Genomic DNA, 144,179 nt, shown 5'->3' with positions numbered 1-144,179 from the left:
CCCTCTTTAATTCTGAGAAATGATTCCTATCACCATCTTCTCATATTGAAGAGTGATGACATAGGACATAAAGCAACTTGTGAACCTGCCATGGAGCAGAAAGCAAGCATTACTCAACAGACTCCAGGAATTAGATGATTTTGATACTTGGCATTCTGCCTTGGAGATAGGACATATTCTATCAATCAATATTGACCAGCGTGTCTTTGACATCACCATCATCTCCCTAAAATCACTGTTTTTAGGACTGTTCCTGACTGCTATTAGTATTTCTTTAGACTCACAAAATCTGAAAGTAGACTGCTTGGGACACAGTGTTTACATGCTCAGCTCTCTTGGGACATTGCCTGATCAAGGTTCTGGGAACACAAAATATTTATATAATCCCTGGGATGATGCTACTGAAGAGACCAGCCAAGAGACCAATCCCAGCAAGGGGCTTGTGATTCCTTAGCTTTCTGTTTGCTTTCCTATCAGCAGGGATAACAAATGAAACCAGTGGCCATTCCTCAGGGGAGGAAAGGATACCAAAATAAAGACCCAGTGCTCAACACGGCCGTGTATTCAAATGAGGGAAGAGTATATCGCTAAAACAACTCTAGAAGAGCCATGCTTCGAAGAAGTCAGGTCAGGACCCTCACATTATTTGTCTCCTTTAATACAGCTTAAATGTTAGGGGTTTTTTAATGTCTGAGTTTTGGGTGAAGCAGTCACATGGATTTTCAGGTTTCACAGTTTAGCAAGCTATAGAATCAAGGCTCTAAGCTAGGGCAGGCCGGGTATGCACAGGCCTTCCTTTTTCCCTCTCATGATGTTGCCTCTTTCCTACTTGGCAAGGGTGCCTTGGAAGGATCACATCCAAAAAAATGATCACATAGGCAGTGGGATGGAAAAGTAGCAGAGTCAAGAGTTCACATGGGGAAAACTAGAAATGAAATGGATGCTTTAGGCTTCGGTGCCAATACTGTAATACCTTGCTGATTAAGGCCTAGGAAACACACACACACACACACACACACACACACACACACACACACACACACACCACACCATAAAATCACAGAGTTCTTCAAATCAAAGGCAGCCTTCTGTTCCCTTCTGCATTCTGATTCCCAACAGTTTGCAATGTGTCCCAGCAGCAGAACTCAACAGTTTGAAACTGCAAAACCAAAGTTAACGTCTGATCCAGAGAGGATGCTCCAAATGAGAAAATCTTAGCCTTTTTCCTAGAAAGCACACACAGAGGAAGGGGGAGAGGAAAAGGGGGAGGAAGGGGAGAGAGGGAGAGAGAGAAAGAGAGATCTTTCTTCTCAAGCCATTTGGATTAAATTTTCAGGCCACGAATCAGGAAATACAAGATATCAGACAGGAGAAAAGGGTTTGTACCTTTAAAAACTCACAGTCCCACCCTCTACCTTGCAATGAACTGCATTTTTGGGCTTATTGTGGCTTTAGAGTCTGTAAAATCATCCCTTCGTATCTATTACATGGATTTGTTAATATCCATCTTTATTATTTTGTTTTTGTTTTCCTCGTGTGTGTGTGTGTGTGTGTGTGTGTGTGTGTGTGTGTGCGCATGCGCGTGTGTAAATGTGAGTTCACATGTGTATAGGCACATGTGTGTGCGTGTGTGTTATACATGTGTATATGTGGGTTCGTATGTGCAAGGAACATGTGTATGTGTGTTATACATGTGTATATGTGGGTTCACATGTGTATAGGCACATGTGTGCATGGGTGGTGTTGTACATGTATGTGCACATATGTGGAGACTCAATACTTATATCACATTCTTCTTCAGTCACTTTCCTTGTTATTCATTGAGGCAAGGTTTCTCAGCGAGCCTAGAGCTCACCAACATGCAAGTCTGGCTAGCCAGGTTGCTCTGAGGATCCTCTGTTTCTACCTTCTAATAGTTCTGGAATTTCAGTGGGGTAACACACATAACCAGTATTTACATGGGTTCTGGGGATCTAAGTTCTGTTCCTCACACTTACACAGTAAGCAAGCACTCCCATGTCTCCCATTTTAGATTCCATGCCATCTAAGATGCTGAGCTCATAACTTCAATATACAACATGCTGGTCATGAACACAGTAGGACTTCAATAGTTACTTGCTGAGCTAATGCATGGAGTTATTGCTTGTGTTGTGTACTATTTAAGTCAGAGGGGGCATGCTGCTTCTCACTGGACCTACAATCTGTATGTCAGCTGTTAGGAACAATTGTGCTCAAAGTTGATCTTTTAAGGCAGGTGTTACATGATCCCAAGTCTGGAGGTGCCATAATGTTTGGGTGAGTTTGATTCCTAACCTTGTCACTTAAAAGGCAAGTGGCTTGACTTTCTTACCCCTCAGCTTTTCACTCATAAAATGAGAGTTCTAGGAACCTCGGGACAGTATTGCACTAAATAAGTATGGAAGATAGATTATTCTTCTCAACACAACAGTCATATGACTCTTAAGATGTCCTGGAGACTGCATCATGTGTCTTTGACTCCCTCTTCATTGACTCAGCACTTGACCTGGAGCAAACCTCAGATTCCTTGCATCAGCCTGCCGGGCTCTCCAGGACCTGGCTCCAGGCTCTCTTCTGCCCCACCCCACGCCAGTAGTCTGAGCACCTTCCTACACAGGGCCATTCCACAGGCCACTCCTCTTTTCCAAGATCCTCTTCTGGTCACAACAACAGTCTGCCCCCAGATGTCACCATCTCAGTGGCCTACTACCAGCATTAATTTTTAAATTACCACCTAAACCCCACACCCACAACCCAAACCCACTGGACTCTGATCTACTCCTTCTCCATAGCTCTCTCCCCTAGGCACCAAGTCTCCAAAGGCTCCTTTTATAGACGTCCTAGCTGAAGACTCTGCTGTCATTCACACTTCCCAGGAAGCTTCAAAGAGGGATGGCTTTCAAATGCCCTGAGACAGTGTTGGGCACAAAGTAATCACCGTGCATTTGTTGAATGAGCAAAAGCCATAACGAAGACAGCAGGGTTCTGGCTCATAGGGAGTCTCATTAATGACCTCTATGGCCATCACCCCACCACTGTCCTTTTCCTTCTTGGTGTCTCTGAGGCCCTGACAAGGGTAAGGCACATAGTGCATACAATGCAGGGCAGTTAATGTTAGGTACTCCTGAAGAATTCTTTCTTCTGCAGTTGCTGTCTAAGTTTGTTCTCTATTGTTGTGATATACACTGTGACCAAAAGCAACTTGAGGGAAAAGGGCTGTGCTTGGCTCATATCTCCATCAGAATGAGTCACTGAGAGAAGTCAGGGCAGGAACTCAAGTAGAAGCAGAGGCAGGATGGGGGTTGGTTGGGGAGCTGTTCCTTGGTTTGCTTTCTCTGCCTGCTCAACTTGTTTTCTTAAACAGCCCAGGACGACCTTCCTAGGAGTGACACTGCCCACAGCGGGCTGGGCCCTCCCACATCAGTCCTTAGTGAAGAAAACATCCCACTGACACACCCACAAAGTAATCTGATGGAGGGAGGCCAATGACTTCATTGAGGTTCTCTTTTCCCAGATACTTTTGATTGTATCAAGTCAACACAAACTAACCAACACAATGGCCTTTAGTGAACTTTTGAAAAGTAGAAGACCCTTGCAGGGCAGTGGTGGCACTTTAATTTCAGCACTTGGGAGGCAGAGGCAGGAGGATCTCTGTGAGTTTGAGATCATCCTGGTCTACAAGAGCTAGTTCTAGGACAGCCTCCAAAGCCACAGAGAAACCCTGTCTCGAAACCTCCCCCCCCCAAAAAAAAAGAAAAAAAAAAAGAGTTACTTCCAGAACAGGCTCCAAAGTTACACAGAGAAACCCTGTCTCAAAAAAAAAAAAAAAAAAAAAAAAAGTAGATCCTTCCTTTATAGCTGTAAAGCAAAACCAGCTATCCACTCCACAGGTAAATACCATGTAGGGAAACCACAGAACACTTGGAACCACTGATTCATTATTAATATGATGATGTTAGTTAGCAAAGTCCCAAAAGGGACTTTCTGTGACCTTGTGCACTCTTGACCACATTCTAATCTTACTTTCTAAATATCTTTTCTAAAAATTGGTGGGAAAAAAGGAGGAAAAAATACTTTTGCTTTCATGATACTTGAGTTGGCATTCATAGCCCAAGGAAATACCCAGGAGGAAAAATAATTATTTCCAATTAAAAGGAAAATTTCTCTAGAAAAATTGGAGAATGTTATAAGCCAAAAGTTTGCCATCAATTGAAGAGTAGACATTCTGTGCTGGCGGCTAGAAACATTTGGCTGAAGTTGTTTTCAAGCCAGCAGAAATGTTCCTTTTTTGTCCCTATCTTTCTTTGAAGTTAAGCATGCAATGGTCCACGAATTCTTCCTGTTGGTCATTATTAGCACATGGCCAGCAGTGCTCATCTGCCCTGCCTCCTGGAGATACCAAGGATGTGACCGAGGTCTGGGTAGGGACACTCACCAACATGAGTTCTCTGTAGAAGGCAAATCCAAGTCCCACCTTAGTGTGGAAAAGAGCCCCTATGTCTATCTTTCCTGAAAACCCCTGAATCAGCATATGGCCCCCTCATCTTTACACTTCTGTGTAGCGTGTTTCTTATCATTTGTTTCTCCAGACAGAGTGATCTTTGAATGCTCGGGGAATAACTCCAGCAATGGAGGCTGGAATTATTTTTATAGTCAGCTCACAGCTCTGTCCAGTTTTTCTGCACAATCCTTTTGCAGGCAAGCATGCTCATCAGTTGCCATTAGGAAGTCAAGCAGCTCTCTGAAACACGGCACTTCTTCAGTTGGAAAGCCCTGGTGCCAAGGCTTTCACTGTGCCAACAATCACATATTCTGCATAAAACATGAATTATTCAAATTTCTATCCACCAACTTCTTTCTCAACGTAGAGATACCAAGGGTTGGCATAGCCATGGTGACAGCCAGGAACCTGTCAGCAGTAGTGGTTTCCTGAGGGCAAAGCTAGAGTGGGGTTTTACCTGGGTTTAATTAGGTTCCATGGAAGTTCTAAAGGTAAGTAGGTATAAACATTGGTCTCAAATGAGAGGCAGGGCTGAAGTTAGGGTCCCAGGGCCAAGGAAAAGGGCTGTGACCCAGACTGACAATATACTCTCAGCAGCCAGGCAGTTCAGATGAGCAAATGTGTGGCTCCACAGGGTGGTGAAGGCACACCCCCAGCGGGGGCAGTTTATATGGCCAAGAAGGAATTATTTTTTAAACAGAAGAAATACAATGAATACCATACACAAAAAATCAACAGAAAAATGACAAAGACTTAAACTCATGACCCAAAACTGTAGAACTTTGAGGAGAGTAGGGAAAACCTTCAGAATACTGGACTTGGAAATGAATATGACATCAAAAACACAGACATTTAAAGCAAAGGTAGACAAATGGGATATCATCAAACTAGAAGAAATTTGAACAGCAAAGGGGAAGTCAATGTAGTGAAAGGAATCTATAGAAAATACTTGAAAGTCATACACCCAATAAGGAGTTAATAGCCAAAAAACACAGAGGGAACTTGAGTCTGGGTAGAGGGTTCTATCAGAGGAGCTGGGTCTGATTGCCAGCATCCACATGATGGCTCAAAATAGATTGTAACTCTAACCTCAAGAGAGTGAAACCTTCTTCTGGCCTCTCTTGGAACTAGGCATGCACATGGTACATGGACATCCATGAAGGGGAAACATTCATGTACATAAAGAACTCATGCAACTCAGTGCACATATACCAATCAGAAGTGGACAACAGCTGTGAGTAGGCTTTTCTCTGAAGACATTCAAGTGGCAAATGTATATATAGAAAGATGCTGGGCATCATTAATCCTCAAGGAACAGCAAATCAGAATCATAATCGAGTATCACTTCATCTTCACCTGAATAGCGAGCAGGAGAGGAAGCAGACGGTAGTCACCATTGGCAAGGGCCTGGAGAAATGGGAGTCCTTGTGTACTGGAGAGGATTTCATTTCTAAAAAACAGTGTGGAGGGCCGGGCATTGGTGGTGCATGCCTTTAATCCCAACACTTGGGAGGCAGAGGCAGGCGGATCTCTGTGAGTTCGAGGCCAGCCTGGTCTTCAGAGCAAGTGCCAGGATAGGCTCCAGAGCTACACAGAGAAATCCTGTCTCCAAAACAAAACAAAACAACAACAACAACAACAACAAAAAACAGTGTGGAGGTTCTTGATAAAATTAAAAACAGAGCAATATGTTTTCAGCGGCAATATCTAACAATGCCACTGGGGTATTGATTCAAAAAATTGGAAATCAGACCCTCAGGGAGGCTACTGGTCTGCTGTATTCCCTGCCATAGTATTCAAAGTAAAAACGTGGAGGAAACTGAACAGACTTTATCTCATTTTTGTTTTGCTTTCAAAAGGCAGTCACGGCTCCATGGCAAACTTTAAGTTAAGTTTTAGTTTTACAGCAAAACTTAAAGTGAAGAAAAACTTCCATACACCTCTTTGTCCCCACAAATGCACAGCTGTCCCTACTGTCAACACCTCTACAAGAATGGCACCTTTGTTACAACTGGTGAGCCTGGATCAACACATCATTATCCCGCAAGGTCCATGCTGGCTCTCGATGCTGTATATTCTGTAGGTTTTTAAAAAAAAAAAAAAAACAAAAAAAAACGAGGAATGACCTGTTTGACAGTGTGCTATCCCGGGAAGTATCTTAATTGTTACATCAAACTGTTAAACTGTTAAAATTCTGTTCTCTGTCTCTTCCTTTCCGTTTGTCCCCACCATCCTCTTTCTACATAGTTTAAAAATTGCTAGACTATAGTCAGAATTGTGCACTCTGCAGTCTTTTATGATTGATTTCTTTTACTCAGGAATCTGCATTTAAGTTTCACTCATGTCTTTTCCCTGGCTCACTAGCTAACCGGTGTTTAGTGTTGAATTATGTTCTCTTGTTTGGAAGTGTCAGCATTTACACACCCATCAGACATTTTACTTGCTTCTAAGTTTTAGCAATTATTAAGAAAACTATGACAAGCATCTAAGATCATGTTTTTGGGTGGACATACATTTTTAACTCATTGGGGTGCGCCAAATGAATACAATTATTAGATCACACAGTGAGATTATGCTTAACTTGTGAAAACTTGCCAAACTGTCCCCCAAAGTGTCTGTGCCATTTTCCATAGCCACCAGCAATGAATAAATGTATGCATGGCTCCATGAGAACATGTTGTTCAAGACAGTTGTGAATGCAGCCCAAGGCAAACTCCTACTCTTACTGAAAAACTGATAATTTTTGTGGGTGACTTTGTTTGTGACTCAATTGTGAAGCACTTGAGCATGAACTTTGTGGATGACAGTGTCATTTTTTCATGTCCAAAGTCTGGACACATCTGCTTGCCAGCCTTTGATGATGTCAGTGTTTTAGATGTGCATATTCTGTTAGGACTCGTTGTTTTGACTTGCAATTACCTAGTTACATAAAATGCTGAACACTGTTTCAACACTTGTTTGCCATCTGAATATTCTCTTTGGTGAAAGATCTGTTCAGATCCTTTGCCCATTTTTAAAATTAAGGATTTTGATTTTTTTATTAAGAGTTATCTATATATTTTATAATAGTCCTTCTCCAGAAATGTCTTTTGCTAATATTTTCCCATGTCTGTCTTCTCATTCTTTTTTAAAGATCTTTTATTTTTATTCCATGTGTATGTCTCCCTGTGTGTACGTGTGTATGTGCACCTATGCATGCAGTGCCTGCAGAGTCCAGAAGAGGGCACTAGATTCCCTGAGACTGGAGTTACAAATGGTAGGGAGCTACTTTGTGGGTGCTAGGGACCAAATTAGGGTCATCTGAAAGGGAAGCAAGTGTTCTTAACTGCTGAGCCATCTCTCCAGAGCCTATTTTCTCGTGAACATTCTTTTTTATATAAGTAGTAGCACTTTATTCACTTTTTAGATTCTAACCTTTTCACTTAATATTTTGTTGGAGATTTTTGCATCTGGTTGTGTAACGAGGTGCTCACTCTTCTTTCAGTTATATACCACTTAATTTTAGGTCTGTAGATTCATTTAGCTACTTGCTTTTGGAGAGCACTGTATTGTATCTGGCCTTTGCTAAGACAGGCTGCTATAGTGCATAACACATATTGTAGCCTCTGGCCTAATTGTAGTCATGTCTGGAGGAGACAACTGGCCTTTGATTATAGTGTTTGTTTGCTGTGTGTTGGAAAGAGCTCTTACTGATGCTATGCACAATATTGCACGGACTACAAGTGGTTCAGAGTCAAGCTAGACTCTCTGTTGCCATAGAAGTCTCTGCTCAGTGAATATCCAAGGATGCCAAGAAGAACATTTTAGGCTTTGCACTGGCCTTCCAATTTCTTATCACTTGGGGGATTTCTCACAGGTGTCTTGGCTAAGTCCAGCTGTCATCAGCCTCTCCAACACTTCTTAGGGAAGGGAAGACTGTCCTGTCTTTACCCAATGTCATTGTTTCTCTGTTGCTCATTATTGTGGCTTTCTAGCTTGTGGAACTTATGACAACCTTCACTCCTGTTTTCTCATATTTTTGTTGGCCATCTGGGGGAGTGTGTTCTGTGTTATCCTTATTCTTATGACTCCCTGGCATTCTGTCCCATGATTTTGTGGTAATAACTGATAAGGAATTGCAGCAGGGATGAATGAAATTTAGGTTTGTTGGCAATTGTCTCTGTCTTTCAGATTCATTGAATCTTTTAGAAAACATGTTAAAATTTAAAAATATTGCTTGTATTTTTAAGATTAAGAAGGGAATCAGGCTGAAGAGGTGACCCATGGGGTATAATGTTGGCTTGATAGTTGTAAGGAATTGGGTTTGGATCCCTAGCACTCATGCAAATGTCTGTGGGCATGGCAGCCCATCCATAATCCCCGTGCTCAGGGGGTAGAGTTAGGAGATCTTTAGGGCAAGTTATGAGTCTAGCAATGGACTCTACCTACAGATATAATGTGGAGAGCAATTGAGAAAGATAACTGCCAGTTGTGGTGGCACACACTGGTAGAATTTGCTGAAGGAGGAGGAGGCAGGAGGATCACAGGAAGAAAATCAATATCAGCCTCTCATCATCTCGTATGCATAGATACCCACACGCCTATGCAATCTCACACATATCAACATACATACATATATACATGCATGCACATCACACACGTATGCAAAAATAAATAGGAATTTTTAAAGATCATATAATATTTAAGAGGAACACCTGGGCTGGAGAAGTGTCACAGTGGTTAAGAACACATGCCATTCATCCAAAGGACCTGGATTTAATTCCTGGCACCTATATGGAGGCTCAGAACAATCTGTAACTCCGGTTGTAGGGGATTCAATGCCCTATTCTAGCAGCAGGCATACATGCACAAACATACATGAGGGGTGTAAGGGACCACAAAGTAAACAGCACATGGAATCAAGCTATAGTATCCTCTTACAACTGCTTATATGAGCCAACAAGGGGACTTAGGTACTGGCCAGTCCCGGTTCTAAAGTGTTTGATATGCCAGCTCCTTCTCTACATGACAGCCCATTTCTAAATGTTAAAATAACACCTTGCATTTAATGGGTATCACTGCTAGATCTTGGTGACTTCCAAAAGGGAGAAGAAGTAGATAACACACATAATGGCATCTGGTGGTAGGAAAGAGCAGAAGGAAAAAGATAAAAGGAATTTTGTCTTCATCATGTTACTTCTGGGAGAGGAAGGGCGGCCATATATTCAGTTCTTATAACAATCCTAACATCTGAATGCAAAATTGTAACTGTTCATGACTAGCCATCCCTGGAGAGCCATGCGTAATGCACAAAGGAATTCCAAGAACAAAGGGACAACATTCATTGTCTAAGGCGTACATGTTTCTGGATATTGAGAAAAACAGATCATAAACCATGCTGCCGGGTCTCCTGTGTATATTTTCTGCATAAACAGAATTTCATAGAATTGAGGCCATTGGCATTTTCCTTCCCCTGATTCTATTTTCATATAAATAAAACTGACACATGAGCCACTCCAGAAGAGGTCAATGATTCGGCTTAATTGCTTCTCCAGAGGCACAAGGAGAGGCTCTGAGAAGTAGAAGTGTTTTTCTATACTCAAGCAAGCATGTGTATGTTGACACATTGCCTCTTCTTCCCACAGAGGCCGTAAGTGCTCTGCCTCCTAAGCAGCATTTGTATTTCAAAGATAAAAAGCGACTTATGGGCACTCCAGGATCAGGAAACTGCACATAAGAGATTTGATAGCGATAAACAGTGTGTCTCATTTCAGGAGAGCATTCAGAATGCATGAGGTTTCCTGCATACACAGCCTTCCTCTGAGCAATTTCAATGGAATTTTTTATTATGCATTTTGTATGCTGTGTTATCAACCAGTCAATAGCCATTGAGTGTCTGCTATGTGCTAGGAATGGACAGAGGCAGGCTATAGATGTGACAGAGAGGGCAGATTCCAGAGGCAGCCATATGTGTGCATTCTCCTTACTGTGAGAACATGGACCATTCACAAACTTAGATGTCATTTAGTGGTTTTACCTATATATTGAATGCATTGCGTGGATTCAATGGAACCAGGAAGAGAAAGCATTTACTGCCTCACCTGGCTGTGTACATAGTTCACAAACTAAATAGCATTAGCAGCTATTATTATTGTTCTCACAGAGATGGCATAGTACGTGTCCTCAGCAATCCAGAATCCAGTGACAAAAAAGACCTGAGTTAGTGTTAGGATAACTTCAAGTGCAAGGCCATGAATTATCCTTGTCACATATTATTTGGATGAGGTGTGGCATAACCCCTGTGAAAGTCTTATGGGATAGCAGACTCATGTAACTGTACACATGTAGATTTAGGAATCATTTCAATGACGTCTCTGGCAAGTTGGCGTCCTTTATATCCTTTATACTAACAATACTGTTTTTCTACTTAATTCCAATTAATTATCATGCAATCGTAGCCTACTAGGCCACTACACTAGGTAAAGAGAGATGTATTGAATATTATAAGAATAAATGAAATGGTGATGATCTTTTGCTGTAGTTATCTAGATAAGCTCACTGAAAGTTGGAAATATCATTAAATCAAATGCATTTAGGGGCCTGGGTATATGGCTCAGTAGGTAAGAGCACTTGCTGCACAAGCATAAGGACCCGAGTTCAAATCCACAACACCTATGTAAGAGGCTGAGTAGGGAGTATCTACACCCCATTGCTGTAGAGGGACAAAGATAGAAAGATCACTGGAGCTTGCTGACTGCCAGCCTAGCCCCAGGTTCAGGGAAGAGACCTAGTCTCAAAGAAATAATGTGGGGAGTGATAAAGCAAGACACCCAATTCCTCCTAAAGCCATAGTACACACACATGTGCACATACATCACACACATATGCAACACACAAATAAAATCTAAAAAAGTCAATGCATTTAAATTTCACACCCAACTTGCAGAGCATCATAGTTCAACAACGCAGTGCAGTGGAGAGTATCTTTAGTTTTCCCTCGTGATCACACGGCTGACCAGGAGCTGCTGCTGTCTTCCATGGCCAGCACAGTGAGGGACTGTAGAAAAAAAGACTGGACTTCAAAATTCAAAGTACAGTTTCTACAGTACAAGTGCTGTTTTCACACTAATAGAAAACCCCTAAGCCGTAAGTACTCAGAGACTGTCTACAGTAATACGAGGGTGGAGTCTGCTAACAGAGTGAGAACAGGATGCTCTCCTAGTTGTAGTCCTCTGGGAAGTGAATGCCAGGATAAAGCAGGGAGTGTGGGGATGCTCTGGGCAAATGGCTGTCAAAGGTAATGGGGAGAGGACCAGGAGTTGGGACAGAAAAACTTACAACTGCAGTGCTGGCTTCATGGCTCTGGAAGGGGCCAAGGATGGGGACAGTCTCCCCAGCAAGTCTCCACCGAACTCCAGAAGCTTCCCAGGAAGTAAAGGCTCAAGATAGATACTGAAGTGGATTCCAAACAACCTCACCTAGACATCTTGGTCCACTGTTCGCTCCCCTTCTAGAAACTTCTGCTTGTTCTAGATTCATTCTTCTGCTGTTATAAAAGCATATGAGGGGAGGGGAAGGGAGGGTTTATTTCATCTTACAGATTACAGCCTGTGGATGAGGGAAGTCAGCATGGGCTCAAGCAGGAACTTGGGCAGAAGCCATGGAGGACCACCACATGCTGGCTTGCTTAAGTTCATGCCTAGATGGCTTTTTATAAGTCTGGACTCACTTGTCTAGGGGAAAGGTGCCACCTGCCATGGTTGTGTTCTCCTACATCAACTAACAATCAAAACAGCCTTTCACAGACAACCCTGCAAGCTCTACTCTCATATACGTCTAGGCTGTGTCAAGATGTCAGTTAATGCTAACTAGGACACTGTGTGAAGGAACAGCTGACTTCCACAGAATCACATAGTGGAGCAAGTTCTGTGGTATTGAAAGAGTGGTTACTGGAACTAGACATTCAATTGAAGGGTTGAAAATTAAGGTCAAGAAACTTGTCAGAATATAAGACAATTAGGTTGTCTATTAGATAGACAATATAAAATATATGAAAATTTAAAATGAGATGTTAAAAGAACAACCCAAGAAAGCTATTATTCTATTAATGGGAGTGTTAGAAAAGGGGACAAGAGATAAGCAGAGGTATTATAAAAAGAAAGACAACTTTCTAGAACTGAAAACAAGGTAGACAGTTCAGCATGACAAATGAAAAAGAAATTCTATGCTTGGGCTTATGCTTATAAAATTACATAATGCTTTCAGAAGGATAAAACAGTTCACATACAAACGCATGGGAGTCACACTGCCCCCAGACTTCTGAGGAGTAAGAGAGATGCTAAAACACAAGAGATAAAGTGCTTTTAAAAGACTGGAGCTCTGGGCAGTGGTGGCACAGCCTTTAATTCCAGCACTCAGGAGGCAGAGGCAGGTTCTCGGTGAGTTCAAGGCCAGCCTGGTCTACTGAATTAGTTCCAGGACAGCCAGAACAGTTAACACAGAGAAATCCTATCTCAAAGAACAAACAAACACCATAACAAAACAAACAAACAGACAAGCAAAAACCAAACCCAAACAAAAGGATTCTGGAGTAAATGATTTTCAGCCTAGAATTGAGTACTGGCCAGTGGTGGGAGAAGATTACAGCCTGAACATGCAAGGGTATGTAATTTGCAAGTTACTTAGTTCTGGAAGATATATTCTATCACCATTGGGATAGGGGCACAAAAAAGACCTGAGTGTCACCACACAGTGAATTCAACCAGGCAAGATAGTGATGGGAGCTTTCAGGAAGACATCTGATGAAGATTTAGAGAGTTCTGATCCAGACCAGCTCAAAGGGCCAAGAGGGGACCAACATGTGGGTTGGGTAGTTACTGAGAGGCCACTGACAGTCTGAAACAACCCACTTCTCTCAAAGAAGGAGGTACAGGAGAATACCAGGAAGAAACAAAACCTGGATAATAAAGCATGGCGCAGTATGAAGCAGCTCGGTGTGTGGTGTTGGTCTAGACAAATAACACAGTGGGGAAAAAAACAAAATGTATCTGGTTTTCAGGCTAAAAATAATCTTTGGAGTGGACCAAGGACCTTCATCTGCTTTAACCGAGAATGAAAAGTCACTTTAATATACTTCCTGGACACGAAGTAGATAGATGATAGTTTTTACTATTTTAATGACAGTGAAGTGCGAATGCTGCTGACGTTTCTGAACAAAATGAAAACATAATAATATGTAGCTGATAGGAGATAGTAGGAGAGACGGGGAGAAATGTAGAGGAAGTGTCAGGTGCTTTCCAAGTTAGAAAAGCAGCAGGAGGTTGGTGGCAACAATTTGTGTAATGCTCCTTATAGGTATTTCTTTATATTTTAATTTTACATATATGGGTATTTACATATATGGCTACCTGTATGTATGGGTATCATACATGTATATGATACCAATAGGAGCCAGAAAAAGGTGTCAGATATTCTGGTACTGGAGTTAAAGACAGCTGTGAGCTGCCATGTGGGTCCTGGAAATCAAACCTGGGACCCCTGGCATATCATCCAGTGCTCTTAACCATTGAGACATCTCACCGGCCTCCACAGAATCAACTGGAGCATTAATGCAACAAGGGAAGCTAATGAAAGAGTAAGAAATAGTAGGTATGTTAAGCATTTGAAGAAATGGAGAAAGAAGTTAATGTCAGAAAAATTTCATTTCTCAAGAGTTCAATGGGTCGAAACTGAACATAAATATCAGCATCTCCATTTGTATGAACTACACTTGTGGGTGTGGCTAGCCAAAGAGCCAAATATGGAAACAATGAAAAGCAATGAGAATATACCAAGAGCTGGCTGCAAAAACGACAACTTGGTGAGTTCTCTTGCATTGTGGGATTTTTAACAGCCATAAGGACTGTTTTAATAAAAATAAAATTAAAACCCTTAAATATTATTTTAAGAGAACAGGGGTTCCAGTTCACCGCAAGAGTGAACATTAGACTTGGTTGTGTTCTGTTCTTTTCATGGATGAAAATGCATGAATTCTCTCTCCAATTCCATCTTTCTATTTGGCATCCTCTCCTCCACGCCTTCCCTTTTCTCCCCCCCCTTTCCCCTCCCCCTCCTTTCACACGAGCAATGCCAGAATAGACCAAAAATTTTCCACACTTCTTAAAGGGACACAAATACAATGTTCGCCATTTTAATTGCCTGTCATAGTTAAATAATTTCATGTGTGAAATAAAAATGTGCAGACATTAGCATATTTTGAGCATTAAATCTTTGGCGATTCAACAATTTAGAGGCATGCTCTACCCTGCAGATCTGGATGCTGCCCAAGTCTCAGTCTGTTCCTTCCTCAGACCCTCTCTTCAGCATTTCCTAAAGGGCCCACAAGAAAAATATAGGCTTAAAAAAAAACCCTAAGCAAATTACTTTGTAAAATAATTTTTAAAGTGTGCAAGGACAGGCTCTCTGACATTCAGAAAGAGCCTTCTTTATCTCCCAGGTCTTTCTAGGGAGTACTGATTAGATTCAAGGAAATCCAAGGCCTGAGCTCCCCTCTGGGGCCACTGACCCTAGACAACAGCTAGCAGAGACACAGCCTTTCCCGAGGCTTCCCTTTCACATGTCTGAAAACAGGAAGAGAATCCTTGACTGCACCATGCTGCAAGCCTTAACTCTTCAGGGGACACTGTAATTTCCCTTTATTCTGATATGCAGGGATGAGGAATGTGTTTTGTGTCTGTCTGCCCCTCTTCCTCCCTCCCTCTCTTTCTTTCATCTGTCTATCATCTATGTATGTATCTATGTATGTATGTATGTATGTATGTATGTATCTACCTACCTATCTCTTTCTCTTTCCTTCCTTCTTCCCTCCCTCCCTTCTTTTTCTATGCTCTCCCACTCCCTGTTCTCTCTCTCTCTCTCTCTCTCTCTCTCCTCTCTCTCTCTCTCTCTCTCTCTCTCTCTCTCTCTGTGTGTGTGTGTGTGTGTGTGTGTGTGTGTGTGTGTGTGTGTGTGTGTAAACCAGAGGAGCACCTCAGCTGTTGTTCCTCGGAAGCCATCCATCCTGATTTTTGAAACAGATTTTCCGCATTGTTTTGGCTAATCTGGCTGAGCAGCAAACCTCAGGGATCCACCTGTTCATGGCTCCTCAATGCTTGCATTATAAGAACACACTGTTGTTTCTGATTATTTGATGTGGGAACTGGGAATAAAATCCAGGACCTCATGCTTTTTGTGACAAGCTCGTTACTTATCTCTACAGATCTCTAAAATGTCAAGGTTCTGAATCTTAAAAAAAAAAAAATCTTGTAAAATGTTAGACCTTAAACTTAGGAACTGGAGCATACTCAGCAATTGCTATAGCATTAAGCTGTATTCTCAGCTCCAAAAAAAAAAAAAAAAAAAAAACTCAAGTTTTAAAATAATTAGACAAGAAACAAAATGGCAAATTAGAAACACAGCATGCTGTTTTCATAGCACTTCTACATTCATGTGTAATGTATGAAAATTTTTTAAATGGAATTTTATTCGTAAATTTAATTCATCCCCATCTTAATGTGCTATTAATGTCCAAGAGACAGGTGCAGAAACAGGCATTTTAGCAAGAGATTAACGATTCAGGGGCTGTGAAAAAGTATGTAACTGGATGAATTTTATGTGAGCGAACCAGACTAGTCAGCTCTTAGAAGAAACAAAAGCAGACAAACTATGTCATTAAATTCGGAAGCTCAACTTATCCTTTCACAGACAGTGACAAAATCCAGACAGACAGCAACAAAATGACAAAAGCTAAAGACATGAGGACAAGATAAATAAAGGCTGAGGTGTTATTTTATGCCTAGTTTTGTAAGTAAATTTAACTAGAAATAATTTGCATACAACAAGGCATATATATATATATATTGGGGTGAGTTCTGATAAGTGCCTGCACCAAAACAAGCACCTTCCAATGGTGCCCAGCATATATGATTTTTAATCCCCTAATAATAATCCCATCTCTTTGCATCATCCTCACCTTTCCTCACACCACTCATTATCGTTGACTCTTTACCAGCTTCTGAGTGGGTCATGCCAGCATGCTTTTTTTTTTTTTTTAATATTTACTCTGCTTAGAGTAGACTATGTTCTTGGATCAATCAATAAATGCAAACCTGGAGAAATTTGGACTGTAAATTTTATAACTATTTTCTCTTTATTTCGTTCTTTTCATTTGGAGATTTTAATGAAGTTGATGTTTAGTTTTTAATAATTTCTCTCAACTTGTTTTCAAGTTTATTGATAATCTACTCTATCACCTTCACCAAACTTCCAAGCCTTTCCAGCCCATGACATTTTCAATTGTTTTACATTTTGGTTATAATTTATATCCGGTTCTTTCCTCCTCCTCCTCCCCCTCCTCCTCCTCCCCTTCCTCCTCCTCCTCCTCCTCTTCCTCCTCTTCTCCCTCCTTTTCATTTCTTTGTTGATATTTCCTATGCGCTCACTCAATAAGCCCGTGTTTTGGGGCTAAGGGCACATGCTGACATGTTTTTATTGTCAACCTAGAATCACCTGGGAAGAGGACAATGCAGATGAAAGCTTGCCTGGATTGGCTTGTGTCCATGTCCATCAAATTGTCTTGGCTGATGATTGATGTGGGAGGGCCCAGTGCACCGTGGGCAGCACCATCTCCAGGCCGGTGGGCCTGGGCTATGTAAGAAAGGGGGTTGAGCATAAGCTGGTCAACAAGCCAGCAGCATTCCTACCTGGTTTCTGCTCCAGTTCCTGCTCCCCACCCCGTGCCCCTGACTCTTGTGAATGACGGACTGAGACGTGGAAGGCAAATAATGCATCCCCCCACCAAGCAGAAACGTAACTAGGATGGAACACGAACTACTTTAGCAGAAGATCCAAGTTCAGTTCTGAACACCAGTAGCAGGCAGCTCACACGTAACTGCCTGTGACTACAACTCTGGGGACCCAATGAATTCTTTTGATACACACACAAAATTAAGAATAAAATAAAATATTTCAAATCAAAAGAACTCATATATTATTTTTTGTTAGTATGTATGAATGGTTTTGTTAGTGTATGAATGGTCAGTTTTCATACAAATACATCATTGTACTTGATTCAAATATATTCCCTTTATCATTCCCCTAACACTGGTATCCTTCCAGAACCCAAATATTACCCTTCTACCCCTATGTCTTATGATATATATATATATATATATATATATATATATATATATATATATGTATTTATATCTAGAATCCTCATGTCAAAGAAACACATGGTACTTTGTCTTTCTCCCCTCAATTATACTCTCTTATTCTCCATTTCACTTTTTAAACCCTTTTCTCCACTCTTAATTCCCCTCTACTTACATAATATTTAAATTCACCATATGCATATGGGTGAATATATTAGTGAGTGACATTTTTCTACAGATCTGACTTATTTTCATGAATACGATGCACTCTAGTTCCACCCATTTTCTTGTGAATGGTATACCTTCATTCTTCTTCCTGGCTGAATGAAACTGTTATGTATACATACCACACTGCATTTACCCATTCCTGTGTTGATGGGCATCCCTATTAGTTTCATGTCTTGGCAACTGTGAATGATGCAACAATAAAGAGAGCTGTGCCAATAGCTCTGTGGCACCCTGACTTAGATTCCATGATGTATACAGGCAAAGTGGTATGGGTGGATGTGGCAGTTTCTTTTTTTTTTTAAAGCTTTTTTTGGGGGAATCCCTTCACCAGCTTACATCCTCACCAGCAGGGCCTAAGAATTCTCTTTTTCTACACTATAACCAGCACTTGTTGTTAGTTGTGTTAATGATAGCTGTTCTGACTTAGGGAAAATGGAATTTCAGTGTTGTGTGTTTACCTGATGGCTAAGAATGTTGACCATTTTTATATCTATAGTGACCATTTGTATTTCCTATTTTAAAAACTGTCTTTTCATTTGTCTATTTGTTGATTGCATGATTTGTTTTTTGTTGCTTATTTTTTTTTTGAGTTCCTTGTAGATTCCAGTGGTATAGTCACAAATACTTCTGCTTTTGAAGGCTGTTTCTTCACTTATCCAATTGTTTCCTTTGCTGTGCAAAATATTGTAGCTTTATGTTACCTTGATTGCCAGTTCTTGCTATTATCTCTTGAGTTATTGGAGTCCTTTCCTATGTCTATATTTTGAAGTATATTCTTTTGTTTTCCTATACCAGGATCAGGGCTTACTTTAAGATCTTTAATTCATTTTAAATTGAGATAGAGATTTGGTTTCATTGTCTGATATGTGGATATTCGGTTTCCCTGAATGATTTGTTAAAGAGCCTGTATCTACTCCGGCATGTTGAACACATTTGTCAAAAACTGATGACTGCAATGTGTGGGTTTATTTTCTGATCCACTATTCAATGTCATTGTTTGTGTGAATGCCATTCTGTTTTTGTCACTATGGCTTTGTAGTCTAATTTGAGACCCGGTATTATTGTGATACCTCCATCAATGTTCCTTCAGCTTAGGAGTGCTTTGACTATGTGGGGTCTTTTGTAGCATGAATAATAAAAACCCAGAGAGAGACAGAGAAAGAGAAGCTATTTTAAAAGATTTTTTCTTTATTGTTTTGTTAGCAAGTTCATTATTAATATATACATATGGGGTTTTACATGCCAATTTGCATCTTGCTACTTTGTTGAGTATGTTTATCAGATTTCAGAGTTTTCTGGTAGAATCTGTAGACTTTCAAATATAGGATTGTGTCATCTGCAAATAGGGATAATTTGATTCCCTCCTTTCCTATTTGTATCCTTCCTTTCAATAGGTTTCATGTTTTCCTGTACTTATTGTCATAATTCTGGGAACTGAACCCAGGTGTGTTGTAATAGCAGTATGTACTTGTAACTGCTGAGCTATCTCTCCAACCCCTATTTGCATCTATGTTAACTATAAAGATTGATTTATAGTTTCTTTTGTTGTCTTTGTTGCCTTCTTATCTAATTTTGGTATCAGGTTAATAGTAGCTCCATAGAAAAAAATGGATAGAGTAACTTCCCTTACTTTTTTATGCATTTGTTTTGCTTTGAGATAGGGTCTCATGTAGCCTCATCATTCCTTAAACTCGCCATGTAGCTAAGGGTTACCTTGATCTGATTCACACTTGCCTCTGCATCCCAAGTGATGGGAATATAGGAAACATATGTAACACCATGAACAGACTTTATGGAATAATTTGAGGAGCATTGGTTTTTGATTTGCTTTAAATGTCTAGTAGAATACAGCAGTGTATCTGACTAGTCACGGGGATTTGTTTCTTGGGGCTCTTATTGCTTTCATATGTGTGTGTTGTTTGTATTCACTCCACTTAGTTTTGGTAGATGATATGTCTGAATTTGTTCATCTCTTCCAGTTTTTTTTAGATATAGGTTTAAATTTTTTTTCATATAGGCTTCTGGATTTTTATCTCTATCTGTTGTAATTACTTCTTTTTATCTGTAATTTTATTAATATGGATCTTTTCTCTCATCTTTTTGTTAGTTAAGAGTTTGTCTCATCTTTTCAAAGAATTAACTCTTGCTGCATTGATCTTTTATATTGTTCTACATTGTATTAATTTATTTCTTTTCTTCCTTAATCTTATTGTTTCCTTCTCCTGAATTTGGATTTGGCTTGTTATTGCTTTCCTAAGAATTTTGAGGTTGCATCATTAGGTTATTTATTTGTAGTCTCAGAATTTTTAAAAATGTAAGCACATATGGCTATAAACTTGCAGCAGAAGTGCCTTTGCTCTATCCAAAGGATTCTGACAAGCCATGCTTCCCTTTTTATTTTATTCTATGAACATTTCAATATACTCCATGCTTTCTTCAGTGACTCATTGGTCATACTTGAGTTTATTATTCATTCTCTACTATTTGCCTAATTTCTGTGGCTTTTCTTGCTATTGAGTTCTAGTTTTACTCCACTATGATTTGATGAGGTGCAAGAAATAATTTTTACCCTTCTACATTTGTTAAGGCTTGTTTTATGATCTAAAATGTGCTCTACCTTAAAAAAACTCTATGGGTTGCCAAAAAGAATGTGTATTAGATAGTTGTTGGATAAAATATTTTGTCGCTATTTGCTAGGTCCAGTTAATCTATGATGCAGTGTCTTAGTCAGAGTTGTATTGCTATGAAGAGACACCATCTCTTGGCTTTTATTTTGTCTAATAATTCCCAGTTAATATGCCAGTAAGCAATCTTCAGTTAACTCAAGACCAGAATTCACATTCATTCATATGATACTGAAATAACTATGGATTACATACCCTGCGATTTCTAGTTTCTTTAAGGAACTGTCAGGTAGGAGATTACTAATGATCAGCCTTATTCATACAATGGGGTGTAGAGCAGAAAAATACCAACAAAATGGGGCAAAGCTGAGAGACTGAGCATACACACTCTTGACAGTCTAACTATAGAGAAAATAAAATAATATGGACAAAGAACTACTCTGTGATCACAAAAGATAGGGAAGAAGGAAGGCAAAGGCCCATCCTTCTTTAGGAAGCAGGCTAGATCCCAAGAGTTTTGACAGGGTAGAAAGATCAGGCAGGGGAAGAAGAGAAAGTGCACATGAGTATTTTAACACATACATACAAGCACACATGTGCACACATACACACAATATATACATATATATATATATATATATATATATATATATATATATATATATGCGTACAAGTACATATACACATATACATGGGCACACATGTACATACATGTATGCATGTGTAGACATACATTCTCATGAATGCTTACATATATACATATATTCACACATATGAATCTACACATACATATATATACACACATACATTCACACATATATACGTATACACATACATATATCACACATACATTTATACACACATATATATGATGTACACATATACACAGAATGTATACATATACAAATACATATGCACACACAAAAATATACATATATAAACACAAATACATATATGTACATATCCTCAAGACAGGAGGATTTTTTTTTTTACTGACTCCAACCAACCTGGCAGAGACTTTTCCTTTCTTATTTCTCCTTTTTCTCCATTAGAGAATGGTTAAGCAGCTTCATGGCTTCACTCAACACATTCTCTTCCCAGAAGAGTTGTTCACATCTGAGGCTCTTGGCAGGTCAACCCTTAGGGCTGCTTTGCTCGAATCTGCTCCTGCTGGGAATAAGCTATAGTTTGCTTTTCCTATCCTTCATTGTAATTGTCGAAGAAGTCAGTCCCACAGTTTTTTCAAACCGGTCCTTGCAGAAAACTTAATGCTCATCACCCAAGGACAAAAGCAACTTGAGAAGAAAGAAAAGAATCCCATGGTCCCGTCCTCATTCTTAGACAAAAGAATCTGAATTTCCTAGGTTAGGAAAAGGAAGCAGCTGATTCCACAGCTGATGACAGAGCCCTTTTCAAGGGCAGTTGCCAGAGAACCCAGACATGGGGAGCAGCTGTTCTTCCTCCCCTGGGAAGTTCACCTACCACCGACAGCAGGTGGGGAATGGATCAAGCCATGCCTGCGTTTCTCAGCAAGTAGAAGATGCTTGGATCAGGAAGTCAGAGCTGATCCCTCTTGTACATAGATTCCTTTTCCTTTTTACAAAGCTCTGCACAGACTAGCTGGGGAGTGGTGTCTCTACAGACTAGGACCGCACACCTCACAGAAGCACTGGGGCTGAACTTTAAATAAGGCACGCCATAGCAGGCTACACCATTTACAAAACTGTTCTTTCCCGCGGCTGCTCAAGAGATACTTGGTTTCCAATATGTGAAATCGCCTTGCTCACCATTTTCTTACATTTAAGAGTGAACTGGCCCTCTGGAGCACATTTATTGCTAGAGGTGCTAGGTGTGCGCTCTGTGTTCAGTGAAGAAGCCGGAGGAGGGCATCCCAAAGAAGATAGAGAAGCTGGCCAGCCTCCTTTAAGCCAATCTGGTCTAGTCATGAGGCACTTCACAGATGAGAGCCTGCCTGTGTTCAATAACATTTAGTTCCAATGTGTCCCTCAGTACTGGAGTTGACATATTAATCCTTAGAATCATGAGTTAATCACATTAGGAGATGGAACCTTAAAGAGGTTGCTGTATGGTCATGAAGGCTTTGAGCTCATGAATGAATTGATAATGGATTAACAGGTTAATGGTTGTAGTAGGAATATAAAGGTGAGCTCTTTCTAGCAAGCATATTCAATTTTAACTGTGATGACCTTGCGATGTTAGGATACAGATGTTGAGTAGATGCCAGTACCCTGCTCATGAACTTTCCAGAACCTAATTAACAACTGACCACTTCCTCCTTCCCTCTTCTCTCCCTTCTCTTCCCTTCCCCTTCACCTCAGTTTCCCCTTCCTCCCCTTTCTGCCCTTCCTCTTCCTCCTTCTTGGTGACAGAGATTGAACCCAGGATCTTACTCATTCTAAGCAAACACCCTACCAGTGAGCCATAACCCCAGCCTCTAAAATGGCATCCTTTATAAATTACCTGGTCTTAGGAGACCGAAAATTAGCTAAGACAAGGATTCACCCAAGTCACTTCGTTGAAACTTCTTGTCCTATTTGTAAGTATTTCAGGTACTCAGGGAACTTGGCTTTTCTGACCATTGAGATTTCCCACAATTATCATTCCACTTGTCTGCCTGCATATCTATCTATCTATCTATCTATCTATCTATCTATCTATCTATCTATCTATCATCTATGTGTATCTATCTCTGTATAGAAAATAGAATGTAGAATCAAAGAAAGGAGAGAGGGAGAGGTAGGAGGGAGAGAACTAGAAAAGAGGGAAAAATTTGGCTTTTACTTTCCACCATTCTGTGCCACTTAAGTACCCCACAATCATGAATATGATTGCTCTAGAGTATTCATTATATGGGAACAGGGAAGGCATCTTTTCCTCAGCACTTCTATTTGACTAAGAAGTAGCTGCTTTTTATGCCACCCCATCCTGGAGTTAGGAATTTATGGACTTCTGTGCTTTGAAAAATTTCTTCTGTACAAAAAGTTCTTTGGAAAATTTTCCTGTTTACTGAAATGCCTTTTCCTCTACAACTGTTCCTGTCACTCACGGGGAAATTGTGCACAGTGAAAGAAATTCCTTTCTTGGAGCCTGTATGTAACAGCACTGGGGTTTTATCCTTGGTTGGTTGGTCATTCTTCTATGCATGTAGCATGGGAGTCACTGGCATATACACTTTGACTCCCCCATTTCCCCTACATTTTGAACTTACATATCTGCATTGCTGGAAAATGTGGTATGATGTGTATTGTCCCTTGAGAAGGTATACAAGCTTTATGTAACCTACATGCACTTCCAGACTTGCATGCTGCCTTGGACGTGATGAGCATCACTGAACCTATTTGTAAAGTCTTGGTGAAATGATAGGGAAACCACAGTTCCTTCATGGTTACATCATTTGTGTCCAGGGATGACATCATGAGAATGAGTGAAATCTTTCCTAGAATTTGGTAGTTGGGAAATGAGCCATGTCATCCTTCATTCATTAAAACATGATGAAATAACTTTCATTGTATATTACTGCATGCATTCCATACCATTTAATTTCTAATACTTAAATATAATATGTATATATCCCATTATATATATTTAATAGATAAGACTTGTTTTAAGCCATGAAGCTTAATTTTTTCTCATAAATTCTACTTGAATTAATCTGTTATTATTCCACTGGATACTTTAAAATATAAAATGGCTGACTGCACAATAGGTACCATCCATCTTTTAGTAGGAGTTATTTAGCCAAATAACATTCAGGTTCTACTTTGTCTAACCCTGTAGGTTCACAGTCCTCTACCTGATTTGTGAGTGTGATGGTGACTTTTGCTGGCCATATCATCTTGACTTCTTCATCTTATGGCTTGGATATGTTTGGCCAATGGAAGAGCTGGAAGGAGACTTAAGGATTTATGAAGTGAGATGAGGGCATTTATCCCTCTGGCTTCATCTCTTCTGGGCCATAGTTTGGTACTGTTGTATACTTTGCTGTGAGGTCACATATCTTCAATTTTGAGGATTGTTTCTCCGCTCCTTGGTGTTGTTGTTGCTTTTAGGGTAATTTAAAAACTATTTTGTCTATGTGCTTTACCTTGCTTTGTCTTTGTAATTGTCTCCTGATGACATCTTCTCCACTCATTCCTTTGGAATATACCACTTGTTTTCAGACAAAACTCAGATAAAGTGCTTGAGAGTTGGCTCAGCCATTAAGAAAATGTACTGCTCTTATAGATGACCCATGTTTTAGTCCAAGCACCCATGTCAGGTGTCAGGTAGCTCCTGACAGCATCTAACTCTAGATCCTAGAGGTTTGATGCCCTCTTCTGGCCTCTATGGACACCTACACTCATGTGCACATGTCTGCATGTGTACATACAATTACAAATAAAATCAAATCTTTTTTAAAGGCCCAGGTGAATAAATTAATGACTACTAAAAATGTCTACTTAAACAACAGGCCTGTAAACTGGAATATGGGATTATATTTTATATTTAGCAGAATAATGGCCTTCTGAAAATGTTCATCTCTAATCCTGGAATATAGATGCTACGTTTCATGGAAAGGGGGATTATATCTGTACATGGAATTAAGAGTGATATCAACTGACTTAAAGATAGATTATTCTGGTGCTTGGAAAGGTCCCATAGAATCAAAGTGTCCTTAAAAGTGAAGGGGTGCCTAGAAGAGATAACATCAGTGATATATTGTGAGAAAGATTGATAGCCATCCTACCTTTGAAAGAAGAAAGGCACCATGAGTCAGGGACAGAAGGCAGTGTCTGGAATTAGAAAAACCAAGGAAACTTATTGCCCCCTGGGGTCTCTAAGAAGGGTGAAACCTTAATTTTCTCTAGCAAGGACTTTTGTTTTTACATATGGTATAATAAATGGGAGTTGTTTTAAACCAATGAGTTTATAGTAATTGATTTCAGCATCAACAGGAGACTGATACAAATTGCTACCATATTTAATGAATGCATTGAATTTTTGATATAGGAAAATATTATGCAGATAATCTAGGATGTGATACTCAAATTATTAACAGTAACAGAAATTGGAATGTAAGTGGAAAGAAAGATAAAGATCAATTATCTACAGTCCTTAGTTGCTATGGTGACAATGGTAATTATCAATATTGTGGTATAACCTGACTGCTTTTATCAATAATAAATGATATGCATAGCTAAACAAATTAAAAGTTTGGAAGTCCAGCCAAGACTCAATTAGGAAATTAGAAAATCTGTGTGAAGGCTCCCAAAAGTTGCTGACTATCATGAATGTGTTAGATAGAAGTGAGGACCAATCTGGGGTCTGAGAATGATGACATTGATGTCTGTTCTGCTATGGATTTCCAGGGCTTGCTGGCCAGCCAGTGAGGCTGAAATGGAGAGTTATGGGTTCAGTAGGCGATCACGTCTCAAAAACTAAGATGGAGACACTGGAACAGAGAGCAGACCCTTGAGACATGAAATGGGGACATTTGGGCACACGCAGGCAAGGCCTTAGCCTTTGAACTTCAGCAGTGTCTCAAAAAATAATAATAATGCAACTAAGGACCCCAATCCACCAGAGGGACTGAAGAGAAGGGCTTTGGTGAAGGCAGTCATGCCTAACAATTTATCTTGTATGATCAGTTTCAGGTATAGGATTATATAGCTACATGTCATTAATTTCTTCTATCTTGTTCCTTTGTCACCTTATATAAAAGGTTGGGTTGGAGATAGCTCAGTGGCATGGTACATGCTTAAAATATACAAGACTGTGGGTTTGAACCCTAGCACCACCACTGAAAGTAAAACGTTTTAAAAGTCATTGGTAGTGTCTAACGTTTTAGGTTCAGGTGGAAGTATGGTTGAATCACGCCATCTTCAATGCAGTGGTAGCGGTAGGATGTCATAGGCCTTCAATGTTGGAGACATATTTTTCACTCTGACAGAGAGATGCTGAAATGAAGTGTCTCTAGGGTGAGGGTGTACCACTCTTCACTCTTCTCTGTGGCTTGCATCAACCAAACCTTCTTGCCTTTAACATGTGCTTGCTATGTGCAGCATGACTTGGTTATGGGAAATTGACTGGGAAAAGGGAGTGAAGAAAGGACAGATGTGTACAGTAAAGCTGAGAAAGGGCCATGCTTATTCTGATGCATTGGGACAAACTGTGAAACAGCCTTGTTTGTTATGTCTATTAAGTATAGCACAGGGAGGAGGAGTTACGGGTCTCTGTAGGAAATCTCTATAGATGAACAGTCTCTGGCTGCAAACATCCCTGAGGAGGAAGCTGTGGCCAATACTGTCTGTGTACTCTGTCAATATTTGCATGTGGACCTGAAGAATGCTTTTCTATTTCTCACGGGCCTGAGGTATTGGTTCTTGTCAATCATACACATTCACTTGAGGATTCATCTCTTCCTCACACATTCACTCAGGGCTTCTGCGGCTCCCCATGTCTGCTTGGGCTACACCAACAGATGACCCTGGCAGGAGAGTTGAGAGTGAACGGTGTGTGTGTGTTGGGAGGGGCAGACATATTTGTGCCTAGTTTCTCCTTGTTGGACTACATCTGGCTGTGTCTACCAAAGCTCCTGGTGTGTGTGTGTGTGTGTGTGTGTGTGTGTGTGTGTGTGTGTACATGCTCATGTGTGTTCATGTGTATGTGCATCTAGCTATGTGCTTATGTGTGGGAGGCAAGACGTAGATGTTGATGTCTCTATCAATTGCTGTCTTCCTTATTTTAATTTTAAAGATTTATTTTATTAGCACTCCTGTGTGTATATGTTGGGAGGGATACATGAATGGGTGCCTATAGAAGCCAGAAGGGGGCGATGCTGGGAACTGTCCTCTACAGGATCCACAAACAAAGGCTTCTAACTATCAAGCCTTCTCTCCAGCCCTTCCCTCTTACTTGTTGAAACTTGGTCTCTTACTACACTCAGAGCTTGCTGACTCAGCTAAACTGGCTGGCCAGGAAGCCGTGGAGATTACCCTGTCTCTGCCTCCTCAGAGCTGAGATTGCAGGAACACACTTCCTCACTCAGCTTTTCTACATGGGGGCTAGGGCTGAGTCTCAGGTCCTCATCCCTGCGCAGCAAGCTCTTTACCAAAGGCACTTGTTTTAGAGCCATAGCTAGCGATCCCATCCCTTTTTGTTCCACTCTCATTTGCAGCTTGCTGGGGTTTCTAGCCTTCATTAACCCCAGGGTAAAAGAAAACCTTTAAGCCACTTCACTTCTCTAGGAAGTTCCTTTATTGAATTCTTCTTGAACATTCCCCTTTTCTTGCTAAAACACTAATTTGATGCTGTCATCATTATCATTACCATCATTACCATCATTGTCATAGTCATCATCTCTATCATCATTTTCATCATAGAAACTGACATTTATTGAACATTTCATCATACGGCAATTTCTTACATAAATGAACTTATTTTATCTCCACTGCAAATAGTGATTACTGTTACATCATTTAGCACACCAGAAAAATTTAGAAATGTGAAATTGGCTCATGGCTTACCCATCCAGGTAGCAAGTGCCTGAAGCAGAGTGTAAACCCCATCTGTGAGCTAGAGTATGCTTGGAAGGAGCTGGAGTCTTGGAAGCGGAGAGCTTGGGTATCAATACCAAAGGGTTCCATGAGTGAAGCCACTTGGTCCCACTGATGTTGGGATTCTCCTGTGGGAACTCCATCACCCTGTCAGGATACTTTCTAAGCAACAGAAAGAATATCCTCAATTAAATGACAGAAACACAGAAAGGTCTAAAGGCAGCAGCAACTAAGCTACAGGTTCTTCTAGCCTTCCATGTTTTCAGTGCCAACAGTTTTCCATCTTAGGCTTATTGCTCAAGATTAAAGTTACCAGAGAGAGTGTGCTCTGGCTTCCCCACTGTCACGTGTCCAAGCTGTTTACCAGTAGTACTTGATCCTGAGTCCACACTAACTGATATAGCATTGGGATTCCTAGAAAATTCAGTATGAATCTACCTGGAAAGGGGAAGAATTTATAAAGATAAAGCATGAGGCAGACAGACAGACACGAACACACACACACACACACACACACACACACACACACACACACACACACACGCACACACACTTCCAGGCTTGTTGCAAAAAGCAAAGGACAGAATCTAGGCAAAGTGCTTAGAGTTCAAGGCATTTTCTTCCTGCTGGAGAATTAGAAGAACAGGAACCTGTCTGCCCTGGGAAGAACCCAGGTGGAGGAACTGACTGGGTCTGTTGTCCATCTCTGACAATCTCTCCCAGAGATGGTTGTTATCCAGCTCTTGTTCTGTGAGTAAGAGCTGCCAGCCCCACCCTACTATGCTAGTTATATAATGGTCTCTCCAACTGTCTGCAGGGTGAGCCTGTGAACTACCTCCCATTTGTCTGTCTCTTAAGTGTTTAACATCCCATTTCAGACCCCATCTTGGATTTGATAATTTTCAAAAATATAGATAAATTGAAATAATTATAGTAAACATCCATAAACACACCACCTAAATTCTTCCATTAGTATTTTAGTTTATTTGCTTAATTGGTTATCTACCTGCCATCCATTCATCTGTCCATCCATCCATCCACTCATCAAAACCTCCATTTGACAATACTGTGTCTTGATGGAGTTACAAAGTTTTCTGTTTTGTAGTTTTTGTCTTGTACAATACGAATCCCAAATGTTTGTATCAACATTGGCAGACAAGTGCCTGGCAGGGACATCTGCAACTCCTTGAGGCTAGACAATGTTCTCTTGGTTAATATTTGGACTAGAAAAATTTTTAAAGCTTTTTTTTTCATAAGAAGCTGTACTCTGTCCTTTCTGGTGGCTTTTTTGACTCCTATTATTTCTACTATGTCTCTAAAATGGATTTTTTAAAAATTGCCTTGAAATGACAGGGAAGAGTTCTTAGAAAAATAAAATACCAGCTGAATGACCCCAAACCAGATTATCTGGATGGAGCATTTCCGGGATGATGGTGGTGGTGGTGATGGTGGTGGTGGCGTTGTTCATGGTGCTGCTGAGTTCTGAACAATCTTGAAAATTTGTTTCATAATTATCAAAAATTGTCATCTAATTACCAAATCTTGGAGCAGTATAAGATCCTAAGAAGGAAATTTCCAATCATGAGAGTCAGGTACACATCTCATCTTGCAAGGATAGTTCACTTACTGAGATATTTTGCAATTGACATTGTGTACGTGACTGGGTTTCATTATGAGGTCCACGATTTTGATTCAAGCCCCCAAACTCAAGATGTTAGCATCTGGCTTCCAACTGATTTCTTTGTTGGAATAAAGTTTTGAGCTGGCTAAATTTTAGTACAAACAAATACATAAATAAACAAACAAATGAAACCAAGACCGATCAACCAAATAAACAAGCAAACAAAAGACAGAGAAAGAACCCCATCACAGACATTCCTGAAGGACACATACGGGTCAGTTTCCTCACAAGCCCTAAAACATGAAGTACTTTCTCTTGGTGCCATTTGTAGGTACTCTGGTATGAACTTTATTACCTATGTTTCATCTCGATGGGTGAGAATGGAAGCGTGGAAGTGGGAATGTCACAGGGGAGGGGGCGTGATCAGGTGGTGGGAGTGCCACAGGGGAGGGGGCGTGGTCAGGTGGTGGGAGTGCCACAGGGGAGGGGGCGTGGTCAGGTGGTGGGAGTGCCATGGTGGAGTAGATGATCAGTTGTCTAGGGAAGACTTGTTGGGAGGACTTGATTAAGGAGATGAGAATAACCCAGCCAGAGCGGGTGAAAGGGTCTGCACGGCAGAGCACTCAAACTGAAACAGAATCTCAGGACATGACATAAAAAGGGGAAGATGGAGAGAAGGCGGAGATGGAGGGAGATTGGAAGATCCTCCACATAAACAAGAAGAGCTGTCTGGGAGCTCAGTTGGAAATTCAGAGCATGCAGAAAGACTGGCCTTGGGTCACAGGGTATGATCAAAAGGGATCCGGACTGACAGCAATTGGTCTGTTAGACTCTACCACTAATTTAAAAAAGGACTCTCTCTCCTTCGCCTTTCTCAACACTATCCCAAATTATTCTCCAGACATTCATCATCACCTAATGCCTTATGCTGCAAATGTCAGTAGAAAATGAGCTTCACATAGCTTCGGACAGGGCTCTGGCTTGTTAAAACCGGTTAGTACAGCCTGCTATCTAGCCACTACCGAAGATTCAGCGATGGCTCCGTGACCTGGACTGGAATGCTCAGAAAAGAAAACATCTCTCCTGCATGATGTATTCTATGGGGTGAGACCTAGAATTGCTAGAATCATGGTGAGTCTGTGAGGAGAGCAAGCCTAAGGCTGAAGCAGGAATTTCAAATCATTAAAAACTCGATGGATCCCCTGGGCCAGCCTCTGTTCAAGCTCCAAAGATTCCTGAACATAACAAATTTGTCTTTATCATTAATTATTTTGAGACTACGATTCATGTGGCTTGGGCTTGTCTTAAACTTGTCACACAGCTGAGGAGAGCCTTCAACTCCCAATACTCCTGCCTCTACCTTCCAAGTTCAAATGCAGTCGTGTGTGTGTGTGTGTGTCTGTGTGTCTGTGTGTGTGTGTGTGTGTGTGTGTGTGTCTGTGTGTGTGTCTGTGTGTGTGTGTGTGTGTGTGTGTGTGTGTGTGTGTGTGTGACTCTTTATGAACCAAGCTCATTGATGTTTAAGTCTACTGTTTTCTTTTGGAAACAGCCCTGCACGCTGTTGATCAGGAGTGTGCACAACCTTGAAATGTGTGTGGTGCTGGAAGATAGAGACAGTGGATACAGAGCACAGTAGCAGGAGTGGCTCATTCTGAGGAGAGGAGATGAACAGGACAATCCAAGAAAGGCAGCAGCTTGCTTAAGGCCTTCAGCATTGAGGTGAGATTCTTAAGAGCTAGGAGGCCTGATGTAAGCAGCAGGGAGGCCATAGATGAACCACAAAGTATATCCCTGGGGGCTCTGGGACTTGACCTGGAAGAAAATGATAAGGTCTACCACAGCAGTGATTTATCAATGGCCTGTTGCTGTAAGTGTGGAGTAATAGAGAGGTAAATAAGAGACTCTCTGACCTCCTGGGCTTACACTGTCCTACAGATTACTCAACCAGAAAGATGCCAAGTCCAATATTGATACTCAGGGATTAAAGAGTCATGGTCCTGTTGTTGTAGAAGCATAGAGAATGTCTATAGGATTGGAAGTTGGGGAGGAAGGGAGGAATTGGTGGGTTTAGGTTGGGTTTTATAGAAAGTATTGCTAAATGGCTGTGTAGGTAAGTGTGTAAAAAAAAAGTCATGGGTCGAAGGATAAACAGCAGTGGCCTCCTGCTGATTCTGGGATATTCATAGATCCCCTACATGCTCACAAATTTCCTCATCTTTATGCTCTAAGCATGAAAGCAAAATGGTTTGCGTGAGTAAAAAGAAGACAAAGAAGAGCACTTTGGAATTTCTGAAACAGAACAGGCGTGTTGTCATACTAGTTCTCTATTTTATGCCTGCGTGTGACTTGTTCTCTCAATGCAGACCATATTTTGTCAGAAAGGAAAATTCAGGCTGTCATCAGGACTAAACTCAGCAGGGGTCTTCAGGAACCTACAGTCAGCAGCGACACCATCTTCTGAGATCTGAGTTCCCTTCAGGCACAAGGCAAAATCTTTTCAAGGACATTTCCTGGATGTCGTCTCAGAAAAAGAATGCAAGTCAGAAAGGAATCAATTAAAGAATTAGTCATAAGTGCTAGGACAAAGCTGTCCACATGCCAGTCTTTGTCTTCGTCTGCCATATTCCCATCATGCACTCCAGCATCCCCCTGTGAACAAAAGGAAGAGGATGACAATTAGAAAGGATGGCCTCTTGTTTGAGTCACAGATCCCAGAGCTCTTTCCTGGAGCTGCAGCAAGGCTTACGAGCAACACCTCTTGAGGAAAGCAATGTGTGACGTCATCTGGAGGGTGGGGCCCCATGCAAGTCAACATACACTCAGTTGCCTTTTATGGTAACATTCTTCCTCTGACTTTCAAGGTCTGAAAACCATGTCACACTCTTAGTCTTTTTGTTTTTCCCCTCACCGAAAGGTGGTACCTCTCCAGGGAGAATGGTACCTCTCGTGACCCCAGGCACAGTGTGGACAGTTCCTTTTGTCCTGACCTGATTGTGTGTCTCTCATTTCTACTCCATTAGCATTTGTTCAACTGTCCCCTCACTCACCGCCACTGCTGTTTCTGGTAATAGACGATTATCACTGCCCAGTGGGGACAGTCTCGCGGCTTCCTGGCTTCCTAACTGGCCTCCTTTGGGATCCTCCACAATGATCAGAAGTTAGTTTTCAAAAACACTACTTTAGCAGGGCATTGGTGGCACATGCCTTTAATCCCAGCACTCGGGGGGTGGGGGTGGGGGAGCAGAGGCAGAAGGATCTCTCTGCGTTCGAGGCCAGTTCTGGTCTCCAGAGCAAGTGCCAGGATAGGCTCCAAAGCCTGTAGAAACCCTGTCTCAAAAAAACCAAAAAACCAAAACCAAAACCAAAAACACTACTTTGTTTGGACTACAGATCTACTTTTCTCAGCTTCTGGCACAGGGCTCAACAGTTTAACTGCTATTATCTAGCCTTTGCTAAGCCGCGGAGTCATTTCTTTCCCTGCCTTCTGTCCAGCCTTGTCAAATTATTTCTCAACACACACTCTACTCCTTCCCACTTCCATGTTTCATTTCAGACAGCTCCTCCTTCATGGAATGTACTCCTTAGTGAGCATGTCTACCTGGTCAACACATTTCATCTTTGGAGGCTCCTCTCAGGAGTCACCTGTGAGCTCTTTCGTGTCTGCTGCCAGTAGGATCTATTTTTAACTCTTTTCTCATCTCAAGCCCATGCAGTTTTGTGGTGTCATCTGTTTCTTTTATGCTTTCTGGAACTCATTGTTTTGCATTTATACTGGCCTCGCTAACCTTCAAAAGAGCCTCTGGAGAGGGGCTGCAAGACTGGCGGAGGAAGAGAGGATTTGTGCCATGATGTGCCTGGAGGGGGCTCAGATCTCAGAAGATGAGGTCACTGCTGTTGTAATAGGATCCAAACAATTAGCTTCTAACCTGTCCCTGTTCCCACCAGCATCCTTGTAGCAGCCCTTCTCTACCTTCTCTCACCAGCAGCTTAATCCAACCTGTAGTTTCTCCAGTCTGACAGAAATGGCCTCTTTCTGTCTCTCAGAGAAACACTAGCATGAGGCAGTTGCCTCCCTACAGTTTTTGCCTATATGACATCAGGCTCTACACTTTCAGTCACTAAGCTAAAACCTATGTCAAGTAAACAGTTCTTTGTATTAAAATTGCTCTGTTAAAATAGCTGTACTTTACATCCTCTGACTGAGTTCTGCATGAATCACTTACTGAGCTAATAGGGGTTCCTGTAGTGTGATGGCATCAGGTTTAGATTTTTTCCCCATAGAAACACCAATGGGGGGCCAGAGGATGACTCAGGGAGTAAAGTACTTGCCATGCAAGCATGAGGGACTGAGTTGAATATCCAACACCCATGTTGAAAGCCAGGTGTGGCTGCACGCTTTTGTAACCCTGGCACCAGAAAAACAATGACAGGTGGAGCCCTGGAGATTCTGGGAGGCCTCAGGTCTCAGTGCAATACCTTGTCTCCAAAGCAAAACAAAACACCAGCAACACAAGAAAATCAAGGTGAGTGGCTTCTAGGAGTGATATCTGAGGTTGGCCCCTGGCCTCCACAAGGAGGTGCACATACATGAATATACACCTTTACTGCACACACAAAAGAAAAAGAATCAATGAATTAAAAACAAAATCGTTAATGAACAGAGCTGTTATGTAGAAGCTTACCACAGAGTTTTTACTGATACACAGTGTCTTGCCAGGGATCATCATTTAGGACACCCCTATTTTCCAGGTTCTTAAAAAAATTAATTTACATTTATTTATTTACTTATTTGGATATGAGAGAGGTACAGGGGTACCATGATTTATGTATGAAGATAGAGACGGACAACTTGTAGTCAGTTCTCTCCTTCCACCGTGTGGATCCTGGGGTTTGAACTTGGGTCCACCTTCTCTCTCTGTCTTGATTCTGTGGTGTTTTCTTTAGAGAACTCCCGGTTTACTTCTCTTGATCACTTTTTACAGGGTCTTGACCAAAACCTCAATGTCCTACTCTACTCTAGACTAATGAACGCTTCCTTCTCATTCCAGTTTTGTGACCGGGTCCTGTCCCCAGCAGCTGTTCCTATTCTCTATTAGGTGGTCATTTGTGTGTTTTCTGTTCTTTCCTCCCTGAGACTGAGAATAGGGACCTTTAATATGTTCCTAGGAATCCCTCGCCATTCTTCAGATGCTATCAGACAAATGAAGGCATCAGGTGTGTGGTCGGGTAGCCGGAGACCCCTTTGCTCTGCGTTAGTACTGCTATCCCAGCACTTGGTAAGTGGTGTTGATTGACTCATCAGTACTGGGAGTGATCCCAGATCCTCATTGATGCTTCCAACATTTTCCCTATTTCTACGTGCAGCTACATCTTTTAAGAACCATCATTGTCACTAATGGTGACAGAGGCCATCCTAGCAGCAAGAGCCCAGTTTGGAGTCAGGTTGGGTTCAGACTCTCACCCACACTCTGGATGCCCTTCAACAAGTCACTTTACTTCTCAAAGTCTCAATACCCTTGCTATAAATTGGAGTTGTAAAAATCATAATGGACATTCATTGAAGGTTATGTGTTAGATATGTTCTTAGATTTACATATGTATTAACCAGTTAAATCTTCACAAAACCCTGGAAGGAATTTACTAGTATTCCCTCATTTTATAAGTAAAATGAGCAATTTTAAAGCTAAACATGGCAGCATACGCCTGTGATTCCAGCACTTGGTAGGTGAAGACAGGAGGACCAGGGATTCAAGAATATTCTCAAATCCATAGTGAGTTTAAGGCTAGCTTAGGCTACATGAGACGGAGAACCCATCTCAAAAACTGTAATAAATATATAAATGACGAGGACGAGAAGTACTATCTCAGAGAGGTGAGGTAACCTGCCTGACGTCACCCATCTAGACATTCTCAAGGCTAATATGTAGATACAGGCAGTCTAGCTCTGGGGTCTAGCTGGCTAGTGGTTACTCTTATGCCTCTTTCCATATGCAGAGTTGTAGGGGGAAATGCTAACCATGCCCTCTTGGGGGCTGGCACAGATGGCACTGACCACGCACACTTGGGCGTGGTCAGAGTGATGTAGCAAGGTTTTAAATATCAGGGACACATGCATGCTGCTCTCTTTTCCCTCTCCCACCTGTCTGAATAGGACTGGCTCCATTGCATGAGTACTTTCTTAATAAACTATCTGTGGTCAATCTAGTTTTGACTCCATTGCATTCCACTTTACAGAGTTCTACCCTATGTTGAGTTCTGCTGAGGACTGAACTTGTGGCTTCCAAGTGGCTGCTGTCTTGCTCTCTCCTCATGTGTCAGAGAGCCAGGACCAGAGCAAACTTTCCAATATGTATTCTAATCAAGGCACTAATCGCAAGGACCTCACTCACCCCCATGATCTCATCCAAGCCTGGTCACCTCCCAAAGGCCTCATCTCCAAAAGTTATCCCAATATGGCTTCCATTACATGAACTGGGAGAAGGGGGCTCAGAAGATCACGATTCAGTCTACAAACACAATTACCTGGACTGTTGTTCAATGGGTTTGTAGGGTCTGAAGGTGTGGCATGTACCAGGGTTGTATAGATGGCAGCAACCCTTGTGGCCCCTCTGGCAGCCTGCAATAGAGTTCAGAGAGAGCTTGGAATCAGGAGCTGAGGTTAAAATTAGGTTTACCTTTGAAATGATGCAGTCAGTATGGACTGCTATTTTAGTTCTGAACAATTTGGCAAGAACCTCTGCTTCTAATAGTGGCAGGATGTTTTCCTGCCATCTTTAATGGTCAACTTGATGAGAGGTATTTGATTCTGTCATGTTTATCCCATGTTCTGTTGCTAAGGAAAAGGTGATGTAACCAGATAAAAAAGGTGGGACATGAAGACTGAGCCATGCAAAGGAAGCTTCTGGGACAAGTCATTGACATATCCTTTTACACTGCTGGGTTTTCTTCCCAGTATAGACTACCACATGAACCCATACAACCTACTTATTTATATGCTGTCTGTCCTCCTACAAAGAACAGCTATGTGGCAACCAGAACTCTGTCTGGCTCCCTGCCATGCCATTTCCTCCTTAAACAGCTTACTTTGCACAGCGGGTCCCCAGTCATCACTTTTTGGATGAACAGTAGGAAATATATTCAATATTGCTTTTCCAGAAAAGGTAGGCAGAGTCTTCATGAATTATTGTACATAGCAACTTATCCTAAAATTCTGATGACACAATATTAAAATGTGATCAAGAGAAAATTGTCAGCCAGTGTGGAGTAAGAGCCACATTTCCATAGTGAGTTCAAGGGCTGTTTGAGAACTGACAGGCAGGTTGGGACTCTCCTAGCAAATATCTGAGGCCAGACCTGAACAAAATAGCAGGGGAAGTATTGGTGTTAGCACCAATTGAATAAGAGCCAATTGAACAAGAACATTGAATAAGAGCCAATGTTCAAATCTCTTTCAGAATTTAGTACCAGAAAGTATACTACAATAGCTAAGAGATAAATAGCCCCATACCATACCTTTGTCCCTTTGATTCTCTGAAAGCTTGGACCCAAAATTAATACCCAGACAAAATATGGATAAATTAAGGTGATACTCACCTTGAAACCTCATCCCTACTGGCAAGCTTCTATGGAGCTGGAAAGTACAATATACATTATTGTGGGGAAAAATAATCATTAGTGTCACTCAGCCGTAAATCATACAAAGTATAACAATGACTGATCTGTCAAGATGTGCCCACTGCTGCAATAGTGGCAAAAATGCTATAATAACCAATCCATTTCTGATTGGATTTAAGACTTGCTCAAGGCTATGTAACCCATACCTAGCATCATTACCAAGGTCAAGAACTTATGGCTAGATAGATCATAGGCCCTACCTGGGAGAGAACCCAATACTATTATTTTGATAAGGGGGCATAGTATTGAAATGACTCCTAATGATCTATACCTATAGGTCAGTGCATCACTCAACACTCATCAAAGAAGCTTCTCCTTGCAGTAGGTGGAAATTAACTTAGAAACCAGGACTGGTCAACATGCAGAGAATAAGAGACTGTGGAGTTCTCAGCCTTAAGTGGAATATCTATAGGCCATTCCCTCTTCCCAAGGCTCGGGGGTCATTGTGAAATAGGGGGCAGAAAGATTGTCAGATCCAAAAGTCATAGAAAACATCAAAGAAGTGGCGTTTTCCTCGACACAATAGTTGAATATATGACGAACCTATAGAAATAGTGACAACATGGACAAAATGTGCTCAAGCCCAAGCCACATAAAGTCCCAATGAGAAGGGAGGGAAGGTAGGCATGAAATCCCACCACTAGGTGAGGAGTTATTCACTTAATAGCTGCTGTGGGGAGAGAGTGTGTGACTATTTTCTTTAATGATGTGACCCTAGTTTGACCACACTCCAGGTCAGGCCTTACTCCATGATACAAAAGGGTCTCAAGAGGGAGCAAAAAAAAGAGAGAGAAGAAAACTCAAAGTTGGGTGGGTAGGAAGGGGAGGTGGGTAGAGAGATATAGAGGCTGGATATGGAAGAGCTTTGAGGGAGGGTGAATATGATCACAAAATGCTTGCATGAAACTCACGAAGAAATTCTCAAAGTGTGATATAAAGTCAGAAAAAATACACTATTCACACAAGTGTTTGTGACTTTGAAGTGAGATAATTCATCTAGGGTAAGACACACAGTAAAGCTGCTACCAGGGCAGAAGGAATGGATATATGAGATCTTGAAGCTGGGATGGATAAATGGCTCAGTAGTTAACAGTGAATACTGTGGCAGAGTTCAGTTCCTAGTTCCTAAGTTCCCATAAGAGCGGCTCACAATGGCCTGTAACTCCAGCTCCAATGGCTCTGACACCATCTTCTGGCCCCTGAGGGGATTCTGCACTCATGCTCTCTCTCTCTCTCTCTCTCTCTCTCTCTCTCTCTCTCTCTCTCTCTCTCTCTCTCTCTCTCTCTCTCTCTCTCTCTCTCTCTCTCCTTCCCCATCTCTCCTCCTCCTCCTCCCCCAGTCTTAGAACCATTCTTTGGATTTGTCTTCAAATCACAACAAAGATCTATATTAATCCTTAAAGTCAGCCTGAAAATGGTCACCAAGCCATGAACGCTTTTGTTGACTCACATGCAATGATCAGTTTGGACTGTTTTGACATAACTTAGCAATAGCAATACCTTTCCATGATCCAGTTTGTCCCTTATGGTACAGTTTGTCAAAGGCCACTCAGAAGCAAACTCCTTCAAATTCCTCTGTCCACTCTGAGCTCTTTCTTCTTTGGTCACTTGCTCATTTGTGCTGGTTCTCAAATGAATGTTGTGTTTACTTTCAAAGACAACTAAGAGGCTCAGCACCCAGGGCACAGAGGTTGACTGTGTAGCTCATCTGGCAATTAATCTGCTGTTGCCTTGAACTGGTTCATAAACCTTGTGTTGATTTTAGCTTTTCTCGAGGCAAATGCCGTTCATATGGAGAAAGTGCAATCAGACAACACTGAAGGAGATCAGAAAAATAGCTCCACCCCGAGCTGTAGGACACTGATTTCAGGAGATACAAATGGGTGCCTGGTGAGGAGGAAGCTGAAGGACTATTTGATCAATTTTAGGCAGTGCAAGGAAAATGGACGGTCTCTTTTCCAGATGCACAGAGGAGGAGCTGCTGAGAGACTCCAGAGAAAGGAGGCGGTCCCCGACATGATCAGAGACACGCCTTGTCTCTGCTGTGATGAAAATTAACAATAGGCTTCTGAGCTTTGAGGAGTCAAAAATGAGCTTCCTTAACACGGAACCTCAAGAAGAGATGGAATTTCTGAAAGATTGGGAGCTACTTATCCAACAATACTATGTTTCTCCCTCTTTTTTTAGTTTGTACACCCTCCAGGGCAGGAAAGATATCTAGTCTGTTCTCCTATCACCCCACCCCTACCCCCACCCTGCCAGGTCTATCTCTGAGGTAAAATCATGCTATGCATTTAGCAAAGGTCTACCCGATAATGGATGGACTCATCCCAGTGCCGGCAGCTGACAGACATAATGACAGATGCAAGGCAGAGAACCCATGTAATGATGGTAATTATGGGTACAGTGCCTGGGTCTCTGATGACTTTACATATCCTAAATTCAGCTTGAGACTTGCAGGCTGTACCTGACAAAGCTGGATCTAGAAGTCAAGCACATGGTTACCTCCATTCGTATTTGCACAGTGTGCTCTGCTGTAGTGTGTTTGCTCTCACTGGATGCTGCCTCACGGAGAGGATGTGGATTATCACACTTATTTCAATGAGGGCCCAAAAGGTTCATAAAAATGAAAGAATTCATCCGAGGCTACACAGCCAGTAAGCAGTAGATGGCAATCCAATCTTTGGGCTTTTGTCCCTGACCTGGGTTGTTTCCTCATCTGAACTGTGGCTGGAAACCATGTCTGCAGAGGAGAGGAGAGGGCAGTGCAGTCGTAGGGAGTGAGGACTGTGACATGGTCCCCTCCTCAGCAACATTTCTAGATGCTGACCCACTAGGTGCTCGTGTCCTTGCCCTCTACACAGAGTGCACCTTAGGTCTCCTTTGGTGTCACACAAGTCTCTGTGGAGAGTGAGGACCCCAGCTGCTTCCTGGAAGAAGTATAAGGCATTGATCCTCCACCCGGAAATGATCTCTGTGGAGTTTTGTAGAACCAACGTTGAGTTTCCAGGGCTGTGTACTCATGTCGCCTCCAGGGCTGCAGAACAGAGGTTGAGGATGCCAGCACAGGTGCTAGAAGCATGATTAGAAACCCGGCAAGGGGCTGCTCCTGCGGGGACCAGGAGGTCCTGGCCCAGGCAGGTAAGATGGTCTTATTGTAGGTGTTGAGGCCTGAACCTCTGTTTAGATACTCTTTCCTGCTGGGTGGTTGCTTCAGTTAAGTGGCCCCAGGCTCAGAAAGACTACATATGCTGCCCGTGATTACCCTGTGACAGTGCCTCACGCACAGCTCCAACGACAGAATGCAGAGCTATCTCTCCACAGGGAGAAAGGCAGATGACAAGTGAGTCTTTTGTCTTTCACATGCCATCTAGACTGTGACATGCCCCAGCGGACAATTCAGCAGCAATGGAGAGACACGATGTGTCAAGAAGACGAGGAATTCCCTCTTCTTTTAAAGGCTGGGTTTCTGTGAGCCAACCAGCTAGCAGGTGGCTCCTTTGTCTTCTGGGTATACATAAAGGACATAGGTGCCCTGGAGCTTATCCTAGAGCACAGCCTTCCCAGCCAGCTAATACACAAAGAAAGGTTCACCAAAGCCAGCAATGTGGCTGGCCTGTGACTTTGATAGGACCAGAGGAAGGGAGAGTTCTTTGTTTCTAAATGGTAAAGTTAAGCCCGGTCTCAGACTGTGGGTTGAGACTGCTGCACCCAGAGAACAACATTGTCTATCCTGTCTCTACTGGCTCACACTGCCTTACATTTAGAGGTTGTCTAAGAGGATACCATCAATACAATTTTAATCATGACTGGGATAAGATAATTCTGTACTATTTGTGTCTCTGCAGCAAGTGTCCTGAGGACATCGGTGTGCAGCCCCAACTGAGTGTCAGAGGTTAGACTTTCTTCGCTGGGTTTTTCACAGGGTCACAGGCCCAGCCCATGATCCTGGTGAGCCCTGAAAGTGGAGCATCAGCTCTCAGTAAGGTGAGTCATGTCACAGCTACCCTGTTTGCCAAGTAGAAATAAGAAATCAAGATGCCTTCAACCCCTAGTTCTTTCTTTGTCAAGACACCCTTTCTCTGCTGAGCTTAAATGAAGAAATGTTTTCCAAGTCCCAGGATATTTGTTAATTTTTACACGCAGGTAAAGGAGCTCACTGAGGAGAATAGAAAAGGAGTAGAGACTCTTAGTATAGGGCAACATACACTGGGAGGCTAGCCCACGGTGCCGTGGGCACGGGGTCTAAATACAGGCAGGTCTCTTCCCACCTCCCTCCTCCCTTTCCTCGAGAACTGATTACAGCCAGTGTTAGCTTCCCCTCTCCCTTGTTCACTAATGCGTGCGCGTGCGTGCGTGCGTGCGTGCGTGCGTGCGTGTGTGTGTGTGTGTGTGTGTGTGTGTGTGTGTTGGTTCACATTTTCAGAGAGTACAGTCTACTACTGCGGGGAAGGCATGAGGCTAGAGAGGGTCAGTCAGGTGGAGGGAGGCCAGTTCCTAGTGACTCTCCTTCACCATCTATACCTCCTCCCTCAAAGTTTTCACAAGCTCTCAATCAGGACCACTAGCTTATGATCCAGTGTTTAAAACGCAAGCCTAAGGGAACATTTCATACTCAAGTCACAACACAGTTATTATCACAGAGGGAAATTTCCCACAACGGTGTAGAAATGAGAGAAGAACTGTTTTTACTTTTTATTTTTTAAAACAATCTACAGACACGTCAGTGAAGTTGGGGACTTGAGCTCAGGAGTTAGGGAAGCAGGCTGCGGGACAGACAGGTAGAGGACAAGTGACAGAAAACCCAAGGGTTACTGACTGTCAGTAGGAGAAGGGCTCTTGGTGAGACTATCCCTCCCCCCTCCACACTGGATATATTCATCCCCTGATTGGCAATCTCCAACACTAATTAGGGTGTCCACTAAGTCCCGAGTAGCATCAAAGAGCAGCTCTGCACTTCCCAGCACTTAGAGGTCCTGAGTACTGTGGTCTTTCTGCAGCCATCACACTCACGATGTTTTTCAAACAGTGAGTAATGTCCCTCCCCACTCAGATAGTGGAAATGTTTGGGGAAGATGCTTTAGGTTTTAGGTTGGGGGCGGGGCGCTGCTTGTATCAGGAGAGGAGAGTGAGAGTCACGAATACTGTTCCTCACCGTGCTGTGACAGACTTACACAGATAGGAGTTATCTGGCCCCAGATGTCGACAATGCCAAGTTTGAGAAATGAGGCTTTAATAGAATTCCTTCAGTCTTCAAGCCCCACACCCATCCGCTCCAAACAGCACTCTGTCACTGTCTCAGTCCCTGTTTCAGCTTTGCTGAGTGCTGGACTGGTGCAGGATGCTGCTAGACTCAGGTCACTGGGCGGACAGGGTTTTGACGTTGCCTTGGAAAGTTCTGACACAGTAAAATAACAACAGAAACAGTTCTATTTTATTTTTAAAGAAACAAGGATGAGAATTTAAAAGGACAAACTAACAGCTTCCGAACTTCAGGGAAAGGGAACCGGTCCGCATCGGCTGCAGTAATCAGTAATGGCCAGCAGAGGGCATCGGGGGCAATAGGGCATGATGGGAGGAATTTCTGTGCCAAAGATGAGACCTTTTATCGGAAGCCAGGAGTTCAACTGGAATTAAAAGCATGTTGTAAAAAAGTCAGAAGCTGCTTTCTGGCTCCAGGACAATGCAGTTTCCACACAGCTGAGAAATGAGACCATGGCAGAACTGGGGCCGGGGCGGGGGGCGGGCGGGGGGGGCGGGACCTGAGAGGCCAGAGTATCCTCTGGGATTGGGGTAAAACAATCTTTCCATTTACTGCTCTCCCACAGAGTAAGGGAAAACAGGTAGGAACTGGGCCTGGCTGTGCTGGCCTCCTTCCCCTCCTGGCCTCCTTTTTCTCCTCATAAGTCCAGTAGCTAGTATCCCTAGTATCCACCCGTCCTATAGAGTCAACAGTGAGGTGAGTGCGCTTGGAAGGGTTGATTCAGACCTGGTGGGAAAGCCAACACTGTCAACCTGTCTCAGCTGTAAGCAGGCCATTCCATGTGCAAGCTCCCACCAATAGTGCTCGATGGCCCTGCTAAGCAAAGATCCCACCCGAGCCCCCTTAGACAATCTAAATGTACTTATTATTTGTAAATTAAAGCAATGAAGAGTCAAGACATTTCCATGGGGTTCAAGAAAAGTCTTCATAGTATTCTGGACCAATGGAAGTCAAATTCTCATTAGGAAACAGCAAAGAGTGTCATGTTCCTCCATCCATTTTTATCATCATAGATGATATCACTCATTCTCCAAGTTTACCACATAGGTTTATTTCTATAGAAGAATCAAATGTGAACCCCTCAAAAGTCTCATTTACTTATGGAGCGCATCTTGCCAGGTGGTTTAGTGCCCAGGGACTTGGACTGGGGATGTTATAAATTCTAATGTGCTAGTAGCAAAGAAATGCTGGCCTAGTTAAAAAACCCAATTACAACCAAAGCCCCAAATTCGCACCACAACTTCTCAGCATTGTGGTTTGTGCATTGTTTTGTAAAACACTTTTACTTGACATCTATTGAATCCAGGAATAAATAACCTTCCCATATTGAAGAAACCATGTGTTGTTTAGGTTCTGGGCACTGTCCGGAACACTTTATTTTTGTTGTTGTTCTGCTGTTTAATCTTTGGTTTAGCTGTTAGAGCCATTATTATTAGGCCATATTGTAGAAGAGGAAACCAAGACTCTTGACACTACTGTAATAATCAACTAAGGGTGTGTGTGTGTGTGTGTGTGTTTATGTTCATGTGTGTGTTTATATTCCTGTGTGTGTGCGTGTGTGTGCATGTGCGTGTGTGTTTATGTTCATGTGTGTGTGTGTTTATGTTCGTGTGAATGTGCATGTGTTTGTTTGCTTCAGGCCAGAGGTTCAGACATCAGATATCTTCCTTAGTGCCCCTCCATCTTACGTTTAGATATATAGTCTGTCAGTGACGCGGAGCCCCAGGGTGACCAATGAGCTCAGGGAGCCTCCTCGCTCTGCCTGTCCCCAGTCCTAGGATTAGAAGTTTGTGCTGCTGCACCTGGCTTGTATGTGGGTACTGGGGATCCAGACTCAGGTCCTCGAGCTTGGTGGTAAGCACCTTATGAACTGCGTCATCATCCCCCTAGCCCAGTAGTTCTCAACCTTCCTAAGACTGCAACCCTTTAATACAGCTCCTCATGCTATGGTGACCCCAACCATAAATTTGTTTTTGCTGCTACCTCATAACTGTAATTTTGCTGCTGGTATGCAGAATATCTGATATGCAACTCCCAAGAAAGGGTCGTTCGACCCCTCAAAGGGGTTGCTATCCACAATGGAGAACCACTGCCCTAGCCCCTTGAACATCTTTTTTAATTTAGTGCCTTCTATATCAGGAGCTGAGCTGTATTCACTGGGAAATGAATGACACAACAGTCCCTTGCTGTTTCTGGGATGTGTACTTAGTCACTTATTAAAAGTACTAGATGGTAGGCGGGAATTTAATGGTCTGTCTGTGGAGCTAGGGACAGTGATATGGATATGTGTCACCAGCAGATCTTGAAGGAAAGGGGATTTTTCAGTTCCCTAGTCTCACCAATCAATGCCCTAATTCTTGTTCCGTTGCACAGCGATGACTCCAATTTCCATGGAGACTCCCCACAGAGTAATTAGAACATAGTTTATAAATTTAAACCAGGGAGAACTTGGCATTCTCTAATGCATGATGGAGATTTCTTGCTGCTGTATGGCCTGTGAGGACATTTCAGAAGAAACCTCAGAACAGAGCAAAAAGGATAAAAACAGCTTGCCAGATAGGTGTCACCATTCACATGGAACACCCCCCGGGCAATTGGACCACCATCCATCTGTCCTAACCTGTGGTCTCTTTGACACTAGGCAGCCTGTGAATGGCCCTGCCTCAGCAGCCTCAACAGAGCCAGTTTCATGGAGGAGAGATTACTATTGGTGGGGAACTAGACAGGCCTGTGAATGCAGGAGCTCTCCCAAGATTTCTCCAGTTGATACTAAAAGGGAAGTCAGGACTATGTATGAGAAAGCACATATTAGGCCCGGCTGCTACGTGGCAGCAACTGTTATCACAGAGTGGCGCTTCCTATTGTGGTATTCACCAGAATACATACTGACACATCGCTCATCTCAAAGCATATCAAAGTGTGCTTCTTATCCCACTGGATTACTTTGAATGAACTGTGAGTTCACACTATGAACCCGACTTCCTTCTGAGGTCTTTAACATAAGCACTGTCCATTGCAAGAGGTCAGCATGTGGCCAACAGCTACATAGTTAATCGTGGCTTGTGGACCCTCCGTCTACAAAATGAAGGAATAACTACCCCCACAGGACTTGCCTGGAGACCTTACAGAATATTAATGTGGCAGGTCCATAATAGGCAATATAGTTCATTTTAATTAGGATCCCACAGTCCTAGAAATTAAGCTGGAATAGATCTATGAGTAATCTGGCCTATCACCTTACTCTACCCCTCTTCCACGCAGGATTGTTCCCTGGGGCCGACTCACTAGCTCACAACTCAGTCTAAATTTAAATGACTGTAGCTAGGAGGTTTACATCATTGCCCTTGGGAAACTATTACACAGCCTAATGGATTTCAACATGATTATCTTTTTTTTCCCAAAGATCCATCCCAAATTTCTCCTTGCTTAAATATGTTTCATTTTTTTCTCATTATATGTTCTCAGATTAGGAAAAGTCACACAACAACAATGAGAATAGCCAGGGCTCCACTTTCTAGTCTCCAGCAAGGAAGGCGGGGGCTGGACCTGATGGCCTCTGTTTAGAATGCCGTCTGGGAACTGAACACCATCACCTTTTTAACTAGCTTCCAGTCGTTCCTTTTCTTGGGAAGACAGTTTTGTGTTTACACTGGTGACGATGGGACACTTGAAATGATTCACGCCACCCTGTTCTATCTGACCTTCCAATGAACGACGACACATTACCCAAAGCTTGGGGTGTTCTCTGTGTCTGGGGAACAGAGGGAAAAAAAACCACTCCAATTTGGAGGCATGGGACTGAAGACTTAATCTTTCTTAATCTCGTCTACCAACCAGTCATGCTATCTGGTCATATTACAGTTCCTTGGGTGACGCCAGAAGAATTTTAGAACTTCAAGTTAAACAAAGAGGTCTGGGTTTTTTGTTGTTGTTGTTGTTTTTTGTTTGTTTTTGTCATAGCTTTCACACATACATACAATCAGAGAAGCAGGAACCAGTAGGAAATAAAGAAAAAACAGCAGCAAGGCTGCAGAGACGGCACACCACACTCACCGTCCCCTATTTATAACAGATAATGGAGTCCCATGCACGGCAGGACTGCAACTCATTAGGTCTCCTTAATTAAAGAGGATGGCCTCCTGGTGGCTTTATTTCCCTGGGTTTGTTTTTGATGATTATTATCACCACAATATGAACAAGACAGTTATGTCCTGCTCCGAGAGAGAGAGGATGGGACTTCTAAGTGGCAATGATGCTGGGGAAATGCTAATAAATTCGGAGCATCTCTGACTGGACTGTCCCACAAGCTAGGCTCCCTAACACAGTTCCCCTGAGTGAACTTGCTACATACAACTATGGCAGAGTGAGACAGACAGGAAGGAAATGGTGCTCCAGGTGTGTCTGGATGATAAAAAGAGCATAACCTACATATGACCAAACATCTGTTTCCAAGGCCATGCCATGAATACATCCATTTGGTATTTTTTATCTTATTGCAGTACTTTCTGGGCCCAGGTTCTTTTTTTTTTTTTTTTTTTTTTTCGAGACAGGGTTTCTCTGTGTACCTTTGGAACCTATCCTGGCATTCGCTCTGGAGACCAGGCTGGCCTCAAACTCACAGAGATCCACCTGCCTCTTCCTCTGCCCCCCGAGTGCTGGGATTAAAGGCGTGTGCTACTAACGCCCGGCCTGGGCCCAGGTTCTATGCCAGACACTATGTTGATCTCCCTGGTTTCTTAGTTTTCAGTGGTTGTTTCTTTTAAATCTTAGATTCTTGGCCTTTATCAATTTACTTGGATCTGTTATATTTTTCCCTAGCCTTGGAATTATTTAGTCTTTGTTTACAACATCTTTCACTAAAAAGAAGTTTTAATCTTAACATTATTGTATCGCTGTCCTTCTCCTTTATGTTTTTCTTGTGTGTGCATCATCTAAAGAACCCTTCCTCAGCCTTTAGTGGAAGACGCTGCCTTCCCTTTTGTCCCTGAAAGTTTACTTTGACTTTGGTGTAAATCTTTTCAAATACATTTAGACTTGGGTTCTGCACCATGTGTGGCCTCTTCCTAGTCTTTCCATGCCATCAGCTGTATCTCTCTTTCCTGCTCTACATACTGGATCTTCACTTACACATGTTTTGGGCTGTGTTGTCCTCTGTTCTACTTGTAAATTAGTTCTATCCGCTATCAGTGCTCTAAAATCTGATGGTTAATGCCATCTTGACAGGGCAAATGGGTGCCCAGGTAGACAGTAAAATGCAATTTCTGGATATATATGGGCAAATGTTTCTAGAAGATGGTAGCTGACTGAGTAAAGACAAGCTTTCCATTGCTATGGGTATCATCCGATCTGAGGGCTTAAACGGAACAAGAGGACAGTAGAGGGGTGACGTTGCTCTGCTGAGTGGGGAGTTCCTGCTGCCTTTGGACATTGATGGTTCATGTTCCAAAGCCTTTCTGAGCCTCAGTTTGTAAAGGGCAGATTCTGGGCCTTCTCAGCCTCCATATTCCCATGAGCCAATCTCTTTTAATAGCTCCCCTCCCTCTTCTATGTATGTCTAGTTGGTTCTGTTCTTCCAGAAAAAAACATTTCAAATATTGTAAGAAGTTCTGGTGTCTGGTGTGATGGGTATACTTTGTTTTTTTCCCCAAAATTCTCTTCCATTATCCTTTGTGCTTTTCTCTTCATGTATAAATTTGATTTAGCTTTTCCAATGGCATAAGGGTAAAGACAGATCCCAGAACCCCAGACACTTGAGCTGAGCTGTCTGAACTGATTTATGCAGCTGCTCTGAGACATGACTGAAGATGCGGATACACACCAAGAACTTGCTACCCATGCCGACTCACTTAGCTCCTTAATAGCCTGTGAGATGGGCACTCATCGCTATTCCCTTGGTCCAGGTGACAAAATTGAGACCGAAACGATTAAGTAATTTGATCAAGGTTCTAGGTTTATTATAAACACAGAGCACATGAGCTTAAATCCATTGTTGTATGAGATTATAGAGCCAGAAGTGAGATCTCTCATGCCAAATGATTACATATCAGCTCAAGACTGTATAATTCAGAACTTCTCTAGGCATTCAAAAACTCAAAGATTATAATGTACTTGCTAACTAGGCAAGTCATTTAAAATAATTATCTCCATCATTTCACAAAAGAAGACACTAATGCACAGAGTGCACATGCCCTGTCTGATATCCTTTACAAATTCCATTGCAGAAGACTTAAGTTGATTGACTTTCCCCACATAACAACCTTTTCTTCCACTCCTAGTTGTTTTCTGGGCCACCAGCTCTTAGCAGACAATTGGGTAATATAACCAAAAGGCTCAGGGAACTCCTGGTCCCATGGGAAAGATCTTTACTTCCATGTGGCATGGCACCAGGCAAGTGAAAACGTATTTTGAGGGCTGTGGAGATGGCTATGTTGGGAAACTTCTTGCTGAACATAAGAAACTGAATTCAGACATGCAGTACCCACGAAAAAGCAGGGTTCAGCATCATATGCGTGTTATGCTACTGGCATTGAGGTGGAGACAGGAAGGTCCCTGGGACTTGTGGGCTATCTAGCCTAGCTGAATGAACATGGTCCAGGTTCAGTTAAAGACCCTATGTTGTAAAGTAAGATTGGAGAATGTTTAAGGAAGATACCTGATGCCAAACTCCGACTTCTCCATGCATTGATCAATACCCAGATACAATATGTGCCAGCAATGGCACACATGAACATGAACACACACACACACACACACACACACACACACACACACACACACACACGTACTTTGTCCCCTGCAGCCTGTGATCTCTAATGACACACAGTAACACTTTCACTGATATTAAAACTTATTATTGATGGTACACAGTGTAGCTCAACCCAATAGAACTTTCTCACCTGTGACCCCTGCCAAGAAACAGGACATATGCGTTTTCTAGGAAATCTGTGAGAAAAGCTGTTAAGTGCTGGCAATCATGAGAGTAAGTCTGCAGGAGCAGACTACATGGAAGGTAATTAAAAAGCAAACATGGGTTAGGAGTTGTCGAGTGAGCCAAAGAGAAACATGCCATCAGGAAGAGCTTGCTGACTCTGGCTGCTGGTTACAGGATAGACCCCACCATAAGCAATGCTCTGTATAGATCTCTTGGACTCCATTGTGCTCAGTGACTCTGAAGAAGCCACTCTGAGTGTCTCTGTTCCGTTATATGTAAGGGTAAGGGAGGCCTTCCAAGGGCCATCAACAAGGAGAAGAAGTCAGTTACATCTGAGGGAGCCTAAGCCCAAGGATGCCAGAGACACCTCACTTCTCAGCACACAGAAAGTGAGACAGTGAGGTGGCACTTAGGGGGAAGCCACAGGATACGTTCATTCTAACATCCCCCTGAGACCTTGATGTCTGTTTTCTCTACACTGTTACCTGCAAGGCAGTTTTAGCAACTCATGTAGCTAAAGAGAGTGGTTCATTTGGGTAAGTTATAGTCATAAAACAGTTGAGGGGAAGAGAAGTCACATGTTACAGTATCTTTGCTGAATGTGTGTGTGTGTGTGTGTGTGTGTGTGTGTGTGAGTGTGAGAGAGAGAGAGAGAGAGAGAGAGAAACAGAGAGAGAAGCAGAGAGAGACACACACAGAAAGAGAGAGACAGAGAGAGAGAGAGAGATGCTTTCTTTACCCTTCATCAGGAAAAGCAGTAAAATATAGAGACCTTTAAAACATACATGTTTTGTAAAAGTCTACATCAAAGAGGAATATAGTAGTCCCCTATTCTCTGGGATTATAGCTCAAGTCCTCAACTAGTGGTTGCATAAACTGTGGATAGTACTGAAGTTATATATGCCATGCTTTTATTCTGAACTTCTATATCTGTGACAAGGTTCAACTTGTAAATTAGACACAATAAAAGATGAAAAATGATAAGATAGAGCAATTCTGCTACAGTATGAGTTGTGTGAATATACTCTCTGTTTCTGGAGCTTATTGTATGCCATCTTTGTGTAATGACATGAAATGGCACAGAGCCTAGGTAAAAAGAAACAGGTGACTAGTTATTTTAACAGCCTTAGGCTACTACATAAGGATTCCTTGAATGTAGGCACTGTGATACCTTGACAGTTGATCTTATAACTAAGCCAGCTACTAAGTAGCTAACAGAAGAATAGCGAATACAGTGTGGATACCCTGAACAAAAGGGTGATTGATGTCTTGAGTGGGATGAAACGGAGTGGCACAAGATTTCATTACGGAGTGGCACAAGATTTCATTACATAATAATGTATGTTACTAAATGTAACATGATTTAAAATGAACACGTTTTTATTTCTTTCAATAAAGCTAATTATTTACTTACTATTTAATATCCTCAGAATGTGGTTGATTTGGGGTGACCGAAAACAAAGGCATAGAAAGGAAGAATCATTGCGAAGCTGTGGGAGACGGATTTCTGGAGTGTCTTAAACTAAACTGTGATTGATAGGGGAGCCAGTGGGGGAAGGAGAAGAGGAGGAGGCACAGGGGAAGAGCTTGTCCTTGTAGTATATGTGGCGACTGGAATTAACACACCCAAGGATGACAACATGTGGAAGACAGGCCTGAGAGTGGAAGGCCTGTCTTCAGTCCTGGCTCTGCCATTTCCCAAGAGCAAGACTTAACGTAATCCCTGACACTCCATCCCCTCTCAAACCCAACACAGTGTCCTTGTCGCCAACTTCAAAAGCTACAGAGCCAGAGAACCTAGATCTCATGTGAGATCCCTCGATCAGCCCCAAGTTCTCGGGTGAATTCTAGGAATGGGCTTTTAAGTTTTTCTTTCTGTGGGTGGGACAGGGGAGATGAGGCGCTGCTTGCTGTGGCACGTTCCCTGTGTGGCCTGGTTGTCCTCCTGGGTGACCTCCTGGGTGACCTCCTGGTTGTCCTCCTGGGTGACCTCCTGGACAATCCCAATCTTGGGAAAGGTGTAAGAGTTGCCTAAGAGGGAAGGTGAGTCAGTTAGGCCTTTCCTCCCAGTCTTTCTTCATAGAAAGGAAACAGAGATGTGGGGGTGCTTGCTGGGTTCTGGGGAGCATGCTGAATGAAGTTGAGGGACCCCACTTTGCCATGCTCTGATTCTGAGAAAAAAATAATGAAAACTTTGGACTTTAAGAAAAAGTAACATGAGGGAAGCAGTAAAACCCATAAGCAGTCCTGGATGAAGTAGGAGGAGGGAGGCAATGTGGAGATTAGTGTCATCAGGTGAAGTGAAAGTTTTAGCTGTGTTTCTCTACAGACCAGAACAATTAACCTGCTCTCACAGCTTCCAACCAAAACAGCCCTTCAGAAATGCCCACTGGCCGGATGGTGGTAGCACAAGCCTTTAATCCCAGCACTCGGGAGGCAGCAGCAGGTGGATCTCTGTGAGTTTGAGATTAGCCTGGTCTACAAGAGCTAGTTCCAGGACAGCCTCCAAAGCCACAGAGAAACCCTGTCTTGAAAAACCAAAACAACAACAAAACAAACAAAACAAAAAAACAGAAATGCCCACTGACCTGTGACTTCTGGCCTGCTCTGATTTTGACCCATTAGATGTCTTTAAAGAAAAAAAAAAAAAAAAAACATAGAATCCCAGTGCTTGGAAGATTGTGGGAGGGATCAGTCATTCAAGGAAGCCTTGCTAGTGAGTGAGCTTTAAGCCAACGTGAGACACACCTGACCTCATCTTAAAAACAGCAATGGGAGGGAGATGAATGAGAACACAGTGTAATGATATGACACACAGCTATGGAAATGCTATAACAAAACTTACGACGTTGTATGTAACTCTAAAAAGGTAACTTTAAAGGTGGTTACAAAAAGAGAAAAATGCCCAAGTTCTAAAAAAAATCTTCACAATAAAAGATGAAACAAAATCCAAAACCTCAATAAAACCAATAAAAAACAAAATAAGTAAGATCTAGGGTCATAGCTTGCTGGGAGAGCATTTAATGCTGAAGGGCCTGTGTTCAAGATACAGTACCAACCAACCAAGAGCCAAACCCAGATGCCTACACAGTGGGGCTGTGTCATAGCTTGCTTTCCAAAGAGGAGACTGACATCAGGAAAGAACAGAGGAGATGAAGGCTGTTAGAAATGCATGGTGCTTCCAAAGGAAGACAGTTGCCACTCCCACATTCTGAGCAACCAACATGGCTTCCCTCAGTCCCAGAGGGTTCCAGTATGCATGTGGGCAGCAGAGTCAGAAACAGGGCTCCAGCTTTTGTCTCAAACCTGCATCTCCTAAAGGGGAGGGGTGTGTGCATGTGTGCATACACACGCATGTGTGCATGCCAGCTAGCATCCAACACTGTTGGTGATCTTCCTTCAGAGTTCCCATTGCTCATGACACAGGATCTAGGGTTCTTTTCCAGTTTGGTAAAAATGCCTTTCATGTCCAAAAGGATGACATGAAGCCATCATAGCGTTTGCTGTCCAAAACGAATGATACCAAGGTGTACACATCACAATTGCTAGAATTTAACCTTGTGCACCACAGATACTTTTCAAATCAATGGGATCCATATGTAAGGTAACCTTGACCATCTTAAGTAAGAATAACTACCAGGCCCACTATGAGATGGTTCAGAGGACAACCGGGTTAAGAAGGGTCTAAAGGGGCTGGTAACTACTGATATTATGAACTGAAGAGTGTAAATTAGAATGATGCCAGAGCCTAATGGATATGGAAGGTAAATATGAAATCAGATAGTGAGGTTAGTTGGGTTTTGACTACTTCCAAGAAGTCAGCGCCAGCCAAATTGCATTATAACTGGAAGCATTGGACTAGAAATACTTGTATCAGCAAAGCTGTCCACAAGCCCGTTTGGCCTCTTTTTATATAAGACAACAGCTTGTTGGTAGTCAGGGGATGAGATGATAAAGTGATTGTCCCATCCCCGACCCTTCCCTCGGTCTACCCAGCTGTCCTATAGGTATAGAAATGCCTGACTTATTGAGTGGGGAAGAACGAGATAAGGATGCTACGGTATTATAAAAGTAGCAAAAGCCTGAATGGGGTAACACTTAAGATTAACAATGCATGTTCAAATATTGTATGTCACTTGACCTTTATTACAAACCCTATCAGATTCCAGACACTCTGTGCAGCCAATTTTTTGAAATGCTTCCTTACTGTTACAAGATGAAATTAACATTCCCAGCACCCACATGGCGATTCACAGCCATCTGTAATTCCAAATCCTGTGGGGGTGGAGGTTCAGTGGTCTTTTCTGTTCCCCAAGAGCACTGCATTCATATGGCACGCAGACATGCATGCAGGCAAAACACCTATACACACAACATAAAAATAATATTTTAAGAAAAGACTATACAACTCCACTACACAGATGATTTTTAAAGAGGGGTGTGTGCATGTGTTTGTGCACGGTATAAGTGCAGCATGCATGTGCATATACACAGGTGTGAATGCCTTTGCCTTTATGGAGGGTAGAGGAAGAGGTCAAGTATCCTGCTCCATAACTCTCCATATTATTCGAGTCAGTGTTCCTCATGGAACCTAGAGTTTGGCTGGCAGCTATCAAGCCCCAGAGATTCTGTTGTCTCTGTCACTCACAGTACTAAGGTAATATACAGGGGTGTAAGCATACCTAGGTTTTTATATGGGTGCTGGAATTAGAACTTGGGTGATTACGGTCTTCTTAGCCACTGAGCCGTTTCTCTAGCCCCAACTTTGTGCTTTTTGGGGTTTTAGAAATTATTCTCACTAAAAATTCACCACTATTTCCTAGGCCATCCCAGGCCTCCAAACGCCAAACCTGGACCACATTCTGAAACTTTTCATCGTCTTCTGTAATTGAGACGCAGTACTTCCTGGTTCAATGACACTAAGATGGTCAGCACTCACCTAGTCAGAGGCACTACAACTCCGGGGACAGTTCAGAACTCAGATGTTGCTCTCACACATGTGTTTTGCTGGCCCTGGGTGTCTGAGCTGTGCCATCTCCCAAGAGAGGACTTCTGGGCCAATTGACTTAAAATTAGAGCTCAGATGGCAAAAGAAGAGGGAATAATGGGTTGAGAGATTGCCCTCATTTGCCTCTTTAAATTTTCATGCAGAGGGTGATTTGTTAACAAGGGGGAGGTCTTGAGGCATCAATAATTCAGCAGAAACTATCAAACTGCAAATAGCCCCTCTGTGCCCAGCTGAGCTCCTGTCTGTTACACCAGCTACTGCGCAGGCAGTACTGGGAAAGGGTCGGGCTTCCGTGACCCAGCCCACCTCGGTTCTGCCTGTCCTTTCCCGATTCTCAGATCTGGAAACTGAGAGCAGGGACTCATGCTTCACAATGCCAAGCTAGGGGAGGCTGAACACCAGAGTCTCCAAGGAAGGTCCTGGATACCCGGCAGTCTTCCCCAAAAAGATCCCCAGTGTAGACACTACCACCTTCTGTCAGACGTACTTTAAGGTTCAGGGTTTAACGAATGATTCTCCACACCCCAGCCATACTTCACCCCCCCCCCAGAACAAATGTTGCTTCATCCCATTTGCTTCATTTGGGTTCTTCAGGCCTGCCAGACAGTGAGTGGTTCCCCTCTTCCAGGAACAGAGGGGCTTAATAGTACTCGAACCCTTCCCCCTACCAAACTCAGTTCCTCTGAATCCTCTCAAGAGCAGACTTCAGTTTGTGGTGTCTATGTCTGTGCTTGCATTGTCTGACTTTAGCAAAAGCCCCGTCAGGTCACTTTAGCCAGTATCCTCCATCTTCCTTCGAGTCCTGTGGTGCCTCCTCACATAGTGGGGTGCCCAGTAGCCTGGGGTGAGCAGTGGGCTCTACTTAATGTACCCAGTAGCAGCTGACGTTCGGCCGACAGACAGATTTGGAAGGTGCCATTTAATGTTTGTGGGTTTTGTTTTGTTTTGTTTTGTTTACACCTGTGGGAAAATGAGAAAACAATACCATGACATGAAAGTTTCACCGTGGACAAAGTACCTGTCTTCTCCCTCAGGTGCCCACCGGCTATCCCAGGAGCAGGAAGCAAGGTGAGCTGTGGTGAGGGCAGTGCAGAGGAAGTACTTGCTGGTCAGAACATGCTACTTAATTCATAATTCAAGCACCTTTATGTAATCATTGTAACCCCCTTCAGTTAATTCAGGGCTTCAAAAGAGTGCTGTCTCCATAACCCCAAGGGAAGAAGTGGCATTATATGGAACAAAGGTACAGTATAGGGTATTTTCTTCTCCCTCAGCCACACCTTTACCAGTTCCTTGGTGACGAAGATGAACACTTAGGCACGGGTCCAGGATTTTCAAGTGATGAGGAGCTTTGGGAAGACTGGAGACCAGCCGCAGATGGAGAAGGGAGTTAAGATAAGCCCCCATCTTTCCATACACATGTGTGATAACCTACACAAGGTGGACAGGAGGAAACAGAGGATGAGCCAGTCAATGCTTGAGTTATATGTTCAGTCATAGATGCTTCTCGCCCTCTGATGGGGAGGTGCTGATAAAAGCACCGTAAGTTGAAAATATCCTAAGTACAAAGTGCATGTAGTACCTCCTGTACTTCATAGCTTGACGACACAACACAGCAGAGCATCATTGGTTCCATGTTACATTTGTGTGGCTGTCTGCTATTTCCCAGCATCAGGCCATGGCCCTGTGCGTGTCCTTTGCTCTCAAAATGACCCAAATGCAAAACTTTGAGATGATTTGTGTGGAATGCAAATAACACTTTCACCTCCATAAAACTCTTAAATCATCGCACCGAGCCGTTAGTTGGAGCCCATCTACAGAAAGAACATTAAATATGAAACATAAAGTGTGATATGAATCTATCATGGCTCTGTATGTTCAACACGGTGATTTTTACCTCTCTCTGCAAAGCCTTGTGCATACTAGATGATGTTGAGTTCCAAAGTGCCTCCATGTAGAAACTGCTTATACACAAAACATGAACAGCGAGACATGCAGGCATGAGTCTCTTGTCTGTCCTGTGTATTCATCTGTCTGATATGCTTTATTTTCATGCCCCTACCTCCTTCCTAGGCCAGTATAGCACCTCGGCACTGGTCTCTGATGGTGCCCCCTGCAGTCTCTTCTCAGCAGAACAGATGGCATGGTCTCTGTTAAAGGCTAGCTTACACCCCACCTTCCTCTTTCTCCAACTTCAAACAGTGCACAGTACATTCAGGAGAAAGACAAGGCTGAAGTATACAGACTTCAATGGGCCCTGCCCGCCTCGCCTCACTCCTGTCCCAGTATTCCCTATGTGCGTCTCTAGGCCCTTCCCATGCTCCTGTCTCCTGGACTGTCTCTACTAAGCCTCACTGGCTGAATGTGGAATGCCATGGGTACTACCTAAGTGTCTATCACAGATCTGCTATTCCCTGGTGGTTGTTGTACCTGCTCTGTGGCCTTGTCCCCACAACCACCACTAAGCTTCTTTTTCACTGAATGCTGTGTTCATTTTTATCTCTCCCACATGCAGGCTTGGTGCAGAGTAGGCTCAGAATACATTACTTTCTTTTTTCAGAATTAAAAAAATAAATTTACTTAAAAGAAAAATGGGGAAAAGATTCAAAACTAGAGTACTGTTCCCTTAAATAATATACCTAATGTGAACTCAGAGTATCAGAAATCATATGCTGTCCCCAAAGGCCATGTCTCTACAACACAGGAACTCTAATCATCAACATAAACTCTGAAATGAAGAGAACAAGTGGAAGCCAGTGAGAAGAAACCCTGGCAAAGACACAACGTGAGCAGGTGCTTTGGGCATCAGGCTCTGGCTGGTGAGGACCCTGGTCCTAGATTGAAGGAGGATAGATACCTAGTCAAACATCTTGGCTCCAAAGGGGGTTGGGGGGGTAACTGGCAGGATTCAAGGGGGAAGCAATGCTGCAGCCTCCAAAGTAAGTCTCAACTTCTCAATCCCAGGAGCATGCGCTCCCACACTTCAGCATAGTCTCGTCTCCTCAGGAGGATTTGTTGTCGGCTGTGAAGTGACGATACAGGAAACCTACAAGAATAGCGCCCACGACGGGGAGACTCCAATATGCCCAGAAACTTTTGCACGTGCTGCTTTTTGAAGGATCCTTGTTACCACCATTTTTAGGTTCAAGGTCACTCGGATGAACATCACCAGTGAAGTACTGCTTCAGCATTTCCCTGGCATCAGGGGAGTGGCCAACATCTTCAAAGCTTTCAGTTGCATCAGCACCAGCTTGTTCCAGCAGAACCTCTTCCCCACCAGGATGCTCGCTGAGGAAGCGGGTAATATTGTAGACTCGCCCGTGGATCACCATCCACGTCTCCACCTCCGCAGAGTTTCGCTTCGCCACCTCCTCCACCCGGTAGTACTTGACGGAGGGGTTGCAGCCCTCGCCATTCCCGCCACTGCCGCTGACCTCTGAGGTCGCCATTGAGTCCGAGTCCCTCTCTACCGCTATCTGGGGTTCTGCAGCTAACTTCCTTCAGGGCCGGCCCGTGCTTCAGAACACATTATTTTTAATGAACACAGTAATTAGTAAGGAGATTCATCCTCAAAAGTGTACCCGACTTAATCCCACACTTACTTATCTTACTTATCACTTGGGTCAGGCAGGAGTATGTGGTGTCTTTGGCTTAGACATTACTCTTCCCTGGGTATGAAGGACTTCAATCTATGTAGGGAGAGCTGGCATAGAGTTAACAAAGAGATGAGGGATTGGGAGAAAATATTCGCAAAACTCAAACGTTATAATTAAGGGCTATTTTATTCAGTGACTATTTGTGAGTCAACAAGAAAAACTGCAGCCATGTATTAAAACAAGATCATCCAGTTCATCAATTTACAAGAAAGCATTAATAGCAACTTCAGTCTCTGAAACAGAAATAGCATTTTTTCATTTAATAAAATTACTAAAAAGTAAAAAGGCTAATAAAATCAATACTGATGACAGTGTATGTACATTTCCTAGGACCCACATGTTTGTGTTCTGAATTATGTTCTAAACTACTACTAATTTGGTGGCGATCTATTATTATGTTACAGTCTGTAGTTGAGAAGAGTGAAATTAGTCTCACTGCACTACAGTCGAGGTGCTGGATGGCTCACGCTCCTTCCTAGGGTCCCTATAGGAAGGCTGGCTATGCTTCCATGGATACTCTAGCATCTGCAGGCTGCTGAGGTCCTGGGCTTATTGCCTCCTTCTACCTTCTTCAAAGTCAGCCACAGCAAGTCATGCCCTTCCCCGAGGGTCATCACTCTAATCTCTGGAGTCTCTTCAGCTCTATGGAGGATCACTTTGATTACAGTGTGGCGACCCAAATAATTCCGATGATCTCCCTGTTGTCAAAGAGGAAACTTAATTCCTTCACCATTATCAGTCTCCTTTGCCATGCAATCTAGCATATTTGGCTGTCCCAGAGCTTGGGACATAGGCACTTTGGCGGAAGGGTAACTATTCTGTCTATTACACCCAGCAATTCCCATTCTAGGAATACAACCTACAGAAAAATACACACACACACACACACACACACACACACACACACACACACACACATGCCTCATGTGCATGATTGAAGATTTGCTACAATGTTATTTCTAATAGAAAAAGAAAAAGAAAAAAGGAAGGAAGAAAGGAAGGCAAGAAGGCAGGCAATGGAGCTGTTTTCTGGAAATGGAATACGACTCACTCCTGGGTAGTGGCTAATTTCAGATATCAACTTGATGGCCCTTAGGCTGCCTTGATTTTGGTCAAACATTACCCTGGGAGTTTCTGTGAGAGTGGTTTTGGGTAAAATGGCCATTTAGACCTATAGATCAAATAAGGCAGATTGCTTCACATAATGCTGGCAGGCTTCCTCAAGTCACTTAGAGGCATGGATGGAGCAAGAAATCTGACTATCCCAGGAAACAGAGGACTCTTCCTACCTGGTGACCTTTGAACCAGAACGCAACTTTCCTCTTGCCTCTAGTAAAACTGAAATATTATCTCATCCTAATTTTTAAAGGTAATATTTTGATTGATTATCTGGAAATTTCACATAATGCATTCTGATCCCTTTCACTTCCCAGTCCTCCCAGGTCCACCCTCTCACTCTTGGGACCTTCCCCAAAACACTCTCACAGAAACTCCCAGGGTTTCAAGGTAAAAAAAAAAAAAATGCACAAGAAATTAAATCAGTGAACAGAAGGCACCTATTAAGCATGAAATCAGAGCACAGGATGCCACATGTCCTTGAAGGAAGCTGTATTGTTGCTAAGGTTTTAACTCCCATGAATTAGGCAATTGAAACAGACCCTTGTGCCCTGGACACAGCCTCTTTCTGATAACAGGAATCTCTCTGTGCCCTGAAAAGTCTCTTGAGCCTTGCTAACAAACTTTTGCTCTCTCCCGACAGGCTTTTTGTGTTTTTAACAGATTGTATCAGATCCTCCGGTGTTTTGGTTACTGAATGTACAAAAAAAATCAAATGTACTACTCCACTTGTAGCAGAGACTAGGTGGAGTAATCTCAGAGGTGTTTTCTGCTAGCAGCAGCTTACACTCATTTGGTCTCTAACTTGGCCTTCATGAGGACATCCCTAGAGCCATGATATTCCACTTAACTTTAAGGAAATCAGTTCCCCTCCACTCTGTTACCATACAGGCTGTGACCACGGCTAACACCATGACTCTTGACCATTTGTTTGTTCCGTGTTGTGTAAGATAAGAGTGTGAAAACCGGGAAAGAGAAATAACACCTTGCTTCTGCCACTCTGGATCACGGGAAGATTAACAGAGGAAAACATTTTTCCATACAGTAAATGTTGGCTGAAGTCTTTCCCCGGTGCTGTTTGGTTCTGGGACACATGAAGTGGGTAAGGCATGCAAGAATGTAATAGAATCCAGCCTCTGCTCGGGTCACGATATCTCCAGCAGTCTCCTTTCACAAATGCCAGTGGGCACCGCTCTGAAACATGGTCTGTGAGGTTTTAGATACAGGCATGCCAGGACCAGCATCTCACCTGAAAAGTGAGTTAACAACACAGGAAGGATGAGTGGCTACACATCTTGCTCCCTACCCTCTTCCCTAACCCCTGCCTGGAAATCAGAGATCCTGGCTGCAAACTTGTACTTGTGAACCCCTCCCCCACCCTCAGAAAAGTATAAGAAGAGACTTCTACTTCTGAACCATGGGCTCTGATCATTTCTTCAGAGACACCACTGCGATATCGGTCTCTGGTGCTGGAGCATGAACTTCTTGGGGTTCTCACTGAGACTGTCTGTCCACAGCATTAATAACTTTTCTAATGAGCCCCCACTATGTGTATCTGTTTATGGCATCAATAACTGTTCCAATAAACTCTTTACTTCATAGCAATCCAGCTCACTGTCCCTCTCAATACTCCCCACCCCCATGCCTGCTTCCAAAACATTTCAAGACAGCCCTCTGGGGACGCACTGCCTTTTAAGGAAGCTATTCCATGAACAGTTCTCACACAGAACCACACATGCTAGGGTGCTGTGGTGCAGCCTGAAGAATAGAGGTGTATGAAGGGTTTGAAAAGTTAGCTCTTGGGAAGAATTTTAGAGAAAGAGTAGGGCAGGATGGAGAAAGGTACTCAAGAACAAGCCAGCACATGGTGAAGTTTAGATTAGAAAGAGCTTTTACAAAACAGAGCCCATTGTTCTCGGACACTCTCCTTTAGAGGGGTGTCATGATCCCTCCTCTGAATATGAGGGGGCCTCAGAGCTGCTTGCCCAGTAGACACAGAAGAAATAATGCTGATAGATGCTTTAGGTCTAGACTTGAAAAGGCCAGTGTATTCCACTGTGTCTCTTAGAATATTTACTCAGCATAGTAACTGTACTTAGCCCTGGAGGCCCATACGGAGGCAACCAGAGAGAAGCTGAGACCCTCACCCTCTAGAATCCTGGGGAACATTCTGCCAGTGTCCACCACAGTGCCAGCCAAGTGGATGAGCAGTCTTAGAAGTGAGTCCTCGAGCCGGGCATTGGTGGCGCACGCCTTTAATCCCAGCACTCGGGAGGCAAAGGCAGGTGGATCTCTGTGAGTTCGAGACCAGCCTGGTCTACAAGAGCTAGTTCCAGGACTGCCTCCAACGCCACAGAGAAACCCTGCCTCGAAAAACCAAAAAAAGAAAGAAAGAAAGAAAGAAAGAAAGAAAGGAAGAAAGAAAGGAAGAGAGAGAGAGAGAAAGAGAAAAGAAATGAGTCCTCGCTTCAGAACTTTGCCAACATTGCATGGAACCAAGACACATGCTGTCTCTGCTGGAGCCCTGTTCAAATGACAATTGATGGACAAAAGAAATGTTGCTGTTGTTTGAAGTCACTTAAGTTTTGCGTCAAGGATCTCCAATCAATAGTACCTGAGACATGGCAGTGACAAAGGGGACAGACTCAGTGTGGCTCCTGGGTCTGTCTTAGTAATACAATGAAGATACTTTCCTAGAGAGTTGTAGACAGAGTTGTCTTGTTGAGTAGAGGGTGTAAACATTAGACAGAGGTGGTGAATTCAGGTTGGTACCTACTGAGTTTGTGGAGTAATGATATTTCCCTGGGCAGACAGCTTCTGAGCATAGACATGCTGGGAAAGAGTACAAAAAAAGAAGGAGGTAGGGATGGCAGGACATACTTGCAAATGGCTGTTTGTGGAGAGAGAATGCATGACCATGACTCCAAAAAGAAAAAAGAGTATGGGAAATATACACAGAAGAGAGCTGAGGGGGGAACAATCTGGAAAGGACAGAAAATGATGACAGGTGATCAGAAAAGTGGGTAAGACTTGCTCTAGGTTTTTACTTTGGTTATTATTTACTTCTTTTGTGTATCTGTGTTGCCCCTCCCCCTCATGTGTGATGGTGTGCATAGGGCAGTCAGAGAAGTTGGCTCTGTCCTTCTGCCATGTGGTTCCCAGGGTTCGAACTCAAGTCACCAGACTTGGTGGCAAGTGCCCTTCCCTGGATTCCTTTCTCTTCTTGATGAGTAACATTTGTAACCGCAAAGAAGATGCTGAATGAGGCAGCCCACATCAATGCCTGACTCTAGACCCCCGAAAGAGGGAGGATCCTGTCAGACAAGTGCTGCTTTTTCTGAGGCCTGCTTTGTGTTTACAGGGGAAAGTGAGCCCAGGTGGGGCAGGCTGCAACCAGCAGGACAAACACCTCTCTCTCTCTGACTTTTACAGCCCTTGCCTAGAATTCTGTCAGGAGCCTGGGAAGTCAACCACCAATTGTGCTTTTGGAAAAAGGATGACAAATCAAGATGAGAATTGGCATTCTGCCTTGGGGACACTCTTTGCAGTGTAGTATCTTCTCTGATCTGCACGTCTCAACTGAGGAGGGAACAGTGACTGACGGAGCAGTGGAGCAGTGGCTGGAGGACTGGATGAATATTTCATGGGTACTGGTGGAGTTAATAAATCATGAGGCACTGTGGATGGGCAGGCCACTCTTTCTGCCCTGGACAGTGGCTGCTCAGCTCTGGTCAAGCGCAACCTCCCTTCCTGGCATGGTCTGCCTGTGCTCTGTGCTGCTTTGGGCCATGATTTCTAAATACAGTAGGTACAGAGGAGGGAAAAGTTCCTGTGCAAGCTGTAACCAGCCAGGTGAGAATGAGTTACAGGGAGATTGAGTGGAATTCCAATCAAGAGACTTGGCTTCTGCTTGCAGTTCTGTTTATGACTGATTGGGGCATTGGACAATGAGCTTAGCTCCACTGAATAGTGGTTTCCTATTTCTAAAAATGGAGGGATGAACAGGTTGGGTTCCTTGAAGTTTCCTATCTTATTTATTGATTCCTGTGTGTCTGGGTGAATGGGGGGGACTGGGGGGGGGTACGTGTGCACACTGTGTTTTATTCCCATGAGCCACTATGTTAAAAGATAGTGTTATGATGCCAATAATGGGAATAGCAACTGATTATTATTAAGAAATAAAAGTTATAAATTTTAACATGTCAATCTTAATAAACAGTCACAATAAAATCATGATATTAAATAACAATAAAAGAATATGATTGCATGCTTACCTGTGCTAGGCTCCATGCAGGCTGCTTTATAAGCATGTTTCTATTTATTCTTCAGAATCACAAAATAAGCTGAAAGTACATGCTGGTAAGAAATTTGATCTGAGAGTTTCTTTGCCTAAACATCTAATTAATAAACAGCTGATGTAATGTTTGAATCCTAATCATTCTGATTCCAAACATACAACTTTGTGATAATAAATAGTAGCTAACATTTAACGTTGTATTTACCATGACGTAGAACTTATTGTAGCTTACTTATCGGAATCATCATTCCTTTCATTGACTCCGAACTATTTTACAGCTCTGTAAAGTATATAGCAATGATAATAAGACAAATGATTTGTCATGGAAATGTAAATTAGTTTCCTTCCCCCCACCCCCCCGAAAGTGTCTTGCACTTATTTATACATTCACTCCCAAAGTCCTTGTATGGTTGCTAGAATTCTTTAAACCAGTTGCCATGTCTTTCTGATTACACTGTTTATGGACAAACCAAGTTCAATGTTTGACATGTGTTCATTTTCTAGTTGCATAATAGTCTTGGTTTTAAGTTAAAAAGGGGGATGCGCTTTAGCAATTATTTACAGAAAAATGACAGATGGAAGAAGAGAGATGAGAGGAGGGGGAGGAGAAGAAAGATGGGAGAGAGGAGAAAGCACTCAGTAGGAGATGAGATGGCTGGAACATCTTCACCAGTCTTTGGTACCCACTCCTGCTTCCTGGTATGTGGTGGTGGTTGGGCTATTGGTGAGCTGGAGGCGGCCGCTTGCCCTCTGGGCAGCCTGTCTGATGACTGTCCTGCGCTCCTGTCTATTGCAGCTGCTGAGGAGTGTCAGCAGCATTGCCTTCTGCTCTGCAGGGTCTTTCTCCCTCTTCTAGACTCCTGCTGTCTCCAAAGCACCAGGGACAAGGATAGTAGAGACCAAAGAACAAAAGCAAGTAGCTTCACGGTCATCTGTTCTCTTTTCTTTAACTGCCTTTCCGATGCTGCACAAGTTCGAGCCAGCCAAAAGCTGAGGTAGGAGCTTATGAAGTCCCTCCCTTAGCTGAGGAGACACTGGCAACTGATGGTTGCTGGGGGGATGCAGCACCTGAGAGGGTACCCCAAGTGTTGTTTTAACTCTTCTCTGTGGCCCCATAGTCAGTACCCACTGCTTACGCCGCTGCTTCCAAAGTTGCTATTGCTGTATTTACCAATAAAGACTTGAGATTCAGATGCTGAGGTGAAAACCTGCTAGCACCCGAGAAGCAAACAGCTAACCTTCCTCTTTGGATAGCAAGAGAGAGTCCAGCCATCCCAAACCAAAAACGCAGTCAAACTCCAAGCCCCTCACGACTACTCCTGTGCATCTCTTTATCCATCTTCCTGGCTCCCTTGTACTCTCTATGGCTAATTCCTGTCACCTAGTTGCTGGCTCCCTGTCCTGATCCAAGGTTGATTTTACTAGCACACTTTCGTGGTTCATCATGTGATCAAATATCTCGAATCACCATGCTCTCTCTAGTAGATGGTCCGGGCAGCTACTAAGTGAACCCAATAGGTATAAAAAAAAATAGCACATCAAGTTGGGAGGAAAAACTGGGGAAGGGGATAAGAGTTGGAGAGGAAGGAATGGGGAGCTGATTTAATCAAAACACATTATATGCACATGTGAAGCTCTTAAAGAATACATGTTTTAAAGAAAAATGTGTATGTAATAAACTCCCAAAATAATAATGTGTTCCATGACTAGTCCATAGATGTGCTTGGAGAGCATGCTCATAAAACTTATAACAACCATTTAATCATAGTTCTGAAAAATGTTGAAGCGATTTGCTACCCATATATTTCAAGATCAAATGATTTTGCTTTGTTTTTGTTGTGTGTTCATTTGTTGATATTGTCATCGACGCTTGCTGCTGCCCCAAAAAGACAGTTTTTCTTGAAGAAATTATTTATAAGCCCATATTTAAAAATATTGTCAGTTGGTATTCTGTGATATCAAAACTTGGAGAAATTCCGTTTCACAGCCTCATGGACACGTCACCATATAACACAAAATGTGTTAGAACTGAGGGATTCTGATAGCACAAAATCTAAACATTGTTCTCTCCTCTAGACTTGCAAGCTATGAAACATTGCTGCCCCCATCGTGGCCTTGATCAGGGGGCTGCATGAAGCATGAGACCCTGAAACACCTGCCAGCTATGAGGAAGCACAGAGAGTGGGTTCAATGGCACGGAATGCTCTGTGCTCAGATCTGAAGTGGTGGGGAATTGTGGGGAAAGATGCTATTCTCAAACCACTGTAGCCAGAAAATTTCCCTCTGATGAGTCAGTGTGAGAAACAGAAATGCCAGTGACTGCTAAGAACCTGGAGTTATTACTCTTCCCTCTCTGTTTAATTTCTTAGTTGTTGTGAATAGTGCAGTAATAAACACAAACATGCAAGTGTTTCTGTGGTGTGTGACCTCGGGTCCTTTAGGTAAATACTCAAGAGTGGTGTAGCTGGCTTGCTCATATGGTAGATCTCTTTTTAATCTTCTGAAGAACCTCCATACTTATTTCCATAATGGCTTTAAGGAGACCCAGTAATACTCCTTATCAAGAATATGCTATGTAGAGGTCCCTTGGACAGTCAGGAGTGCTGAAAGTGCTTTCACCCTCTCTACTTCCACTTGTAGTAAAGAGATTGATCACTACTGTAAATAGAGTTAGAAAGGCCTTTTCCAAGACCAGTTGAGCAGGTCGGGTAGGGGGGTGGCTCAGTCCATAAAGTAGCTGCTGTGCACACATGAGGACTAGCCTTAGATAAGTGGAACCTGTGTACAAATAAAAAAGCCAGACATGATAGTGTTGTCATGATTCCACAGCTGGAGAGGAGCATGGATGGTGCTCACTGGCCTGTCAGCCCAGCCTTATCAGTGAACCCCAGGCTGTCTCGAAAACCAAGGTGGGGAAGTAGGGAGGAGGCTCAGAGGGTAAAGCACTTGCTGTGCAAGTGTGAGGACCCAAGTTCAGGTCCCCAGCATCACATCAGTGCTGGGGGAGTTGTGGCCTGCCTGTAGTCTCAGCACAGAGACAAGGAATTCCCAGGTCAAGCTGGCTAGCTAGACTGTGTTGAAGAACTCTGAGTTTAAGTGATAGATCCTGCCTCACTGAATAAGGTACAAAGTGATCAAGGAAGACTCCTGACATCAACTTTGCACCTACACACACACACACACACACACACACACACAGAGAGAGAGAGAGAGAGAGAGAGAGAGAGAGAGCTAATTGAGTAGCTTTTAATAGACTAAATTAATTAAAATATACAGATGCATCTTACCTCTCTGTGAGCACATGCAGTGTCATGTTGTCAGCCTGAAAGCCCCATTGGATCAAATGTCATTTCTCTTACCAGAGCATTTAGTATCTTGTTCTGGGGGCTAGTTGAAACTCCGAAGAGAATAGGACTGTATCTACCAGGAGTAGAGCTGACATGGAAGGCATTTGGCAGAGAGGTTAAGAGAAGGCACCAATAATAAAGCATCTTGTATGACTGTGTGGTCTTGGGTGCCAACAGATGTGGGTGGCAGGCTTGGGTCTGAGATTTGCCGTCCTTACAATATACCACCTGGAAGCAAGTTAGTCAGAAAGAACTACTACCTGTCAAGTCCTTGGAAGTCACTATTATTTACCTGAATTATTAAATAGCTGTGGGTGAGCAAGCTGTCTTCAGTTGTTGGCAACACACACTTAATATTACACACCTTGCCAGTGCCTTTTCCTAATAATGTGCCATCCATAGGACTATGCACACATATGTCAAGGTGGGAGTTTCCTCTGTTCTTCTCTGCTTAACGGATATGCTCATATCCTCACAACACGATTGACACTGAATTCTGTCACTTGCTGAAATTGCTCATTTGAATTTATTGCTGCCTTGACCTTTACCTTTTTTTTTCTTTTTTCCTTTTGTAATATAAAGGGGGGGATGAACCAGAGCCTAATACACACTAGGCAGGCACCCCATCCCAGATGCGCATCCTAGCCCCCTTTTAAGAAAACTTTTTATTTAGAGATAGGCTTTCATGGAGTTGTCATGAGGAGGTTTGGATGTTCTTTTGAGCCTTGTGATCCACCTGCTTCAGCCAACTGCTGCCATGCTTTGCTCTCTTACTCATCTTTGCGTGGCCCCAAAGTCTATACAGTATCTCACCCAGAAGAGACCCTCTTCACTCAGTGTTTGCTGGCTGGAATGGGATGGTGCACACACTCCCCTGTCAGCCTTAGGGATCACAGCTAATGCCTTTAAGAAAGGAAAGGGAAAGGTAGTATCGTCCAGGGGGGTAGACTTAGTCCAAGAATGGCTTGAAGAGCAAACTACAGAAGCAGGCAGTGTATGGCCTGTGATGTTAAGTAGAAAAGGCACTCTTCTCTGTTCTTGGGCTGCTATTGTAGTAATGGAAAAGGTCCATAAAGGGAATGCTTTGCTATTAGCTCCTAGTGATGGGGGAAACACTTCTGTGTATGTTTATAAATAAAGTACTTGCTTGGCCAATGAGACAGCAGGTTAGGCTGGACTAGGAGTCAAAGAGGATTCTGGGAAATGTAGTAGAGAAGTTGTGTTCCAGACAGGAAGTGACATAGCAAGGAGACTCATATTTAAGAAGAGGAAAAAGGAAGTGTCGCCCTCTTTTTCCCCTCGGCTCCTGTTCCAGCGACACGATATGATTCACCAGCAAGGAGGGACGCCAATAAGGCGTCCTATAAGATAAGTCCCATAAGATATATAGATGTATGGTAATTGAGACTGAGCTAACAAATGAGAATCCTAGTCATTGGCCAAGCAGCTTTGTAACTAATACAAGTCTCTCTGTGTATTCATTTGGGCCTAACTCGGGCGGGCGACTGGCATAAAGCTCACACGTGACGGTGGGGCTCAGGCGGCTTTTGGCAAAAAGATTTATCGTAACATCCTAGCCTAAAGATTGGATGAAACCTACCTGGCTAAGAGACCAGCCCTCAGGAAGTCAGATTCACATTAAGCCATTCTACTAAGATCGGAAGGTATAACTTCCCCTTTTTCTTCTTTTCTGTCTCTTTTGGATGCTGACCAGGGCATCTGTCTTTTGTGCCCCTATGGGCTTCCTTACTTTTTCTCTGAAACTGTCTTTCTGCCATGAGACTGCTTGTCCACCAGGTGCTGACCTCTGTGCTACCTTGGTTTAATTGATACGGCTTTCTCTCTTCCTCCTGGTCTCCATCTCCCTCTTTGAGCAGCTGCCAAGATTTATAGCTTGCCTGCCCTAGGGATTTTCTTTCAAACTCTAACACAATTGTTCACAAACTTCTATTGGGCCCATTCTTAAATTATTTTTTTTAACAAGACCAAGAGCTCCCAAGTGATACCCCCAAATTTCCCAGTGGGAGTTTAGCTCACATCTGAATAACATGGAGGAGGATATCACAATACACATTCCTCCCCTCCCCACTGTGATTCTGTCAGAAGCCCTGGACCTGGGCCATAGGAATTGGTATTTTGGCCAGGAGATTCTGCCAGAGATCCACGGGCTACTTGGGAATCATTATTTTAGGATAATTCTCCACCTAGACCCAATGTGGTAGCTAACGCATTTAATTACAATGCTCTAGGATGGGTGGATGAAAGAAAGGCCTAGAAGACAACAGAAGGACAGATGAAGGGAAGAGCCACACAGCAATGAAAGTTAATCACACATTGAACCAAGCAAACGGCAAGGTGCTTTTAAATAGAATGTGGGTGAGAAACCCTTCATACATATACTCTAATAACATACAAGTAGGATGACTCACTTATCTATTGAGTCTCACTGGCTGTTACCTGACAGAGGGGTGTGCTTAGTCCTTTGTATTGGGGGAGGGGGGAGAGGTCAGAGCTAATCCAAATACATTGCAAATAAATGACAGCTCCTGGTTTCCAACCTGGTTCTTGGCTGAAGTCAAAGCATGGGCTTTAGTCACCATGGTGGTGTGTTGTAGCTAAGTTCAGTAGAAAAAGAAATCCATCAATGTAATATGATAGTCACTAGGAGAATGATTGGCTAATAAGACCACCCTAAAATTGATTACCAGATCCTTTTGTGGTTAAGAAGAATCATCTGTCTCAGAGGTAGAGAGATGGCTCAGCAGTTAAGAGCACTGACTGATCTTCCAGAGGATCCAGGTTCAGTTACCAGCACACACTGCAACTCATAACCATCTGTAAGTCCAATCCCAGGAGAATAGAACCTCTCATGTGGCCTCCACCAATACTGTATGAATGTGATAGACAGATGAACATACACACACACACACACACACACACACACGCACACACACACACACACACACACACAAATAAATAAACATTTTACAAAAAAATCCATCTCCACAATTTAACAATTTGATTAATTGGGATTTTTATGAATTGAGTCCCATTAAAAATATATACCTGTATGGTCTGGGGGGGGGGGCATCTGGGCTCTCAAATTGTGCACATAATTGAAAGACACCGAGATGCCCAAACAGAAACCGGTTAAGGCTCTTACTCTAAATAACTGTCTATTCCCATACAGTTGCAGCCACTGAATTAAATCCCCCAGGGACTGACGCAGTGACAACATTGAACTGTGCCATCCACTGCGGTCCTGCTCTGAGGAGGAGCCAGGCGGTGGAGCTGCATCAGGTTGTCTGCCAACCTGTTCAAGCCGTGCATTAGCAGTCAGCCTGCCTCAGCCAGCCTTGCTGTACAGGCTTGGCCTGATCTGTTAGAAGAGGCAATTTTCCATCTCTAATTTTCGGCAAACTCACTGTCCCCCGAGAACAAACAGCTATAATCAAAGTGCCTCCTGTTGACTTTGCAAAACCTTGGAGCAAGGCTAACCACATGTTTCTAAATCCTAGTCTTCAAAGCAGATCTTTAAGGCTGTAAACTGGAGGGTTTGGGGAAAATTGCTTCAAGAGAAACCATAGCAAGGGGTGGTGGTGGGTGGTGGGTGGGGACTGGGCATGGGGTAGAGGGCTGTAAGGCTTGCCCATAGCCTCACCTGGACACCCTTTCTCATCCACAGCAGTTCCCTGTCACATACAGAACCTTTACTCTGCATTCATTCTAACAGAATAACGAGCACAAACAAGAAGCAATGGTTGCTAGAGTCTGGTGTCTACATAAGGTTTTGAAAATGTGCAACATATAAATAACTGCTTAACAACAGATAACTGGGGGCTCTGCTATTGTCAGAGAACAGCCTGAACAATTGTTTTCTGAACAGATGAACTCTGATTCTTGCATGAGTCACTTGATCAGTAAGTAGGGGCTGTGGACTGTAAATTCACCGACTTGAGTAGAAATCATGAATGCAAGGCACGGACCTGCCTTCAGGCTCTCTTGTTTGGGAAGACAGGTTAGTGGGAAGGGATGATGTAAGACAGTGGGATGTTCGGGCCATCAGGTAGCAGAAAATCAGAGATGTGGGAGAGGGCTGAAGTGGGCTACAGTTGTCAAGGGAAGCTCTGAGGAAGAGGTAGAATTTGCACACTTTAGGATTTGGAGATCAAGAGAAGCTTGCACAGAAGGCATTCCAGGACAGAGGCAGGCAAAGGGTGTCTCTGCTTGCTGCTTGTCAATGTCTTCCAGGACTGTGAAGATGAAGCCTTCAGACTTCTCCAAGTCTTCACAGAAAATCAGCCAGTGCACACAGCTACATAAAGCACCAGGACATTAAATGATGTCAAAGGGTATAAGTTAAGTATTATAGTTTTTCTTAAAAAAAAAAAAAACAACCCAGCATCTTATATTCTAAACAGCATAAAAATTAGAAGACTTGCCTGCTAAATAGAGCCCACCCTCCCCTTTGCTTGGACATTTTCAAAATGTTTAGTTGTAGAAGAAATAGTTATTTGAACTCCTAAGCTTGGAGCTCACTGGATTGGCTAGGCTGGCTGGCCAGCAAGTCCCAGCGATCCTCCTGTTTCTCCCCTTCCAGTGCTGGGGAGTCTGAACTCAGGACCTCATGCTTATGTTGTTGCAAGCACTTTCCTGAACCAGCTAGTTAGCTCCCCAATGCTGTTTTGCATTTTCTTTTAAAAGACAAGATCTTATTATATAGCCCAGGATGGCCTAAAATTCAGAATTCTCTTGTCTTAGTTTCTTGGCAAACACTCTTTTATAAGTGTGATTATTTCGTGTTGCTCTATAACCAAACAGCTGTGTTTAGAATGGATGAGTAAGATTCCATTATAATTAAAAATATCACAAACCTGCCATTTGGGGAGAAAATTTTGAAACACTGGAAATGGCTGAGAAGACAATTTGGATTCCATTTGATCATGAAGGGGCAGTATTCTGCAATTCAGGTGAAAGCTGTGGTAGTACTGTACACCTACATGAAAGCAGGATTTTGACTAGTAATTTGGCTTCTAGGTAATATATTATGACTTACAGAATAAATTAATCTTTTTTTCTCTCTCCTAAAGAACACAAGGCCACATCCAGTGCCAAGTCTTCTCCCCAGAATTGCTTGGCCATGTTCCCAGATGATCCAACAGCCTTGCAAATGCAACTCATCAACCTATTTGTTAGGTAGAGTCTTTATTATTACTTCTAGTTTAGTGGATTGTAATGTATACATGTCCTATATCTCCTAGTATCACTGGACAATAGTATTTTTAACTTTCCCTTGACCAAGTTCGCTTTAAGGCTCTCTGCTATTCTTTTCAAGCTTGGGTGGTTCTATTAGTCACTCAACCTTTTGAGGATACAGATTCAACATGAAAGATATTTTCAATGTGTTAATGGATTGTCCATGTGATAAAGGTTCTTGGGGCAAACAAACACAGGGAGAACTACAAACCTACCATCCCCACCTAGGGATTTTGAATACATGTTGGCTGAGAAGAAAACAGAGAAGTTAAGCAGGAAATATGATGGCTTCAAAACTTATTTGATCACAAAATTCCCCCTGCCCCCTCTCTCTTAGTGTGTATGTGTCAGTATGTGAGCCCCTTCCCTTTTTCTTTCTACAAAATCTCTGGACATAACCATAATCACAGTAATAATGAAGACATCAACACTTATGTCTATCATCTTAGGGGTTATCTTGGAAATTTTAACACACATCATTAAAAGTTTAGTGTTTATAGCTTTACTTTCAATCTGTACCATATCAGTCACCACCTGCTGCAACTTATATGTAAAACACTCTTGTCATTAGCCGCACAATTTAGACATTAATGCTATCATTGGACACAGTTAACATTCACCCTTCCCATTGTTATGGATCACAAATCTTCCTGACTTTAGGAAGAACTGTCTTTAGAAGTTTATTGTGTAACCCCCTGTGTCTTATCGGACCACTATGCTTCAAAGTTAGAATTCAAAAACAACACAAATTGCAGAAAACCTACCAACCCATGGAAATTGAACAACAGGCAATTGCACACTATTCCTGGATCAAGGAAAAAAGAAAGAAAGAAATTAAAGACTTCCTAGAATTCAATGAAAATGAAGACACAACATATCCAAACTTATGGGACACTTTGAAAGCAGTACTAAGAGGAAAGTTCATAGCTCTAAGTGCTCACATGAAGAAACTAGAGAATAGTCACACCAGAGAGTTGACAAACAGCTGAAAGCTCTAGAACAAATGGAAACAAATTCATCCCAGAGGAGTAGACACCAGGAAATAATCAAACTGAGGGCAGAAATCAATAAAGTCTAAACAATTCAAAGAATCCAAGGTAACACAGAGTTGGTTTCTGGAGAAAATCAACAAGATAGACAAACCTTTATCCAAATTAACCAAAAGGCAGAGAGAGAACATGCAAATTAACAAAATCAGAAATGAAAAGGAATAACAATGGAATCTGAGGAAATACAGAGAATCTTCCGGTCATTCTTTGAAAACCTGTACTTCACAAAATTGGATAATTTAAAGGAAATGGACAATTTTCTGGACAGATATCACTTATCAAAATTGAATCAAGAACAGATAAGCAACTTAAACATACCTATAACCTCTAAGGTAATAGAAGCAGTCATCAAAAGTCTCCCAACCAAAAAAGCCCAGGGCCAGATGGTTTCAGTACAGAATTCTACCAGAAGAAGAGCTAATACCAATACTCTGTACCAAACTGAAAATGTGGTACATTTACACAATGAAGTACTACTCAGCAGAAAAAACAAACAAACAAGCAATGGAATCTTGAAATTCACAGGCAAATGGATTGAACTAGAAGAAACCATTCTGAGTGAGAGTGAGATAACCCAGTTACAAAAAGACAAACATGTTATGTACTCACTCATATATGGATTTTAGACATACAGCAAAAGATTACAAGCCTACAACCCACACTGCCAGAGAAGCTATTAAACAAGGAGGACCCTAAGAGAGTCATGCATGGTCCCCCGGAAAAGGGGAAAGGGACAAGATCTCCTGAGCAAATTGAGAGCATGGGGGGAGGGGGAGGGAACTAGGAGAATGGGAAGGGGAGAAGAGGAGGGGTGAAGAAGACATGATGGGGCAGGAAGGTTGAGTTGGGGGAAAAACAGAAGAGAGCAAGATAAGAGATAATATAATAGAGGGAGCATTATAGGTTTAAAGAAAAATCAGGCACTAGGGTCTGGAGAGCTACAAAGATGACACCAACTAACAATCTAAGCATAAGCAACAGATGAGAGGTTAAATGTCCTCTCCTGATAATGAGATTGATGACTAATTCATATGACATTGTATAGCCTTCATCCAACAGCTGGTGGAAGCAAAAGTTAAACCTTGAACGGAACTGAAATCCAGTTGCAGAGGAAGACTGATGAGCAAAGGTGTCCATACCAGTCTGATGAAACCCACAGAAACAGCTGACCTGAACAAGGGAGAGCTCTTGGTCCCCAGACTGATAGCTGGGAAACCAGCATGGGACTGATCCAGATCCCCCTGAATGTGGGTGTCAGTGAGGAGACCTTGGAAATCTATGGGGCCTCTTGTAGTGGATCAGTACTTATCCCTAGCATAGGAATGGACCTTGGGAGCCCATCCCACATGGAGGGATACTCCCTGAGCCTAGATACAAGGGGGTTGGCCTAGGCCCTATCCCAAAGAATAAGACAGACTTTGAAAACCCCCTATGGGAGGCATCACCCTCCCTGGGGAGCAGAAAGGGTATGGGATAGGTAGGGTGTTAGTTGGCGGGGGCAGGGGAGGAGGGAAGAGAGAGGGACCTGGGATTGACATGTAAAATAATTTTCTTTCAAATTAAAATAAAAAAGACTCAAAAAAAAGAAGTTTATTGTGAATGTGTTGGTAGTAAATCCACCCAAGTTTCTATGAGAAAATGTCTGGTTTTGAAAGATGGCATTGCTAAGTATAGAATTCAGCCTGAAAGCTGGTTTCTTTCCATACTTTAGACGTTTATTTTCTATTCTTCCCATTGCCAGTGTGACTTCTGAAGCGTTAGCTATGTCGTTGTAGATGTTTGGGGCTCGGAGTTTTTGTTTGTTGCTTATTTTTCAGCTTGGCTGCTTCTGTTCCCTTCACTGCATTTCCAATCTGTCCCTTCACTGTCTATTTCTCTTTCTTGTTATTTGTCGCTTTGGGCGATTTGAAATCCTTAATGTTCTTAACACTTCTGGAAAACACTGGATCTTCTTAATTCTTATTTCTTCATAGCACGTACATTGTACATTTCTTGATCTCCTGATTGTTAATCTTTTTCATATTTTTTATATCTGTCTCACATGCTTCTTCAGCCTTACTTTCCAAGTCAACAATTGTTTCTTTCATTGTGTTTAATGAAATACTAATGTCATCTACCTATAGTCTACTTTCAATTGCTGTTTTTCATTGCTGAAGATTATTTTCATAACTCCTTTTTCCATATTTACTACTGCATACCCATTAATTAATTAATTGACACCTTAGTTTTACATTATGTTTACGTTGGTTTTGATAATTCTAGTAACCAGAGTCTTTACATGTATGATTTTGTGGTTTGCTGCCTCTACTGTAGCTCATTCATGGTCATGTGTTTACAATGAGTGTGTGCAGAATGATGGTGGAATGAAGAATTTTTTTGTGGTAGGTTGTAAAGTTTGTTCTTGAGAGAGGATTTGTGTTTGATTCTACCTGACAGGGATGCTTACTTTCCTTAGCCATAATACTTAGAATAAACCTAAGGTAAGTCTGTTGTGAGTGTTGTCAATGTGGCAGATCTATAGTCCCCTGGGAGATGGGCCTCTAGGCTACCTATATGAGATTTTGTTGATTACATTAATTGATGTGGGAAGATCCATCTTAATTGTGGGTAGGATTCCCTGGGCAGGGGATCCTGGACTACATAAGTGGAGAGAGATGAGAAGCATGTGTGCACATGTTGCCTTCTCCTGAACAGGACATGATGCAACTAGCTCTTTCAAGCTGCCACCACCTTGATTTCCTCTCTGTGATATACTGTGCATAGACTAATAGCTAAAACCAATCCTCTGTCCTTTAAGTTGCCGTGTCAGAGCACTTTATCACAAGAACAGGAAGGAAACCAAGATAGCAATTAAGCCTTTGTGGTGTTGGCACAGAGAGAGACAGCGGTCATAAAGACGTGTTCTCCTGAACATAACACCAGTAGCACAGACACTGAGATCAACAATTGATAAATGGGACCTCCTGAAACTGAGAAGCTTCTGTAAGGCAAAGGACATAGTCAGCAAGACAAAACGACAGCCCACAGACTGGGAAAAGATATTCACCAACCCCACATCTGACAGAGGGCTGATCTCCAAAATATACAAAGAACTCAAGAAGCTATTCTTGAAAACACCAAACAATCCAATTAAAAAATGGGGTACAGAACTGAATAGACAATTCTCAATAGAGGAATCTAAAATGGCTGAAAGACACATAAGAAAGTGTTCAACATCCTTAGCCATCAGGGAAATGCAAATCAAAACAACATTGAGATACCATCTTACTCCTGTCAGAATAGCTAAAATCAAAAATACCTATGACAGTTCATGTTGGAAAGGATCGGAGAAAGAGGAACACTCCTCCACTGCTGGTGGGAGTGCCAACTTGTACAGCCACTTTGGAAATCAGTATGGAGACTCCTCAAGAAAATGGGAATCAGTCTACCACAAGATCCAGCAATTCCACTCTTAGGCATATACCCAAAAGAAGCACATTCATATAACAAGGACATCTGTTCAACCATGTTCATAGCAGAATTATTTGTAATAGCCAGAAACTGGAAGCAGCCTAGATGCCCCTCAACAGAAGAATGGATAGAGAAAATGTGGTGCATTTACACAATGCAGTACTACTCAGCAGAAAAAAACAATGGAATCTTGAAATTTGCAGGAAAATGGATGAAACTCGAAGAAACCATTCTGAGCGAGGTAACCCAATCACAAAAAGACAAACATGATATGTACTCACTCATATATGGACCTGCTTTATGATATATAGTAGTGACCGTGCTTTACCAGAGCTGTTTTTAATGATGTTGCTCAGAATGGTTTCCTTCCAGATGATGATTGAGAAGCTAACTTAAAAAAAATGGTGCCAGGTACCACAAGAGTAACAGAACTGTGTTGTTTTCTGGGATTTTGTTTTTTACTTTTTTTTTAATGGAGAGCGCTGGATGTCTCTACAATTTTGCTCAAATGACTGCAGAACCTGGAAAAGCTGTTGCTGCTATTGATGCATAACATACTACCATTATTGGTCTTTTTATATAAATATAAATGTATATACATACATAATTTGAATTTTTGGAAACTTTAGCTGTGCTGTCAACTTTGGAAAAAAGTATCCCAGTTTACCGTGTTGAGTTGGCATTGTACAAAAATTAACAGCCATATTGGTCTAGAAAACAAAAAGACGTGTTCATGTATATGAAAATAAATGCTTGACAGAGGCAGCATTGCAAACATTCTACTAAAGTGGTTTAGCCAATAGATGATGCATTATATAGAAATAATGACTAAAACCCGCTTCGAGACAAGCAGTTATTTCCAATTTTTAAGGAAGAGGGATTGTAAAAACCTAATTAGGAACATGGGCATTCTTACATTAAAGCCTGCACGTTTGACTTCAGTACAAGGGTGGGTCTGCTGGAGGTACAGCTGGTGTTCTTAATGCCTGAGCCATCTCTCCAGCCCAATAGTGTTTTCTTCTTGAGAATGGGTTTGCGTTTTGTATGATTTTGTACGAATTTTTGCCTGGTTTGGAAGTCAATTCCAGGACATTGAAGGAGTGCAGAAGTCATGAAAGGCATCAAAACCAATCACCGGGAGTTCACAACTAGGTTACCATCTGGAGGGTACCATTAGCACTCAGTACTTATGAGGGCATTCTAAGAAAGTAGACCAAACACAGCTCATAGCTGTCACCCTGATGGAACAGAAAGCTAAATCGTTTGTTCATCAACTCGTATCCCTCCCCATGCAGGGTTGTATTTGAGCTGTTGGCACCCAGGCATTGCTGGTTTGTCTCATTCCTTAGTGTGTGGAAGCATAACTAGACTTAGGCTGGCAGCTATACAATTCTGCCAGGCAGAGAGCCACAGGAAGCCACCAGAGTCTGTGTAAGCCACCACCGGCAGGTGACCTCTCGGGTAAGTGCAGGGGATATGGGTGGAGGGTTAACAGAGCCCTCCTTTCCTTGGGAACAGGAACTCAGTGAAACTCATTTGTTTAACCTAATCAAGCAGACCCACATTAATGTCAAAGCAGAAGATGAACAATATAAGTCAGAGGATCGCTAATGGGAGCTTGACCTTGTACAATCCTGTGGAGAGGGAATAGATACAACACAGCCTCTAAAGGTTGTCCAATGGACAAAGGTTAAAAAACAGCCAGTAAGCAAAACAAACTTTTGGTCTCTTCAGCAGATTCCTTTATGTAACTGTCCATTCATTTGGCATGAGATCAGCAATGCAATTGGAGCTTAATAGCAGATAGATTGATGTCCACTGAATTCACATTAGAGGAGGGGTATACCTGGTGTATGCATATTAGAAAGGGATGTGCCTGGTAGACTTATATTAGAAGGGATGAGTCTGGTGTATGCATATTAGAAGTGAATATGACTGGTGTATGAATATTATAAAGTATTATATCTGGCATATGCGTAATCGGAGGGGATATGCCTGGTGTGCATTTTAGCTCTTAAGTCTGTGTCAGAAAGCTATTGTAACTATAGTGCTTTCAGTTCTTCAGGATTTTTGCCAAGGAGAATGGGGAGGAAGGGAATGGAGATGAAGAATTAGAAGGAGGAAGGGGATGATAAGAGGGAAAAGTCTCTCCTCTTATATGGGTGGCACAAAGACATTAGTCATGCCATAGGAAATTATGTGGCCACAATGATTAATTTAATGCCTGAAGGACCCTGCCGAAACTAAGGCAATATGGTCAACCTTTTAATAATTAACTTAAACACTAAGTGAATCCTCAGAGAAATTGTTCTAAGGATAGATTAATATGAAGGCAGTGTCGTGGAATTTGTGAAAAACAATTACAAGAATACCATATCTAAGGTCTGAAGTCCTTGAGAGGAGAGATGCCTTTATGTATGCAAGGAAAGCTAAGTTTTCATTAAAAGTAGTGTTCTGATAGGAGGGAGTCGGAATTGACCTCATACATTCATTTATTCAACCACAGCAGTCACTGCTTGGGATGCTGGGATGCTCCAGTTGTGATAATTCATCTTGATTACAACTTGATTGAATACTGAGTCAACTAGGAGGTGTATCTCTGGATGGTATATGAGGATGCTCCCAGTAAAAATTAACTAATGAAGAAAGATCCTTTCTACAAAGTGGACGCCATCTTCCAGTGGTGGTCGGGGGGAGGGGGGGTATCTGAGGGAAAAACAGTGCTTTTTTTTCCCTGCCTACTTTCATCACTGCTGGTGAGAATATACATTCTGTTGCTTCTGTTGACATCCTAATGTCAGAACCCAACTTCTTTGGCCTTCCAACATGGACTGAAGACCAACAGTTCTATGGGAATCCTCTATGCTTTCAGTGACAGATTGGACTGGTGAGACATTCAGCCCAGTAGACTGGGAAACCTCCAGGTTCTCAGCTTCTCCAGTGTGCTCACAGCCATTGCTGGACACATAAGCCGATCTAATCAATCACCTTTGTGATATATACTCCTTTGAACAGCTTGAATCTCTGCAGAATCCTGCCCTTCTTTTGGCTGAGAGTGAATAAGAAGATACCAATAATGAATAAATATTGAATAATGAAACATAATTAAGAGACCATAATTACTAAGGTTTTCAATAACGTAAGATTAGAAAGGGACCAGGAATGTGGAAATGATTGGTTGTTCTTAGATTTTGTCTCTTAAGGTATCTTCCGAGCATAGCCCCTGGTGTAAGAAAGGATGACAGCTATGTGTCTACCTAGAGAAGAATGTTCCAGACTGTGAGGAGGCAAAGTGCAGATACTTCCATGGAGGAAAATGACTGATAATCCCAAACACAGCAAAGAGAACAATGATAAACAAAGGGAGAAAAACTGTAGGGCACAAAGATCAGGGGGATGGCTGGGCAACATGGGGGGTGCAAAGTACACAGAGCTCACGAATCTTCAAACAAAATGAAACACTTGGAACCATTGCTCTAGACTTTACACTTCATTCCAAAAGAAAGAACCAATGCAGTCGTGTTGGCAGAACAAAGCGATTTTACTGTTTCATCAGTCCTGGTGAGAGAGTGAAAGCTTGAACTGGACTCTGATAGCTTAGATGATAAAGGATTGAATTAGGACTTACATTTATAATACAGCCACAAAATTTGTTCATAAGCATATAGTGTCAAAGATAAATGGAGGAGTTGACCCAGGGAACCAGAAGGACAGAGGTTCCACTTACTGGCATGTGAGGGCAGCAGATTGGGTGGAAGAAATTACACCTTTGAAGTCAGTCCTAGTATGTTTGAGATGTCTCTTAGATGGAACTATGGTCTGAATGTGCTGCCCCCAAATCCATATATTGAAAGCTAATTGCTAATGCAATGCTGTAAAGAAGTGGAGATTTTGATGGGAGTGGTTAGGTTATGTCTTTACCCATACCCAGCTGCTATAATACACTCAAACCCTGAGAGAACACAGTCAACCTGGATATATATAAATCCTAGAAATTCACAAGGGCTACACTCTCATGAGTGGAATTGATGTGAACATAAAAAGAGCCCAAGAGAACTATTTCAGCCCATTTTAATGTAAAGACACAGAAGTAAAGAACCTGTGTCACCAGACACTAAATCTGTTGGTGACTTTATCTTGGACTTTACTGACTATGGAACCATAACCATTACGTTTCTGTTATTTATAAAATTTTCAGGTGAAGATATAATCAAATTGAGATAAAACATTCAGGGAGTGTTGTCAAGCAAGCAGGTGTGTGTGTGTGTGTGTGTGTGTGTGTGTGTGTGTGTGTGTGTGTGTGTGTGTTTCTAGGACAAAACTCTGAATGGAAATGTGAATTAAGGAGTCACATTGAAGGCTGTGTCACTAGGAGGCATCACCAAAAGTGATATAGTTATGGAAGAGAATAAGTTCACACTGTACTTCCCTAATAGCCTTGAATGTGTCTGACAGCCAAGGGGAAGGAAGAAGCAGAACGCTTGATTTGGCATCAATAACCCTGAAACACAGTGACTTGACCAGTGAGGAGTAAGTGGGTGCCATGTCCCTGAAAGAAGGCAGACTTATGAATAAAGAGCCCTGAAATACAGCAGAAAGGAAGAAGATGAAGAATTTATGAAAAAGGAACTCTAAAGGAAGATAAAATTTTAATAACTACAATAGGATCCCTAGCTTCTTTGGGCCACCATGTAGAGAAATGCCAAAGGAGAGGTTGGCATCTGACCTAAGGTTTCTCTTATGAATTATGGAAATTTCAGTTGTTGGGTTCTCCTGTTATGATAAATCTTTCTGCCAAAAGCCGCCTGAGCCCCACCGCCACATGTGAGCTTTACGCCAGCTGTCTGCCCGAGTTAGGGCCCAAATGAATACACAGAGACTTGTATTAGATACAGTGCTGCTTGGCCAATTACTAGGACTTCTCATCTGCCAGCTCAGTCTTAATTATCATAAATCTATATATATTATAAGACTGATCTTTTTGGACGCCCTATTGGCGTCCCTCCTTGCCAGTGGCTCACATCCTGCCGCTGGAGGATGTGAATGGGAAAAGGGGACCCTTCCTGTTTCTCCTTCGCTTAAATATGAGTCTCCTTGCTATGTCACTTCCTGCCTGGATCATCACTTCTCTACTACATTTCCCAGAATCCTCTTTGACTCCTAGTCCCGTCTAACTCTCTGTCTCATTATTTTATTTAACAATCAATAAGATAAACATATACAGTACATTCCCCATCATTCTCCTGAGAACTTGATGAGTTAAGACATGAGCTGTGTTGAATTCTGAGGTGTGGAGTGTTCTTCATAAATGCTTGCTGTGCGCATTTTGTCATTGCCTTGTTGACAATCTTACCTATCCTAGAGTTTGAAAATGTAATGATTCTACTCATTGTCATTTGGTAAGAGCAGCTGCCCTGTGGCAAGCTATAGTATTATACTGCCACAGGAGAGCAGGTTTTATTCCAGCCCCAATACTAGCCATGGCTTCTTGGTGTTTCCTTAGTAAGAGTCAATTTTATGTTGGAGTGGAGTAGGTAAGAAAGGGGGTTGGGAATGCATTTCCTTATTGAGTAGCTCTTTACTGATAACTATGGATTGGTAGGTGCAGCAGGCTGAAACCTGAGGCCTTTCATCTCAGGTTGGCGTGGCATGAAGTAGAACATTCTATTAGAAAAGTGGCTCCTGAGATTGCTATGCCTCTCAAAATAGCTGCTCCCTGTAGCCTGTACTTCTTTGCCTGGTTGTTTTTGAAGTGTTTACCCTGCTCTCTCTAACTAAAATTGCTGGCTGATTTGATTTCATCTGGACTTTCTATTATGCTGCAGTGATTAATCACTTGAGCTTTGCCAAAGTCAATCAGTTTCCAAGTCCCACTTGTCCTTTCTATGTCCACTGAATAAACATGCTCTCCTGGAGTCAGTGCTTGATTACTCTCCAATCCTTGTCAATGATGCACCTGCAACCTTGAGTAGAACATCAAGACAATGGGAGATTTTTTTAATTAATTTTTGTCATTCACTATCCTCTATGTTTTGGATTTGAGGGAGGGGCTATATGGGCACTAGATTGGGGTTGATAACACTTAGAGAAAAAAGAGCCCAAGAGAAGATGATAGACTATTGGTTAATTGTTCTCTTGCTACATTTGATCTATCTTCCTGCCACTGAGGCCAAGATAGCAAGCCAGATCATATCTGCCTCTCTGCCAGGACAGTCAAAGGAGGAAGGGCTAATACAGAGAAGGGAGGGGGAAGCCTTTGACTTGCCTCCCATCCCCTGCTTCTTCAAACTACCCAGTGTGTGTGTGTGTGTGTGTGTGTGTGTGTGTGTGTGTGTGTGTGCGCGCGCGCGCGTGTGCGCGCGCGCGCGCGCTCGCATGTGCACGCTACTTTCTAGCTGTGGAAATTTAGTTGTTGAGAGAAATGGCACCTGTATAAAGTCACATAACTAGGAAGGCACAAAGCCAGGTCTACCTCCTCGAACATCTGTATTCTTAGCCTTTTCTTAACAATGCGCCCTGACCCAACTGTTTTCTTTACTTGTATAGCTCAGTAGGTTTTAGTATACATAGGAAGTGTATAGGTACCACTGTGGTTTAAAAGGTTTCATCTCTCTCTTTTTTTTTTTCCGAGATAGGGTTTCTCTGTGTAGCTTTGGAGCCTATCCTGGCATTCGCTCTGGAGACCAGGCTGGCCTCGAACTCACAGAGATCTGCCTGCCTCTGCCTCCCAAGTGCTGGGATTAAAGGTGTGCACCACCAACCCTAGGTTTCATCTCTTAACAACGACACTGGATTCTTTTCTAATGCATCACCTTTTAAGCCTAACATCCTCACTCTCATCCTAGCCCCAGTCATGGCAGCCACTGGCTTATCTATGTCTATGACTGGCTTATCTATGTCTATGGATTTTATATCTATAAGAACTTATTTTATGTCTAATTACAAGTATCTGTTTGTGTCTGTGCACTTGTGTGGGGATGCCCAGAGAGGCCAAGAAGGGTGCCAGATCCCCTGGAACTAGAGTGGATAGTTTGTGACTTGCCAGATGTAGGTACTCAGAGGCAAATTCTGATCCTTTGTGAGAGCAGTATACATTTTTACTGAGCCATCTCTCCAGCCCCTAGTTTAAATTTATTTTAAATAAGTGAAACCATATAATATGAGCCTTTTTAAAAGTAGCTTCTTTCAATTGGCCTGTTTTCAGGTTTTTTTTTTTTTTTCATGTTGTATCATGTACCCGTCCCTCACTTCCTTTTGTCACCAGCTGTATCCCATGGTCTGGATTTACCACATTTTATTTGTTCATTCATTCAAAAGTTAATGCAAATTGGCTGCTTCTACATCTGGAATATGAATAGTGGTCCTGTGAACATTTACACAGAGTTGTGTGGATGCATGCTTGGTTTAAATGTACCAGGGAGCAGAATTTCTGGAACTCTGTATTAATGTTTTGAGGGACTGCCAGACTCTTCTGAAATTGTTGTGCCATTTCTATTCCTCCAAGAATATATACAGTTTTCAGTTTCTCTGTAGCCTAGTGATTAACTCTCTTTATTCTAGCCCTACTGTGTGTGAAGTTACGTCTCCTTGCGGTCTTGATGTGTGTTTTCCCTTTGTTTGATGATGACTCCTTTTTCTTGTTGGGAGGGTGTTCTGAAAATGTCCTCAGATCCTTGGCTCACTTTTAAAACTAGAATTTACACCATATTATCAGTTTGCAAGATAATATCAGGTTGCAAGTGCTTTTTGCCTTCTTAATTCAAATCTTTTGTTACATAAAGCCTGCAACATTTTTTCTCATGTTCTATGGTTGGCTTTTCAGGTTCCTGTGGTGTCGTGTTAGCCCCTTAGAGATGCTATGATAGAATAAGCTAGAAAACTTGTTGAGAACCTTATTCCTTTGCAGTGTGGAGACTGGGAGCTCAAAATCAAAGCATCCACACATCTAGTGTCTGGTGATCTTCTTCCAAGATGACTTTCTTGTTACTATAACCCCACATACATTAAATTGTAAGTTACGGGGATGGAGAAATTAAGAGCACTTGCTGCTTTTTTTAGAGGTCTTGAGTTCTGTTCCAAATACCCATGTCAGGTGGTTGTGAACCCCAGATCCAGGATGTCTGACACCCTCTTCTGGCCTCTACAGGCATCTGCACTCATGTGACATATGCTTGCACACACACATATTCATAAATACAAATAAAAATTTAAAACAAAGGTAAGTTTTGTGAAAGAGGAGGTATTATTATGTTTACAAATTATTCATAGTACTTGGAGCAGAGAATGGAATCAATATATATTTTTATTTGAACAGAATGAAACTTAATATACAATAGGCAATATTCTTTTAATGAAAAAAAAAACTGGAAATCCTAAATGTCACAAACAACGGAAGCATAGACACATGTATATAAGAAAGTATACATTATGTGAATTTTGACAATGTAAAATTAACTATCTGATGACCTGAAACCAAACCATGAGTAGCCATGAAGGGAGGAAGGAGACTAGAAGATGAAGCTGCTAAATCCCCTACTGTCTAAGAGGAGTGGCAGGAGGCTCTGTCCAGAGTAATAGAGTGCGAGATGGAAGGTTGGCGGTACCATTTACATCTCTATAGAAGTGTCTCAGAGAACAGTAAAAATCAAAATACATCTGGCAGTTACTAAGCCTTGAGTACAAGTGAGCCAAGAGTCTTATTTTTCTAAGGGAACACAATACATTCATACTTCGGGGTTGATACATAAAAATTAAGGAGATGGCAAATTGTTAGTGTAGGGGTTTGTGTCATAGAAAACTTTTAAGCTGTTCCTCTGTAGTATGTCATGGAAATTGACCTTTCTTTTAAAAATACCCTTTAGAACTAAAATGAGTTTGCACTGTCACATGTCCATGCTCTAAAATGCTAATTTAAAACTAGGTTTCTCTAAGACAAAGAATACAATTTTAGGGCAGAAAAGAATAATTGAACAGTTTGCAAGTACATACTGCCTGCCAGTGAGGACCATCCAACATTTTGCAAACATTATCTGATGGTGAGTGTCAGAGTCTACATTCACCAGATGGAGAGAACCAGACAAAGACGGAAGCGACTCGCCCATTTTCAGTGCGTCTGCAACCAAGCCAGGGAGAAAACCCAGACTTCCTGGATTCTGCATCCAAAGATGCATTTGAATGAATTTCTCCTTAGAAAAACCACATATTGGCATGATGATAGTTAAGGAAGAAATTCAAATTAATATGGCACACTGTGTTTACAATTTGGAGAATTCCAGTATTTTTCCATCCAACAATCTGGAGCCAAAATGCACATTGCCTGTCAAGACAGGGGCCAGTATGTCTCTGAAGCACCTGAGGGGGCTATCCATCAGCGGAGGAGTGACACCTGAAAGACAAAAGATGACAGCCAACCGAAACAGCCACCATTAATTTTAATACTCTTAATACAAGTCCTACATCTTGCTGTCTGTGTAAATGCTGCTGTGACTTTGTAGCTGTGTAAGAAATAACCTATGGTTAATAAGCTTGATAAACAATTCTGATCATTTTTGCTATATGTCTCTTATTAATTCAGACTATTAACACAGGTAGAAAGAAGGAAAGGCATATTTGCCTGATCTGCTGTGATTTTGTTCATCAGTTTCATTTCTAATTTGCTTAGCTTCCAGGAAGACCGGAAGGAACAGAAGTCATCAAGTGATCCTCCTGTTTGATCAATAGCCTCCTCCTCCTTCCATCCCTGCTTTCCAAAACCCACACAAAGACTCCGAGAACAAGTCTATGCTAGACAGTACTGACTCAAATGGTCAAAGTTAGTGCTGGAGCAAAGCATGGTCACTCAATGGAAAGTGAGCATTGGACCAACGCTGCTTCATGGCTTTCAGGAGAATTTGGGAGAGAATTCTGAGTGCACAGACTCTGTCTAATTGGTGTCTTGAGTAAAAAAGAGGCAGATGGAGAACTCATTAATGGCCACACTTTTAGTGTGTGGACTGAGAAATAGAAATGACAATGACAAAGACAACAGATTAGAGGAGCAGATGTGAAGAGAACAGGGTGAATTAATCGTGTGTGTGTGTGTGTGTGTGTGTGTGTGTGTGTGTGTGTGTGTGTGTGTTTCAATGGGCAGTGGTTCATATATGTATGAGGATGTTCATGCATGTGGAGCCAGAGTTCAAGGTTGGGTGTCTTTCTCGATCATTTTCCACCATACTAAGGCAGAGTCTTTTACATGAACCCAGAGCTTTCTAGATCAGCTATTCTAGCTAACTGGCTTGTTCCAGGGATCTCCTGTCTCCACCTCCTGAACAATGGGATTACAAATAGTTACTTACCCAGCTTTTATGTGGGTGCTGGGGATTTGAACTCTGACCCTCATGCTTGCACAGCAACCACTTTACCCACTGGACCATCTCCCCAGTTTCTACCCATAGTTTTTATTGTGACAAAATATATCTAGCATGACATTTACCATGTTAGCCATTTGGGTTATATAATTTGGTGAATTAATTTACATACACATAGTTGTGTAGTCATCACCTCTGTGCATCTCTAGACCTTGTGGGGTATATAATTTGATGAATTAATTTATATACACATAGGTGTGTAACCATCACCTCTGTGCATCTCTAGACCTTGGTTTCAAAACTTAGATGCATGAAACAGTGGCTCTCTACCTCTCAGCTCCTAATCCCTGGGTAACTACTAGTCTCTGGATTTTACTAATGTGGGAATTAATCATTCTTACCAGATGACTGCTGGGAGTTATGTTTGTTGTTTCCCAGATCCAAAACCACATTGCAGTACGTGCTCTGCATAATGGATAAGGCTCCATTAAGCGTCCTTCCTTCAGAGTGTAAGCCACAGGGAGCTTTCCCATTAGAAGGCACTGGAGGGATAATACAAAGAAAGGGGCTCTCCTGTTTCTAGCGTCAGCAGTGTGCCTCTGTCTCCGTTTCTGTGTCTCTGTCTCTCTGTCATCACTCCCCCCCCAATGTGTGTGAGTTCACTTGTAAGTTTGTTGCCTACTGCTGCCTATATGTCTGAGATCTGTCAGGCCTTTTAATTCTTCAGCTGGCAGAGAGAATGGACCTGATCAAGATCCTAGATAGTAGCAGTTTCATCATCACTGCAGAGATACTCTGAGAGGATCTCTCCACCCATCCTCTTTCATCTAGAAGTGCAAAGCTGGAAAAGACATGTCCTTTAGAAAGAGCAGCAGCTCCATCCCTTTCAGCTCTGCCATAGAGAGCGGTGATTAAATTGGGTTCAAATCAATCAGAATGGATGGTGAAACAAGAGTGGATGCTGGGACCAGTCAGAAGAGAGGCTGAAGGAAACAACAGAGACACTGGCTAGCCATCTGTGACGGTTCCAGCAGATGCCAGCTCTGTAGCTGTGGGAGCCCAGATTTGAGATATTAGGAAGGACTGTGGCAGAGTCCCTGCTGCTCTGACTTCAGTCAAATCTTCCCAGCTCATTGATGGCCTATAAAGAGAATGAAATAACTGGCAAGCAGCTAGGAAAATTTCTAGAATATTTCCAGTGATGCCTACTCCTTTGCTAGCCTTACCTATTTCTATATAGCAATACAGTTTTTTTTAGGCTACCAGGCCAAAGAAGTGAGTCACTAATTTCCCATTTTACTCCAACAGTCCCCATTTGCATTACTAGAAAATCCTGGCCACTCCACTTTCAGGGTATGTCCACAATCTAACCACTTTCATGGCACAGCCATCATCACCTCTTGCTTAGATTCTGCCATCAGTTCCTCACTGGTGTCTTATGCCTTTATGGTCCATTCTCAGATTGACAGAGGGGGGATCCAGTGGAACAGAAATCTGGTTTTGAGACTCCTCTTTTAGACATTCACCAATGGTTTTTCATCTCAGCAAAAGCCAAAGGACATATATTAGCCTTCAAGACCTTATACTAGCAAGATGATGAATTTAGTCTCTTCTTGCCTCTGAGCCTTTTCACAGGCTGGTCCTCTTGCAGAGTCTATTAACTCTCAACCTAGTCAACGCCTATTCATTCTCTTGGTCTCATGATGATTATTTCCTCAGGAAAGCCTGCCTCAAATCCTCATGTTCAGGCTCTCCAATAGCCGATGCTCTTTTTTAAAAGACACAAACAGTACAGGTTATCATTCCATGTTTATGTAACTACTAGTTTCATGCCTCTTTTTCCCTGTGTACTGTATACTCAATGAGACTGCAAGCACCCAACAGATCATTTGGCGCAGTCTGGCCTCAGGTTCAAGCAAGCCCTTTGTAGAGAGACTTGTGTCAAACAGGAAGCAGCATGAAGAAAAGCCTTCCGCGCGATGTGTCAAGCCTTCCAGGAAAGACTTAGCTATGAAGATATTTTTATTCCTTTCTAAACCCACAAGGTCTATAAAGCACTGCCTCCCGGGAATGGTCGGCAGCCCCGTTAGCAGAATACAGCTGAGAAGGTATTTACATTCTATCGGGAGTCTTGAAGGAGGGAGACTCGTCTCAATCCTGCACCATAATGATTTATGCAGTCGGGAACTGCGGCAGCCAGCGGCAATTAGGAGAAGAGATGGGTGCAGCAAGGGCAAGAGAAACGGTGCTGATGAGGTCTAGATAGTAGATTAGTCTTCTACCTCTGAGAATAATTAGCATAAATGGTGAACTAAAAGAAGGCTCACTTGTTGCCACAGGCTCTCAGAAGACTAGTTGTGTGCGACTAGATGAGCTGGGTCCTCTGCTTGGGGGTCTCCCAAGCTGCAATAAATGCCGTGGCTGTGTTGCCAAGGGAGGGACCTCTTCTAAGTTTTTTCCGCAGTTGGCAGAATTCAGTTCCTGTGGTAGAGAAGGTTCCTATGGTCTTGCTTGCTGCTAGCCTGGTGTCACAGTCAGCTCCCAAGGCTACTAGAGTTCCTTTGGTCGTGTTCTCAGAGGTGTGTGCAGCGTTGGTGTACACTGTATACACCAGTGAGAGGCGCCCCTCAGATTCTATTTCCTGAGTCAATAAAACCAAACTCACTGCTCTTAAGAGCTCCCCCGAGGCAGGATGCCCCTGGGTTGACCTTCCCTTTTCTAGAGAATGTAGCATCATCATGAGAATGACAGTGTGCCGTATTCCAAGGTTCCACTCACATTCAAGGACACTGTGGAGGGTCTGGGCAGACAGAGTGCTGAGGCTATGTGAGCATCTTGCCTACCAAGGGATTCCCAGTCCTAACAAGGGAGTGCTTTTTTACTGCTCCCACTAAGTGCTTTTCAGCAAATAACCTTGAGAATCCTCACAATAAATGGTATTGTTTCCCTAGTTTCATAGACCAGGGATTTAGAGGCCAAGTAGCTTCTTACATGATCAGTAAAATGAACACCTGAGATTTTGAACTCTAGTTTTTGTGAATCCAGACCTCAGTCAAACCCATTTTACCTCCTCAAAAGTGTCTCCCTGGCACTGGCAGAGCTGTGATCATCATGGTTGATGGATGTAAACACTGGCTTGGGATGATTAAGTAACATGTTCAAGACCACCCAGTTAGTGAGAGGCAGAGCAGCCTACAGTCTAATCTTCTCCTTCTCTGACACATGCTGTAGGCTCGCCATGCCGTCAGGGATACTCTCCCCAGTTGCTTGCCAGCTAGAATAAAACATAGTAACAAATTTTCACCCTGTCACTGGGGGAAACAGCATATCTCCTGGCTGTAAGTCTTGGCCGAATGACATACTATATGTAAGCAGCCCTGTGTCAGTTAACCTGTAGTGAATGAAAAGTAGTCGCTTTTATTCTCAGGCTGAGGAAGGGGTCTGAACTATGGGTACCTGACCTTCCCTCCATCTAAAGTACTTTATGATACTTGGTACCTCAGAAAGGTATCCTCCCTCGGAGATAGATCAATGATTCATACACACAGCCTGTGCATCCGTACCTTTAAATGAAGGTGTTCCAGGCTCCAAGGTAGTAGCAAATCAGGGACGAGGGCATGTTTGCTTTACACTAGCTGCATTTTCTATACTTCTTGCAAGGAGACAGAACATCTTTCGGCCAAGCCTGTAAACAAACACTGTCATCAGGTATAAATGTCATCATTTTGTCCCACTTTGGGCCTTAGCACCCAAAGTCAGCTTAATTGTCCTGATGCTGGTACCTACCTGCTTTCTCCTATTTCTTTTCACCGCCTGCAACTGCCAGTGACACAGCCTGGAAAGGCAGGGTGGTCTCCAAGATCCAGTGCCCCTCCTCCCTGTCCTGCAACTATGCTCCAGGCAGATGGCAGCAATTGAATGTTGCTAGAGATTTTTCATTTCATTTGCATGCCCCACCACGTGGCAGTTTGGATTATAACTGCTGTCTTCTGTAAACACCACATCCCCTGATGGGCAGCTCCTCAGGCATAATGGCAGCCGGCCCCCAGTCATCCAGGCCAACCATTTCATCCTGCTGTCCCTTCAGGAGCAGGGACAGTTATAAGCCCTGGAAGCTTCACCAGTCCTAGATTGTTGCCTCAGCCAGCCCGCACCTGAGCTCTGCCAAAAAACATTCTTAGATCAGGAACCCCAACTGATAATCACTCTAAGTCCCTAATGTAATTACTGATTTAAGCAATGAGCTTCAGAGCAGTGTGAAAGCATTAGGAAACTGTTGCTGAGGAACTGAGCGTTTGTATATTGCCTGTTCTGTGTTTGCGAATTTCAGGAAGCAAGAAGGAAAAGTCATCTTTGGCTAAGTGGTCAATAAAACCATGGCCGTGAAAGGGGTTAGCCAGAGAAAGGCCTTCGAAGAACCTGGAGGGAACGTTGGTTAGAGGCTGAGGAGTCAAGAGACCTGGGGAGGCAAAAAAGGCAGAAGAAGGTGCTCCAGACAAATGGTCCTTGAGTCACATCAACCCTGCAGAGGGGATGGGCAGAATAAAAGCAGAGTCTGCTAATGGTAGTATGAAGAGCAGAGAGAGGGCTCCGTATAGGGAGAAGCTAGAGGACGCTGGTCAAAGTGGTCTATAGGGGAATTCAGTGAACGTATGTATGTATGTATGTATGTATGTATGTATGTATGTATGTATGTATGTATATGATCTAGGATTTTTCCCAAATTCTATCTCTTTAAGATTAAAAAGCCATCCAGGAGAGCTGGACCAAGGAACCTCACTCTGTCCTCATTCTTCTCAGCCCAGGCCTGGTGACAATTCCCTTCTAAGCAGCTCTTAGAACACAGGAAGAAGGCTGACAAAAGAATCTTTTGGAAATGGAGAAGAGTTACAAGCACCTTGAAGAGAAAGGACAGCAATGGGAAAGATCGGATCAAGAAGAAAAGGATCATTTATGGTCCAGAATTCAGGAATCCACGGAGGTGAAAAGTGAAGAGCACAAGAGACCTCTGTATCGGTGGGGCTGGGACAGGCCCACACAAGACGGTACAGGCCGGGCAATCAGAGGAAGGCACCAGAGTCTAAGGGTTGACAGCTGTGAACACACTTTGAAAGCAGGTGTCCTGAGGGACTGGGGTTCCTTTGAGGATCGGTGTAGAAGTACATTAGCAGCCACTAAGCCATGTGGCTTCACACTTTAGTAGAGGAGCGGCCTGCCAGTTTGAGGTAATGAGAAGGGTGTGCAAAGACCCGCCATCTCTCCATGGCTCTCCCTAATAATGAGATGTATGATGAGGAGAATAGACAATTGAGGTTAGAGGTCAGCAGAGCTGCAGTCCATTCCTATTGTCACAAACACCCCTGATTGTCAGTGTGACTTGCTTCAGCCAATGTTGGCCAAATAGCCCCGGGACGAAAGGGGTACCTTCCCCAATATAAACACTTCATCAGAGGAGCATCTCTTTAGAAAAGGGGCCTGCAATACCCTGGGACTGGGACTGGGCCTGCAATGAGAAGACATGGTTTTCTGTGTGCAGAAACAGAGAACTTCTTTCCTTTAAAAAAAAAAAAATTAACCCAGGTGGAAGAACTATGGAACAATGTTGATTGTGATCATTCTTTTGTCTGTGTGTCACATTTTCTCTTATCTAGTCACTGAACTATGACATCCCAATGTCTTCTAGCTGTTTCTGACCCACAGAGTCCTATCTCTGTGCTAATGACTAACTAGCAAACTGCCCCTGGTGTCAGCAATAATCAGTGTGCCCACAGCATTACAAACCAGGGCTTCAAGGAAACCACAGATAGTTCCCAGCTGATCCAGCTGCTGCTGAGGCTGGAGCACCTCCAAGTGTAATCATCAAAAATCAGCATCCCCCAGGCTTTTGCTCGATGCACCAGGCTCCGAGAGACAAGCACGTTGGCCAGGCTCTTGTGTGTATTTCTGGATTCTTCTGGGCTTATTCTGGGGTACCTTGCAATAGAGGAGTTATATGCCCTGTTTCCTCCACACCTGTTAACTCCGGTGCTGGGTACAAATGTCTACTCTTCGATTTAGCCCAGTGATGAAAACGGGAAGGAAATTCAATGAAAAGCTTTTCTTTTTTAATTACAGTTCAGTGGAGATGGGGGAGGAAAAGGAACTCAGGAGTTCCAGAGCTAAATCAAACAGGAACGTTTTAATGAGACTGTCCCCACGAGGAAATGAGTCAGTGGTTTGGGAAGAGGTGAGGCCCATGGAGAGGGAGGCAGCCCAGGGCTTCTGTCCAGGAGGAGCAGGGATTTCTTTTTGGTTCCCAGGATGGAGCATCCAGTTTTCAATCTTCTTCCTTGGAGATGTGGGGGAGAGGACCCGTGAGGGGCACAGATCTAGTGGTAGCTAAGCTCACTAAGACCATGTGATTATGTGTCCGTTTAGAGAAAAGGGTCAGAAGGTTCTGGAATTATGCCTGCCAAAAGGGATAGTTCTACCTGTGCCCAGAACAAAGAAGGAGAAAGAGAATGTTCTTCCCAAAATGAAAACACTTCAAAAAATGAGTCAAGGAAAATAAAAACAATACTATTAAAGAACTAAGGTTCAGTGTTTCTTGTGAGCATGTTATAGACTGGCTATATACAGCAGCTAGGGTTTGTGCTGATATAAAAATCAAGGCATGGTGGTTGACAATATTTTGTTGTTTCTGTTTCTGTGAACAAGATACAAAATCATGATACAAAACTATAGTCACAAATTAACATTAATTTGTTAAAAATGGAAGCCTTAACACGTGGTTGAAAGTACCCTGGGAAATATCAGATGAAAGGACACTTCTTTGAAGGTGGTGTGCCCAGGGAGGGGTGATGAACAAAATTTTACTAACCACGGGCTCTTTTCCCTTTTGGGAACCATTGGGTGGGACAGAAGACAGAGTAAGAGCCGGGAGGGAGAAGCTGAAGCCCCTCCAATGGGTTCAGGTGGGTTTGATAGGCACTAGTGCCAGGGAACTGGAGTTGAACAATGACCAAGTCCCAGGTAAATGACAGTTGAAGCCTGTCAATAGCAAGTTCACTGATGGCTGTGGGCTGGTGTGCTTTGGGAACTTAGCACAGCATCCGACACAGATGTCGCATGCATAAGTCACTTGCATTCCTTCCTCTATCTCATCTCAGGCAATGTTTGGAAAGATGCTGTAGCTTTGAAAAGAGCCCAGGCATTGAAATACTTGCAATTTCTCAGACAGTGAAGATTGAGACACATGTGTGACCCATCTTCTCTTACTCAGGTAAGTGGACAGCAAGAACATAGGGCCAGCCTGGCTGACTGCTGCTGGGGTGGGGGAGGAGGAGGATGGGGGCTACACACGAGGGGGACCTTTCCTTGTAGGTCTGGGGTCTATAAATACCCTGGAAGAGAAGGTAGTCCATAGTTGAACCTCAAAGAACCAAAAGCCTACAACCTTGAGGAATAGAAAAACTCGAAGGCAATGAGAGGGAAAGCAAGTGGAGTGTGGAGCCCAAGAGTGTTTGGCCTGACTTGATGGCTGGCCTTGGCAGAAGGTGAGTGGGCAGTTCAATTACAGCAGATCCCCAGGAATTTGTCACCCTCCTTGATCCAGTGGGAGGCCCCGTCCCTCTAGAAAGTCAAAGACTGCTTTACAATCCTCTCACCAAAGCGTTCCTGCAAGGGCTAGCCTTAGAATCCTGTCATTTCCACCCAAACCTTTCCCTCTCCGTGCTGCCATTCTCGGCAATTTGCTGCCCCCTCCCCCACTCCCAGAGGCTGCCGTCTTTCTCATTTCATACACAATTTGCTCTAGTAACTCTGAACTGGATACATAGTTCCATGCTTTGCTGCTGTCTTATCCCGTGCAAGCATCACCTAGCCAGCCAGGCTTGCAGCGGGCCTCAATGGGAACAGCCCGAGTTCCTCATGCAGTTACCAAGGCTGATCAGTGGCTTGTGTCATTCAAAACGCGCTCCCATCCTGGAGCTCTTATTTTCTCATTCAAACTAAGCCATGGACTAAGTTTGGTTCACAGGAAAAAGTCAAGGCAGTTCAAATTAATGTCCATTGGGTATCAACCATGTCTCAAGCACATTTTGAAGTGTGTATTAACCTATAGGGACTATTTGAGACTGCCATAGTCTCAAATGAGACTATGAGAGAGCAATGCAAATGACTCTCCATTCTTGTACTCATTAAAAAAAAAATTCTGTATTAAGTATCTACCATACACCATGCACCTTTCAATACTCAGGGGATACAGCAAAAAGCAAGGTTGGGAGCTTTGAACTAATTCTAAGCCCTGGCTCAGGTATGATTGGTCTTGAGCTAGTCTGGTATACTGTCTGGTCCCCAGACTTCTTATTTTAAGAATGTAAATTATAATAACAATCACATTAATACTGTTTAAGAGTTCTTGGGAAGTCCAGAGGCAGTTGAGATTGGTACTGAATGTTTTTGTTGGTTGTTTCTTTTCTTTTCTTTTCTTTTCTTTTCTTTTCTTTTCTTTTCTTTCTTTCTTTCTTTTTTCTTTTTCTTTTTCTTTTTTTTTTTGGTTTTTTGAGACAGGGTTTCTCTGTGTAGCTTTGGAGCCTATCCTGGCACTTGCTCTGGAGACCAGGCTGGCCTCGAACTCACAGAAATCCACCTGCCTCTGCCTCCCGAGGCAGGGATTAATCCCTCTGCTGGGATTAAAGGTGTACGCCACCAACGCTTGGCTGTTGGTTGTTTCTTTAAGGCACTGTTCGTCATGAATGGTAGCTAGATATACAAGTACCCAGGTAAAAAAGAGAATTATGTTCTCCCATGCATTATCCAGTATCTGGGTGTGGCAGAAGGACTGCAGCATCCCAGACTGGGATTACTTGGGAACAGCTTCTTCAAGAGTCCGAGAGTTTCATTTTGCCCTTTTAAAGCTATGTTTGACAATACCTCATGTATACAATATGCACATATACAATACAGCTACATGATGAGTTTATTATTAATATAGTCTTGTGGTCTCACAAGCTGACCTATTCTAAACCATCTGAACATGCAGTTTATACTCTGGGGACCACATGATTCCAGCTTTCCTTCTTGCTTTGTGGGCCCATTAATGCTAAGTAAAGCTACTTTACTCATCAGGATAATGCAAACAGAGATGGACTTGACATATAAATGTGTTTTCATCTGCTGAAAGCTTAAAAAACAGCAGGGTGCATTTTATACAAGTTAAGGTTTGGAAGGAGTTTGAACACAGAAAAGTTGAGAAGCAGGAGAAAGGACCGGTGCCAGGACTGTGGTTTCATTTTAGTAAAATATTATGCCACATTCTAGTAACACTTGTATCTTTAAGTTTACTAATTTTATGACTTTGATATTTAAGGCATGGATTTCTTAGTCTTATATAAGCTCTAAGATAATATGAGTTAAAACCTTTTTGTTGTTGTTGTTTTACAGTTGCAAGAATTGCTTTATTGAGTAACATTTTTAGATACACAAGAATCAGGAACATCAGACAGTGTGATGGGACTGGATATACGCCACAACACAGAAAACAATAAATACGGAATACTGCCTTTGCAGAGACACCTCACTGTGGCACATGCACATTTACCAAATGGGAAAATACTCAAAACTGGGTTTGGTTGTATGGAGGAACTGCAGTTTACATCTCCATTTATTCAGTGTGGTGGAGACTGTGTCAGCATAGGGGTTATGCTGAGAAGGGCAGCCTTACTGGGTAGGCACATGACAGTACATCAGGAAACAGTACTGAGGGAGTCACAGTCTCATCAGCACATCCTCAGGTGTCTTGCTTCCATCTGGCAGCTGGATGGCCTTTCTGACCACAATGCCTTCTGTTTCACAGAAGGGGAAACTCTCACAAGGGCGTTTCCTTCTTGGAGTTGAAGCTGGGATCAGAGCCCTCAATTTGGAGCTTCAGGGCTTGTTTAAGGTTCAGCTCAGTCTCTGAGGGAGGGAACCCCTCCAGCACCTCCTGATGCCCTCGCTCCTGCACTGTTTGAGAGACAGAGACCCTGCCCAGGAACACCTGGTTGATCTGCAGATGGTAATTGGGTTCCTCATTATCCCATTCTTCTTCTGCTCCCCATGCTGCTGGTGGATGAGAAACTGTAGCTGGATGCGGCTGCCGACCTGAGATGAAGGAACCACAGCATTACACTGAGATTCACGCAGTGTCTGTTTAGGTGGGCTACTCCCAGACTTAGCAACAGGTCCTCTTTTGTCAAACTGAGTCATTTCATATTCTAGAACCTTTCGCTGTGAAGAATTGTTTTGTTTAGCTTTCTTCCCAGCTGACAGGGACTTGCTAGAGTTTTCTGATTTGCCTCCTTTATTTGATTTTGTTGACTTCAAACTTGGTTTTAGTTGGCTCCATCCAAACTCACTACTGGGAGAATTATGGCTATGTCCTAAGGACTGGGTTATGGAAGAGGGGGGCAGGACTGACTGACTGCTCCTGCTTTGCGGCAGCGAGTGCTGTTGGATCTGTTCCGTGAATGGCAGGCTGTGGAAGCTGTCAATGGGCACCGTTTGAGCTGTGGCTGTGGAGGAAGTTGTTCTCAGAGATGAATTTTTGGAGCTTTTCAGGGAATTGTTGGACAGAGATGACTTCTGCTGATCCACAGTTGAGTCTGGAGACTCTGACAGAGAGCTGAAGGCATGAGCTGGGCCATTGGGCAGGCCCCGGAGGGAAGACTGCAAGTCCCCTCCACAAGTACCCCCAGAGCTGTTAGACCTGATGGTTAGTAACTGCATCTTGGACGGTGCTGACGGTGGAGGTTTCTGCTCCATTGTGTGGGCAGGGGAAGGGGAGCAGCCATTATAATATGTAAATTTAAATAACATTAATGAAAAGACTGCAAGTCCAACATAGTGGTCCACTAAATTGTTAAATGCCGTCGTGTGTTCTGATTTAGGACAGGCTGCTGGCAACTCCCCTGGTGTAGAAGGAGGACACCCTGGCTGGAAAGGTCACTTTTCTGGATGAGGATATGTGGCCTCAGATTCCTGGGAACATTCCAGAAATGAGGTTCTGCTAGAAGAGAGGGTACAAAGGAGCATATATTTCTGAGAATGTACCCTCTTTCTCCAATTTTTTCTCAGCTGAACTTCATGACTCTCAGGAGTGTACCCTGCATGCAGGGGTACAGTTATAAACAGAATGCATGCAGTCCCTGACCCCTCCCGCCAAAGAGTTCGCAGTGGAGTGCTGCTGTATTTAAATTCCCAACTTCCTAGTCTTCTCCTTTCCCACAGGCTCAAGTCTCCAGAGGCATTACCAAATTCCACCCTATTTTTCAAATAAGCACATTTCTTTTGATTTATTTAACGTGTACCTAGAAGGGGAGACATTCTGGTTGAGCCCAGGGGACTTCCCCAACTGCTGTCTCCATGCTGGTCTGATTCTAGGCCAGGTACTACACAAAGCAAGGGCTCTGCAACTAGGAAGACAGCATGAGGTGGTTTGAATGAGGATGTGCCCCACTGGCTCATATTCACATACTTGTTCCCAGCTGACTGAACTGTTTGGGAAGGCTTAGGGGGTGTGGTCTTGTTGGAGAAGGTGTGCCACTGGGGGAGAACTTTGAGGTTTCAAAAGACTCAGGCCATTCTCAGTGTGCTCTCTCTGCCTCCTTCTTGTGATCAAGATGTGAGCCTTTGGCTGTTCCTGCTGTCATGTTTTTGTTCCGTCATCATGCGCTCTGAGCCTTTGAAACTGTTAACCCAATTCAATGCTTTTGTAAGTTGAATTGGTTATGGTGTTTTCTCATAGCAATAGAGAAGTGGCTCAGAAGCAGAGCCACTGAAGCCAGATCTTTAGAATCAAAACTTAAGGCAGGGGTGGTTTCATTTTCTTGGAGACACATAATTTATTTTTTCTTTTTTTTTATTTGAATTAGGAACAGGATTGTTTTACATGACAATCCCAGTTCCCTTCTCCCTCCTGTCCTCCCCCTACCACCCCCACAACTAAAACCCTACCTATCACATATCCTTTCTTCTATTCTTCCCCTGACTCAACCTTTCTGCTTCCTCATGACCTCTGCATCCTTCCTCTTCTTCCCTTCTCATTCTCATAGCTCCCTTCCCCCTCTTCCCGTGCTCTCAATATGCTCAGGGGATCTTGACCCTTTCCCCTTCTCCAGGGAACCAAATATGTCTCTCTAAGGGTCCTCCTTGTTTACTAGCTTCTCTGGAAGAGGGGACACATAATTTAACTTATAAAGAAGGATGGGGAGGAAAAAAGTGAAATGGACAGGTATAACAAGGACGTAGTCTCAGAAAAAGTCCATGGTTGAGAGAACTTGAGCACAAATAATGCCACAGACTTTCTGTTTCTATGCTCTTGTGCTCTCTCTCTCTCTCTCTCTCTCTCTCTCTCTCTCTCTCTCTCTTTCTGTAGCTGTTGGTGTGGGAGTAGAAATTGTCATATCCAGAAAAGGAGAAGCCAAGAGCTAGTTATTCACCCACACTCAAGTTGGTCACCAAGCCAACCCACAACACAGAAGTTCAAGTGCGGGATTCACTTCCACAGGTTACAAGGTTAACAAGCTGTTAGTCAGATGACTACCCAAAGCACTCAAGAGTCACTGTCCCTCCTCCTTCCTGCACCACAGGAAGACACTCATGGCAGCCCACTCTAGTCAGAAGATCTATCTGATTCATCCTTCTTGATGGTAAGAAGGTAAATCCGTCTCTGGAAGCCAGTCATACCTTCCTCCCCTCCACCCACACCTTAGCTGTGTGGAGGGACCCAGCCCCCACCTAGTCTCCTGGTCACCCAGTCCTTTCCACTTTATTCGTCCCATGTAACCAGAGTTCTAGGCTAGAGGCCTGACTCCAGGGGCTCCAACATGTCAGTCCCAGCCTCTCACCTGGACGAAAACAAAACACAGTCGTAAAAGGCCAGAAAGAAGCAAATGGACACTTGAAGAAGTTGGAAAGTAAGCATGTGGGCATCTCTTAGGGGTCCTGACTGAGCCTTAGGTTTAAACAGAGGAAGGACCAGAGCAGGAGCTGAAGGGGTGATTTGAAGCAGGCTTGGAGAAACTGGTCTGGTTGGTCACTAGCTCAGCGAGGCAGCCCTGGAGAAACCCTTCTTGTTCAAGGGACAATCCATTCCAATCAGGTAACTGTCTCTGCTGATAGCTGATCTCATCATGGGCTGATCTGTCTATGGGGTACTGGGAATCCAGAAGCCAGTGCTCCCAGAATCCATAGGGACAGTTATGTCAATGACCACAGGTTTTCAAGGCACCTCTCTGGCTTACTCTTATCTTTGTGCCTTCAATGTTAAAGAGGGTAGCAGCAGGTGAATCACCAGTTTCCAGGTAGACACTCCTTGAGGCATCAGCCTGACTGCATGCAAAGATAAGCAGCATCTATTTATCTGACTCTAAGTTTTAAAGGAGGCAGATACATGATGGTCAGAGATGCCGCCTCCCACCCTGCTTTTAGTTACCCTGTTGGCCCAGGTGAGGAGTCTGTGCTCTTTAGTAAAACCAGTTCCTTTGTATCTGCTATTATTGCCTGTCTGGAACTCAGCCTTCTTAATACCTCTGCTGCGGAGGACTGCTTCCCAACCGTGTCCCATGAAGCTGTAGCATTCCTGTATGGAAGAAAGAATGTGACTATAGCCAGAAGGGGTCACCTATCACCCTAAGCCCTAGAACTGTGACTGTCCCATTACATGGCAAATGTGAAGATGTGGCTGGGGTTAAAGACCTCAGGAAATAATCCCAGATTCTCGAGGGGACCCAGTCAAATCATGCAAGTCCTTAAAAGGCAGGAAACTTCCCTGGCTCTGTTTAAGGCAGCTGAGCCTGGAGAAAAAGGAGACAGATAGAATGTAAGTGGATTGGAGCCACCATTGATAGCTTTCCTGACACAGGAAGGAGCTGGCAGCCACAAGAAAGTGGAGACTTCTGTGCAACAAGGGTGAGGAAGTGAATTCTGCCAACAATCCAGATGACCGCCACTGAACCCAAGGGAAGGAACCCAGCACTGCTGATACCTGGTATTTGCTTGTGAGACCTGTGACAGCCTTCTGACCTATAGAACTAAGATTTTTGTTATTTAGCTGCTATATTTGTGGTCACTTGTCACAACGACAATGGGCAACCGATATAGGAGTTCTGGTCAAAACAGTTTGGAAGACGATGCTCTAGCCTGTCAATCATGCTGATCATATGGTCACAAGAGTCACGGAAGAACAAAGCTAGTAATAAAGCATGAAGGAGAGATAACTTGTTCACACCCAAGGGACAAGCTGAAGCTGCTGCAATTCATGACTCTGTGTCTGACCGCGTCACATGCTGTGTGCAAATAGAACTGCCGCAGACCCGTGGCATCCAACTCCGTTGTCATAGTTACTCTAGAAAGAGAAAGATGCCCTGACAAAGACCAGATTGGCTGTTTTAAGTGGTGAGAAGGTACCCTAAGGGTGGCCAGATGCTTCTACATTCATGTCAGAGATGTTTTCTGAAATTAGCATTCTGTCAGTTCTGCCTCAAATGAAATCACGGTCATTAACGCTCAGAAAACAGCATGTCCGCACTAATGATGGACACCTTTTAAGGAGGACTTGTTCTTAAGTCTTAAGACCCAGGGAAATAAACATCAACAGCAGCAAAGCTTTGAAATGAATATCACCCCAAATTAACTGTTAATTACTGGCCACTTCTCACAGCTCATTTCCTATCCTTCTTTAATTTAATCCTTCCCTCTGTTCTCGCCACACTGGGATGGTTGCTATGCCTTGGACATGCCATCTTTATCCCTCAGCCTCGGAGCCCTTCCTCCAGACGTTTGCATGTGTGCTCTGCTTCCTCCCTTTACTCTCTCTGCCACTGCCCCCCCTTCAGAAAGCTCTTCCCAGGGTACTTTGTTTAAAATAGATGCCTCCAGCCCCAAATGGTTAGCCTCTTTACAGTACTTACACATTTATTTCTTTACACAGTTTCATTTCCCTCCCATTAGAATGGACCCTGAATGGGGACCAAGACCCTGTCCTTTGCCCACTGCTGTATCTATCCCTAGCTTCCAGTGCATAGTGGAATCTTTGTTGCTTGTTGCTCTGTCACTCCTCCTCCACTCAAACACTGGCTACCCTCACACCCCAATGTATTCCAAATCTAAGTTCTTCCCATAAGTCATGCAACTGGCATGATAGATTATTTTTCAAAGATGTCCATCCCAATAAATACTACATGTCCCTACAAATTAATGCTGATACTGCTCCCTTTGATAAATACATCTGTGTTCTCTCTTACTCGTCTGTACTGGCCTGGAAATACGGTGGGTCTTTTCCTTGATGCAATGTAACTGCTAAGGGATAAAGCAGTTGACCTTATTTTCTTGAGTCTCTTTGGTGTTACAGACTTCATGTTGTGTGGAAGCCTATACCAGAGGAGAGACCATCAGTATCTAACCAGAAAAATAGCCAAGTTGAAGTATCCACTGACAGCCAGCACCTGCTTCCATATGAGTGAGATTGTCTCTGACAAGAGAGTCCCATTTGTTGTCTTACCAGAGGCAAAGAAGACAACCTAGTAAAACTGCCAACCAGCCTTCTAAATCTCCTGGAGATTTCAATATTGTGAGCCACAATCAGTAATACGTCACTGAAACAAGGTTATTGGCTGTTAAAAGAGCCAATTGCAGTTGCTGTCATATGCCATCCATATTCTATATCTCAGAGTAGCTCAAGGAATCAGTTTCCAACCCCCTGAGTCACAGCATGTATTTCAGTTTCTTTTCCAGTTGCTATGACAAAAATATCCTGGCCAAAAGCAGTTTTGGGGACAAAGGGTTTATTCTGGCTCAGAGTTCATTGCAAGGGTGTCACATGACAGGAGCTAGAGACTCTGGTCATATTGCATCCATGGTCAGGAAGCAGAGAGAAATGCATGCTTGCAATAAGCCTCTCTTTCCTTTTCATCCAGTCCGGGACCCAGCCATAAAACAGTGCCCTCAACATTTAAGGTCGATTTTCCCTCCTCAATTAACCCAGCAAGGAAAACTCTTCCCAGGCATGTCTACAGGTCACAGATCCTGCTACACTGATAATGGAAATGAACAGTCACAGAAAACTTGCAGCCATCTCTTCAAACCTTTGTCCCAGGGTAACGTAATAAAAATTGATTGCTAGGAATTACGCTCATAAAAATACATGTATGTATGTATATATGTATGTATGTATGTATGTATGTATATATCATCTAGGATTTTTCCCAAGTTCTGTCTCTTTAAGATTAAAAAGCCATCCAGGAGAGCTAGACCAAGGAACCTCACTCTGTCCTCATTCTTCTCAGCCTAGGCCTGGTGACAATTCCCTTCTAAGCAGCTCTTGGCATCTATAAATACAGATTTGGTCTCCTTCTAGTCAAATTTGCCTCTGCTGCTGGAGCACCTTCTCAGAAGTTTTCTCAGCTGGTCCCACCAGCCAAAGCCAGAGTCATAGGGCCACACAACCTCCTTAGCCAGGGCCACTGGGGCCGCATGACCTCACTGTGCTGTTGCTGGGACCACTCTAGTGGAATAGCCAGCAGATCTTTGATAGAATAACACAATTATTTTAAAAATGGTCAGAATCCCTCAAATGCAGTTAAACAATGAGTCTGGAAAGTAACTGTAGACCAAAGTGTGTGTAGACACATTGTCTATAGATAGCAACTGGAAAACAGAGAGATCCAAGTATATAGTAAGTGTAGAATGTGGTTAGTACAAAACGGATCAGTAATGCAGTACAGCTTTTAAACAGACCTGGGTTTGAATTCTGAATCTTCTGCTGATAAGCAGCATGCTCATGGGCAAGTTCCTGACTCTCTCTCTCTCTCTGAGACCACATTTCTGTGTAATGGAACAATAGAATCTTCCTCACCAGGATGCCTTAAAGGAAGAAGAGGACCAGATGAGTGCAACTGAATGCTACTCAAGAAAAGGGAGCCTGAGATCCAAGAAGGATGTGCTGGGGTTAGCTATGGCTACAAGAGTCTGTATTGGTTTCAGAGATGGAGCTGGGAAACTCTGCGTTGAGCATGCAGCGAAAGAGCCTCAGGTCTGTGTAGTCCTGTCCCCTCACTCCGGCAAGAACCATCTCCAACATCGCTCCAGCTGCCTGCTCTGGTTGATTTTTGAGCCACTAAAACCGTGGGCCCCTGGGACTAACACCCTGGGAAAAACTCTACCTCACTCCTTCTCCGTATTTCATTTGAAGTCTGGCAGAAGGACCAACTTGCAACACAATATGAGCCAGAAAACCCACTTAATGCCCTTGGTTTCCCACGAGCTAGTGGCGGAGCACTCTCATTTGCACAAAGTGCTATGTATCAAAATAGGCCGTTGGAAATATTCCTGGCAGATGGTGCTAAATATAGAGCCAGTGACAGATTGGCCCCACCGAGAGGCTCCTCTCTTGCTTGTTAAGAGTGTGCCAGAGCCAAGAAGCCTTTCTTCTAGCTTCTCCTTCCCGGAAGACTGTGGCAATGGCCCAAACCCAAGCATGCACCATGCTAAGACTGAGAGAAAGGAGCTGTACCTGACAGTGAGTCCCACAGTACCCTACTTGGGAGGAGGACCCTCCTCCCAAGTACTTCACTGAAAGGGTAAAATAGGAAGTTCTCATAAACGGAATTCTATTAACTAGCCTCTCTAAAGGATTAACTAATGAACAAAAATCTGCTGGATGGAAATGGAGATAGGTTGGGCAATGGTTAAAGGTAAAGGTTGCAAGGTCAGTTTGTGGAGAGTCCTGCTCTTGCCTCATTCTAGCTACATGAGCTTGGCAAGGTTGCTTAACAATTTGGGGCCTCAGCTTCTTTCATCTGTAGAATGGGTATACTAACAGGACCTACTTCATGTGAAGATGAAACAGTATAATGTAGGCCATGTCTGGTACAAAATACCTTTTGAACAGATGGTAACTATTTTAGTTAATGGACCAAGGAGAGAGAGAGGGAGGGAGAAGAGAAAGAGCCCAAATAACTAAAGGATGGCTGACTGAGAATATTTTGGCTAAGAGTAAAATTGATGTTAAAAATATAATCCAGGTCTAGTGAGATGGCTCAGTGAATGAAGGTACATGGCATGCAAGCCTGATGCTCTAAGTTCAATTCCCAGAAACCATGGTTAAAGGAGAGGACAGATTCTCAAAATTTACCCTTGACCTCCACGCATGCACCATGGCATGCACACACACACACACAAAATAAACAGCTAGAAATAAATAAAATGAAAATATAATCAAGGTGTAAATTTCTAAATGGTTTCTCTGTGTAAGGAGATTGAAATGACCAGCACCATACAGACCCACTGGGAGGTGGCACATAGCTGGTAGAGTTTTGGAGTGTAAAAGGTGGCTTCCAGGGCAGGGAGACATACTAGGAGCTCAGACCATCTTTTTTTCCCAGATTTTTTTAAATTTGAATTAGAAACAAGATTGTTTTACATGACAATCCTAGTTTCCTTCTCCTTCCTGTCCTTCCCCTACCACGCCCATCCAACTAAAACCCTACCTATCACATATCCTTTCTGCTTCCCCTGGATGGTGAGGCCTTCCATAGGGTGTCATCAGAGTCTATCATATCCTTTGGGATAGGGCCTAGGCCCAACCCCATGTGTTTTGGTTCAGGGAGTATCCCTCTATGTGGAATGAGCTCCCAAAGTCCACACCTATGCTAGAGATAAGTACTGAACTACTACATCAGGTCCCATAGAATTCAGAGGTTTCCTCACTGAAACCCATGTTCCTGGGGTCTGGATCAGTCCCATGCTGGTACCCCAGCTATCAGTCTGGGGAGCAAGAGTTCCCCAATGTTCAGGTTAGTTGTTTCTGTGGGTTTCACCAGCCTGGTCGGGACCCATTGCTCTTCACTTGTCCTTCTCTGCAACTGGATTCCAGTTCAGTTCAGTGGTTAGTTGTGGGTCAGACCATTTTTTAAAGATTATTAGTGTATTGTATTGCTTATTTAGTGGTACTGTGGTTAGAGCCTAGGGCATTGCACATGTGAGGCAAGCACTTTACCACTGAATTATAATTCAGCCCTTTTTACTTTGTCATTAGATCTCAAGAGTCGTCTCAGTAAGTGGCTCAGGCTGATTAACAGGGTAACCCTATGCTTTAGTTCTGTTTCCACTGCAGGCCAAGTGCCTTCATGACCACATCTCTGGTTTGCTTTTCTCATTTTATTTTCTCCGAATTTTGGCATTACAACTTCTGAGTGTTTGTCTTGTCCTCTGTGTTGTGGAAGGACCATGTCCTTAAGACTTCATGGAGAGTTAGAATATTCCTGACAGCTTATGCCTGCCCCTTGGAGTCAGAGGAGCTTTTCCCACACAATTTTCCCAATGGGAGATTACAGTAAGGGCAACATTTCCCTGAGAATTATGCACGATGTTCAGGACTTTGGCTCCAAAAATAGCAGACGGGACCATGTCATTACAGTCCACACTCTCCTATGTACTTGCACCCTGTGTGAGGGCAGCCCAGCTGCCTTTATCCACATACCACAACATTCCAGAAGCTTCACTCAGGTATCACATGGACACTAGAATATGAAGAAATGGGAGGGGATGCCTCTGTTCCACACAGTTATCCAAGGATTCAGGCTGCTTGAGGCTTTTAAGGCTGTCTGGGTGATGCCATCATCAAGAAGCTGATGGAGAAGACATGGAGAACCAAGGCAGAAATACTGTAATGCACGTCACTTGCACTCACGTGCGGTGGGTAGAGCTTAGTCATATGACCATACATGACATAAAGGAGGTCAGGATGTGTAGTTTCTCTGGATGTCCAGGTAGAGGAGAGAAAACGGGGGTTCTGGTGCTCCGGCTGGACCTTTTCAAACTCTCCTAGAACTATTAAGTCAGGGGACCAAGAAACATTCTGAAGAGGCACTCTGGAGAAATTCTCAAAGATTTTCAAATTTCTTGTGCTATTTTTGACTAGAGCTTGCTAATAGTTGTCCATAATCTATACCTCTACCTCTTAAATTAGAAAATCAAACATCTCAGTTTCCCTTCATTAGGAATTAGACTGTTCTGCATCCTTACTGTTCAAGGTCACTTGGCATGTGTGGTCAATAAGTAACTCTTTTTGAGAGAAAAAAGAAAAAGAAAACAACCTACCAGTTATCATTCAAAAGAAAGTGGTTCCAGTGTAAGGCTTGGGGTTTTGTGCTTTATGTCAGCCTTGGGGTTTTAATATAAAACTTTTCCAATACCATTCAAACTTGTTTTAGCAATGGGCTGCAAAGGAGCTCCATAGACAGAGGGGCGGGGGGAAGAACATGCCTTTATTTCTGAAAGAACCAGCCCTGCCCTGCAATGCCACCGAATAGCTCCCCAGAGTTCCAAGTGGGAAACATCACACACCTTCCCCACACCTGCTAGAGGGAGTGATACGCACTGATGGAATAATACTTGTGTGTTTACAGCAGTCTTTTACTTTTATGATCCTTTCAAAGACATTTCAACAGTATTAGTGGGGGTAAATCATATGGATAATATATTAAAACCCAAACCAAAACACCAACATTGGTGAACTTTACAATAACATTGTGTGTACAGCTTTCTGCTATGGTAAAATACAAATATAATAACATTTACTATTCACTGTCCCTGATGAATACTTCACTTTTTTATCCCATACATACTTCTGATACCTTTTACATTTTATTACATTAGTTTTCCCCACAGATTATTAGATCTATTTTGTTGTTGTGAATCAGAACCAAATGGTGAGATTGTTATAAAATACATATATTCCCTTTACCTACTGATTGTAAAGGATAGGCTTGGGAAAAGGTTTAAATATGAGATGCTCCCTACCCCTCAGGCTCGTGTGTTAGGGCTTAAATTGTTGGCTAGTAGTGTTTTTTGTGGCGGTTCTGGAAATGTTAGGGAGAGGGGCTGAATTGGAGGAAGCATTTCTCTAGCCTTGGGTCTTGGCAGTGTCTATCTACAACCTCTTCCTGTCCTGCTCGTGGCTTCCTGTCACCCCCATGATGTTCTTCCCAATCACATGGCTCCAAGAAACAATAGCTTGAACTTCAGAAACCATGAGCTACAGTTAATAATTCCTCCTTGTGAGTTTTTTTGTCATAGTTATACAAAATGCAACTGATATGGTAATATTAACAAGTTTACTAGGTATTTTTTATACACACCAGAATTTGAGTATCATGTCCTGTTTCATTCATTTACCAGTGCCCAACATGGAATAAGTTCTTCATATATGCATGATGGATAGACAAAAGGACAAATGAATCAGATAAAATGGTATGCTTACAAGCTGGAGAGATGGCTCACTGGTTAAGAGCATTGGCTGCTCTTCCAGAGGACTGGGGTGCAATTCCCAGGACCCATATGGCAGCTCACAGCTGTCTGTAACTCCAGTTTCAGGGGATTCAACACTATCACACAGACATACACACAGGTAAAACACCAATGCAATCAAATAATAAATCAATCTTGAAAAAATAGTATGCTTGCAAATAAATCTGCTCCTGAAACTAAAGAACTAAAATTTTAAAAAATCATTTTACAATGTTGGTTGTCCTATTTTCAACAACATTAAATGTTCAAATTATTCTGAGAATGCAGAGTCATAGGTGAACAGTGAAGTCATTACTAGGTGTGTCAAATTTGCATGGTAACAACATATTTAGGTTAAAAATTTTTGATAAGAACACTGAGTGCTATTAACACAGCCTCTGTGTTACTGGTATTCTAGGTAAATGAGTTGTGAGAATGACTTATCTATTATCTAAATCAATGTCAAGATCATTTAACTCTTGATAATTCATTATTAAATGCCAAAGTCTTTACCAGTCTCCCCAAAACGACAATTGCAAGTTTCCAAGAGGTGCCACATCACTTTCTGGATGTATCTCCCAACCCTAACCCAACCCTCTGTGGTCCTTCTACCACTTGGGATGCTCCTGTTCTGCATTTTCAGTCCCATCATCCTCTACTACCATCCCTCAACATTTTGTACTGGGCCTTTTCTTCTCTTTACTATCTAAACTGTAACCCATCTTCATGCATTATAAATAATTACCATGCATTATACATGGCACCTATTTTGCTGTCCCATCCTGTTCCCTGAGCCCCAGCTGTATACAGAAACTCTGAGAAAAGTTTACAAAGCATGGGCTTTGCTTTCCCAAGTAAAAGAAAAACAGCAGTCAGTCTTTGAGTTGATTGAGAATATAGATTATGCAAAACACCTTCATGTCAAATATGTGCAAAGTGTCTGAAAATTACATGCCAACCAGTCATCAACAAGCACATGCTCTGTTTTCTTTAAGACATATAAAGTAGCTATCCTCAGTAGGATAAACATCAAATTTCAAAAGCTATGTCAAGATGTATCTGAGTGGATAATGCCAATCATGCTACATTGGAATCTTATTTGGTTGGAAATCTGAACACCTAATTTTGCATCAGCTACTGATGCTACCTAGCCTCTCAGGCTTCAGATGGACAATACATATGCATTTCCATATCACTTGGAAGTTTAACCCCTCCTTCTCATTATTACTTGAAAATTAACCCCTACACAGGGACATCTGATGATTGGGAAGAATTTTTTGCCCATAGAAGGCAGGCAAATACAAGGTTCAAGGCTTATTTTCTCAAGACCTAAAGCCAGTTCTATTGTGCATACCACTTTGAAAACTACAAAAATCCAGAGAGATAAAATCCAAAGCCAAATATGAAGGAGGGGCAGGGATTTCTTGCTATGACCAATAGCAGGAGGAAGGCTTCTTTTACCTTTTCCCTAGAGTGTTTCAGTCTTCTGTGAGTATTCTCCCATTTCATATTTACTTCAGATGGTGAGGGTAAGGAATCTTAGACTTGCCCAAGAAACCAGAGGTGTCATTTGTGTGATGATGTAGTCATTCAGCTAACATGTACATTTATGACTAATCCATGTTGCTACTCTGAGTGCCAGTCATGCACCATCATGGGAAAGTCCCTACTAAGAGAAACTTTTTATTACAATGTACATAAAATGATGGGGAATGTACTCTGTATGTTTATCTTATTGATAGTTAAATAAAATAATGTTTGGCCAATGAGACAGCAAGTTAAACAGGACTAGGGGTCAAAGAGGATTCTGGGAAATGTAGTAGAGAAGTGATGATCCAGGCAGGAAGTGACATAGCAAGGAGACTCATATTTAAGTGAAGGAGAAACAGGAAGGGCCCTTTTTCCCCTCCTCTCCTGCTCCAGCGGCAAGATGTGATCCCAGCAAGGAGGGACGCCAATAAGGTGTCCGATAAGATAAGTCTTATAAAATATATAGGTTTATGATAGTTAAGACTGAGTTAGCAGATGAGAAGTCCTAGTCATTGGCCAAGCAGCTTTGAACCTAATACAAGTTTCTGTGTATTCATTTGGGCCTAACTCGGGCGGTTGGCTGGCGTAAAGCTCACATATGTCGGTGGGGCTCAGTCGGCTTTTGGTGGAAAGATTTATCCTAACAATAAAATATATATCAAATCAGACAAAAGACTTCTATCAAGAAAAACAAAGCAGGGAGAGTGGAGAGGTGGAGAGAGACTTTGTCAGGGCATTATGATAATCTAAGCAATTCTTGACAGTCTTCAAAATGACATTTGGAGCTGTTAGCATCTCATTATCGATCATTGATTGAATAGCTAGGTAGAAAATTAGGGTATATAAACTTAGACAACTCGGTGATATTTATACACATTACACACAATGAGGGAAGACGATACCCTTTTTCATATATGCATGGGGAATTCTCCAGAGTCAACCATATGCTAGGCCACAAAACACCCTTCAAAAACCTTGAAAGGTTTGAAATCATAGAAAGTATTTTTTCCAAACACAATTCACTTAAATTAGATACTAACAACAGAAGGACGTTTGAGAAATCACCAAGTACTTGGGAATTGAACAAGGCACTTCCAAATAACCTACTTGTCAAGTAAGCAGAAGGAAAAAAATGTTAACGTTTTCAGTGAAACAAAAATGAAATCTCTTAGGGCCAGCAAGATGGCTAAATGACAAAAATCTCTTGTCTTACAGTCCCGATAACCTGAGGTCCATCCCTGTATCTCCCAGTGGAAGGAGAGTAATGACTCTTGCAATTTGCCCTCTGACATCCACTTCTGTGCTGTGGTATGTGTAATAGAATATTATTTTAAGGTGTGTTTGTAGGGAGACACCCTAGCCCCGCCCTGGGACAGGTACCAGGTGGACCTGGGACTCGCCCATAAGGGCATCGTGTAGGAAAGCGAAGGTGACATAAGGGAAGCTTCTTAAGACGGCTTGTGGAGACCCGAGCCCCTTTTTCTGGCCGTGCTTGCTGGGTTCCTGTAACCTCACTCAGGCCTGCGTTTTGCCCCTGGTATTTTCTTGAATAAAGAGACTTTAATCATCATGTGTTACTTTCGTTTATGCTGTGTTTGTTTAACTCTGTCAAGTTGTGTTACCATGCCATCTAAAACAGCTGGTGGTCCTAATAAAGAGCTGAGTGACCAATATCGAGGCAGGAGCAAGGATAGGCCGGGCTGGCAGGCAGAGAAAATAAATAGAAGGAGAACTGAGGATGTGAGGCAGCAAGAAGACAAGGAGAGAAGGACATCAGGGGGCAGCTGCCCAGCCACCCAGCCAGCCACGGAGTAAGAGTGAAAGTAAGGAATACAGAAATAGAGGAAGAAGCCGGGCGTTGGTGGTGCACGCCTTTAATCCCAGCACTCGGGAGGCAGAGGCAGGCGAATCTCTGTGAGTTCGAGGCCCGCCTGGTCTACAGAACGAGTGCCAGGATAGGCTCCAAAACTACACAGAGAAACTCTGTCTCAGGAAACCAAAAGAAATAGAGGAAGATAAAAGCCCAGATACCAAAGATAGTTGGGATAAGTTAAGAGAAGCTGGCAAGAAGCAAGCTAAGCTAAGGCCGAATATTCATAACTAAGAATAAGCTTCTATGTGTGATTTACTTGGGAGCTGGGTGTTGGGCCCCTCAAAAAGGTCAAAAAGCCAAAACAGTAAAAAATAAAAACAACCTCCAACAGGTATGCACATGTCTGTATGCTTTCTTATACACATCACATCATACACACACACACACACACACACACACACACACACACACACACTAACAACAATAATAACAAATGCATATTTCTTTAAAAAAGAAAACTTGCTGAGTATGGTAGCATACTCCTATAATCCTAGCCAGATCTCAAAGGATCTAGAGGCCAGAATGGGCTGCATAGGTAGACCTATCACAGAAAAAAAAAAAAAAACAAAATAACTCAATCTACGCATTTGCGATAAGTAACTAGAAATAGAGGAGTTAATTTAACCCAAAGCAAGCAGAATAAAGGAAACAAATATTACAGTAAAAAAAAAAACAATGAAACAGAAAAGATAATAGAGAAAATTCATGAAGCCAAATGTTCATTCCACGAAAACATCAACAAAACTGACAAATCTGTGGCTTGACAACAAGACACAAATTACCAAAATCAGGGGGATAGTAGGAAATTGCTAACAACCTCCAATTAAAGGATAATGAATGAGTAGCATGAAAATGTGTGCCAACAAATTATATGCCTTGTGCATAATGAACAAATTATGATAAATACATAAATGACCTAAACTGACTTGAAAATTAGAAAATCTAAATAAACCTAAATTAAAGGAAACAATTTAGTAATAAAAGTTTTTCTAACAAGAAAATGTCAGTCTCAAATGACTTCAATAGTGAATTCTAACAAATACTCAGAAAAGAAACACTTCAAATTCTTTATTAACACTCTCATAAGAGTAGAAGGAAACACTTCTACACGTATTCCATGAACCCAGTTATTATGCTGATAAAAAATTCCAACAGGCATCTCAAGAAAACTGGGATTGTCATGTAATTCAATCTTGTTTGTAATTCAAATAAAAAAATTTAAAAAAAGAAAACCAGCTTGCTATCTTTTATAGACACAGACTTTAAAAGTCCTGATAAACCTAATAAGATGAATCCAGAAGTATGGAAGGATCATATAGGATCACCAAGTAGAATTAAAATACAAGTATTGATGTTCAAAACTATAATATGTCATATGCATTAGGTACTTAAAAGCAACTTAAGGAAGGAAGAGTGTTGGCTCAGAGCCTAGGGGCACAACCATCAAGACAGGGAAGGCACGGAAGCAAGAGATCGTGATAGCTGGTCACAGTGCATCACAGTCAGGAAACAGATACATTCTGATAATCAGTTTGCACGCTCCTTTTCATTCATCCAGAACTCCAACTCTAAGAATGGTGCTGCCAACACTTAGGGTGGGACTTCATGCCTCAACCCAATCTAGACATTCTCTCAGACATGCCTACAGGCTTGTCTCCTAGATAATTCTAGCTCCTGTCAAGTTGACAATCAATAAATATTAAACACTGCAGTCCTCATTAACTTGACACTCATACATATCACTTTTAACCCATGGTTTCCTACCCCTTGTCTCTATAAGCTCACAGCCACTTCATAAAGCAAAGTCTTTTCAGTCTAACTTCAAAAGTTCCTGTGGTCTTTAATAGCCCAAACACTGTTTAAAAGTCCAAGTCTTCTGCAATTCAAGACAGTCTCAACTCTGTGCTCGTATAAAATCAAAACTGAGTTATATAGTTCCACTATCCAATGGCCCCAAAGAAAAATTCCTATTCTAACAGGGATAGGTAGGGTATAGGATGACCGTGTCAAAATAAGAACAAAGTTTAATAGTAAACACCAAAAGCTGAAGCTCCACTTTGGGCATCTTGGGTTTGTGATAGAATTCCCTTGGGGCCACAGGTCTTGGGCAGCCTCCCTCATCTCTCATTCTCTGTGGCTTGCAGTGCACATACCCTCTCTCAGGCTAATTTTATTCTGTGCTTGTAGCTTTCTTCAACAGCTCTGTGGCTGTTTGAACTTCACCTCCAAAGTCTCAGGCAATGGCCTCTCAGGGCCTCTCTTCAGGGAATCCAACATTGCCCCACACTGCTTGGTCTGGGTAGCCTTCAGGAGCCTTAGCAAAAGACTGCAAGACCCTATTACTCTGGCATCTTTCATGCCTGTGAAACCAGTACCACAACGATTTTGCTGCCAAGTCTGCTGAAAACTTGAGATGTAGTCTGGCCTTGACGCACGGTTTTAGCAGTCTCTGTGTGCCTAATGAACTGGTTTTGGTCAGGAAACCCCCTTAGAGGCATTCTCATCCAGGTTTTCTCCTTGCAAATGGATTTGTGTTTCTATAATTTTGAGTCCTTGATGATGAGGTCTTACACTCAGAATGTGTTTCCTATTGTCCCCATGTAGATCATGAGCTGTCTTAATTGTCAGTTTAATTGTCGTGTTAAGATACCATGACCATCCCTAGTATAAGAGCTACAGGTAATTAGCAGTGGGGAGGGGAATTTCCTCTTCTCTGGGAATGAGCCACTTAATTTGCCATCCTATATCCCAAACACATATAAACAGCACTAAACAGCCTCAAAGGGCTGTATTTATGTATATTTATGCATGTTATCCCTGTGTGTGTGTGTGTGTGTGTGTGTGTGTGTGTGTAATAAATTTTAATAAATTTAAGAAAGAGGCCATGAATTTCAGCGGGATCTGGGAGTATGGGAGGAATTGGAGGAAGGAGGGGGATTAATGCAAATATATTTAAGTTAAAAATAAAATGAAACTTTGAAGGAAAGAACAACCCTAATGTGTAATTGCTACATCAGTAGCATGGAGACTTCTTTTTTCCCCATTTGATAAACACACACACTCACTTTCAGCTCTTAGTCCTGGAGCTGAATTCTGCACTCTATTAGCTAGTGACCTATGACTGTCCCTGTAGAAAACATCTTTTCTTCCTGGGCTCATTTGTCACTCTTCCACTTTCTCAGCATCATTTTAAACATGCAAAATCCCATCCTCACTGTCTCTGTCACAGCAGCATGGGGCCTGGAAAGGAACATAAAGACCAGGCTACCGAAATGTAATGGTTGTACCCATCTGCATAGAATCATACATCCATATACTGTTTAAAAATGCAGCTAGAAGATTTTTACAAAATTTCTATCACATGGGAGTAAGAGAGTTTGAGGGTAAGTGTCCCTGCTTGTTTTCCTGTTGCTGTGATAAAGTGCACTGATAAAAAAAAAAAAAAAAAAAAAAAAAAAAAAAAAAAAAAAAAAAAAAACAGCCTCTGGGAGAAGGGGTTTACTGTGGCTCCATCATAGCAGGGAAGTGCAGAAGCAGGAACTGACTGGTTGCATTATATCCTCAATCCAGAAGCACTCATCTTGATTTCTCTACCATAGACAGTCTAAGAGCTCCAGCCCATGGGATAGTACCACACACCATGGGGGCAAGTCTTTCCATGTCAATTAGCATAATCAAGATAATGCCCCACAGGTGTACCCAGAGGCCTGTCTCCCTGGTGACTCTAGATCTGTCAGGTTGACAACACTCACCATGACAATAGGTGAGCTCACTTTCTGCTGGTCTAGTCAGGGGTGATTTCACTGATGCATTGACTTGGTATTGGGAATGTGAGCTGGGCCTTGGCAGATGAGGGAGGCTTTGAGAAATGGAGGAGGGAAGGAATAAAGGGAGGAATTGGGGGGGGGGGGGACAGGGGCTGTGTGAGTGACACCATGGAAACAAGCTCTGTGTGGGGACCTTCCCAAGGCCAGGCACCCTCCTTCATTTGGGGAAACCAAACAGCCTAGATGCCCCAATCTCACACAGAGGTTCTCTGGAATGTTCTTTCTGTTTCTCTTAGTAGGGCCAGGCCTTCCTTCTGTCTTTACCTCTGAGGTTATATGATTGCTAGATGCTTTAAAACTCTTCATTCTGTAGATCTATTAAGCAAGTATGAACGAGGCCCATAGCATTGCAACACATCAGCCAGAGAAATAGTGATGAGAAAGGCAACTTTGGCACTAGAGATCAAGAAATTACTGGAGCTTCATGTTTGGGGTATTTGTTTGAGTTTGAGTTTGAGTTTGAGTTTGCACACCACGAAACAGATTTTAGAGTAAACAGTAGTCCCCTGCCTCCATCCTTACCTGAACTACAGGGCTGTCATGAAGTTCTTAATATGAGAATCAGGTTACATTGCTTCAGTCATGGGAAAGGTTGTTGTCCCTCTGGGTTGAATCTGAATATTTTATCTCTTTGCAATGAGGTTAAAATAGAAGGATTTCACATTTTATGGGACTTGATATCATGGATTCTGCTGTCTTATTAACTAGCAAGTCTCTCTGTCACCTGTGGTGATGTTTTGTTTGTGATATAACAAATAAAGCTTGCCTGACAATCGGAGAAGCAAAGCAACAAGCCACTAGAATTCTCACCTCAACCAATGCTCAGACCAAAGGGGTGATCCACTGAACCTCAGATTGTATCTCCAGCCTGCACTGCTCCTCACCAAACCTCAGACTGCAATGAGTTTCTATCTCCTCCCAACTTATATTCCTCTTTCCACCCAGCCATATCACTCCTGTCTCTACCTTCCTAGTACTAGGATTAAAGGTGTGACATCCCAAGTGCTGGGATCAAAGGTGTGAACTCTCTTTCTCTTTTAGACTGATTTACTCTCATGTAGCCCAGCATGATCTTGAACTCACAGAGATACATCTGCCTCTTGTCTCCTAAGTGCTGGAATTAAAGGTGTGGCCACCACTGCCTGTCCTCTATGACTGTGGCTAGCTTGGCACTCTTAATCTTCAGGCAAGCTTTATTTGTTAGATCATAAACAAAATATCACTTGTGTTAGCTTCCCATCACTGTGACAAGGAGCTGGAAATGGTGTTTTTTTTTATTTTGGCTGAGAGTGTCAGAGATGTCAGTCAATGATCCCTTGGCCTTTGGGCCTGTGGTGTTTGTGGCAGAATTACATTGCAGGGCCAGCTTCTCACCTCATGGCAACTGGGGAAGAGAGAGAAGGGGTTGGAAACCAGTGAATGGAGCCCCAAAGTATTCTCAAAATATGTCCTCCTAGTGAACCACTACCCCCAACCATGCCACCAGCTGGAGACTAAGTCTTCAACACAGGAGACTTTGGGGGACAATGCAAATCCAAACTAGAACACATCCTATTTGTAAAATAGAGGAAAATGTTAGCACAAGGTTGATCAAAGGTGAGTAAATTCATGTACTGTGCCTGCTTTATAGCAAGTGCTTGATGAATGTTGCTCTTTGACTTTATCATGGCACTCTCAGCTGAGGCCTTCCCTCATCTACTGTTCTGTGTCTCTGACTATGGAAATCATAAATTCTCTGCATAAAATTACTAGAAGAACTTTTCAACATAGATTCTTGTTCCCTACCTTAGACCAATGGAATTAATAATAGTCATCTCTTGGGGTAGGGACCAGGAAGCCCCATTTGGTTGATATATCCAAGCAATTTTAGTCTTCTTGGAATTTGAAACTACCAAGATAGTGTGATTATTGGAGATAAGATTGCTGCCTTTGCTTCCATGACCTCCCGTGTGAGCTGAATATAAAATCGACTCCATCATCTAGAACACCAAGTGATGACTGCTCAAGACACAGTGGAGCATCTATGGGGCTGATGTCAACAACACCAGGTGGCCTGAAGACCATTTAACTCCCCCTGTACTCAAGTCTTGTTCTAGACACTCACCTCATGATCCGTTATGATCAATCCCCAGCCTCCAGTAGCTGGAGGGAGCCTGCTCAGCTACAGTGTTCCTCGAAGGAGATCTGTTTGGAAAGCCTGGTGCCTACAGAATACATCTGTCACTCTACCAATCAAATCAATACTCAGCATGCATGACATGAATGATCTGATTCCCTGCAATGTCAGTTTATCACCTGATTTGTTCTGAAGCTCAAGCCCATCGCTTGAGACATTTGAATTTAATCCCTGCAGGTAACTACACTCCAGAGCAGATAGGGCATGTTTCATATTTTAAGTGTGAGAAATTTCACCATCATAGCAAAGAGAGTAGAAAATAACAAGTCTTTACACATCTATAGAACTCTATGGTTAACTGTCTAGGAACTTCCACACCTATTATCAGCATGTCTCCAAGTGGAAATTAGAGAAAATAGACATCTTTTTGCCTTAAAGAGTTTATGAGACCTACCCAACTCTACCTAACAGACTCTGGCCTGACAAATGCATGGTTTTCCATACTATGCATTATGGTCCTAGGCTTGTCCTGCCATCCCACTCTGCCTCCAGCCTCTAGAGATCAGGAGCACTGACTTTGGGACCACAGTTTGAATCTCAAGTCTTTCGCTCTTCCAGCTTTTTAAACTTGGGGTAACCCATCTCATGGAAATGGAGTATGCAGAAAACACCAATCACTGTCTCTGGAACATAGTTATCATCCCAGAGTCATTATATGCCTGGTATACATACACTGTTGTTATTAGATGCAGACATTGCTGATAGCCATGGGTGGTCATTCTGACCCAAATGGCTAAGAGTCTACATGAGTCTCACTGGAGTCTATTTCTTCTCTGGTATGCCCCTTTCAGGGAAGAGGATTAAATGGTTATGATGTTCTATTCTTGTCTTGTAGGTTTTTTCTGGATACACTGAGGAAATCCTTTGGAATTTATTCTTAGTTATCAAGACCCCACATTGTGACCATATGATACTGTTTGATACCAGGAATGTAATTCTTCTCCAATGAGCCAAGTATTGACTGCATGCCTAGCCTAAATCAAGCAACATAGTTATTCAGTTTTCTTCATTTGCTTCTTAGTCCATCTCAGCAGTATGTGCTTAGCTGAGTGGGCAAACTATGATCAGGCCAAGAAAGAGGACTGGATGAATTCTCCTGATTCTGCTTGGCCTGAAGAAACTGTCCCTGGCCAATTTCTCAACATCAAAAGTTTTAGAATGAATATATCACATAAAGGAAGAAATAAAAATATTGGCAAACTGGGGGTTTGGCATCTGTTGCAGATGATGTTATGTTAACTTTGGCTAATTACATTCATGGTGCTTTATGAGCAGTTGTCTCTGTTGCAGCTTCCTAACACATTCTTACCGGAACCCTAACTGGTGCTCATGGAGTCTATAAAATGAAGGAGAATAAGCTGTCTTCCCAGCTAAGGGACACAGGATGCCAAGTGCAGGACTAATCTGTAGCAGAGGCCACATCCCAAGGATGAGTGCACTGGGACTGAAGGGATTCTCTATCCTCATGAGCTTGGTCCTCTTCTTGCTGCATTCTCTCTGTATCTAATGCCCTAGAAATGACAGGAATTCTTGGAATTCCTCAGCCCAGGCAAGATGAGTGGGGCATGACACGATAGACTGGAAACAGAGGAGGCCATGACCTGCAGATAAGAGACCCATGAGGGGAATGTAACTTCAGAGAAGAGCTCATAAGAAAACAAGTTCAAAATATGTTCTCCACAGTACTGTTTTTAAGGAAAAACTCAAAGAAGCAAGAAGTACAGAAGGGTACATGAGAACCAGAGATTCCATGGTGGGAACCATGATGGAATATTGTACAGCTATAAAAAAAACAAATTTATCAGATGCAATGCAGAAATGTTCATATAGAAGAGTATAGAGTCACAATAATCAGTTAACATCTGTCTATGTGTTCAAATATTAAACAAAATGGTATGAGATCCCTCACAACCCGAGAGATCAAATTACTAATGGACTTACCATGTTTTAAATAGACTGCATTTCTTTAACACGGACATCCCTTCAGCCTCCTGTACTGGCCCCATACTTCTGAGCCTCCTCCTCAAAAGAGTCGATGTGTTTCCCAAGGTTCTCACTCTGTCTGTTCATGTCTCACACACAACCCCCTCCTTTCTGTGTTTCAGCCACACAGCCCTTTCGGATCCTCAGAACCTCCTAGGTCTTGAGGTCTATGCACTCCCTACTGCCTGGAGGTTCCTGGCCTCAAGTCTATGAATGTCACAGTTTCATGGTCACATGGTTCTACCTTTATCTTCACACCTGGCAGCTTGCTTTGTTAGACTCAGACCCCTTGAAAGCTTTGTGATTATATGTGAATCATGGTTTCTCCTAAACGGATGGGAAGCTTCATGAGGAATGTGATGCTTAGCTTTATCTGCCAACTCGATTGGAGTGAAAAGTCTTGCCTCCCTCGGACAGGAAAATTCTTCTTCTCTGACTGCCTTTGGGCCAGGACACTGGCTTCTTTCCATCTCAAACCAAACCCAGCTGACTCGAAGCTTGCTGACTTCCCGACGGTTACCCCAGTCTTCTGGGCTCTCTCATACTTACAATTCAATCTGCAAATTTGGCCATTTTCTCTGATTCCTTTCATTGAAACTTTCTAGAGAAAAATACATTCTTTTGTTTGTGTTTTTCAAGAAGACCTGCCTAATATAAGAAATACTATCTGGACTGCTTGCAACCATATGCCAACATAGTGATTGCTCAAGCTGATTGTATAATAAGATTTTATTGAATAAATGTATCAACAGATAGATAAGAATGGGAATACAATTCAGTGATAATAATTTTACATACTATATGTAGCATATGTAGGTTATTGAACATTTTATAATCATTTAGTGTGGCCACATCTTTTCAGAGACATTTCAATTATAATAAGCAGGTTTTTTTTTCTCATTCTTGGACCTCTATGAGGTTGGCATTATTCCAACTTCAAAACTGAATAAAGTTAATGAATCTGTCCATGCTCACACAGAACAAAGTCTGGGATGAAGACAAGCAAGGTTGAACTACGTGGACAGCACAATGGCCACTATAAGCTGCACTGGAGAGTGCTGGAGGGCTTGCCAGGGCAGAAACTAGACTTTGCTTTATCTTCTTGCTGCTCAGCAATGGTGAGAGGTGATGGTGCTCCAGTCTGGGAAGGAGATGCTGGTGGGGCTGCAATAGTGAGGAAACGGTTGATGAAGTTTAGACGTGACTCTTGGCTCATTTTTTCATATGCAGTCTACAGTTGTTATTGCCTCATTTTCAAGGGTATTCTGTTGATCATATAGTAGTCATATCAAACTCTTAATTAATAGAGTCACATTAAGTGACTTCATAGTCACCAGGACTACTTGTAACACAACAGAATGGCTAGAACATAAGTTGTGCTTCAAGGTGTGGTCAGAAAAGCCAAAAAGACACAGAGACGTCAAGGAGAGTCTACAGTATATACTAATATGGCTGCCACTCTCACGAGCTCTGACCAACTGAATATTCACAAAAGTATATACTCAAAGGACAGACGCGATAGGGGAAAGAATACTATATAAAATAGCCAGGAAGCAAATGGTTTACTCTCAACCTCAATACAGATGATCTTTCTCTGTACCACACACATGTACTGCACACTTCATCATTTCATCTTCCACAGCCTGGAGAGGCCTTCATCTTCTTCTTAGCCCCTGTCATCAACAGCTATCTCTAGAGAGCCCGATGACAGCTCTATCTACTGGGGGGAAACCACATCCTCATTTTTTTCTCTTCAGAGCATCCTCAGCCTATGACATATACCACTGTCTAATAAGATGGGTTTCCCAGGCCAGCATGATGGGGACCAGTTATCTCTTCCCTGACAGCAGCTGGAATTCTAGCAGCTGCCTCTAGGCAAATGGCATGCAGTAGCAGATGACAAGCCCAGTAGTAAGATTTATCAAATACTGCCTACATAATAATAATAATAATAATAATAATAATAATAATAATAATAATAAATTTAGTTGAATGCTCATTTCTTCTCTTGTGATCTTGTATTATTAAATTGCTAAGTTTTATATTATGCATTTGTATTGCTAAAGTAATAACAGTTAATTACTCGAGAGGCATAACTCTAATAATGAAAACAAATTAGAAAAATTTAGTAATGAGTTATCATTTTTATACTCTGTCTATGTTCCATTTTCTATCTCTATACCAATAAGCAGAACATAGTCAAGATGCTGAGAGAGACTTAACCAGTCATGGTGTAGTTGGAAATCAGGAAATGAAGTCTTTTGTCAATGATGCTATCACTAACCATGTGGACTTAAAGTCTCCTTGCCTTGCTGGGATTCAGTTTCCTGTCTGTAAGCAAGAAAAGAATGGTTTACAGCCCGGCAATGGTGGCACTTGGGAGGCAGAGGCAGGTGGACCTCTGTGAGTTCAAGGCCAGCCTGGTCTACAGAGAAAGTTCCAGGAAGGCTCCAAAGCTACAGAGAAACCCTGTACTGAAAAACAAAAAACAAGAATGATTCAGACTTGCAGGTGGAGAAGGCTTCTTCTTTCTACCAAGTGCCCCTGTGCTGTTTGATCTCTCTGCCTCGTTAGCATCGATTCCAGTTCTTGTTTGAAGTTATAATTGGTTTTGTTTTTCTAAGCTCCATGGTGTTCTCATCCTCCAGTTCTCAACTTGTCACCCCTCAGAGAAGGTTCTACACACGTCTCCTGTTTAAAAGTTAAAATAGATGTAGATGATTATATATGCAGATGTATATGTATACTTTCTACTGTCTGAAAGGTAAAGGAGATGTAGATGATTATATATGCAGATGTATATGTATACCTTTTACTGTTTGAAAGGTAAAATAGATGTAGATGATTATATATGCACACATATATTCATGCCTTTTACTGTTTGAAAGGTACTGTTTGAAGGGACACAGCATCTAAAGAAAGAAAGGTCTAAGAAAGAGACAGGAATGAGAGAACTGCATGCTTTTTCTAACTACCTGAGAAAAAGTCATTTTTAAGTGTCTATAAAGCTTTATTAAACTTATCAAGGATTGCATCAAATTGTGTGTAAGTCAATTTGATCTACAAAGCAGGAGCCATTCCAATCATTCTGTTCACAAGACAATATAATTAGGTTAAACTATAAATGTTGTGAAAACACTTAATAATTTCATTCTTACACTAGACTTTTTCCTTGGTACCAAAAAAGCTCCTGTTGGAAATAAATAAATATGCATCAGATCTATAAGAAAAACCCTATGGAAATGCTAATTCATCAGAAGTGAGCATAAATATTTGCTGTTCCTTCCTGCTTTTATCAGTCTTCTAGAAACAAAACTAAAGTTGATCTTTAAAATTCTCAGTGGTGCGCTCAAATGTAAAGAGCATTGGTGCTTGAACAAAACAAACCCATTATACTTTAAAGGCCCAGAAGAGTAGCTACCTTTCCCACCATCATTCTTGACTTAAAATCAGACACTATGAACCACCCTGAAAACTGACCCTGTACATAATGCTTGCTGTATGTGGAGAGACAGAGTGCTATTTCACTAAAACACACACATACACACACACACACACACACACAGAGAGAGAGAGAGAGAGAGAGAGAGAGAGAGAGAGAGAGAGAGGAGAGAGAATACTTAGACCAGACTTAAGCCTGAGTATGTACTGCTAAATATTTCTCTTCAATTCCCTCCACTTTGATATTCTGTGATTTATTTCTTTAAGGGTGATTTTTCCCTAAGAGAGATTGAGAGAAGTCTAACATGACAGACAAACAAATAAATAATTTATCCCCATGTAATAAACTCCACTGAAGTGCCACTGAATCTGGCTACGTGTGAGGAACTTGCACTCTGTATGTGGCCGCTCTGCAGACACTATTATTCTGATTAAAGTGATTCTGCATCAAACACCAACGATGCTTCTCTGTTCCCTCCTCCATCATTCTTGGACCTTGGCTTGTAATGATTGCTTTATAGGAAAACTGATGTTACTTAGATGTTTAACATTCATGCGTACAATTAAAGGTGACAACCTATCCTCGTGGGATTATTTTAAAAAACATTAGAGAAATTTTAAGTGGTATTTAATACAGTCCTATATACTATGAGCTTGTATACTATATCCTCTTCAATTTCTTATTGACAATATTTTACTCCATAACTAATGCTTCCAAGGCATAAACTAAGGGAGTAACTTCTCTAATCTAGATGTGTAGCTTTGCCAAAGTTATTTTATTGTCAATTTCCTGATGGAAAATGTATTTGACTTCTTAAATCTTGCAAATGAGGTATTCATCACATTTGGTGTTCATTTATTCTCCCATAGACAGACCTTGTCTATCATTTTATCACATATGAAAATGAACTGTTAGCACAGGCCATTGCCAATTAATACTTCCAGTTTTATAGACTCCTTGAAGAACAGCACTGTGTGATGAAGCATCCAGCATAATAAAACTTGGTTGCATATTTCAACATACTTACCAAGAAGTTTGAGACCCAGACAGAAAAGAATATCCAGTAGAACCTATTTCATCACCCACAATAGCAGGAAATTTCCTATAATTTTTTCACACAAGATCACCTTGGACATAATCCTAGCACATGAATGGCTGTGGCAAGAGAATAGCAAGCTTGAGGCTAGCCTGCACTACATAATTTCACCCCAATAATCTTGGCACTTACGAAGTCACAGGGAAACCCATTAATGTTAATTTGTACAATTTAACAATCAACATAAAATAATTATAATAAAAAGGTGAACTTGGATCATCTGCTCTGTTTTTCCAGTTGACACAAATGTAATTTCACATGCAGAATACAGAGTAAATTCCAGTCTAAATAAGTTTGTATTGTTGATATGCAACTTACGATGTATTTATTGTAGCATTTCAAAAGAAAAAAACTAAGACCAGTGTCAGGGTTCTGAAGATGTCATTAACCAGAGAGCAGTGGAGATGTAGACACTGTCAGTGTATTTTTATTAAATACACACATTATCAACAATGGAAAAAGCTATTAAAAGCCAGGCCTTGGTGGTGCACGCCTTTAATCCCAGCACTCGGGAGGCAGAGGCAGGTGGATCTCTGTGAGTTCGAGGCCAGCCTGGTCGCCAGAGTGTGTACCAGGATAGGCTCCAAAGCTACACAGAGACTCCCTGTCTTGAAAAACCAACAGAATTAAAATAAAACATTTGGAATACTTCCACCTTTATTATCTAATTTTACAACATATGCTGTGGGGTTTTTGATAGAATAGCAGGTAAAAACTAAGGTGTAGCATAGAGAAGGAGAGAGCAAAGCTGACAACATTCTCTGAGAGAGAGAGAGAGAGAGAGAGAGAGAAGAGAGAGAGAGAGAGGACTGCTAAAGTGTGGGAAAGATTGGCTCCTGCAACAGATGATTTAATGTTTTTGTCAAATTATTGGTTCTGGCTGACTCAGGAGCAGGAGGTCCTGTTGCAGAATGCAATGTGCCCCTAATGTTACTAACAACAACTGCAATTGAATTGCTGACTGTAGGACAAGCTTACTCTTTGGTTTTCTACATAAAAGCACCTAGATCCTTACTCATTGTGAAATAATAATTTTAATTTTCACTATATTCTTTTAGATCTCCCAAAGAAGTGTGAACTAGAATTCATAAAGCTTCTAACAGCTCCTGCTGTCTGTACCAGGCAGAAACAGCCTCTCCACTCACCCTCCCTGCAATCGCCAAAATGTTAAGGCGTCAACCCATCAAGTAGTTTAAAAGAGAACAGGCTACTAGCAAACAGTAACTGAAATAAAACTTAGTGCTTACCACTACCTTTTTCTATTAAGATGTAAGAGAACATAAAATCTGAAATCAGTAAGAGAGCTTGAAATGAAAAATTATAATTATCCTTTTAAATGTGTCAGAGGCATATAACAATAAAGAGAATAGAACTCAAACAATGAAGACAATGGTTGGAGATATTACAGGACCTGGCGTCATATTGTAGAAGAAAAGATAAGTGACAACAATTTGAAGTGAGAGTCATCTGTCACTTCACAATGTCCACAGAAAAGTTCACAAGAGGAAAGTGTCAACGGCCTCAGATAGGATCTCACTAACGCCACACTTGATTAAGGTGTGTGGGAAGTGGACAAGAAGACAACAGAATAGTCTGGAGAGATGGCTCAGCCATTAAAGGCTAGGCTCACAACCAAAAATATAAGGAGACAACAGAAAATAATTCTCTGCAGTTGCAATTGCAGAAGACTTGAGGGGTCCATCTACAAAATTTGTACCTGTAATGATTATTGATAGATGGTGATGGTGGAGAATTTTAAAAATCGTAGGCAGGTTTTCTGAGTAAAGCTTTTCTTTGTAAAATATCACATTTCTTCATCAATACCTTAGATTTCAGGCTGACTCCATTTCTTAGTTGTTGTGAGTGCTGTAGCCACAAACATGGACGAGCAAGCGCCTCTGTGGTAATGTTGACTCAGAGTCCTTCAGGAGTGGCATAGCTGGGCTTAGTCTATGTTCAGTTTTGTGAAGTACCTCCACGCAGATTTCTAGTGGCTCTTCCAGTTTTCATCCACACTAGCAATGTCACCACTGCACCACAGCGATGGTAAGTGTGTCACATAGGTGTTTCAGTACCACCGCAGGTTCAGAGTAATTGGGAGCTCCCGGCTAAGCTGTCTGGTGGCTTTGCCGAAATTAATCTAAATTCTTTACCTTCCAGTTGACCTTCCAACATTTCTGCATGCCTTTGAATCATGCAGAAATATCAACATGTCACATATGGACAGCTTAAAGAGGCTTTTCTTTATTTGTTATTGAGCCCTGAAATATTTGGTCCCAGGAGTGAGGCTAATGTTGCAAGTTCTAGTGGATATGTGTGTGAGAGAGAAGCTCCTGGGTATTTACATTTTATGTTTATGAGTCCAGTTAACACAACTGTAGACTAGCATGTCAATAGCTGCATGCTACACATTAGAGTCATTGTAGATGTGCTCTTCTAAAGAGAGCAGATTTGTGAGTGGCCATTAGAGCAACATGAGATTGGCTATGCTAGCGTACTAATATTGAGTGAGGTTTCCCAATCCCTTTTACTTTCAGCTCGTCTGTTTCTTGCAAACAACAAAACTTAGATTCCAGAGAATCGACCCTGATGTTTTAGGAAAGCCTTTGTGAAAGGGTCAGTTCCTGTGGGTGGGATGAGATGGGGTACATGTTTGTGGTGAGTAGTGTGGCAGGGGTGAGGAGATGTGGTAGCGAGCATATAGGGAAGGCACGTGTCTATATTGGTAGAAGGGCAGCAGCTCATAGTCTCTCATGTACTAATGTGTCCTGTGGGAGGCCAGCTCCCAGATCCACACCAGGGTAATAAAAGGAAAGCCTCAGAGTAGTGGGACTTAGAAAAAATTCTTACCTGAGGGTTGCTAGACATTTCTATATGAGGGGAAATATAAACAAGCACACACTTTCTGCTGGTAACCAAAAAAAAAAAAAATGAGAAGAAGAAGAAGAAGAAGAAGAAGAAGAAGAAGAAGAAGCACACATCTTCCTGATGGTGACTGTCTCTTTTACTTCAACTTAAATAGTCTCTCTTACTTGACATATCTCTTTACACACAAGCATCTCTCTCCTGCCCAGTTATGTATTTCTATATTCAGGTACAGTTACAAATCTCCACACAGCTTCTCTGTGTAGCAGCAACTCTTTCACATAGCTCTCTCTCTTTCATACTTACACACCCACACATACATCTTCTAGATCATTCATTCATCTTTACTCACTCATTCATTCTTACACTTTTTCTCACACTTCATCTTCCACACTTCTCTCTCACACAGCAGCCTTCTCTCAACACCGCCGCTCCTGTTCTGCCGCCTCTCCTTCTCTACTTCCCTCCATTGCTGCTGCCTCTGCCTTCAAGCTCTCTGCCTTGCTGCCCTTCTCACAGCCAAATTCTGGACAATTATAAGGTTTTTTTAGGGCCCAACCAATACTCAAAACCTAAGATAAGTCATGTAGTTTCTCTCAGACTAGGAATGTCACAATGACCAGCCATTGAGTAAGTGGCCTTGCACATAGCTCTAAGTTGGTGAGGGTTCCCAGATAGTGAGTAACCATCGGATGAATCTTGAGCCTGAGACTGGGACTACATGCAAAGAGTCAATTACTGAGAAAGTTATGTCTAATCAAGTTGCTTCTATTCTGACCTTGAATTCAGTAAATAACACTTGAAAAAAAAATGACCTTGTGTGTTTGTCTTGGGAGCAACCAGATTTTGGTCTTCAAGGGCAACCAGCCAGCTTTGAATCTGTCTGTGTAAAAGGCTGTCTTTGTGCCTGAGAATCCTATGTCCATCTGAGCAATGTAAAATTCCTAGTGTTATTTCTATTCATCAAAATTATACAGCCTAAGCATCATCTTTCTGACTATCCACATCTATATGTGTGCACAACCAAAGGGGTGTGGAAAGAACCCCACAGCTGTTCTTATTAGGGGAACACAGCAGTGGTACCTATTAAAGTTACAGTCATCCAGGCAATAACCACAAAGCTTTGCCAAGTGGGGGTCCCCAATAACAACTGGTGAGTTGGCTTTGACAAGTAGGACTCTCCAACAACATCTAGTAGCTTGATTAGTTAAATACTAGTTGTCACTGCTGTACAGTCCTATGGCCCTCTGCAATATACCTCTGCCATTGAGTTAGGTTTTATGTGTACCCTGGTGGGCACAGAGTTGGTAGGTATACTGTAGTTTCCATTGCTGGACTTCTCATCACCATTCTTTATGTGCACAAGAGTCTGCCTTACACCCAGTCATACCACAGTGCTCTGTATGGGCCTATCCTGAGTGAAATTTTCTTTCTCAGTAATTTGGTAAGCATTCACTATTCCTTTGAAATCTATAAATCCCACTTCCTGTGGTCTTCTGAATGAGTAAGGGGCTCCTTTTCCTATGAGTGTTGGCAATGACTACAAGTCTAGCATAGTGTTGGTTATGTTTACACAAACCCCCTGTTTGCTTCCCCCAAGCAGGCTAGAAATGTCCTAGGCAAAGACCTCATTGAGCACCATAGCCTCAATATGTGGACAACAATAGGCCCCTAATCAATGATTCTGGGCAATAAGGAATGAATGGAGAATACACAGATAAGTGATTGAATGCAAAGATGTCATGAAAGTGCCTGAACTGTTTGCATTTCCCTAGTGCTAGAACTTCAAAATGGAATAGGAGACCACAGTGATGTGTTACTCTCATCAAAGAAAACGGGTTTTGTTTTTGCTCTTTTTTTGTTTATCCCAACAGTTTCAGTTCCTAGTCTGTCTCTGCCTTAATTTTTTCACAGAAAAGACACCTTTTTTATTTAAGCTCTCACAAACTGTCCTTGGTGGCTAGCCAAAACTCTAGGAGCAAATGCATCCCTTCTGGATGCCACGAGTCCTACAGTGCTTCCTTCTGATGGGAGAAATGACTGTTGAAAATGTTTGCCAGCCCCTTCTGGGTCTGGCATTAGGACTCCAGTCAAAGATGTTTTGTATAAAATATAAAATGTTTACATTAAATGTTATTCATTTTTAGACCCCTACACAAGTGTTTTATAAACCAATCTGAAGCAATTTAATAGGTCTTCATTTTCCCAGATTTTCAGAAGCACAACCAAGCCAGAAGGAAAGCTACTGAAATAGTCACTAGTAACTTTCTACTTAACAACGGAGTGGATAACCTATCTACTTTAGCATTTTTATCTCTTTTTTTGTTGCGGTGGGGGGTGAGTGAGAGTGACAAGACCTTTCTATGTATCTCTGGCTGTTCTAGAGCTCACTATGTAGACCTGGATGGTCTCAAATTCATATAGATACTTCTGCTTTTGCCTCCCAAGTGCTAGGATTAAAGGTGTGCACACCACACCTGGCTTCACTTGTTATTTCTGTGGTTCTTCTGAAAACAAGGGGAGATGATTCCCTGAAATCTCTTACAGAGCCAGCTCAATAATCCAAATATTAATAACCTCACTCAAATAGCTTAGACACTTTCTTGACTCCAAATTTATTTTCTTGATCTTTCAAGATATTTTAAGTCAGTTGATTTTTTTCCCTTGTAGTGCTGGAGAGCAAACATGATCTTGGAGTGTTGGGCAAGTATATGCACTGTGATAAACTCCCAGCCCTGAGTGCAATTCATCTCCCCCTTACAGTTCCTCCAAATGAGTCTTCAAATGGATCAGAAAAGCAGCCTGGGTATTTCAGCCACAGCAGACAGTCTGGCATCTTCTTGCATTTCTCAAGTATTTGGGATCCCCCATCTGTCACCAGAGATTAAGGAAGGATATGCCTATTATCACTATTCCTAGGTTCACTTCAGTTAATGTTCCCAGGATTAAGCACCCAAGAGCTTCATTACAAAACCAGCCAAACCTTTAACTAGTCACTTAATTGGTGACATGGAGAGGCTAAGCCACAGCTTGCTCATTTAAAGTCTAAGATTTTGAATACAGAAAATTCTAGTCCTTGGATAGAGTGGTTATTCTCTCTCTCTCTCTCTCTCTCTCTCTCTCTCTCTCTCTCTCTCTCTCTCTCTCTCTCTCTCTCTCTGTGTGTGTGTGTGTGTGTGTGTGTGTATGTTTCTGTCTCTCCCTCTGTGTATGTGTGTCGAGGGGGAGATTATCAAGGTAGCAGGGTTTCAGCAGATATTTAAGTAACCACCAAGTACAGGATCCTTTGAAAACTAAATAAATAAAAGCAGGCTTGTCAGAGGTGCTGGGGCACTCAGCAATGACTTTTTACACAATCCTTCCCAGGCTGGGAAATATTTGCTGATGTTTAACTACTAAAAACAATAGATATTTATGTGAGAGAAGAGATATTCAGAAAAAAATGAGTTAGCTGTGAAAATGTAATACTTTTGTCTCATTATCTGGGCCTAGCCTAGAAAGTCAGAAACTAAGGTGATGTATTAAAAGACCTCAAGAATACATAGAGGCTTAATAGGGACATTCATTTCCATTTGAGAGAGAGGGGGGAGGAAGAAGGGAGGGAAGGGGAAAAGAAGGAAGGAAGGGAAGAAGGGAGGTAGAACCCAGATTTTCATCTCAAGAGACAACCAGACATAAGAGAGCATATAAAGCTGGTGTGTGCCCCTTTCCTTTAATAAGGAGAGCAAAGCAGTGTTGGTGGAGTGACTGCTGACCTGGAGAGGAGAGGAAGGAAAGTGAACCACACCAGCTGCTCATCAGGAAGACACAATCTAGTTGGGAGGATGAGACATTATCTCATTAAAAGGAGGTTAAATCAAGAAAGTAGCTCCAAGTACTGTATGGGTACCCAGGGCTAAGCACAGAGGAAGCCAAACATGGAACTCTCTGAGTCCAGCATAGGTAGAGATTCTCAGGGGGTGGAGAAAGTTTAAATCTTAGTGTTCAGCCTTAAGTGGTGAAGTGGGTTTGAGGAGAGGAGAGACAGACAAGGAAGAGGGAGATGAGGAAGGAAAGGAGGAGGAGCCTGCACATCAAGAATGGTTACTAGAAGTAAGATTAAAGGATTAATATCCCACAACCAGGTGCATGAGACACTTAGTGCAGTCACAGTGAAGACACAGAAAGTAAGGTAGTACCAGAGGAGGTGGGGAGAGAGGATGGTTCAGTTTGGGAAGACAAAATTACCCTCTGTGTGGATGAGAGTGATGGTGTCATTACCATGTTCATGTGCTTAAAGCCTCTGAAATTCACACTCAAAATACTTAAAGTGATAAATTAGATGCTATGTGAATTTTTGTAGGTCTTAAGGTAGACAGCTCTCTGTCCCCAGGGGAGAGGGGGTGGGCTTATGTAACAATAAGCATTTCCCCCATCCGCCTGAGCCCCACAGCCACGTGAGCACCCGAAATAACACAGAGTCTTATATTAATTACAATGCTGCTGGCCAATGACTAAGATTTCTTATCTGCTATCTCTGTCTTAAGTATCAACCATAATTATTAATCTATGTATTTTATAAAGACTTATCTGATCAAGCACGCTGGCAGCATGTGTCCTCTCTTATCGGGCCCACATGGCAGCTCCCAGAGAAGAGAGGATGAGGCAGAAAGCAATTTCCTGCTTGTCCCTGCTTATATTCTGAGTCTGCCTACTATGTCACTTCTTGCCTGAATCACAAGACTTCTCTTTACTACATTTCCCAGAATCCTCCTTGATTCCTAGTCCCACCTAACTTGCTTCCCTATTGGCCAACAGTACTTTATTTATCAACCAATATGACAAACATATACACAGAAGGACCTCCCCATCATCTCCTCTTTTCTGTCTAAATAAAAAGAAGGGTTTTACCATTAACATAGTAAAATATATAACAAAACAGTTATCAAGTAAGAATTATAGTTACAATATTTATTCCATTAACATTTAGCAAGATTTAAAGAAAATATTCTATCATCTATCATATCTTTGTGAGTCTAAAGTCTTATATGTAATTTATCTTTTATAATAACTAAAGAAAACTTTATACACAGAAGGACCCCCCCCAATCAGGTTTATCCCAAACTCTCTGAGCCAGCTAATGAAAAGGGGGCTTTGTGTAAAACAGGAGGAAAGCTATTGGATGCCCAACTGCTGCCATTAAATGCTGTTTGGAGATGAAGCAGTGGTTGGGCATGCAATAGCTTTCTTCCTGTTTTACACAAAGCCCCTTTCTCATTAGGATGCCATGCTCCAATGGATGGCCTTCCACCCTATGACTAGACTCAGTGGCCTATGAAAAGAGGACATGAAGTTGGGGTGGGAATGGTGGTGGAGATCTGGGAGGAGCCAGAGGAGCACAGTGGGTTGAGATGATCAAAACACATTGTTAATCTACCTATGAAATTCTCAACAAATGAATTAAAAACCCATTTCCACTATAAAAGCCAATTACTTCACCAGCGTCATTAAAATGAGCATGGCCTTTGATGTTTAAGAGGGTATATGATTGGGAAAGTATATGTGTATGAAAAACAGAGAAGGCTATTCCATTATGAGTGCTTTGCATGTTTTCATATAAGACACAATGCTGAGATAAAGATGGTTAGCATGTTCATCTCCCATGCATTTAGAGAGATAAAGAATGGTAGAAATTCTACCTGGAGTGTAACAGGACTGACACTGAGAAGGATCTAGAAACAGGCAAACAACAGTCCAGGAGAGTTATGGGTGGAAAACTAACAAAGCAGTGTACAAAGAGGACTGGAAGAATGAAGAAAAAGACAATTGTGCCATCTACAACAGACCGTTGTCTTTTCTCAACTCCATAGATATCACCAATTCTCTACTTCAGGCCTATGTAGTCTATTTTGATTCTTAAAAGAAAGATTCTGGTCCCCTTTATCATCTTTTCACCCATGTTCAGCATCTTCTTGAGGATATGTCAAACTCAGTGTTTAGTAAGCACATTTATCAGGTGGTGGTATGGGAGCTGCCTCCAGAGCTGGTTAAACAGGCACAGACCAGAACGGGGACACAACTCCATCTGTTCACTTAAGATTCTGGCAGCTCTGGCAGGCAGGTCCAGGCATGGGGCAAGCTGTTGAATTTCAGATATTCTTATCCTGTGTCACTCTTAACAGGACCCAAGAGGCTGCACAAAGCAGGGGTCCATTAGGAAGGGGCTCTTTGGCCCAAGGACTGGAGTGAGAGGCCAGTTAATATATTAATGTGATCTAACTCTCCCCATGCACACCACTAGGTATTTTGTTATTTGCTTATATTTTAAGGGTCATCCAAGGTTCCCCATAGGAAGTCTTTCCTAACGCTTTTTCTAAGGACTATTTTTATAAAAACTAAAAGAAGTCACAGTTATAAAAGAATGCACACATACCCTTCTACCACAAACCCTGGTGGAATAATGATGGCCCCACCCATAAGGGATTAGTGACCCTTCCCACAAGGCTCCACTTCCATTTTAGGACTTAATTCCCCAGTACATCTGATTCTGCTTGGGGGTAATTTTTTTGTTTGTTTTGTTTTGTTTCTTTTGGTTATTCTCTCAGAATCTAAAGAATGGAATATTATTCCCTTGATAGCACACAAACTCTCCATAAGTGACAGAGTCCCAGGGGAGATGTGTTTGAGTGAAAATGAATTTCTTTTGAAAATGTGGCACAAATGGACCATGTTTTACATCAGAAAGATTTCTTGTTTAAATTCAACTTTGAGGAAATGGCTCTCCAAGGAGTGATGGAATGGTTCTGATGGCCTCACAGAGCCACGTGACCTGTTCGGTTTTATTCAGGGATCTAAAGAGAAGCAATGTGGAGCAGGAGGAAGAGAAGGCCCAGACCTTCTTTGAGCTTCAAAGGTCAACAGGAATCATAGCAGGTTTAGTCTTCATTCCCAGTGCTTCCTCGTGGCATAGGAAATGAGGTTATGTACCTAAGACAGCAAAAGGGATCGTATTAGCAAACTGAATCGATGAAATGGAGATCTTGGCTCTGTATCACTAAAAAGCTATGGAAGGTTCATATGGAGGGGTGACCTATGACACATATTGCCCCTTGGGTCAACTGATGCCACAACAAGATGTTCTCTTGACCAGATCATCACAGATCTTCAAGCCATGTGAATGACCACAGCACCTTCACCGAAGAGAGCTATCACGCAATGTCTGCTTTATACTTTGACAGTCAGGTACCGTACTTGGTCCTTTCTCAGGACATCTGTAGATTCCAAGTTTGTTATAAACAAGCAGTCTGGACAGGCAAGGAACTTTCTCCTAAGAAAATCCATAGGTAAGAATCCAGCACTAACACTTGTGGTTGATGTTTGTGGACCCGGAGTCTGCATGTTCACATGAAGGTGAGAGTGGACTGCCTGCCTGCCTTCCTTTGCTAAGAAAAGAAAATGAATCACAGACCAATTTTTATTTAGCACCGAACCTGGACTCAGATGTGATATTTTACCGGATTCTTTGGGATAATAAGGCTCTGCTTACGTATCCATTTTTTCTTCATTTTCCAGAGTTTACATTAACCCACTTTTACACTGCTGTGATGGAACAATGTAACTGGGTTGCATCGCTGTGATGAAACAATGTAAGTGGTTGTATGGCTGTGATGAAGCAATGTAACTGGGTTACATCACTGTGAGGAAACACCACAAACCATTGGAAGATGTCAGGACAGGAACTCAAACAGGAAAGGAACCTGGAGGCAGGAGCTGAGTCAGAGGCCATGGAGGAGTGCTGCTTACTGGATTGCTCAGCCTGCTTTCTCATAGAACCAAGGACCACCATCCCAGGGATGGCACCACCCACAATGGGCTGTGCAACCACATATCAATCACTAATTAAGAAAATATCCTACTGGCTGGCCTACAGCCTCATCTTACGGATGCATTTCTTGATTGAGGCTCCCTCCTCTCGGACAACTATAACTTGTGTCAAGTTGACTTAGACCCAGCCACTGCCTGTCACCCAGGACTATGCAGACCCTACTTGCCAGTCGTGAGACATTTTCATCTCTTCTTTTCTCCTCTTGTTTTCCCATCTAAATGTTAATCAGACCCACACTTGCTCAGCTTTGAGTTGGATGAGTTCTGGCATGTTCAGGGCAGTCTAGCCACAGATTTTGCTCATTTCATTCCACTGGCCACATCTTTCAGAGAGAGAGTTCATGGCCTCCTCCTCTTAGAAATCTCCAGTCCTGTTCATTCGGCTGTTTATTTCACACCTCCTGTCCTCTGCAGGCCACCATCCTGCACTGAGGTTCTTCGGTTGGGCCATTTCTCACTTTGCATGTGCAGCAGTCTTTTTCTTTACATCAATAGAAAGCCCCCTTAGAACTGGAACTCAGCCAGCTTTGTTTGATTTGCTTACCATGAGAGGTAGATCCGCTAGTGCTGCGCTCGCCATGCTGACATCATGATGCCGGGGTTAATTGTCGTCATCCCTTGTGGACAGCAGGCTTGGCACAGCACATGGCAAGGAGAAGACAACTATTAATACTTGTGGAAGAATTGGTTTCCTGGTGGTAAACACATTGATTTATATAATGAACATATGGAGTGTCTACTCTGGGTACTCAGGATGCAAAGATGAGCAAATTGTTTCTGTCAGTTGGTCTCTGGGCTGCATGAGTTTGAGGCAATTCCTTTCATAGCACTATTTGGGTCTCCTTGTATATTAAGGAGATAAAATCTAAACTAACATCATTAGTTAAGGCCAATTAGTGGTGAATAGAAGAAAACTCAGAGACTGTGGGTACTCTGGGGAAGACTTCATCCCACATAACACATCCCTCCTAAGAAGGCAACCCTCTAAGTCTACCACTGGTCTCATTCATTGGGAGAAACCCTTACTGCAGTAACCAGCACATACTTCTCCCACCCTGCTCCTTGTGAGTGACCCTACGTTTGCGTATGAAGAAACGAGGGCATATAGCTCTGGACCTGCTTTCAGGATGGTGCACTTGGACTACATCCCAACATGTTTTAAACAGATTTTTGGCAAACAATATGACAAATGCAGAGATACATTCTAATTAACTATGGTGTTCAAACCAGATAATAATATACATTTCACTTAATATAATGATCTTAATATCACCCTGTAAGTATGCAACGTTGCCATTGCCTCTCCAAGTCACTGACTCCATTCCGCAGTATTCTCTTCAGAAACAGGGAAATGGGAAATTTGGTGTTCGTTTTCTACATGTTATGGACACTACAGAGAAACTCTTTTAGACCAATAATCTGTGAACTCTTGGGAGGCAGGTGTGTTATTATGGAGTGGGTTTATGTATGGATTCATCAGTGGTGTAGTCTTAAGCATATGAGACTTCTTTGTTTCTTTTCCTTCATCTTTCCTTTGTTTTTTTCAAATAAGGATGTGAGGAAGCCCATCTATGCTACCAATGCTAGCTGCCTTCATTCGTACACCCATCATCATATGTTCATCACACACTGTCATCATACATTCATCATACACCCATCAGCCGGACATCACAGAGACTGCTTTTCTCAGAGTAACCTGCTGTCTGCTTCTTTTTGCTCAACTTTTTTTCCCACTTAATGCTTCTGCCTTCTCTCCTCTTCCCTCCCTCCCTCCCCTCCCTCCCTCCCTCCCTCCTTCCCTCCCTCCAAGATCATTGTTGTCTTCTTCAGATACTGTCTCTATACCTGTCTTTCTTAGCAGCCACAAGCTAACGTACCTCTGCTTTGCCCTTGAATTGGAGCCTTCTGAAGGTTTGATCTCTATCTCACTTGCCAGGACCTTTAAGAGGGCTGCATGTGGTAGATGTTGAAAGAAATTTGTTTGACTGTATTGAAAACTTTGACATATTGTGAGCAAGCACTTGGTGTTAGGAGGTATCAAATAGAAGTGAGACTAATTGTTCTGATTTGAGACTCCCATCGATCTGGGATGAAGGCACAAATGACAAGGCATCCTTTAGATGACACTTGCATCCTGTGGAATCCGGGTTATGGAGGCATGACAGGAAAGAACACTGGAAATTTCAGCTGAGCCTCATGGGCCCTCTGGGGACCACTGGACAACACTAGTTTAAATGGGTTAAAAACTGACAAAACCCTTCAACTGGTTTCAATTAAGCCAAAGTAACCCTGCCCCGCATGTCAGAGGTCAGCGCATAGTTTCCCCTTTTCTCATTTATTGCTCCCAGCAATGATCCCAGAGAGTTCTATTTCTCAAACTGATCTCTGTATCATCTCCTCTGCATTCAGTTAGAGTGTAAACAAAGGCAAAAATAATCAGATTGCTTAAGAGGCCTCTTCTCTCTTCTCCTGTTCGTCTCTTAATTTTCACCCCAGAAGCCCATGTATAGAGCTCGGTTAGGGGGAGTCTGAGCAATAAAGATGTCAGAATCTCTATGAAACAACAAAATCTTGAATGTCCTCTGTCCCTGCTATGCCTGTGCACATGTAACTGGTCTTCTAAAAACAAGGGAGCACCATATACTCAGTCTGGTACTGTACACTTAGCCCTGAATTTCTACATCACATAACCTGGTCTGCTTCCTAATTGTTTCATCTCAACTGCATAGAAGAAGGAACAAATCTAAACTTTTTATTTTTTTTATTAGTGCCCCTCTGGGCACAAGTCTAACTTCAAGCACCTGAGCCTCTAAGACAGGTCCTTAGTTCAACCTTGTTGGCAAACATTTACCTAATGGCAAAAGCATTTTTAGTTTCTCAGAGGAAAGGCACAGTCATATTATTTGACACAAATCATTATAACACATAAAAAAATTGGGATTGGAATTTTTTAGTGGATGTCGTTAGCTTTTTTTCTAATGCCTTCAATGTCTCATGGAAACTCGATGTAGATCTGCTGTTTGGTAGTGGAGTTCCAGAACCCTCTGTCCTTGTGTTGAGCTCTAGGCACTCCTGATCTTGGTCACTTCCTAGGAAGTCTCTCTTCCCAAGTCCTGACTGGATATAATTACCAAGCACAAGTTGTCCCCTTGGTCCTCTTCCTCCCCTGAGATATTCTTGAGTTCTCATATGATGCTTTTTCTCCCCAGAGGCCACCTCCAACCCGGCATTTGGTACCTCAGCTTGCCCAGGTCTTCAGTGTTCTTAGTCCATCTCTTATTATCCCCTTAACTTGATGTGACCTTCATTAAGACGTTCCCCTGAGTGTATATTTCCCTAGGACAGTCAAGGTGTACTGATTGTTTCTTCAGGATAACATGCTAACATTTCATTGGTGGCCTCTGGAACTGGTGACTTATGGCATATATTTTAGGATTATAGGGTTTTATACACACACACACACACACACACACACACAGAGAGAGAGAGAGAGAGAGAGAGAGAGAGAGAGAGAGAGAGAGAGGGTATGTATGTATGTAGATATATAGTAGGGATCTTCTAATAGTAGGTGTATGTGTCAGTGGGCATGGAAGTGGTAGTGAGTGACAAAGCAACCATTCCAGGCATCTTACAAATAAGGCTGTTCCATCTACAACACCAAACTCTGCGGAAAATACAGGCCTCCGCAATCATCCATGTCCCTCGGGCATTCCATTCAGAATGGAAGGGGTCAGGCTGCTTCTGGTCAGCTGCCAATGGCATCCCCAGGAGTAGCCTTCAACCACAGGCTCTAGAGAGATTGAGTATAAATACTCAGGCTCCCCCTCCCCTGGGTGGGATTATTTTGAGTCACATGTTTCAAACTCTGACTCAAGTTTCCCCTTCAACTGCAGTCACTCAGTACAAAGGCTAGTGTTAGGACATGCTGGCTATTGGCTGTTTCTTCTACAGTGTCACACTATCACTGTTACATAGTGTGTCCTTACTTCACAAATGAACTACTTGTACTGACATCCTTTCTCGGGGTCTACTTTTAGAGAGATTCAAAACAAGCAGACAGGTGGGCTTAGGAGTAATGCAGTGTACAGCCGGCCTACTCAGTCACCATGCCATGTGATGCCTAGCGCACAAATGGCTGTCTGCATTGGGCTATAGCTCATAGGCGCTGTACTAAGTTCTTCAGACTTGACTTAACTCATATGTAAAACAGGACAACATTTGCTGCACCAAAAGATCATTCCAGGGATGATAACTGTCTTAGTTGGGATTTCTATTGCTATGAAGAGACACCATAACCATAGCAACTCTTATAAAGGAAAACATTTAATTAGGGTGGACTTACATTTTCAGAGGTTCAGTCCATTTACTTCATGGTATTACATGGTGGCATGCAGGCAGACACGGTGCTGGAGAGGTAGCAGAGTGTCCTACATCTTGGCTTACAGAAAACAGGAAATGGTCTGTCTCACTGGACATGGCTTGAGCATGTATGAGACCTCAAAGTCCTCCCCTGAAGTGACACACTTCCTCCAACAAGATCACACCTACTCCAACAAGGCCACATCTCCTAATAGTGTCACTCCCTTTGGGGGCCATTTTCCTTCAATCCACGGTGATAATTGCCAACAGGATTCAAAGAGGCTTACATGAAGTCAATGTAGCTCAGCAACACTATCCAGGTATACATAGGGTATCGCACTCAAATTTCCTGAGTAGAGATGAGTGCTTGTAGTGGGTATTTGCCCCACCCGTGACCTTGGGCTAGCTGGCCTGATAGAGGTGGGGCTTCTTATTTCATTTAAAAGCATGAGGAGAGCAGTCTTGTGCTCTCTTGGGTGGTGGTTAGAGATCCGATCACAGCTTCCAGCATCTCCAGGGCAGAAGACCAAGGCTCTCTACCTTATTGTTATTCATGAGTGTTCCCCAATAAGTATTTGATATCCTTTTATTCGGGCTTTCGTGGGTTCCCTTATGGCCACCTACAAATGTTGAACTCAAAATCCATATTTAATCAAGGTAAGTGAAGTGTGCAACATGTATTATGGGATACCTATCAGGATCCTGAGCAGCAGCCTAGACTTAAACAGTCACCTAGGCTTCTATCTGGTGCAATATTTCAGGATCAAAAAACAGAAAAACAATGTGTTAAGACGAAAGCCAGAAAACACTTGAATTCAGAGTTGCAGGTAAAGGACTCAGGAGTCTTGATGATTTGCATCTTGAATGCCAGTTAGCGTTCCTGCTCTACCCACTGCGCATTACTGTCCCTAGCAATGCAATCCTAGCCAGGGGAATGGAGGCAGCAAGGAGCTGAAATCGTAGTAACGAGGGAGGGGACAGCTGCTCTGCATTCATATTATCAGTAGATGTACACAGCTCATTTCTCCTGGAATAAAAGATAGGGTCACAAACGGTTGTAAAGTATCCACCTTAAAAAATGGCTATTATTTAGGGCCAGGTATGATGGCACATACCTTCAGTTTCAGGACTCGGGAAGCAGAGACAGTGAATCTGAGGCTACCCTGATCTATGCAGCCCACAAGTAAGTAGCCGGGGAGAAGAGCCAATTCTGATCTCTAGACCGGGACCCTCCCAGGACTTTTCTGTCTCCTAAAGGACAGTATATGTGCTGACCACGGCTATGAGGCTCCTCCAGAGTTGCAGGCAGAGCTAGTGCCCTGTAAGGCCAGTAATGCCTGGCCTTAAAACCTTAAAAGACCTTTTAACCTCAAAACGCCTGCTGCAATCGGCTTCTACTTTGGATAGCTCTGCAACTCAATATCATCTCTCTTTGCTGCTCCATCTTGGCACCAGGGAAGTTCCAACAATTGATTGGAATGTGAATCTTATCTTATTCTGGTCCTGTCCGTGGTGTTGTTCCTTTCTATATTTAGATAAATGCTTTGCACAGCCCAAGAGGCAATAAAAGCAAGCTATGGAGATTCTAGGCTAATGCCAGGACACAATAATGAGCTGCAAGCCTTTGTGTTTTGCCCAAAGAATGAGTATTCTGACACAATGAAAGACAATAAAAACAAGCTACATCAGCAAACATAATGTTGTGCTTGGGGTCTGGAGCATCTCCTAATTGTGAGCAGGTGACAGGCTGGGTGTAACAGGAAGGTCCCTGTTCTCTCTTTATATAAACATCGAACAATTTATAAAGTTGGTGGAAAGCAAGGCTAGGCAGTGGTCAGTGGCCTGAGGCACCATCTTGATGCTCAATATGTCAGCTTGAGCCAAATTTGAACCTTGACATTTTAGAAAGACAAAAACAAGTGTGAAGTGTGAGACGGGAAAGCCGAGCTCCATTCATTAGTTTGAGGGCTCGGTGGACAGTCCTATTGAGAACCCCTTCTCTGGACTCTTGGGGAGTGTTGCAATCTCTCTATTATTTACAGCAATGTATGTCTCAATTAACTTCATCCACTGCAGTTGTCTGAACCTCTGTACACTTTTCTACTAAATGCTAAAGTGCTTGAGGGCAGAAATCGTTGTCTGGCTATTTCATAACCTCTCTACAAGCTGGATTGCTGACTGCTAGATGGAACTATTTCAATGAAGCAATGTTACTCAAACCTGGTGGCAACTATGTCATCTTCAGACTGAAGTTTAAAAAGCAGTTTGATTTTCAATCCTGGGAACCATCAAATTTCTGAACTCTGCCCAATCCCTTTTATTTCTGCAGTCAGACAAAGCAGCTCTTGCCTTAGCACATCCCTATCTGTTACACCTTGCTAACTGCCCTCGCTAACAGCCAATCTCTTGGGAGATGAAAGCTCCTCAAGCATTTGGCCTTGCCTTTTCAATTATCACCAACAGCAGATTCACCCCAAGCTCTGCCACCCCCTCCTAGATCTCCAATCCCCAACCTTTCATTTTAGTGTCTGTGCCACCTCCATCCACTGCTAAGCCAACACAGCACATTTTAGGTGTTTGTTTTTCCCATTAACCTTCAATTCAAAGTGCCAGTTTCTAAATTTACCAGGTAATTAACACTAGCAGCTTTAATAAATAAAATTTCAAGACCCAATTCAAACTCAGTTTGATTCTTCCTTACAACAGGTGGATATTTCTGGTTGACAGGCATCTGTCTTCTGTGTGCTGAGTTAGGGGTCCTGGCAACCCATGCATCTTTCAGTTCTACCATCTTCTAGAATCTCCTTGGTTTCTTCATCTATCCAACAGGAAAGGGGACAATGGAGATGGCATGTTTGCTATCATCTAAATGTCACCCATGCTATCATCTAAACATCACCCATGTTATCTAAAGTTCTAATGCTGTGATGGACAGCATTCACCACACAGATGCCCATTGTGTCATCTATCCAAACCCAGATGTAAGGAAAAGCTAGCAGGCATGGCTGTCACAAAGTTTAATAATTACAGTTGGAATATCTTGAATATTTTCACACTGCGAGTTGTATGTATTATTTCATATAACAACCCTGAGAAACTAAAAGCTTCACAAATGTATATACCAGCCTCTGAGCCTTGGTGACTGACTATAGATACTATATAATGTTGGATTGCACACACTTGCGTGTGCACACACACACACACAGAGGAGTACTCAGAGGGCAAATGACTTGCTCTAAGACATACAAGGTAATGGCAGGCCAGGATGTAAACCCACACTCCCATCACTTCTAAGCCCTTTCACCCTCTTTGCTCCATCATTTGGAGCAGGGCCTATGCCCTCCCCCATGTGTCTAGACTGAGAGAGTGTCCCTCTATGGGGTGAATGGGCTCCCAAAGTCCATTCGTATACTAGGGATAAATACTATTCCACTATCAGAGGCCCCATCAACTGCCCAGACCTCCTAAATGATGCCCACATTAAGGGGGCCTGGTTTGGTCCTATGCTGATTTCCCAGCTATCAGTCCAGGGTCCATGAGCTCCCCCTTGTTCAGGTCAGCTGTTTCTGTGGGTTTCCCCAGCCTGGTCTTGACCCCTTTGCTTATCACTCCTCCCTCTCTGCAACTGGATTCCAGGAGTTTGGCTCAGCGCTTACCTGTGGGTGTCTGCTTCTACTTCCATCAGCTACTGGATGAAGGCTCTAGGATGGCATACAAGATAGTTATCAATCTCATTATAGGTGAAGGGCATTTAGGGTAGCCTCTCCACTATTGCTTAGATTCTTAGTTGGGGTCAACCCTGTAGATCTCTGGACATTTCCTTAGTGCCAGATTTTCTTTAAACCTATAATGGCTCCCTCTAATAAGGTATCTCTTTTCTTGCTCTCCTCTATTCTTACCCCAACTCAATCTTCCTGGTCCCTCATGTCCTCCTCTCCCCTTCTCTTTCTCCTAACTCCCTCTTCTCTCCCCCCGTGCTCCCAATTTGCTCAGTAGATCTTGTCCCTTTTCCAGGGGACCATGTATGTCTCTCTTAGAGTCTTCCTTGTTTCCTAGCTTCTCTGGAAGTGTGGGTTGCAGGCTGGTAATCCTTTGCTCTATGTCTAATATCCATATATGAGTGAGTACATACCATGTTTGTCTTTTTGTGACCGAGGGATTTGTCTCAATTAAATCATTTGAAGTAGGGAGACTCACTTTTTTCTTTTTGGTTTTTCAAGACAGGGTTTCTCTGTGTAGCTTTGGAGCCTATCCTGGCACTCGCTCTGGAGACCAGGCTGGCCTCGAGCTCACAGAGATCCACCTGCCTCTGCCTCTGCCTCTGCCTCCCGAGTGCTGGGATTAAAGGCATGTGCCCAGCAAGACTCACTTTTAATCTGGCTCTTTTGAGATGGGAAGATCCACCTTAATCTGGGCCACACCTTCTGTTGGCAGCCTATCTGTGGAACAGGGAAGAAGGAACCTACTTTAAGATTCCAGTGTATACTAAAGACCAACAGAGACATCCAGCCTCATGGACTGAACAACTACTGGATTCTTGGACTTGCCATTGGTAGACAATCATTGTTAGACTAGCTGAACCACAACCTGTAAGTCATGCCAATAAGTCCTCCTTTTATATATAGAGAGATAAATTGATTCTATCAGTTCTGTTCCTCTAGAGCAATGGTTCTCAACCTTCCTAATGCTGTGACCCTTTAACATAGCTCCTCATGTTGTGGTGAACCCCAACCACAAAATTTTCTCATT

At 42.6% G+C, this 144,179-nt stretch overlaps 1 long non-coding RNA gene and 1 other non-coding gene across 21 annotated transcripts; one reads left to right on the top strand and one right to left on the bottom strand.

Annotated features, from left to right (window-relative positions):
- Positions 1-57,575: 57,575 nt before the first annotated feature.
- Positions 57,576-58,042, bottom strand: LOC100751261. The gene has a single exon (XR_003485840.2). It is a non-coding gene; the product is annotated as a cytochrome b5 type B (transcript).
- A 10,440-nt stretch (positions 58,043-68,482) lies between these two features.
- Positions 68,483-111,475, top strand: LOC107980098. Of its 20 annotated transcripts, none has more exons than XR_004770159.1 (9): positions 68,483-68,673; positions 69,259-69,364; positions 69,718-69,846; positions 70,695-72,205; positions 91,850-93,043; positions 94,259-94,371; positions 94,473-94,645; positions 96,946-97,146; positions 98,018-98,764. It is a non-coding gene; the product is annotated as an uncharacterized LOC107980098 (long non-coding RNA). The 20 variants fall into 20 exon arrangements; XR_004770161.1 differs by having other exon boundaries at positions 68,483-69,846; positions 70,695-70,929; positions 71,261-71,361; positions 72,100-72,205; XR_004770155.1 differs by having other exon boundaries at positions 69,259-69,846.
- The last annotated feature ends 32,704 nt before the right edge of the window (positions 111,476-144,179 follow it).

The sequence above is a fragment of the Cricetulus griseus genome, chromosome 5, assembly GCF_003668045.3.
Source record: "Cricetulus griseus strain 17A/GY chromosome 5, alternate assembly CriGri-PICRH-1.0, whole genome shotgun sequence".
Taxonomy (NCBI): domain Eukaryota; kingdom Metazoa; phylum Chordata; class Mammalia; order Rodentia; family Cricetidae; genus Cricetulus; species Cricetulus griseus.
Note: the sequence above shows the minus strand (reverse complement) of the source record. Positions and strands in the feature narration are given on the sequence as shown.